At 41.3% G+C, this 144,179-nt stretch overlaps 1 protein-coding gene across 2 annotated transcripts; it reads right to left on the bottom strand.

The window, feature by feature from the left end:
* Positions 1–22,966: 22,966 nt before the first annotated feature.
* DGKI (diacylglycerol kinase iota) lies at positions 22,967–140,682 on the bottom strand. Of its 2 annotated transcripts, XM_082008547.1 has the most exons (27): positions 140,011–140,118; positions 133,407–133,493; positions 132,094–132,189; positions 129,272–129,354; positions 127,786–127,846; positions 125,039–125,152; positions 124,328–124,465; positions 123,066–123,144; positions 118,942–118,997; positions 118,013–118,075; positions 117,717–117,790; positions 116,077–116,188; positions 113,372–113,571; positions 107,796–107,858; positions 96,204–96,304; positions 84,396–84,475; positions 82,517–82,561; positions 77,252–77,321; positions 75,719–75,759; positions 74,057–74,184; positions 73,369–73,494; positions 53,505–53,530; positions 39,176–39,213; positions 37,495–37,615; positions 29,915–29,951; positions 25,258–25,357; positions 22,967–23,820 (listed from the first exon to the last, which is right to left on the bottom strand). In XM_082008547.1, exons 1-27 carry the CDS (start codon positions 140,101–140,103, stop codon positions 23,704–23,706), a joined length of 2,349 nt encoding a protein of 782 aa, XP_081864673.1. In that variant the 5' UTR covers positions 140,104–140,118; the 3' UTR covers positions 22,967–23,703. The 2 variants fall into 2 exon arrangements, with proteins under 2 accessions (XP_081864673.1, XP_081864674.1); XM_082008548.1 differs by lacking the exon at positions 107,796–107,858 and having other exon boundaries at positions 140,011–140,682.
* Between the last annotated feature and the right edge of the window lie 3,497 nt (positions 140,683–144,179).

The following is a 144,179-nucleotide window of genomic DNA, read 5'->3' as shown; positions in this document are numbered from 1 at the left end:
TCGAAAAGCAACCGCCACCCCTTGCGCACCAGTTAAAAGGTCAGCTTGATCTGAGTTTGCCATGTTTGTTTCAGATCCACTGTAAATACCAGTCTCTTTCTCTCGCCCTCCCTAGCCATCAGCAACAGCAGCTCCAGGAAGATGTAACGTAATTCCAGGAAAGCAAAGAAGAGAACTCCACAACAGTTTAAAGATTTTTTCACCTTTGTTCCATCATTGTTCCCGAGATATTGAGCTGCCAGACCCTGGCAACTGAGTGCCCCACACATCCCCACTCCTGCGCTAAGATCAGATTTCCATTAATGATACTGAATTATTTAGTGAATGCATCGGAGATTGAAATCAACTACTTCTGAGCTGCGTACCTTCTCACTCTATCTTTCAAGTCCGCACAATGGCAGGCGTATTGTCACAGAGACCATCAATCCTATAATTAGAGTAGAAAAATCCACGGAGTTCAAAAATAATAATTTATACCTCACTCTCTAGTATTAAAGTAATCCGGTATATTAAAAAATCAAGACTTCCCAGATGTATGTGGAAGAAGGCAAACAGAGAGCATGAACCCAGAAGAGTTATTCTTTCATGCACATATGCTAAAAACTGAAGATATTTGAAAACAAAACCAGTGTCGCAGAACTTGGTCTTAAGCTTCAGTTACCAAACTGTGAATACATGTTGTAACTTTACACATTTGACTGATTCTATTTTCCACAAGGGGATTAAAGCTCTTGCTCTCAAAATTATTCATGTGCATACATCTGCATGTTGCAGTTTGAAATCCACAGGTATAATGCGACACAGCAGGCCTTTCCAGATCCCCAGCATTTAAAAGACTCCCGTTCGTATGTTGGCTCCTCTCACTATTTTCATCTTTTGTGCTGCCAGTCCCGGGAATTGAAGTCCTACATATCCAGGATTTGAAGTCTATTATAGATAAAAAAAATCTTAGCTATGGTAAAAAAATTGCGGCTTTGAGTACACTTTTTTTTTCTCCCTATTTAAATAAACATGTTCATTTCACTCCCGTTTTACAGTTTGGGGTGAAGTATAAACCAAAACAAAACAACATTTTATTTTGAAGTGCTGAGTAAAAGCTACCACTTTGGTTCTACTGTCTGGGGTTTTTTGGTCACTATGTACTTCTAAGAAAGAAAAATAAGAAACGTGCGTAAGAAAAATGCAGAGACAAAATGTTCTCCCATTGAAACAGAATCAATAAGATTGACATTTCGATTTGGTTTCAAACTTCTGGCAGAAAATTACTGAACAAATAGAATGCAAATTTCTTTTTCAGTTTCTCTCAAGAAGAACTTGATTTGCTAATATCTATTTTTTCTCAAGGCACCATGCCCACATGCCTAACTACTCTATTAAAACACTGGCTTTAGAAGTAGAGAAAGTAGTATTTATAATCCCACAAAATCAGTCCCTGATACTTCGTTAAGACAGTCAGCTCGTATCAGTTGTAGTACTAAATATCTTTCCCCTAGGCACTGAACTGTCAATTTTATTCTCAGTGACAAGCCAGTGACAACAAATTTGTGGTGCTAACTACATAGTTGGCACGTGACTGGAAAATGAAAAGCATTCTGATCATTTGCCTATGAGCTGAATCGTAACACACAACCATTTTCCAGTTAAAAGTAAAACTATGGTAACCACACTTTGAAATACATAATCGGTACCTTTCATTCTAATGATGCTTACATAATTAAAGAAATATTTCTTAACGTATTCCCTTAAGAATTAATTACTACTATTGTGGGAAATGACCATTAGGACACTCTCTGCACCCACAGTACGATGCAACCAGCACAACTCTGAGCTGAATGTATGAACAAAGAAGAAACCCCACTTATCAAAATGTTCTCTTTCTTACCTTTTAAAAGGATTTGTTTGTCAATTTGTAAAGGGTTCACCTGTGTAATCATAATGATGCTAAACTTCACATTTAAAGTCAAATATAAGTGGTTTTGACAAGTTTTCCTCATGTGCAATTAAATTATGAGATGTTCTTCTTCAGTGCAAGTGCAGAACACCTAAATCTTCGATTATGAATTTTAGTGAAATGACAGCAATAAAAGGAACACTGAGAGTAATTATCAAACATGTTCAGAAATACCAAGACTTCATTATAGCTGACTCTTCCAAGACTTCAATGGCTTAGCCTCAGTTCACAGTTGAGCTCATCAACTCACTATTTCAATGGTTACAGTACAAGCTTGTATATACTAAAAGAGGTTTTTTTCTTCACTTTAGCTAGTAGCCCTCACTGTACTAAAGTCAAGCCTGCGCTGAGACTGACAGTTGTTGAAGTAACAGCAACTCATCCATAAAGTAGGACATAATAAAATTTAGGCCCTAAAAATGTTTGTTCCCAAGGGTGATAGGGTTGCAAAGCTCTTCAGGTGATAGCTTGCTAGCTAGATATTTTCACAAGATAATAAAATAAAAAGTGAAATTGTATTAAAGGTAAGTAGTACCTTTTCCCTGCTACCATTTTTAGAAATAACTATGACAAATGGGAAATATATAATGTATAGAGACAGAGACACACAGACATAATGAGAAACCAACATAAAGGTCTGTTGTTAGAAACATAGGAACTGGAAGACGAACAGCTATAACCTGCGCATGTGCAATGTTTCATTAGTTAATGTAAAGGCCATGATTTTTCCCCCATAAGAACAAAATTAGGTACATCTGTTCTTAACTTGCTGGAAATTTCTTTCTTGAGATTTGAGCCAGTTGCATGGCCCTCATAAAGCACAATACATCTTTGATGGAAACTCCTGTGGGATGCTGTTGGCTTCAACGTCAGCTTGATCTAGGTTTTCACGCTCAGGAGTTTAACAAAACATGGCATCATCATTCACAGACCTAGACCTGGACTGGTTGTTATTAAAAAATAATGAACACATTAAAACCCTTTAACATTCACATTAAAGATTTCATACTGATGTTGAAGTATGGGGACTACTATGGGCAATGCTAGCACTTCTTGCTAAATGATATGAGTTTTTCTCCAGAGACCTAGTTCTCAGCATTATGTGACTGCAGTAGACACACCGTTTTCAATAGCAAAAAATGAACAAGCAAACAATGGGGAGAAAGTCCTGATTCTTTCACTCCCTCTTTTTCACAGGAAAAGTTCAGAGTATAAATGTTAAAAGGCTTATAAAAAAATCCAAAGATACTAAAAATGCGTTGAAATCTATAACATAAGCTTTATGTAAAAGCTTAAACTTTATAATAAATAAGACATATAAATGTTTAAAATTTGGAGCCTGGCGCATGAGGTCTTTTTTTCACATTTTTAACTCTTGGAACTGACAATATGGTAAGAAAGACTTAAGAAAATAACCATACTTACATTACATGTTGTTTGCTTTTGTTTTCTCCTCCAGCACATTCTTCCCTTCAGGGGTTCATTCTGCACGTCAGGAATATGAAGAGGGTAGAGCACAGGGAAAGGTATCTTCCTGTGCAGAATAAATTCTGACGTCACTCAAACAATCCCAATCTTAAGATCATTTTGACAAAACCACTATAGCTATCGCTGGTAATAATTTTGTCTATACCATTCATTTTTAGAGTGACATTATGGAGATTTTAAAAGGAGGTGGGTCTGATCAAACATACTTGGTTCTACTTCGAGGAGCAGGAACAATCAGGGTAACTCTGTACAATCTACAGCTCTTTTGGTCTTTCAGCTTATTGTTTCTACTGAGAAATTAATAGGAAGCAGGGTCTCATTCTCTGTCTTCTGAGATCCATGAGGAACTTTATGCCTTTTGAAGATCCTTTGATCTTATAGTATTATATATGCAATGTTTAAAACACAGGAACACAACCTTAGCTAAGGTCTGTAGTCCCTTTTGTTCTAATTTTAGTATTAATGCTAGCTAGTGTAGGCCATTATTGATGAAATTATATTAATGGGCTTGCAGGACCTAAGAGGATAGATGAGCTTGTACTTCAGTAGCAATATTCTTGTTTTTTCAATTTGCTTTTCAACACTACAAGAAATTGCATATACTTCTAATTATACTCTCAGCTTCTACTTAAAGCTCTTCAGAACTGTTTTTGCCTCCCCAGGCTATTCCTTTTCCAATTATTCAGGCTAAATGTTAAGATACTGCAAAGTAGACCTTTCCAAACAGTTAGATTGAGCTCCATCTCCCTCTCTGCATCTCCACCCGCTTCAGCATTCTTCCCACCCTCTTTAAATAACCTGCACCCTTCTCTTTGTCTAAATGATGCTAATAGAAGATCCTATTAGGACAGCGTAAATAATGCATATCTAGAAATTGCACCATCGTCAAGGAGTTGAAAGCAGCAACAACAACAGGATTTGTGTTAGGAACCACTGTTAACTGCCTAAAGGCAATATGATATTTAATGAAATGATTGCAATATTTAACAAAATGCTCATGTTCCCGGTATAATTCGCTTATTTATGTTTCCTCCATCATATCTTTCAGGAGGTAGAAAACATGAGTCTTTAACAAGGAGTTTGTATGAGTCTATGATTCTGCATCACTGTTGTTGTCCAAACTCTTTCTTTACTAACATGTTTTAGATTGTGATAAACTTTTTTTTGTGACATCTGTTTTGTTTCAGCTGTCTGGGATCGGAAATGAGGAGCACTTTCATAGTTGGATTGCCTGTCTGTACTCTAGCATCTAGAGGTACCATTCATTTTCCAGCTGAAATATTGTTTTGGAATGTTGTAAAGTGATACTCCCTTTATGTCTTAAATTATTCCTACAGTGTTTGTCAAAACACTGAGAAACACCTAATTTTGAAGCATAGTCATAGGACCAGATCACAAGTGTAATTCAATGCTCTTTATGTAATGTTTTTCCCCTGGTTGTTCTGATGATGAAAGAAGTGCTGGGAATTCATGAACTTATTTAGCAAGTGTGTTTTCTGTCATTTTTTTAATTCATTAAATTGAAAAGCAAAGATGGGAGTAGTCCCTGCAAACTGATACACTACCTGATCTAGCCAGGAAAAAGTCATCCTTCATGGAGTCCTGGTTTATTAACAGGGATAACATTTTTATTCAATCCTATATGAACCCTCACAGCTGGATTTTTCCCCACAGCCTGTCTGATACTCAGATTCATTCTGTAAGAAATGCCCAGGTCAGACTGTAGGCAGACTGTAGGCAGACATGCATGCAAACTCTCCTCACCGTGGTGCCTATTCTCACCTATGGTTTTCCCCAGTAACATAATAAGCCAGCTGCGTGACCTAGTGAGAAAAATTACCTAGCACTTTGCTAGAAGAATTTATCAAGGAAGGGGGTTTAAGGAAAATTTTGCTGGCTTTACTGTTATTAAAGAGAGAAAAAAAATCCCACAACAGGTAAATCAATTGGAATTTATACCTTTCTAGGCTGCGACAACAATGTGTTCAGAAAACTTCAAGATAGCAGGTACCCAGAATCACTGAACATCAAGCTATCGCTCAAGATGTCACAAAACCTTTGTTGATTCAAACTCTCCTCTGATTACAGCTTTTCAAAATTCAAATCTCACCCACTAAAATTATTGAACAGAATTTGAGAAAGGCCAACAATACCATTTTAACATTCAGGTCCTTTGTTATTTGAGACAGTTGAGAAGAGGAGGAGCATTGAATCTGGAACCACTTCAGAATACAGACCACTGTTAAGCTCTGGCTGTCTAAAAAAATGAAGATAAATTAAAGAAAATGGAAAGTGATTTCCTGTTCCCTGTGTGCAGAATTACTTGACCAACATTGTGAAAACTCTAACATTCATAACTGTAAAAGTCATTAACCAAACGTCCTCCAGCTTGAAGAGGTCTTGTTTCCTACATCTCATCAATACTTAAGAGGTGGGACAAGACGGAACTGCTATTTTTGACCACCATTTTTATGCCAAATTTTGCATTATGGCCTCTGAAAAGCATTTGCTTAATTAACATATGAAACAGATTAAATTAGTCACTTCTGTTCAAGGTTTGTCTCTCTGTGGTGGAGAACAGGTTTCTGTGTTTGGGTTTTTTTAATTAATACTTCAGAGCGACAGCTAAGAATGGGCGTATTTATTTCAAGAAGATGACTTTGAAAATTGAGGCAAACGAAAAAAGAAGGCTTAGAACAGTATCTCTCCCTTAAGTATAATTATTTTTATTCAATTGTTATTACTAACTCTAGCACATTTCATCTGAGAAGTGAGAGCTTATCAATATTATTGCCTGGTGGGAAAACTGATGGTTAAGAAAAATTGAATCCAGCATTTACTTTTTTTTTTGTTAAAATAGTCAGTGAAATAAAGCTGAGTCTAAGTTCAAACTTCTGGATGCTAGCTGGCCTCTGTGTGTGTATGTGTAGGACACTTAACTGGACACTCACTGCCACCAGAGTTTCAGCCCATGCATTATGGCCACTCGCATCCCATGACAAGCAGCAGCAGCACAGCCTGCTCTTTTGTCTTGTGGCTGCACCAGACCTCATTAAACTCCTTTATTTCATGTTTATGCAAGAAAAAGATGACACGAAAATGGCTGAAAGACAGTGGTGGTTGAGGCCAGTCAGATTGCTGAACTGTGTCTACAGCATGACACCTACAGCTAATACCCTTGTGGCAGGAAGGTGAGGAATTACTTATCTGCTTCCCTGGAAACTGTGTTTGCTTCTTCCAGCCAAGCACACTGCTTCTCCATGGCCACATTTAGGTAAGCATGAACACAGCTGTACCCTGGAGCAGATAATTTTTTAACTGTTACACAGTTCACGCTGAGATAAAACCATTTCGTTGTTGTTGTTGGCCAGTACACTAGTATTTGAACTTGTGGGGTAAGCAACTCTGTCTTATTCAATGGACTAACAGAGGACACAAGCCCTAGACCAGCCTCTGTAGTGCTTTTCAACACTATGCTAGCTTTAAAAACGACAGAAGAAAAACAAAACAAAAGAGAGAACATTTCCATACCTATTGTTTTAGGGGCTCAAAATCAGACTTTTGCCTGGTGTCACGTGTATCAATGGAAAGAATGTGGCAGGGCTGCAGGCTGTCTCCTCCTTCTCCTCCAGTTTCCATTTAAAGGCCCAACACATTTGAGAAAAACAAATCTGTTTCCTATTTTCTGCACAATAGGGATGCAACTTTTAGCTTCAGGGAACAAAAAAACCCCAACAACTCAAAGCGAAGTGCATAAGTTCATGAAACAATCCTCAGCACAAGAGAGACGGCAGAAACTAGAAAATTCAATAGGAGACACGTAGTGCAATAAAATTTGCCAGATGTGAAGTTAATGTAGTGGGAGCCAGGGGACTTGCAGGTCTACTCTTTTTTCTGGCAGTTATTTCCTGGGTGCCTTTGAGTAAGTGAAAGAAACCTCTCTCTAGCTGGCTGTGGTGTGGTCAGTCCCTGACTCTGTAAGTCACACACATTCCGTGTTGCCTCAGATTATCAACGTGGGGGCAATAACAGTCCATTTGTCTGTTCATGCTCCCAGTTCCTTACAGCAAGTACTTTTTCTTTCTTTCTGTTTTTATGTAAACCCAAGGCAGGCCTTTATAAGACCTAAATAATGGTCCTAAACAGAAGGATCTGACCCTGAGCACCCTGACCTAACTTTGAAGTTGACCCTCGTTTGACGGTGGGGTTGGACCAGATGTCCCCACCAGCCTAAATTAGCCCAGGTTTATATTTCACAGCAATAGAAATTCAGCGTGTGTCTTAATAAGAAGATGGGTTTGTCATGAAAGTCTGCACATTGCCAAACTGCAGCTTTGGGATCCAGAGAGCTTTCTACAGTTCCTAAAGCCTTCTTGTGGGAGGTGACTCATGGTGACTCCCACATCCATCTTGGATTCAGCAGGCTCATAGATCTGTGTACAGTTGGTGAGCCATAACGCATCTCTCACATTAAACAGGAGGTGCAGTTAAGCCTATTTCTGATGTGAGATATCTAGGAACAGCAAAGACAATTTGTGAAGGCAATCAGTCACTCAGTGAGCACTAGCCCCTTCCCTCCCTCCCCAGATAATTGCAGGTAGAGTAACTAAGAGATTCTCTGACTTAGAAAGGCTTTGAGAAAATCTCCCAGTGGTGGCAGACCTGGAAACCTTGGGCAAAAAACTTAGCCCCTGAAATTAAGGAGCTCTGCTGTGTTGAGCAAACCACCACCAGAGAATATACCGAATCTGTAGCATCCATCTCCCCTCCCTGTGAAACAATCCATCAAGTGTTGACTAAATGCTGTGGCTGCAGAACCTGAGTGAGCTTTCTTTCCACTCTTGCTGAGTGTCCAAAGGAAGCCTGTAGTCACCTGCTTTTGTTTGCTTGTTTCTGTGATCTAGTGAGGATACACAGCAAAGAGCTGCAAAAAACTCACATACTGTTTAGGAAAGAAGTGAAGCAGCAACAGGGAGGTTCAATATGCCTGGGCAAGACAAAAGTGCAGATCTGAGACAATTGCAACTAAGCATTGCAGTCTGGAAGCAGAAAGTTCATTTCTGACATCAGAAAGATTCATGTCCCCAAGAGACAGGTAGCAAGAAAGAATCTAAAGTAGAAAAACTACCTCTGGCCAATTGCAATGATGTTTCTAAATTATCCAACTGTTCCCAAGTCCTTGGATCCAAGGCCTTCACATACACATAGTAATTTTTACAGATGTCTTTTTTTTGGGTGACTGAGTTGAGACACTGAAAAAAGCTGTAATTTAGAAGGATCTGTGAATCTATATTCTGGAAAGATTAATATCAATGTTTGCTAATTACAACCCCCCCCCCAAAAAAAAACCAAAGGATAAACCAGATACTGTATTGCTGGCTTTCCAAAATCAGAATACAGAAAATTACAGAAGCTTTAAAAAAAATAAATCTTAATCATGAGAAGGTTGGAGGGTATTAATATTCCAAATCAAACAGTGTTTCGCAATTCTAATTATCCCTTATTCTCTTTTCCCTACATATGCACAGAGACGCTTAACTTCTGGTTACAGATCTGACCTCCTTCATTATTAAAGGTGGAAAATATTCCAAATGATCTGCAGAGCACTGTAGTACCCAAATAGGTCTCCCAGGAGGAGGTCACTTTTTAGAGATGGGGACTATAAGTACAATTCAGCTTGACTGGAAATCAAGTGTAAGGATTTCAGGGTGACTTGTGGAGTCATGCACCCATGCAGCTGCAGACATACTACTCACATGGCTTTATGTTAGGGGCCATTTCAGTCTGCAAGCTTCAATCTACAAGCTATCCATTGGTTTACAGTAACATTAATTCTTGTCACATCTGGGAATATATATCTAATTTCAGGCCCTCACTGCAACATTAGGTGGCACATAACTGGAAATTAAAATGGGAAAGCTTAAGTGACTGAAAAGACTATGGAGAACTTTTAATAGCTGTGTTGCACTGAGAAACTGTTAGTTATCCAGTGACCCCTTATTCTGCAATCATCTTGGACACAACTGATTATATCTGCCCTTCCATCTTACATTTGGGAAAAAGCAGAAGGGAAAAAAAAGGAAAAAGAATGAACAGCCATAATAACCGACCCTTTATACAGTGTTTTGCATCCCTATATTACCTACTTCAGGGATGATACTGAGACCCATTAGCAAAATACAGATACTCCTGGAACTACATATATATTCATAAACGGAGTGGGGAAGACCAGAGCTTGTTAGAATATCATCAGTTCTGTCAGCAAATAAATTTATGTGATACATACATGCATTAACAGAAGCAGGCAGGTAATCACACCCTATTTCTAGCAAACACAGTCCTCAGCCTGCTGCCTAATTATGTCAGCAACAAACCTCCAAATTCCAGACACCAAACACTAGTCTGAATCGCATCATAACAGTGTTTTTGACTACAGTTGTTCAGGCTGGATGAGGTTTCAGGATCCACAATACCATTCAGAGCTACCTTTTTAATCTTACTATCTCATTTTAAAATCTCTTCTTCATTCTTCTATCACCCTTAAAAAAACCCAACCAAACAACAACAACAACGAGCCCTCCAACTACTATGTGCCTTCCACCTTTTGTCCAGCATAACAGAACATCCATCTGAACTGACCTACACCCACTCTCCTCTGCAGGAGGCTTCTCACCAAAGCCAAAAAGCCAAAACCTCTTGAATGAGAGTGAATTCCGCTGTGCAGTTTCTTGCCAACCCGTTAGGTGCTTTGGTAGCAACTGTAGAACCGACTAGGCTGCAGTCAAAAGTTCTTCTGACAGTCAGTGCTACTGATTTTTGTTAGCTCCCTGATTAGATAGCAAATTGATTACAGATCAATGCTTCACCTGGCTTCCTATCATGCTACAGATTGTCCATCTGAGTAGAAGTCCCAGCAGGTAGCTCCCGTCTCAAATCCACGGGACACAAAATCTTTATTTTTCTGGGTTTTGGGATTCACAGCTCACCTTCCTACCTGTGGGGTTGCTTGCCTTACTGTAGGAGAGCAGCAGGATCCATGCAGCTGGCACACTCACTTTAACTCCATGTTCACGTAAAAACAGTTCCTGACAAATACACACACAGACACACACACTTGCACATCCCTAGTGCCACTTCAGATTATGGATAGACGGGGAGGAAGAGGAGAGGGAGCAGCTCTGAAGGTTTCCTTGTCCTGCGGTATGCCTGCTGTGAACTAATACGGCTGCAAATATAATACTCACGTACCAATATCAACCCTTAAAAGTGAAAATACAGGACCCGACACCTTGAAATTATGGGACCTCTTCCAATATTTACCTATTTTTAAACTTAACAACCTTGGCAACATCTCTTACAAGCAACACTACCTAGTTTAAAAGATCCCTTGTGAGAGAGAACCACATATTAACTGCAGGGAAATACTGAAGTCACTTGGCTGCAGTGAAACTGCAGGGGTTTGATTTGGTTTTTTTCTTTAAAGCAAATGATTCCTGTCAGGATTATTATTTTTTTTTTTCTTCATTGTAGTTACGTTCCTATTCTGAAAGGCTTTGCTTTTTAAAGAAACAGTTAGAAGTTATTCCATTTTATATGCAAAGAAAGGTTGCATGAAAAAGGGAATTCCCTGCTTAAGAAAGTGCATTAGCCTATGAGAAAGATATTTTTATATATGTACGTGGGTGTGTATGCATATAGACGGATTTTGCCAGCTTTACGAAAGATTTTTGTAGGGTAAGTTGGCTAGAAATCAGCCCTGAAGCAGCTCACATAGCTGAACTGCTGAGGAACAATGGCAAATTACAGTGGATGAGCGAAGCAACACTTGGACTCTCTTCAGACCTACGGACGCCTGCAAGGCCACACACGTTCAAGAATTCGGGGTGCAAAGCCGGCAGGGCGTAAAGCTGTGCTCTCGTCTTTTCTAAACGCACGGCCGAGCAGCTCAGCCTGCAGGTGGTGGAACACCTCCAGGCGTTGTCGTGAGGGCAGCTCGGAGCACATCAAAAAGCTTCTCTTCTCCACGGACATCCCCAGCGAGCAGCTGGCAGCCATTTGGTGCAGCTTGTCACTGCGAAGGACCCCGGGGAAGGTAGTGCTTTGCACCTGGGTGCTTAGGAACGACAAAGCTGCGCTTGGCAGTGCCTTCTCGCCGCGCAGAAAAGCTCGGCCTAACTCACGACTGGACTACAACCTCCTCCGGCTCTGGCCGGCCCTGCGCAGGCGGCACTGTTACTCTTTTTAGCACCATTATTATTAATAATAATATTCCGAGGCTGTCTGAGACAGCAGGAAACAGGGGCTTAAGATATCCTTTAAAAGAGACAAGCCCACAGCTGGCTGCTGGCAGCAGCGGTGAGCATCAAAGGGCTTGGAGCTGAGGGGGGAGCCGGAACCATGTGCAAGGGGGGTGTTTTCGTAGCCGGCCCTGTCCCAGCGAGACAGGGCAAAGGGAACGTCACAAAATGGTCCAGAAATATGGCCTCAGGATGGGAGAGCAGAGGCAAGGGAACTGTTAGGAAATACCGACTTGCATGGGAGTGAGGTCACGAAAACTCGGTGTCAGAAACGGTGCAGAAGCTCCTGAGTGGGGCAGGGAGGGCAGCTGCTGAAGACAAGGAAGTAAGCAATGGCCATGACAGAAATTGCTTCAACCACGCACAGCTGGCCAGAAACAAACAGAGCCATTATATGCCCACGGGTTAGTCTAAAACAGTGTTAAACTGAGAACCTAAGCTAAATTGCGGGGTGAATCAGAGTGCGCTGCAGAAACACTCCCAAGACACATAGCTAAGACCCTGAGGTGACCTGCATGCCTACGTTACAGTCCTGCTAAGCTCCGCTGGGTCTCCTGCGCACACTGAACGCTGTGCTGACAAATCGGAGCTTACGAAGGGACGGAGAATATTTTCTGGAAACGTTAAGGGTATTATTAACCTTTTTTGTTACCATGAGCTTGAAGTTGGCTTACCCAAAGGCCTAACACTCCCTTCCCATCCACTCCCTGCCCCACCACACACACGCAGAATTCCGACCCTTGCATCCCTTTCTTCCACTCCCCCTAACTCTTCACAGCTTTCGAGTCTCGCCAGTCTTGCTGCTCTGCTAGGAGCAGCAACCCAGCTCCGCTGGCAAATAACACAAGGAAACTCAGCCCAGCCAAGGCATGCTCCTCTTCGCTTTTATTCTGTACATTTCCACACAAGTCACAATACAGAAAAAGTGTCCAAAAGGAACAGTAACCAGCTCTTTCACCGTATACAATTTTCCTCTTTCCCCCAGTTTAAAATCTCCTTGTTTAGCGACACAGTGATCAAGATACTTTGTATAAATAGGAAATGCAAGAAAATCAGGGAAGAAAATACTTTCTCACTTTGTTTACAAAAAAACCCCTCCCCTTTCCTGTATTCCCCTTCACTGCTGATTACCTGGACCCTGATTCTCTGTTAAACACGTAGCTTCATTTCATGGGTGTTGCTGCAAGCCTGGGGATCCTTTTGCCAGCTGGCAGCCTCATGATGCACAGCTCCGGGGCATTATGCACGGGGTCAGACAGCATAAAAGAGCCCTTTGTGATGTTATTACAACTCCTGGAACAGATGTGGGTTCAGATAATAGGATATGTACAAATACTGGAACTCTGGATGCCCATAAAGTGTTGGCTGAATATGTGCATTTGTTATTTGACTTTATTGATCTACTAAGGGGACTAAACACATGATGAAGGGGTCCACATTCTGACCTCTGTCACACCTTAGCTCACCTGGAGTGAATTCAGTACAGAGACGATCAGGATCTGTCCTTTATCCCTCCTCCACCAGCTCCAGGATGCAGTAAGTGAATATCCACTATATAGCCTGATGGAAACTCAGCCTTTCCATCGTGAGCCTGGTCATCACCATCCCATGTGACGATGACTCTTTCTTAGCTTTGTTCCTCTTTGCAGGAGATACCTCCAGTTCCCTAACTTTTTGCTAACTGTTGTCTTCGTTCTTTATCAGTTTTCACCTCTCATTTGCCAAGTGAGAGAGGCTGGTGTGAAGGCTGGAGAGTCTGCTTCCTCAGATGTTTGGCTTCACTCCCCAGAAATCTTTTGCGTCAACCAACTCCAGTGGTGATTTCTGGGCAAAGTATTCTGTGATACCTCAATGGAAGGACAGAGGTGACAAAAAGAGGCATTTCTGAGATGGCGTCTCGCAGATGAAACACTCTGTGCTCAATTAACTCAATATGATGGAATACAGCTACTCTAAAATTCAGTAAAATACTATCCTCTGGAGGGAGGGCAATCACCTGAATGCTTTCATGGACTGGAAATATCACCTGAGTTAAAATTTTTAATACAAGGTAACTCAAACATGGAAATCAAGCATGAGAAATGCAAATTAGCTCATTAGAAACTTGTCATTCTCCAGCACTCTTTCCTATCTCAATTTAAGCCAACTAAACTAAAGAGCATGTAACATCCTTCAAAAAATGGTTCCAAAAGAAGCAGGATACTATATGGGAGCATCATTACAAGGCATGATAAAAAACCTCATAAACAGTTAATATACAGCAGTTTTTGGCCTCACAACACAAACAACCTTACCTGCATGTGTATGGGGAGGTGATATTATCCCCATTTTACAGATAAGGAAACTGAGGCACAGGAAAGTTAAATGACTTACCCAAACTGACTCAGTGACAGTGGCAGGAATAAAACTTCAACCCCTTAATTATGCTACCTTCTGCTCTATCCCTTTGACCTCCAGAGAGACATCCTGACGAATTATAACACCGGTAAGTGTTTTCCCTATTCTGTGACACAAACATGTGACACAGACTGTAAACTAACATGAGAGAGCATATCATTAAACAGAGTGATCTTTTTTTGCATAACCTTTATGTTTTACAATAAACCAACAGGTCAGTTCTTGCTCAGAATAAATCCCCATTGAGATAGCAGTGACAGTCTCATAAACCAACTTCAGTCCTTACGTACGTTGCATTTTCATGAGCGCACGCTTGCAGCTTGACGAGTATTTCTGCCCATAGGAGAATCATGTTTCCCCACAGTGCATCGTGATTTTCCCCAATGCAAGGCTACAAAGCCATAACTGTTCTAAAAGCTGCCCAGAGGCAAGGTAGCAACAACAGTGGCACAAAAGCAAGCTCGTAGTTTATAGCAAAATGTTCAGCTCACTAACTCAGAGAGGACACTGAAACCTCCATGGACTGCCAGAAAGTTTGTGTAGGAGACGCAGAACACGAGTCCTCAGCTATATCATTGGCTAGACTCTCCAATACCTTTCAAAAGCCTCTTGCTTCCAAAAGGCTGGCTGCATCCAAAATGACTGGCTTGACATAGCATTTACAGCACAAAATAATACAGGCAGAAGAAAAAGAACCTTCATTTCACACTGCGAAAGCACGTTTCACCTTGTGAGGATTCTACAGAGAAACACTAGCCATGTTTCTCCACAAGTATTCCATGTTCCCCTCCCCAGTGCGCTGCACCCTGACAGGCCAGCAGCCAAGGCTGGCAGCTCCCAAGTCCATTTGGAAAGGGATTTTAACCCTTGATTATTTCATTTTCCAACAGACTTACAGGACATGGAGCATATGCAACCCATAGTGCGAGGGCAGCTGGACGGCACCCATTACAAAGGGCGGACCCACGCCGGCTGCTGTGAGAGGAAACGGGAGGAAATCCCCACCCTAGGGCTACCGCCTGCCCCGGCCCCAGGAAGAGGAACACATTTGATAAAAGGGCTTGGAAGAGTCCTCAAGAAAGGCAGGATTACTGACATCTGTATGTATTTTACACTTCGCCTGGCACATGGTGGGTTGGCTGGAACAAGTAGCCTCCAAAGGTACCTTACTTTTGTAAGCAAGGTGATAGATGGGTCTTTCTGCACAAAAGGCATCTCTGCCTTTCCCCAGGCAGGTGAGGTGCAGTGGTAACCTAGAGAGAGGCAAAGCTCCCAAGAGCTGCTTAGTGCTTTGAAGGCTCAGCCACTTATTTTCTTTTTTCCCAAAGCTGTTGTGTGATCAAAGGAGGCAGACGGAGGACAATCGCTCTGCAGCGACATATAAACAGAACAACAAAACTGATAAGCCTCTGCCATCTCCCTGTGATTTTTCTGAGATCCATGCTGAGCAGAAAACCTAGCGGTAGCAGGGCCAGCCATTTCGCACGAGAGACCGGCACACTCGCTCACCAGGGAGAAACAACTGCCACTTCTCACAGGCATGGCATGGAGCAACGCAATCACATTTGCACAGGCAAAGATTATTCCATAGGAAAATCGCAAAGGGAAGGAACACGAGAGTAGATCTTAAAAAATTTTTTTTTCCTATTGGTATTAAAACTACATCTGAAGAGGTCAAAATCAACCCCTCAGGTGTGAAATACCCAAGTCCACCATGTTTCCCATCTGCTTAATCTTGAGACGTTAACAGCGACCCTCAGAAGTGCCTTTAGTGCTGCACATCCAACTCACTCCTAGTACAGCAGAATTTCAACATTCCCTACCCATGTCTGGGCATGGTCAGAGGGGATCCAACCATCTGTGACTGATCAAGCAGAAGTGTTCCAGGGGCAAGCACATAAGCAGGATTTTGACCTTCCCAGTCAAAAATCAAGGCAGCATGAGCTAAGGAAAGAAGAGGTGATCAAAGAATAAAAACTTCAGTAAGGAATGCCTGAAAAGGATAGAGAAAAAAAAAAAAGGAAGGAAAAGCAAAGAACATTGAATATTATTTAAAATAGACTTTAAATAAAATTATGTTCCATTTCCTTCCTGCTATTAGCTGCCAGCAAGCTCAGTTTTTTCTTAGCTTTGACATGAATGTACTGCTCCCACATACCACGGAGATAAGGGCACCGTTACAATAGCAGCAAGACCACAGGAGAAAACAACTTGCAACTGCGCTCATCTCCTATTAAAACGAGCACATCAACAACAGTTTTCCCATTCTGATCAAGAAAAAAAGAACTGGTTCTGGGAAAAGGGCTGAAGGGGGGGACGGGAGAGGGAAGACAGCTATTTGATTTGAGGCTTATAGCAATCATTGCTTCTGATGTGGCATCGTTTCCGTCCATTTGGAAGGAAAACATCCGGTATGACTAAGGAGCGGGGAGAGGTGTCATTGCACGATTGCACGACTTAGGGCTCATGTCTCACTTCGCGAAGCCTCAAGATTTGCAAACAGAAGAGTGTGCCCCACCAGCCTGTGTGGTAATCCTCACAGGAGCGGGAATGGGATGCCCCCTGTGGATGGATGACATAAATATTGGGAGCAGTGAGCTTGGAGAAGAAATGCACCCATCTCATTTTCTTAAAAGTGGATACATCTAATTATGGTACATAATTACTCATTACAGTGAGTAATGAGTTGCTAACGCAACTAACTAGTTGCAAGCTAACACTGCAACTCCCTACCCAGAAAATAGCAACGCTTATGGAAACGGTTCTGTGAGGTCTCCATTCCTAGGGCCAGCTTAGCTTTCCTTCTCTAATTTTGCCTTCTATCATTTTTTTGTGTGAATGTCATACAGGAAAAAAAGCCCTAGAAAAGTGGGACTACCCATTAGTGCCTAATTAGCCAAGTAGAAATCACTCATGTCTGCTGCATCAAACTCAAGATCTTCTTGAGGCTTTTCCCCATACCTACAAACCTAACTGGTTCCTACAGTTCCTAGGCAGGACCTGTATTCCTGAATACGTTTAGGAACAGAGATTGCCTTCTCCCTCCGCTTGGCTACAGGCTGAAGAAAAAGTGATAATTGAAGGTCATTAAGGCAGCTGGAACCAGAAGGCCATTTTTCTCATTAAAGCACAACACTAAGAAATGAATTACTACTGTGGTTCATGCATTAGTAGTTAGATAATTGCTGCGGCACTTGTCGTAACAGAGCGTTGGATTGCCACTGCGCACATTTCGCTGAGTGGTAGGTTACACATCAAGCAGCCTCCTAGACAGGGACTAATTGAAGAGCCAGGTGTTACACTTTGCCAGCAAAAGGAGGCTGGCTCTAGACGAAGCAATTACATATGTAGCACTATATCACTAAAAGAAGTGCTTATTTCTTGCATGTCAAAATACTACAGCCTCTATGTACTTTGTATATGAATGCTGGAGCTGTTAACATATTGGTGAACTCTGAAATAGCATTCCCAAATCAGAGTTCTGCTTCCAGTGGATGAGGCCAACATAATAGAAACAAATTTCTGAAGAAAATAAGTCTTTCACTTTCTCAGGTATCCACCTTCTTGTATATGCCTGTCAAGAGAATCACTGCCACCTTGGATTCCCAAAATCTCTTCCATGTAGGAGACCCAAGAGCGTAAGCTGACTATTTTTAAAGGGCTAAGCATCAAATCCTTTCTGGAATTATAGATGTGTTTATGTTGAAACAAATGCTTTTGTTCAAGGCATCCCCCTGCTTAGACTTCAGAAGTCATCACGTACCACATCAGAATGAGGGGTTCTTAAAATGAGCTGCCTGTCTTCCCCACTCTCTGAGTAACTAGATACACGTGTACTGCATAGGATAGATTGTCTTTTTCCTTTTTTTAAATAAAAGCAGTCTGAGAAACAAGAAACTGCAGCTGAGATTGGAATGTGGCACCTTATAAATAAGGCAGGAGACAAGATGCACTCTGATGGCTGAATACAGTAAGGTTATTCAGCTCTAAGCCTGCCTAATCACTGAAGTCAAATGCAATGAATTTACTGGTGTGATCAAGGCCTGAGGGAGGGAATTTTCCCTTTTTGCCGGAGCAGCAGCATACGTGGGCCAGGAAATCCCTTGGCCAAGGCGGCAGTTGTTGCTCCAGTGCACAGGTACAGGGGACTAGAGAATGGCACTCTCTGTGGGCACCGCCATGGGCAGCGGTGCTGGAAAAATGCTGGGGAAGGAAAGCGAAGCCCCTGAGCTCTGGTGGCTTCAGAGGATCTCAGGTAGGCGGTCCAGAGAAGTGTGGTGCCATGGCACAACTTGGAGTACAGTAAGCCATAGTCACTGCCTTGTCTGCTGGGTAGTCCATCCTTCCCAAGCCAGCTTTTAAATAGAATTAGAAGTGAGAAACTGCCCAAGTACTTGGCCCACTTTTGGGCAGCCCAAGCTGCTGCAATCCGTCTGCACCAGTAACTCCTCAGCAGAGACTGAGACATCCTGACCCCTCTCGGTATTCTGCTCGCCCCCGGAGCTGGGTGCAGCCTGGGTTATGGCTCCTCCTGAGGCATTTCGGCAGGGCAGCCGTGGTCTGCATCCTGCACTTCCAAAGGGAGTTAAAGCACTGAAGCTCGAGACGCACACCCCACATAAAATTCTGGTCTTCATCAATATGCTAGCAAGTCACTTTTGGCACATTACTGAGTTGCTGTTGCAATCAACAGATTTTGGCAGGCAGCTCATGGGATTTAAAGCTGTAGCTCTCCGTTACTAAAATAGTTGCCTACGTTGCTGTTAAGAAAGCGAAATGAAAAGATGAGTACCACAGTGAACCCTGTAATACTGTGTCATATAGCTTCACAGGTATCCAGAAAGGCACAGGTATATGATAAGCTGTTTCCATGACTGCTAAAATGACTGAAGATACTCACATTCAAGGCTTTGGATTAATTAGGAAGCTAATAACCCGATGTCACTTTGGCTCAGATTCAGTGAGGAAAAAAAGAGAGGAAATAATGTCTGATGAATGGAAAAGAATAGGTATAATGGAGATAGAAATGTTACTTTCAACAAGCTTAAGCACCATTCTTATAAAATACTTCTCCATGGGTGTTAGCCTGGTGCAAAAACAGCAAAAAGTGGGGGAAAGAAAACGACAGACCTTAAACAGATCAGCGCGAGGAACTGCTTCCTTCTTGGAGTACATGGAGTGCAAGGACAGAATGGTCCTTGGAGTGTTTTCAAGGCACCCAGATTCCCAGCATGTCCATGCATTTCGTGAGTACCATTAAATGCCCAGCAAGCTTAAGGTTGCCAATGTACTTTGCCCATTTCATAGCTTTTGCCCAGAGTCAGATCATCTCAACATGCTTTTGATATACTGGAAGGGCCAAGACATAAGCACACCCCACAGGAGGCATCTGGGATGGCTGAAAGGAAAATAACCACCTTCTAGGTGAGGTTGTGTGTCAGTGACTCACTACCATGCGTGTCACTGTCACAGCAGAGACAAAGACAAAAATGAGCAAAAGAGGCCATTAAATACTACTCAAACAAACCTCCCGTGGCCACACCACCAGAAAAACCATATGTCCCATCTATTTACCCACAACACCACCAGCTCTGCATATATAACTGGGAGGATCAATAGCAACAAAACATCGATTTTGTTCTATTTTCTTTATATCTATGATGCTTCTATATGACAGTCCTCACATAGCAGGGGACATCTCATGCAGTCCAAATCCAGTCTACGGCACCATGAGTTGAGACTGAGCAATTCTACTGCTGCTGGGGAAAAGCAAGGGTGACAGGTGTCAGTAAAATCCTGTACAGAGATCTGAAAGTGCTAAAACACAGAGAAGCCATCACGTGAAATGGTGAAAGAGCCACTGGAGTTTGAGGCCTCTTTTGTAATGGGCAAAATTTGCCTTGAACTCCTGTCTTACACGAGTCACTCAGCCTCACACCTCACAATATCGAAGGATGCTCTAATTAGTGAGAAAAGTATGACATCGTCTTGTCTTGGATAACACATAAAGATATCTCTAGCATTGTAGCATTGAAACATGAAATAATAAGAGTAACTGATGTTATTAAATAACAAAAGTAAGTTTATTTTATCAACATTATAAATATTTTCTTTCCCTCCATTTACCTCTAAAATGAGATAGTAAAACCAGTACAACAGAACAATTCAGGAGCTCCTCAGTTCTACTGAAAAGGGTTCCCTTTAATAACAAATTAAAATGGAAAATGACATTTCGTCAGTCCAGCAACCCCGGTAGCTGACCATCCCTAGGTACTTTGTCATTCAAATGGCACAGTTCGAAAAGTGTGTGCACATATGTGTGTGAGTCTATATATATGCATACTGATATTTATAAATATACATATATATAGTAATACACACATAAACAGACACAGCCACAGAACAGACCCTTTTAGCAAATCAAAATGTTTTACATGTAATGTTAGTGGGTTCCTGGCTGCACACTGAAATTTGGGCTCTGCACACTGCAGACACAGTGATACTGTAGTAAGCTAGACCCCAAGTGCTCAAGAGATTCAATACGTACGTGTCACCTTTAACTGCTGCAGAGTCTGCCTGCTTCTGGTGGCTGTCCAGAATCGAGAATCCCATGGCACTTGAAAAGGGGTATGAAATGATCCTGCAGCATCCTGGCCCCAAATTCCTTCCCTCAGTGAACCAACTTCTGATACTCCCGGCAGGGTGCGAGCCATTGCAGAAAAGAGTGTACGCGCTCTGTTATCTACAAATACATGGCCGGTGTCTAATGCGTTATGTGCGCAGTGCTTTGGGACACCTGGGCCAGTAAAGGCACTACATGCAGCCAGCTCCTCTCCTGTCTCCAGTGCTGGGGGTTATTTTCATCCTACAGCAGCTGCTCCTGCTGAGCGCAGAGCGCAGGCAGCTTTCCTGAGGCACAGCGGGCTCACTCCGACCACGGCATCGTACCCCAGCTGCCAGGGAAAAGGGCGAGACAGACTCTCTCATGTGCTCTGAGCTCCTTTGAGCAGTCAAAATGGCAGAAAGGAGCTCAGGAAATCTGCCCGTCCTGCCAAGCTCCTCCAGAGCCAGCCCCGGCTGCAGCCCCGACCTGGGCACAAGGGGTGTCTCACTGAGGGGAGGGGACAGAGAGGGACTGGGCTCAGCTCCCTTACCACAATTCACACGTGGCCTCTGGAAGCCACCTGTGATTAGAGCAAGCATTTACTGCTCCACCTGCTTCATGGGACTAAAGGACCAGGGAGCTGCAAGGGGCTTACTGACCGTCCTCTGCCCAGGCACGGGCCTGGCCTCAGCACGGGCCACAACCCAGCCCCCCGTGTCCTTGAAGCTCCCTGCATTCCTCACTACAGTAAAACAAAGCAAAAAGAGAAAACTGACACTAATGTAATTCTTATTTTTCATCAAATAGATAGAAATATTACAGCAATGTCTTTCCTCACAGCTGGGAAATGATGCAAGGCCTACGTGAAACCACAGTGTGAGGATCTTCCTTGTGGAATTTCCACATACACCAAAATTATACTCTGATTTTTTATTTTAACGGTTGCCAAATTCTGTTCTAATATATACACATACTGACCTTCACCACAACCCCCTGGATGATTATCAAGGGAAGGAATTTGGCTTTCATATTTTATTTTTTCAACAAGAAAGGTAAAGACAGAAAATAAGACAAAATACATTTCATGTCGCCATTGATCTATAGATTACAAATATATATAGTTTCCTTCCAGAGGAAGAAATACTAAAGAAATATTTTGCTCATATCAAATGAACTTTTGAAGACAGAAAAAAATAAAAAATATATTTTTCAGCTCCTCCCTCTCCGCCATAACACTCACTCTTGTTTAAAAAAAAAGGCCAAAAAAAAAAAGCAAAATAAAAGAATTGCATTCATTTAATTTCCAGAACTTCTACGAAGGGAGAAAAACTTATCTGATTAATGACCTGAGTTATTTTTATGGTTTCCAAACTGCATGTAATCCCGATGATCACCATCTTACCAGAGACCTACACCTAGCAAGGCGTGTGAAAGCAAACACCAGTGGATCTTTACAAAAAAACAACAAAGCAAAATTTGAAAATCTATTGCAAGAATTATGTCAAAAAGTGGGCTGTGAGCGTCTTCATAGGAACTGGTCAGACAAAGTGGAAGTGGAAGCTCTGCTATTTCTGGCAGGTGAGTTTCCTGCAGTGACTGAAAACCTGAAGGTGGACATTTTGTGTATGCCTCTGTGCGTGTGTGTTTGCTTTCTCTTCTTTTGTGGTTATAATCTTTGAGGTAAGAAAGAGAACAGACAAGTGCAGAAGACACAGCTGGCCTTTACAGTGGCTAAGCAACTTTACATTTCCGAGCCTAGAGTGGGTAACAAGGCAAAGAGCTGCTGCTTGTCCTTCTCCAGTGGGATAGTCTCTCTGAAGCTTTGTTCCCTTGGGGAACTGGATGGTTTACAGGTTCAACCAGAGAAGATTTTCCTATTTCCAATGTGACCAGGGTGGTGCATTGTTGATGGCAGCAAGCCTAGGCTGACCACTGATGTTCTAGGTCTTCTTCCTACCTCTGGCTGTAACGCAAAGGGGACTGGGTCCATAAGTCAGTCCATTAGAAGCCCCTCTGTCTTGCCCAGATCTCTCCCCAGTGTGAAACCCATCTTTTCAAAAGTAAAAAATAGCTATTAATTTTTAGACAGGCCTGAAACCTGTGCAGAATCGGGTCGGTTGTTATATGTGCAGTGGTGGTGTGAGAAACCTTACTGGCAACTTTCTGCTCTGCTGTACAACATGGTATATCCTGTATAAGTCCTTTCCATTCAAATGACCATCTCATGAGGATACCATAACCATATACCTAGCAAAATGAGGAGGTTAGGTTTTGTCAGCTGCTGTAAATCTAACTGTGCCCCACACCCTGGGAAACAAGGCAACAGGCAGAGTCCTCTCCAAAAGCAAGAAACTCCCCAGCAGTTGAACACTGAGGACACAGCTTCTGAGAGCATGGCAAGGGATGGAACGCAGCCAGTAAAAACACTGGGTTTTTCCTAAGGGCATCCAGAGCTCCTCAAATTTTTTGCTACTGCCTGACCATATATGAAGAGTTAACACAGAGATAACAGGTACTATTTAACTGATGACAAGTGAGGGGAATGGGAGAATAAAAGGAATGCAGGAAACTGTAGGGATGGAGGAGGGCCTGGTTGGGTGTGATAATGTCCCAGTTGGTTTGGTTCCCCCACACCCCCTTTTCTCTTTCTTTTTTTTTTTTTTTAATAAATTGTACAGATGAACATGGGAGAAGTTCATGCTACTTGCTGGAAGCAATAAAGGTAAATTTCCGTGGCCCATGGATTCCACAGACCTTTGAGTGTCCCGCCTCATCCATCCTGGGCTAACTTATGGAACCTAACCGTTCCGTGGCAAGACTCATTAGCCCTTAGAAACTGGTGGCATGTCCTCAGGTATTTTCCACGAGAGACACATTGATTCCATCAGCTTCTTCCTCACACAATGCCCGAGTGCCTCAGGCGCAGCCTTGCGATTTCCAAGGATCCTCTTCAACATTTTCAGACATCAGACTGCTGTCTCCAGATCCTCATGGGAAACCATTTGGTAGTTTTGTCGACTCTCAAGGTAGGAGGCCAGGTCTGGGTCACCAGCTTGCTGAGCCCTATCACGAGGTGTCTTACCCTATAACAAAGAAACACAAAGAGAAAGTCTTGTGCTAACATATTTACAGGAACATATAAAAGCATGACCCAAAGTAATTGCTACAGGAAGGATGGAAGCAAATTTGGAGAATTTACTTATTCGTTGTACAAGTTGGTGTTAAGTGAAGGTTTTCTATTAGAGCCATGAGATTCTGAAGATTTGCAAAGTCCTTGTCTGGTTTAGGACAAACCATGCAGTTCTGCAAGGACATGCTATTTGATACACCACACAGAAGGGCTCACATGCTGGAAGGAACTGATTTTTCATTCTAGGACTACAATCTGTACGTGAATGAATATGACACACAGTACTGTAACTAACACTTGAAAAGTGCACTTCACAGACTACGCACTTTGCTAAGGATGTGCAGAGAGAGATGCCCATCATTTGAGATGAGTTCAGTGTGTCTTGTTCTACCTCAAGTACAGATCATTTTTCAGTGCATCAATTTGCTACTCCATTATCTGGGTTACCTTAAAAGCACTGTTAAATTGGACCACAAGTCTTGATCCTAAACTATGAAAAAATACTGGAAACATGTTAATATATCTCCACAAAAACCCTCCCGCTCCTTGGGATTTCTGGGCAGATGAAGATTAACAAGTCAGAAGCTACTTGTCTAGCTTTCAGCTGTTGCAGAAATTATCTTTTGCAATGGACAGTACTCTCATCTGAAAAAGAGATGATCTCTCTCCCCCTTATATGCTACCCCATATAGCATAACATGGTAGGAATTGTTTTTAATTGTCTAGCTGCAGTGAAGGTGCTTCTGACTTTGGAACTGAGAGATCCAACCATCTCTCAGTTGCTGACCACAGGATGCTTATGTTCAGAAATGCCAGAGGGGAAGCTTCTGGACCATGTTCCCAAGTGATCAGATTGTTGTATTGACATAATATTCCTAGGGTTTAATTTTGCCCAGACTTCTTTCTCAGCCAAGCATACACCGAGAGAGGGTTGTGGTTAGTGTCACATCAGTGAGCATAGGGGTAAGCGAGGGCAAAAGAAAATGGTTAGCCGTCCTCACAAAGCAAGCCAGCCACAACAATCAAGCTTCACAGACATTATGCAATCACAAACCAAGGCTCCCCCAGGTGGTCTTTGCCCACAGGCCTCTTTTGACCACACAGGAGGAGGATGCTGCTGTGCCACGGAGATGCTTTATTCACACCCAACACACCGAATAGTTTGAGGCCAGGCTCTCACTATGGTGAAGATGACCCATGTTGGGGACTGAACTGAAGTCTCTCATACTTGTTTTAAACCAATACAGTTTTCTAAATAAAAATAGCTTGTTTAAAAAGAGCTGCTCTTGGCACATACAAGGTAGCCTCAATCATGCACACAGCAGGGACGGATGCTGATCGGTCTCGCTTGGCTGCAGCATTTTATAACTGGTTGACAGGGCTGAGTTACCTTGGAGTCTGTCTTTCTCAGAGAGGCTCCTGCATCCACCAGGAGCTGGCAGATGGCACGATGGCGCTGGCAGGCTGCCTTATGTAACGCTGTCTCACCCCTAGACCAAAGTACAGAAACCAGCAGTGAGACACATCACATCAATGTACATTTACAAAGTATGAAGTGCAAAGGACAGAGAAGGATGCTGTATTTCTGTGAGGTTCCCTCTTGCTGTGCACTCACTCCCTTAGCATCTACATCCTTTGACTCAGTAGGAAAGCCTGCAATGCACAAATAGCAGACGAAGAACTTCTGAAGGGTGGCAAAGAAACATGCACAGGTTTTACGTATTTGAAGGACTGAATCATAGAATGGTTTGGGTTGGAAGGGACCTTAAAGATCATCTTGTTCAAACTCCCTTGCCATGGGCAGGGGCACCTTCCACTAAATCAGGTTGCTCAAAGCCTCATCCAACCTGGTCTTGAACACTTCCAGGGATGGGGCATCCAAAATTTCTCTGGGCAACTTGTTCCAGTGCCTCACCACCCTCACAGTGCGTAATTTCTTCCTTATAACTTGTTTAAATCTACCCTCTTTCAGTTTAAAGCCATTACCTCTTGTTCTATCACTACATGCCCTTGTAAAAAGTCCCTCTCCAGCTTTCTTGTAGGCCCCTTTCAGGTATTGGAAGGCTGCTATAAAGTCTTCCCGGAGCCTTCTGTTCTCCAGGTTGAATAACCCCAACTCTCAGCCTGTCTTCATAGGAGAAGAATCTCCAGCCCTCTGATCATCTTCGTGGCCCTCCCCTGGACTTGCTCCAACAGGTCCATGTCCTTCTTATGTTGGGGGCTCCAGAGCTGTATGCAGGTGGGATCTCACCAGAGCAGAGTAGAGGGGCAGAATCACCTCCCTTGACCTGCTGGCCATGCTTCTTTTGATGCAGTCCAGGATACTGTTGGCTTTCTGGGCTGCAAGTGCACGTTGACGGGTGATATTGATTGGTCATATTCTCATCAACCAACACCCCCCAAGTCCTTCTTCTCCGGCATGCTCTCAATCCATTCTTCACCCAGCCTGTATTTGTGCTGGGGATTGCTCTGATCCATGTGCAGGACCTTGCATTTAGCCTTGTTGAACTTCATGAGATTCACACAGGCCCACATCTCAATCATGTCAAAGCTTTGGCTGGCACCCATTCCCTCCAGCATGCTGACCACACCACATACCTTGGTGTTGTCAGCAAACTTGCTGAGGGTGCACTCAATCCCACTGTCCATGTTGCCAAAAAAGACGTTCAATAGTGCTGGTCCCAATACCGACCCCTGAGGAATGCCATTTATCAATGGTCTTCATTTGGACATCAGGCTGTTGACTGCAACTCTTTGAGAGTGACCATCCAGCCAATTCCTTATCCACTGAGTGGTCCATCCATCAAATCCATGCCTCCTCAATTTAGAGACAAGGATGTCACATGAGACAGTGTCAAATGCTTTGCACAAGTCGAGGTAGATGACATCAGTTGCTCTTCACTTACCCACCAGTGCTGTAACCCTGTCATAGAAGGCCACCAAATTTGTCAGGCATGATTTGCCCTTAGTGAAGCCACATAGGCTGTCACCAATGACCTCCTTATTTTCCATGTGCCTTAGCATAGTTTCCAGGAGGATCTGCTCCATGATCTTGCCAGGCACAGAGGTGAGAATGACTCACCTGTAGTTCCCAGGGTCTTCTTTTTTTCCCTTTTTAAAAATGGGGGTTATGCTTCCCCCTTTCCAGACAGTGGGAACTTCACCAGACTGCCACAACTTCTCAAATATGATGCATAGTGGCTTAACAACTTCATCCACCAGTTCCCTCAAGACCCACAGATGCATCTTGTTGGGTCCCATGGACATGTGCACCTTCAGGTTCCTTAGATGATCCCAAACCCAGTATTCTCTTGCAGTGGGCAGTTCTTCATTCTCCCAGTCCCTGCCTTTGCCTTCGGGGACTTGGGCGGTATGGGTTGAGCACTTGCCGGTGAAGACTGAGGAAAAAAAGTAGTTGAGTACCTCAGCCTTCTCCATATCCCAGGTAACCAAGTTTCCTCTTTACTTCCAGAGAGGGCCCACATATTCCCTAGTCTTCCTTTTATCACCAACTTACCTATAGAAGCTTTTCTTGTTGCCTTTGATGTCCCTGGCCAGATTTAATTCTATCAGGGCTTTAGCTTTTCTAACCTGATCCCTGGGTGCTCAGGCGATTTCTCTGTATTCCTCACAGGCTACCTGTCCTTGCTTCCACCCTCTGTAGGCTTCCTTTTTGTGTTTGAGTTTGTCCAGGAGCTCCTTGTTCATCCATGCAGGCCTCCTGACGTTTTTGCCTGACTTCCTCTTTGTTGGGATGCATTGCTCCTGAGCTTGGAGGAGGTGATCCTTGAATATTAACTAGCTTCCTTAGGCCCTTCTTCCCTCCAGGGCTTTATCCTATGGTACTCTACCAAGAAAATCCCTGAAGAGGCCAAAGTTTGCTCTCCTGAAGTCCAGGGTAGTGAGCCTGCTGTGCACCCTCCTCGGTCCCCTAAGGATCTTGAACTCCACCATTTTGTGATCACTGCAGCCAAGGCTGCCCTTGAGCTTCACATTCCCCACCAGCCCCTCCTTGTTGGTGAGAACAAGGTCCAGCATGGCATCTCTCCTTGTTGGCTCCTCTATCACTTGGAGAAGGAAATTATTATCAATGCATTCCAGGAACCTCCTGGATTGCTTATGCCCTGCTATGTTGTCCCTCCAACAGATACCTGGGTGGCTGAAGTTTTCCATGAGGACCAGGGCTTGTGAACTTGAGGCTGCTCCTATTTGTCTAGAAAGAGCATCATGCACTCGGTGTTCCTGGTTGGGTGGCCTGTAGCAGTCCCCCACTATAATGTCACCTGTCCCTGCCCTCCCTTTAGTCTTGACCTATAAGCTCTCGGTTGGCTCATCATCTGTCCCCGGGGCAGAGCTCCATGCACTCCAGCTGGTCATTGACAGAGAGGGCAACACCCCATCCTCAGCTCCTCTGCCTGTTCTTCCTGAAGAGCCTACATTCCCATCCAGCCACCAGTTCTGCTAACTGCTGCAAAGGCAAAATAGCCACCTTATTTCACAGCAGGCAAAACAGCAACAGTGATTTTCTTCTGCCTATGATTTCTTTCCTCAACCTCATTCTTGGATACATGCTGAAAAAATCCTACCCATAAAAGCTGTGACTGGTGCACTTGCTGCCCGGTTCTGATACCCTGCTCTCTTGGATGTATGAGAGCAAGAGCTGTGCTTTTGTTCTCCACTACTGGACTGGTGAGCTACTGGGGGAGGTTGAACACATGCTTTTCAAAAGAGAAGGCTATGTAGTGGGTGCAGATTTATTGCAAAGCTCCTCATTCAGTCTGGGGCTATGTGTAACAGGATTCTGAGACTGACTGTAGTACTGAGGTTAAATAAACCGCTCTACATTTGCCTAGGAAAAGAAGGAAGGTATGCTTTGAATTGATTGAAACGGTGTCCTTAATACTCATGTCCAACAAGTAGGGCCATTACATAACCTCCAAAATAACAAATGACAAGAAATATGTGTAGTAGGACAAATCTTGGACCTAACTACCCAGAAAGTGAGAGTGCATAAAGGAATTTCAGCCTCAGTCCATGACAGGGCAAATTGAAATATTAATAGGCAACCTTGTAAGGAATCTTCCTCTGCTGTGTGAGAGCAAGATTCAGAATGGGATACTATCTGATTTTCCTCTGACAATCAAAAGACAAATTCATGCTGCCAGTTACAGCTCAAACCTTCCATTTTCAAGAGTTAGTGGTAGAGGGATCTTTATTAAGAGAAGCCCTCATAGCCTGTTTTTGCCCTTTATTTCACTGGCTGTGCTATGCTACTGTATGAAGAGAAACAGGCAGCCCGTCCATACTCCATCATCCCTGGACTGCACACATGCACATCTTGTACAGAACTTTTCTGGCATTCTCCATTAGCAGAGGAGGGCACTGTGGGATGAGGAATAGTAGCTTTAACGCCTAATGAGAAAGGCTACTTTTGCTTCCCATACAGTCCATATACTTCTCAGGATTATTCATGCTTCCCTTATATACTCTTTGTCACACCTTGATTATACAACAAGACATAGAGCAGTTGGTAATTGGGAAGTAAAGTCTTTTTTAAAAATCGTAACAGAGGTGATTGAGATTCTAACTACTTGAGGTACATCTTTGACTGCATAGGTTGTGGCCATGTAGGACAGCTAAGGCAGAGCACTCTGGATGAATCAAGAACGGACTGAAGAAAAGGTGTAGATCAAGAAAAGTAATTTCCCGATTTCTGGAATTTACCCTTCAGGTCGCTCCCTCAGTAACTGGATTCTAGAAATATCGAAGCACAACGTAGGGCTTGTGTTCCTCTAGAAAGATTAAGGAAGCATGGGCAGCAATAGAGAGGAAGTCCATTTTTGGAGTTCAAGAAACATTTGGTTTAGTCCAGAAAACCACATATGAGGTGGTTGTTTGGGCTTGGGGGGGAATTTTGTTTGCTTGTTTGTTTTTTAAGAGGTGTGTCATCTTATAAGCTTTTTTATTTGAAAGTTTGCACTTGAAAAACAAGAGAAATCTGCTAGCGTAATGCACATAATGTGAAGGGCAGGGTAGGTTGTACTTACGTTTCACTGTCTGTCATGTCCAGTAATTCAGATGGACCTGCAAAAGACAGTCAGGTATGTCATATAGCATTTGTCTGCATGACTAAGAGGAGTATGACTACCAGGAGAAGATTCCTAGTCCAAATATGTAGAAGCCGCCAACTGAAAGCTTAATTTGCACAAATATGCCTAACTTCAAGGTGATTTTACTTGTGCAAACCTTTGCATTAGAAAAATTCTGAATGCAGAGTCACTGCTGGAGTGTCAGCACCAGGGAGTGGCTGCCTCTAAATTATACTGGGAATGAATATTCATGGAGTTTATTTTCTCACTCTTCACCTTGCTCAATTAAGCGGTTCACGTAAGTACAGTGCATTGAAAATGCTGATATACTGGAAACCCTGATATATTGCAAGTTAAAATCTATTGTTAGTACTAGAGGGAAAATGTCATTAGGAAGTTGAAATTAGCCAAATTCCATCCTGAATGACGTCCCTGTGCTACTCCATTTAATAGCGTTATACAGAATGTAGATCAGGGTGGAATATTCCCAGCAGTCTTTATATTGATATGCAAATCCTCTACTCTACTGGTTAGCAATGATCAGGAAAGTAAGATTAAGAAAAACTGAAAAGATTTTTGTTGTGGGACAAAATAATGCATTTATGCTAATGTTCTTTTGTCCTCAATATTCACTACAGGCAGATGTTTATAGCAGCAAATTCCATCACTGAATCACAGTGATACGGAAAGGCTAGGATCTGGATAGCGTTTGAAATGAGAGAAACTTTCCCCTTTGCAGTCTGGCTTATTATTCTCCTCTCCACTGCTCTGGAGCATAGTACCGGATGGTATGGGGCAGTTAGCAAGGGGAACAGTGAAACTTTACAGGAATTTTCCTTCCTGTGCATGAATATTTCTCTTCAGCATGCTTTGACTTTGAAATTCAAGAGTTCTCAAGAGCTTACAGCAAATCTCACCTGAAACCGAGGAATTTCACACTACTTGCTTACAAAGGCCTACACACAACCTCTCTACACTCCGTTCACTCTGAGTGTGTGTAAAAATGGATCAGAGCAGCCTGTCTCTCACTCCTTTTACAACATGCACATGTAGTATCATTGGGGCAGCTGGCTGCCTGAAGCTGCAGGTAGCTCCTTCACTTCATCTTTTGACACCATGAGAAAGAGGTGGTCAAAAAAGTATCATGCTTAGTCCCCAGTGCACAGGGCATTGCATACCTATCATGGCAGTTCTCCAAACTCATTAGCCACTGGCACGTCACCCTGACTCTACTGCCATACATCCTCGTCTCCTCATCTGGCAGTTGTGTTCAATCCTCCCCATCGAAAAGAAGAATAACTCACGACCTCTGAGTTCCCATAAGTATGAAAAAGGATACAGGGGGCTAAGCAGGGCCTCTTTTTGAAAGGAAAAAAAATATAATGCCTGAGAAACTAAAAAGAAAAAAAACCCCAACAGATGAACAAAAGGACTCCTTTACATCACCCAGGAGAAAAGAAAATCAGGTTCTCTCAAAAATAAAGGCAATTCTCCATAGCTTGCTGCAGTGCCATGTCCCAGTGATAGGTAACCAGGAATGACCTGCAGCATGTTAGAAAAGACATTGCCAAGTAAACTATTAGTTCTGTTCATGGGTGGGACAAGGAAGGTTGTGATGCAAAGGTGGAACAGGGTGACTGGGCTTGCTGCATTGGGCACAGAGGTACTTGCCCTGGTAAGTGGAGGAGAACGGAAAAAGGTGTTGAAACATTAGGAGGGAGGATGGAGAGAAGTTTGAAGAATATGGCATGAGAGGCAGGAGAAGCTGGGTCAGAGTGGCTGTGGAGAGATGGGAGGCCAGAGGTGAAGGAAAACTGGTCTGCAGCAGGAAGAAACAGCAAGGCTAGGACAGAGGAGCGGAGTGCTGAGGACTGAGTGGGCAGCCTGCAAGTTCAGACCTAAGGAGGTGCGAGGTACATCCTATGAAGGGTGCTCTCCTGGATACTGTTGCAAAAAAAGCATTTCATGGGAGTCCACTGAGTCCATCCCAGTCATACATATGGGACAGATATTAGGGTTAATCTATTAGCAGCAAAACGTGGTCCCAGGATTCATTCGTTTCATTCTTTCTGGCCTGAGGCTGCAATGTCCCAACTCACACACAGCCTGAGCTGTGCTCTTTACTTCTTTATTTTATTTTCACTTGTGCTTCTCTTAAACCATCTCACGCCCTCCTCCTAATTCCCCTTCCCCTCTTTTTTGGACCTCATTTTTACATCAGTTTCCCTGGCGCTGCCAGCCGACCATTCCAAATCCCCCTCTGCCCTGGGACAAAAGCTGCACAGATGTGGGAAGGGCTGGCACTGGGAAAGCTGACGGCACTGTCATCCTGACCCAGCGGGGAGGCGGCTGTTTTACTCTGGGACAAGAGGCAGAGAAAGAAAAGGGGACCAAGGCGCAGAGAGAGAGAGGACAAAATAACCCAATAGAAATCCGGAAGAGAAATGCATGAGTGAGATTTCTATCAAGGAAAACAGCAGGAGGGGAAATAAAAACAAAAGATAGAAATGTGTGGAGAGGTGGAGGGAGGAAAAAAAAAGAGAGAGAAAGAGAGCGAGCGACTTGGGGACTAAAGAATGGCAGGATGGGGACGAGGGGGGGAGAAGTTCGCATGAAAGGAGCTGAAAAGCATGACGCACTGAGGAGAAGCCCAGCTGAGATCACTTTCTTTCCTTAACATCTCTGATAGACTGTCTGTGTAGAATTATTAACTTTTTTCCTTCTCTCCTTCTGCCCCCTTTCACTCCACCGAAGCCCCTCTCCAGTTTCTCAGGGGGCAAAGCAGCCTGAACTAGAGATGGGAGGAGGGAAGGCAAGGAGATGCTCAAAAGCAGCTGCCCTTTAGCTGAGATCACCACAACATAAGAGAGAGACTAAATGACCATATTTCAGAGGCATTTCCAAAATATACAGCACCATGCAGTCCGAAAGACCTCCAACCCGCAGCACACCCTGCCCTCTCTAATGGATGTGGTTACAGCTACCCACAGGAGACCCACAGCTGTTAACCCCTACCAGTCCCTTCTCCTGTCAGTCCTTCATAGATCTGGGGAAGAAGGGTATTTACTTTAAGCAGGAATGTTGGACATTATCGGCATTTCTGGGTATTTGTCAAAACCCTCTTTGCTTAATAACTTGATTGAGGTTGTTATCTGGGGAAGAAAACTGTATTTGGTTCCTTACCTTCAAAGAGGGAATATTTTTAAAAGAATAGTAATCTGCAAAGTCAGAACTGTGTCAAGCCTTCCCCCAACTCCACACTCCTCATTTTTACCCAATGTGAAGATTAACAGTGTCTGGTTTTTACTGCTAGTGTCTTTTAGCTCAGAATTTCCCCTGTAACATAGAGGTAGTCAGGTTATGGGAGCATGCCTTCCATCGTAACTCTCTCAGCCATGTTGACCTAAAATTTGGTAAACTTGCAAATTAAAATAGTCTATTTTATACCTGGTGCCTTTTAGGAAAATTAAGCTGTTTTCTGCTTGGGTCCCTCACAAACGTCCACTACTGTAAAACATTCTGCAAATCTAGATATACTAGCAAATGTCAGGCACTCACTCTCCTTCAGTGTTGCTTTCTGATGACTATTCAAACTTTGTCCCTGACATACATCTCTGTAATGGCAAAATTTGCTTTCCAAAAACTTCCTTTGGAACTTCTGAATCTGGTCAGCATGCAAATCCAAACTCACTGATGGCTCTTCACTGTTGACTTTGCAGTGCAAAGCATCATCTTTCTCACCAGAGGATGCTATCTAACAGAGAAAGAACATCGAGGTTTGAGGTCACAGAAATGTTCAGGATGGGATGCTCTACTGGCTGACTGTTCCATCAGAAGTTCCCGCCACAAACTCCTAAGGCAACTGTAAACATCTTTCTTCTCTTCTGTTTAAAATTAAAATACCTTAGAAGGATTACAGAATTCTTGATTGTCTTTTGAGCCTCTAGAGAAAAGGAGAAGACAAGGAGAAGGCAAACCTTGGAATGTCTCATATAAAGATTATAAATTATAAATAGTTCAGAACTGCCAGATAAAGACTCCAAGCCAAGTTAGATTCCACATACAGATGATGATTTAGGAGGTCCTTTTTCTAACGGACCTTCTTAAGCCTTCCCTAATTCTGTTGGTGTTAAGCAAGTAAACAGTTAACTCTTCTCTAATGTGTATGCATTAGGGTTTGAGACAGTTGCTGACTGCAGCAATAAACAGGTGTGGTTCTGATACCTACTGAGTTTGGCCCTCAGTTTCAAGCTACATGTTCCTTAGCTTGGCTACAGACAGATCTTAAAAGGTGACCTTCCTACTACAAGCAAAAGACCCCTGATTTAAGAAGGCAGTCTTGAACAACAGCTAGGTCTGTGTATCTGCCCTTCCTACACAGGGAATGGAAAGAAACTGTTTTGTAGGAACAGCAGCCAACACAACTATTCCTGCAGCAGTAAGCAGCTGTCATCCTGACACCTACTACATTGGTGCTTCAGCTGCTATTCCAGGCTTGCACTAGTCCACTGCTAAGTATCTGGCAATACTGCACAGCGGTCTCCTTGTGTGACTCATGTCTGCTTTTTCTAATTTAAGAAGGGTTCTTTTCCTCCCCTTAACATCTGAAATCATTCTGATCAAGATCACAAAATAACCTCTTGTATTAATGTACCCTGCATAAAACCATCTCCACAAAGGACAGCCTCAGCATCACTATACCATTTTCCCTCCTTCACAGTCCCAGTGTTATGGGCCCCACTCCTGTATCACATGTGATTCACCCCGCTATTTTCACACTAGGCAGTTAAAATTCCTGGTGCAGTGATTTTTGTCTTGTCTTGTTTTGTTGTTGCTGTTTTTTAAAGAAAGGTATTCTTCTGAATTTAGAAGATTTTCCCTGAGAGATTAGTAATAGGTTTTCTGTGCTATGTGCTGGAGGGTATTTTACAGTGGAACTCCTATTAATATTAACTATCTCCAGTCATGTATGGGAAGCAGACAAACTACTAGGGAAGTGTGGCTGGGCAGAAGCAATTACCAGAACAGGACTAAGACTCATTTTTATCAAGGGTGGATATCAGCAGAAATAAGAAGCTAGATACAGGGAAAGCCTCAGATATTAGTAGGAATGGATGGGGTCTTATACACTAATTAATGCAGAGAAAATGCCAGGTGCCAGAGAATGCAACAGAAAAACAAGGACATTATGATGATGATGATTCAGCAAGAGAGCTTGTTTGTGACAGAAATGCCCAGGGTAGAAATGAGTTTCATTAATTGCTTGGTGGGAGAAGAGAGGAGGCCCCTATTAGAGCATTGTCCTATGCACTCTCTGATCCCCGGAGAATGTTAAACAAACAATGCATCTGCAGAAGCCCAGAGGACATATGTCTGGAAAGCTGCAAAATCTTCCTGCCATCCTTGGGGATAAAGAGGGGAGAAAGGAACTGAGCTGACATTTGCTCAACCTTCTGGTTTGTCTTTGTCTAACAGTCCATAATCCCTCACATTTCTCTATTCACTTCAAAAATTCCCATGGATTCCCTGCTCACATCCTTACCAGCTTAAATGATCTCATTTTAAACCTTCACCAAAGGAATGGTAACTGGGTCAGACTGTAAGTTAAGGTATATGTGCCTAAGAAAAATCCTGGAGGTGTAGCCATGACAGTGAATTGGCACAGGTTGTGCACACTGTGAGAAGAGACCAGAGGCAGTAGGAAAATTAAGTGAAATTATGTCTGTCTACAGAATTCAGAGGCACGTATATGCAATGTGACTAGTGAGGTAATCCAGAGAAGTTAAATAAGAGGTAGAGTTAACACTGGTAAGACCTGTTATAACTGGGGAAAAAGCTAGCCAATATTTGAATATAAGGCCAACTACACTTAGCCACCCTTGTGTAGGTATCTATACATAAAAGAGTAAAGTAGCAGTTCGGACCCCCTCAATCAGGTGTCTGGGGCACAGTTCAGTTGCCCACGCACAGATATTTTGTGCCATTCAATATGCCTACAGGCAGGTCTTGGAACGTGTTTGGAATGACAAGGGATGCTTGCTTGGGCTCCAGCTGCCAGGCCAGTATGGATCTCCTACAGGCTTTGTATGTTATCTTGTAGACCCGTGCAGATGTCCTGGATATCCAAGGGCAAATGACATCAGATAGTTATGTTTAGCTAAATGAACGAAGCTCACAAGTAATTGTCAGCTGAACGACTTGCTGGGCTCCAATGATTACTTTGACTAGGGTCTCCTCTGAGGTAGTCACACTAGAAGTCTGCTGCTGTTAAAAGATGCCCTCCTCATCTCCATCTGCCACTGAAAGAGGACAGGTCTCCTCTAGTACCTCTGTAATACATGAGCAAATGAACTGAGTCATAGGTCTCTGTTGACAGTACATGAACTTAGACCTGACACCTATATGTAAACCCCTACACTTAGGAGTCAAGCTCACGCTAAATCCTACCCCGATTAATACAAATGTTGAGGGATGGATTATTGCTTCTGCCTTTCCTATGAGTTGTGCTTTTTCCTTCTCCCTGTACAATTTCTGCAGTAACTTTTGAGCATTAGCTAACACTTATTCCAACTGCCAGAGGCAGTCTCTGTGTTTAGTGCTAACACTGCTGCTGAAAGAATATAGCTGATTTTGACATCCAGAAGTCAAAATAGCCATTGATATTTTGAAGAGGGATCAGAGAAGAGTTACAACAATGTTTGAAGGACTAGACAACATTTCCTACTGTGCAGGAGGCTGATGATTGGGACTTTAGCTCTGTGTGCAGAGCAGTGATAGTATTACTGTTCCACTCTCCAGCAAGCAGTGAACAAGATTACAGTAGTTCAACAGGCAGAAACTCCTAAATGTGACTGCCTGAAGTGTATGTATACACACAAATTGCTGCATAGCCTGTGTAAGCATGCCTGCAATCCTGTTACTGACAAAGATAAAAAGAGTCAAAAGGAAAAAAAGGAAATGTCATGATCAGATCCTACAAATATAAATATAAAATGGAGATCATAAATTTTATTATCAAGTTGTCTTGAATCCAGCAGAGACATAATATTGGGAGGTTGGAAAGGAAGCTAGGTGAATACAGTGTAGAAATAAATGCACAGATTTCTAACCAGTGTGTTACTAAATACTGAAATAATATCAACAGTTGGATGGGCTCTCCATCACTGTAAATGGATATGGGATGGTTTCTACAACATATGCTCTAACTGAAAAACAAATTAGTTCAGAGGATTCCTATGCCAGAGGTTCTAACTAGGGCAGCACACTGGTTCTTCACAGCCCACAACTGATGTGCTGTGAAAACACCCATCTTCCTCAAAAGCCATCTTTATTTTTGTTTCCACATTTTCCCGTTATCTGGAGCCATTAGTGTCATTGCTGACACATTCCGAGCCTCCTGCTCACACATGCTGCAGGTGGACATTTTGCTGAGGGTGACGTCAGACAAACGAGGGCACTTCCAGCCGCATGGTGTGTTTTTACCTGACCGACCCTTGGCTGAAGTACATCTCTCTGTGGATTTGCTCACTGTGACTCACCATGCTCCAGGATGTATTTCACGATCTCGCCATGCCCAGTCTTGGCAGCATGATGCAACAAGGAGCAGTGATCAGGTCCTTGGATTAACAAATTGGCTCCTTTTTTACAGCATTCTATGAACTGGAAAAAAAACCACACCGAAGAAGGATAAGATGGGAGGAGCAGAAAAACAAATATGCAGGCAAATTATTTAATAATTCTTGTAGGAGGGCCATACAAAAATTGAATAAAATGAAATAAAATGTTACTTTAAACCCAGCTTTTAGGCCTCAATGAAAAAATATCTGAAAATAGAAGTATTGACAATTTTAAGGGTTAAGAAGAGCAGCTTGTATTTCCTAAACAATGAGACGTTGTTACTCTGCTGGCGATGAATTACTGCTTGCTAGCAGTGCTTGCAAACCACTTCTGGTGAAGCTGTTGGGATATTTTAAAATATATGCATCGGATAGAACTTGGATAGACTATTCTGGCTTCTCCAACGAAAATTCCATTTTTTTCTCAGCATGGGAGACAGCACTTTCTGATTAAGCCAGAAAACTCTGATTCAAAAATACGCAGGGAGGTGGCATTCAGCTGCCCCAGGTCTCCCTTCTCACCCTCTCGCCCTACCCAGGGCTAGCGGAGGGGGAAGCACTACGTGGGGTAAGAATGGGCAGGAAACAGCAACTGGCCAGGTCTCAGAACTGCTGCAAACTCCAGGGAGGGGTGGTTTGCAGTGCAGGTTACTGCAGAAAAGAGGGAGAGGATTGCGACAGCAGGGCATCCTTTATGATGCAGTACATCTGAAGAAGGGCAAGAATTTTCCCTGTCAGAGCAAACTCGGGCACAAAGTTTTCAAGAAGCAGAAAGGGGACAATATTTTTATGACTGCTGGTTTAGTTCATGGACTGCTCCCTAGGTGCTGCAGCCACAAGCACAGGGATTGAAGTACAGAAGATACAACTGCAGGCAAAACGTTGGCCTAACAGTGCTGTCATTTTTACAAATGGCTCCAAGCTGGCTTTTCACAGATAAAATTGCAGTCATTAATCAGAGTCATCCAAATTCGAGGGTATGTTTTCAAATCCTGACTTGACTACTGAAAAAGGCAGCCTGAATAACTGTCAGACATGGAACTTCAGACTTTGGACACACAACATTTTTGCATGGGTGCCTCTTCCTCCCAGTAATTGACAATACCAAGACACTATGTGTTTTGAGACATGCATCAGATGATAAGAATCAAGCTGAGGTTCGTTCTACCTGGTGTGGTCGTTGCCTAGGTAGAAGTTAAGAAGTCTCTAGCAACTCTAGTGGCTTGGCCACCAACCTCACTGCCGTAAAATATCCTTTACTGTGTAAGGCAGTGTCAGAACTACCCTGCTGTTCAGTATTGCGTTTGCCAGTATAGCAATTTCCCTGTTAGTAACTGACACATTGCTCTGTACAGCGCACTATGAATCCTGGGCTGAAAGGTGCTGTCTAACACCAGATCCTATTCACTTGAATTTCACACCTCACCTGACTGATGTGTGTTCCCCTAACATTCAAAGTTTCCTGGAAAGGCTGTAAAATGGCATTTGCCAGCAGTCCCTACAGCAGACTATTTATGTTTTGAGCAGAGGTGTGATATAATTTACAGTATATCAGACCTGCAAAAAACTGTGAAGAAGTGGACACTCAGTCCTCTGTACTTACCTTCAGCAGATCACCAGCTATGACTGCCTGTAAAAGTGCTGCAAAAGATAAATAGAAAACTAATATTAGGCAGAAAGCACTATGCATATAGCCTCACAACCGAGAATATAGCTCACAGTATGCACAAGTTAAGACCGATGCCTCAATCTACTTGCTACTTATACACTACCAAAACCAACACAAACCCTGCACTCGCAGGCAGAAGGAAGGCTGCTTATGTTGCACAAAAGATGTATGGACATCAAGTCAGCCTTTCCAATGCTACCCTGGAACTGCATACTTCTATCTGAATTTTTGCCTTGAGACTCTTAAGGGACTTTTCTACTGTGTCCACGGGGTAGGCCCAAGTCTCTGGCACTTGAGCCATCACTGTCATAAGAGACATCAATGTCATAAACACAGAGAACCTGAAAGTATCCTCAGACCTCTCAGACTTTTTTCATACTGATGGTGGAGTTGACAGTCAGTCTCAAATACACTGAGAGTCCCAAGTTGCAGATGACTGGGGGTAACTTTGACATACCCGTGGGCAGCAGGTCCCCCCAGTTTGGCGGGCAGGGTCAGACACAGAGCACGAGCTTGTCCCCAACTTTTTAGTCTTTGTAACTTAAACAGACCCAAAAGGAAAGAGAGGGAAAGAGAGGCAAAGTGAACAAAGGCTCACAGCAAAGCAGCACAGAGCCGGGTATACTCACTACCTGCTACTGTCTGCCCCACACCCATTAAAAAGAAGAGGGAAGGCAAAAGCCTGCGACTCTGTATTACCTGATGTACAGGCTGCCGCATTCAGCTAAAAACACCGTGGTTATAAATCTACTGCTATGCGGCTATTTCCTCCTTTTTTCCTCCTTCTCCCTATCATGATATATATAGTAATGAATAATCTTTCTGGGAAAGCACTTACTAGGTTTGCATCTTAGAAAGCACTGAACATCTGCCTCAGTTCATACTTTTTCAAGAGTGCCTAAGCCCATTTCTATCTTCGAGTCTAGGCAGCGCAATCAAGTTAAGCATTTGCTCAAGTGCCATCTTTGATAGAGATGCCAAAAGCTCACATAGGGAGGAACAAGGGGGAAAGAAAACCATGGTAGAGCCTTGCCTCTGAAAAATAACACACAGGAAACTGCACAGTGTGAATTCCATGAGGAGCTTTTTATGGCTTCAGAAATGACAACACATCCAAACTAAACACTGCAGAAAAGCAAGGGTGTGCAAAGATGACTCAACAAATGCCTCTTTCTTTGAAAACACCTGGGGTGCTGCACGGCCGTCTGGTCTTGGAAATGCCTCATGCCCTGGCCACGCAGCAGTGGAAGAAGCAAAAACGTAGTCAAGTTAAGTTCTGGCTTGGGAAAGTAGTAGCTGTGGTTCTTGTAACGTTGGATTTAGGGCGTTTTTACAGTGACCACAAGTTAAACTAAGTCCTGCAAATCCCCATGCATCTGTGGGTGTGAGGGCACACAGATTTGAGGAATGGAAAAAAGACAAACACTAGCAAGGCAAGAGCTAGAACTGGAAAAATACATGTACATCTTTTCTTCAGATTTCATTTTTATTGATTTATGTCCTTCTTTTTTTCTGCAATAGTTCTAATACTAGCTGAGTCCAAATTAATAGCAGAGTAGAATTTAGCCCTTGTGTCATTCATTTTATCTTTTTCCTCCTTTTTTGCCAATCTGGTCTCACTGACACTTTTATTCTGTGAGCTACTGCAGTCTGGACTTGTATAAATATTTTGCTCTCCTCACATACATGAAAATCAAAATAACGGGTGACACCAGCTTTTCACTGTCTTATACATCCAGTGTTTTAAGACATGGCTACCCTGAAGTTACTTCTTAAGAGGCAGAGATACAATTTTTTTTTATGCAAACCATGCTTAAGATTATGGTTCAGAAAAGCCAGGAGAGAGATCTAGAAAACTATGTAGTGAAAAGAAAAGTCTGGCAAGCCATGAGAAATATTCTGTGTTGAGTATTTGTAACCAGAGGCTAGTCTTGTGATAAGGCTATTAGGATAAAGTAGCTCTAAACCACATTCAACATAATTAGACCAATCTTTTCCTCTCTTTCCTAAGCCTTCAATCCAGCAAAGCATTTAGGCAGGTGCTTAACTTTGAGCTAATCACATTCTTTTCACCAAGTCTACCTGCACACTTAAAATTAAGTGCTTTGCTAGAGTAGAACCTATTGCATAAATGAATACATAACAGATCAACAAAACCAGCTGGCATAACGAGCAGATTAGACTACAGTAAAATAATTCAGTGCTGTAAGTCAGGATGCTGGAAGACTTAGAAGCTATTGAACTAGAAATGGAGAGGTTCTTTAGAATAGAGAACACATTTACATAAGCATATGAATATTGCTTAGTGCACTGAACCCATACACCCAAATGGGACTGCTGGGCATATTGAGAAGAAGGGTGAAGATGGCAAAAATCACCTGGTTATTAGAGGTGGTAAAACAAGCAAGCAGATGGCATTGACAAGAGAGAGCTGACTGAGAAATTGGACAAAAATGTTGTTAACATGCAATGCCAGGCTAGCTTAAAATTAAAAACAATAAAGTGAGACTGGTTTTATTTCTTCTGAGCAACACTGCACCACTGGTGTAATATATAACATGAATTATGCAATTGTTTTATCATATCATAAAATACCTTCAGGTCTTAAAGATGCCTCAGAAATTACTTGATTTAATAAATATTTAAATCAAGTCATTATTTTCTCAACTTCTCCTAAGACAAGCATTTGTCATGACTAATAAAAATGTTTTATTACCTTTTTCATTTATTTAGCGAGCAGATTTATTGCTGATGAAAGGTGACAGCTTGACAAGATTGGAGACTGAAGTGCTCTGACCATATAATGAGGAAGCACTCAGTCTGCCGCGGTGGCAGACTCCCCAGGCTGCCTTCTCAGCAAAGCTCAACCCTCTCTACCAGTACACCCCTGCAGACAGCCCCTGCTCCATCACTGCACCATCACTAACCTTTCTGCTGAAACTGCCAGCAAATGTGTCAATCGCTGCCCAGGGTGATGGATGTTGACAGAAACAATTACCTGCTAGGATATGGACAGCCAGAAATTCACACCGTGTATGTAACAGCTGCTAGAGACTAGCAACTTTTAGTCTCCACGGGGTGAATTTTGAAACGAGGCTCTAACTATGCTTGTGGGCCAACTTACAAAAGAAGCGTCATTAAAAAATAAAACAAACAACCAAAAAACCCAAACCAGCCAAAAAACCCAAACCAACCCCCCCCTCAAATTAAATGTTGAGCAGCTACAAGTGGATAATGTACTAACAGAAAAAAAGCCCTGTTAAAGAGACTGCTAATTGCATTCTGAAAATGCTGCAAGCTCGTGCAGCTTGAGACAGAGGAAAAACACCTACTAGTACACACACACATGCAGAAAACAATACCTTTCCTGTGGCATGTGTCAGTCATGTTATTTCTGTGTTAGTGCCCACTGTTCCTATTGGAAACAGCTATTTTTATTTCATATTCTAAAAATAGATGTTAATGTCACTGCGTTACAATAAACATTTTTGGTTCCCAGACATAAAATTAACCTATTAAATCACAATTGCTCTCTGGTTGTGCATGTGAAGTCAGCAGCATTAAAACATAGTGGTGCAAAATCAGTCATTAAACACTGGGAAACGGATAACAAAGGAGTGAGGTGTTTGTACCCAGTAACTTCAGCATCTTCAGAAGATGCCTAGGAGGTCTCACAGGGTTGCTTGGATGGTCAGAAGAGAAAATAACCCTTCATAGAAAGCAACCTGGAATCCCTGCAACAGTTCCTGTTGTGCATCTCTCTCCATGGTCTACAGAAGTTGTAGGGAATATTACCTCCAACTTGCAGTACTTAAATTGAGAGCCAGAATAAGACAGAGAGGGGATCCTTCAGAATGACATGATGCCAGGAGACGAATCTGATCACCTGTGAGAAGGACAACCAACCAAGGCTGTCCAACCAACCAAAATGGGGGGGGCAGGTGTCCTCCTTTTAAGGGTTTCCAAGGTGTGATACTCCTGGGACCAGGCAATGCTCATGGTCTCAGAAATTTTGAGAGCTTTTTGTATAACATAGAAGTGCAGCATGAGAAGACCTCATAAATGTAAGGGCTAACAAAGACAGACTCACCACTGCAACACATCAAAAGAAAACAGCAAGAGAAGGGCTGAAGACACTGCCACCATCTTGCTTTCTTCAGAAGTAAGGAAAATTCTCAGAAGCATCATGAGTAAGGAAAACCTCAACCAACAGCTACTTCTGCCTGCCCTCCAGGAAAATTCCCATTTGCTCCCAAAGCTGCTGATCAGCTTAACACCAAGGACATAAGCAGGGCTCAACACCAGGCTGCTATCATGCCAGAGTTTTGCTTCTAAAACACTTTCAGAGAGAACATGGAAAAAACCATTCTTATAAACTCTTGTAGGTAATGTCTCAGGATCACCAGGTTCTTTGTTTGCAATAGGTTGACATGGAGGATATTTAGTAAGTTAGTTAAATAATCATTAGACAGTGAGAGGAGTTGGCTTTCACTGGAAAGAGTCTCAAAGAACAGTACAGTTCTGCAGTCTGCCACTGTCAGTGGTACAGGAGTAATGTGTCTTTTTACGTGAGTAAAAATTATTCATAAACCATAAATATCTTCCAGATTTTGCTGGTCAGATTGCACACCTGATCTGACCCTTTCTATGCCATATTTGCACCCACTTCTGCTATAAAAACTAAGCCACAGAGAATGCTGGTAAAAACGTGGCTATTTTGAAGCTTTCACCATCACCAGGTAATCCTTTAGTGAGGGTCTAAGAACTGTCACTGGACAGAGCTGAATTATCTAAAACTATGCTTTAAAGTACAAGAAGCACACAAAGAAGTTGTCACATCCATGATTAAAATGTAACCAATTTGAGATCTACAAATGAATGCACTGTGTGAGAGCAAAATATTATTTAGGATACTATGGCTTACCATGGATTAAAAAATACCAGGCTAACAATGCATCTGATCAGTGTATGACAGTAAGTAAGGAATCACACATTTAAGCACATGGGAAGTTCTGGCAGAATTTAACTACCTTAACTCCAACATTTAACAGAATTAGGGCTAATAAACCCTCAGCTCTTTCAAAAGACACAATAAGACAGCTGATGATCTGAAGTGATCAGGACCTTGTAGAAACCTCTTTTATCAGGCAGTGTCTGCAACTATCCAGCCCTTTCTAAGACATAGCTAACACACTGATTCAGCACTTGGAACTGATATGCCATCCACATTTCAGTGCTGGATATTTCTTACTGGTTAGAGGCAGCTAATAAAAACCATTAGACATTAGAGCTTTGGTATAGATCCCCCAAAATTTGAGCCTCAGCGTCCACCACCATCTCCTGCTAGATTTGCTTAGGGAAAAACTTAAGGAACACCTCATCAACTACTGCCTCGCTCAAACCTTGCTGAGCTGATAATGAAGAAGAAACTGCAGCAGAAGGTGACATCATCAAATTTATTGAGAGTTATTAAACTTAGCTTGGCCTATCGTTAGCTTCCAGAACATTTCCAGCTCTTTATTGCTGTTGTAGACTTTGTGAAGTTCATAGAGCCAGAAATTTAAAGTAATTACTGTTTTAGATGTTGAGAAGTTAAAAGCTGACCCTGACTAGAAGAGTGCTTTCACACAGTCGGAGTCTTCTGAGCTGTTAAAGATCGGTGTTACAGAAATGATAAGGAAATAAACCCTCATACTTCATTTCCCACTAGTTTTATAGAAATCAATAATAACTTCTATTTCAATCACTCAAAAAGCTAAGCTCTCAAGTGAGTGTGAAGTCCATATAGATTATCATTCAGAAATACGTGCTTTTCTCTGTAAAAAACAATTTGCTTTTAATAGCTTTGTACAGCCTAGTAAAGAACAAATCTAATATTAAAAACTGACAGTAACATAATTTACCCAGAACTGTACAGAACTGACTTTTTTCTACTCTAGCCATGATCTTCAAACTTGGCCTGCAGATGAAAGGGGTGGAGGGCACCACAGGGAATTGGTTTGTGGACTACTTCCCTTCCAAGATGGCTATGAAAAGCAACCATCTAAGATACAAAGCAGCGCATACAGTTGACATTTCTGAAGGGTCTGCTAGTCCCATAGAAAAATTTTAGGGATCCATGGTCAAGAAAGGTTGCAAATCTCTGCATTTGAACTTTTGCAAACGCTTTACCCCTTCCCAATATTTGATCTGCTTTTATAGTTACAGAAGAAAGAAAAAAACCTTTATAATATGTATGCCAAACTGTCTACATAACTGAGAAATTAAATCACAAAATTAATAACGCTTTGTTGGAATGACTGTGAGCTTGCACGTCTTTCATCTACAGACAATCTCAAGTCTCACCAAAGCTGATGATGCTTAAACATTTCTCTTTGAAGCTAAGCTGAGTGGAAGGAGCAATTAAATGCTTCTTCATGTATTTTATGCACTTGCAAGTACTGGAAGCAACTACTGAAGACCATGAAAAAAAGTAAACTGAAGTTAAGCATGGCAGGTTGAGCTATCTCCTAGATGCTGGCAAAAACCCCAGAAATAAATGGTTAAATCTTTGTGTGGGTATGAGAGGCAAAAGGCTAGCAAAAATAAAAGCAGCAAAAGCAAAACATCCACTATGCAGACTTGCTTGAACTTCTGCACAAGAAAATCACTTCTGTGTTGACTGAAAAAGGACTTTACATCAAACAGCTGTCTTACTCTTACAACCAATTTTTTTTCCTGATAGAATGGGGCAAAGGTCCCCGAGTACAGCCTAACTGGTTGGGCCAAAAAAGCCGCATCCAGTCCCTATAAGGGACACTCACCCCCTTTGAAGCTTGTTATTATAACAGTGCACAACTTATGGCAAGATAAGGACACAAACATTTGGTCCTATCGTAACAATCAGGATTGAATTTTTCCTTACAGCTGTGCCCAGGAAAAGCTGTTTTCAGGCAAAAAATGTCCATTCTCATGAGAATATCCAGTAAATATAGTCCATGTACTGATGCGGAATCTCCCTGATCATGAACTTAGTAGTGCTGTTCGATGGTACGACTCTTGGGTATATCTGTATCAGGTGTTAATCTCCATCTTGTTTTCTTTTTATCCTGATTTTTATCTCCACATTGAACTAAAGATGACACATAGTAAAAGAAAAAAATTCTTGCACAAACAGAGAATATTTTGCACAATTTTTAAACTTTGGTGCTGAGCAATCAAAAGGGAACAACTTCAGCAAAAAGATGGCAGACAGACAAGGAGAATCAGTCTTACATTTCAGTGCTCAAGAAAGAGGCTGCATTATAGCTAAAGAAGGGACATTTTGATGGAGAACTTGATTGCCTGTAAGCCTGAAGAGACATCAACTTATAAACACAATTATAGCTTAAAAAGAAAAATAGTCTTTCACTAGGCATTTTAGAAAGTCTAGCCCTATATGTCAGCAACATCTCTTTCTAATCTAACATCAGCCATGAGAAAGAACATGCTGGCGATCTACATCTGAAGCAGCTGTCTGGCATGGGAATGGGGAAAAGTTCCTGGACTTGCTAGAGGAGCTCTACCTCAGCCTATAGACTGCCTAAGAACCATGTTGGAAATATGACAGCAAAAATACATGCAGTTTAGAGGCTTCCTGCCTAGAATATGCCTCTTGTGCTGGCTGAAGCAAAGACTCATTGATTTTTAAAATTTTTGCAAAATGTATCTGTTTGCTGCCACTAGCCACATCACAAAGAAACAGGTAGTAAACAAGATTTCCTCACAGGATTTCTGTTTTAGGAAAGGCTTAGGCTTCTTAGGGAATCCAAGAGCAATGGCACCAATCTAGGTAGCTCATGACAGCCATGCTGTGGGGAATTACTTCCATGAAAGAAAACCAAATAAAGAGCCTGAGTGCTCAAAATGCTCCCAAGAGACCAAGAAAACCGACAGTGCAGCAACCTGCTGCAACGAAAAGCCCAAAAGCACATCAACTGAACGGCAGCCAGACACAGATGTCTGATGACTCTTCAGCAAGGGAAATATTATGAAGGCCTTCACACAAGATCTCGAGCTAATCCATCTGTACAGGAAAACGTGTGTATAAGCACACATTCTCCTGTGGTTTGAGAGACACTTTTGAAGCCTGTTGGCCCTTGAGTAAGTCATGCCTCAATAACATCTATTTCTAGGATTGCACAAAGAGGTAGAAAACCTTTCTAAATGTTTGCAGGTTGTCCTTTAGTTACAAAAGCGCTGCATCCTGTGCAGCTTCAAAGGAGAGAACTGACACAGTTTTGACAGCATCTGTTTGCCTAACTTGGGAATAAGACAAAAATTTTAACATGCAAAAAACAATCCATTACTCAGTTGGTTATAAATATGCATTACAAACCTTTTCCTTCTAAGAATTTTAGATTCAAACAACACACAGCATCAGATCACTGTTTAGAGAGGGGAAAAAAAAGTGAAAATAACCATACAGGCTTGCTGGAGGGAAAGAAAGGCTTAATTCTCACTTACACAGAAGTTTCTTCATACAACTTTGGAAGGATAAAGAGGCTTTCAAGCAGATGTAAATTATACTCAAGCTGCCTTTAAGGCCCCATTTGCACTGTCAGACTAGTTTAAAGGTACTTTGATGCCAATTAGTGTCCAGCCTGAATTGTTTATGTGGCACTGGTGCAGAGCTGCGAGTGCGGTTGATAGTTAGGAGTGGAAGTATTCAGACCTTAATGCCGAACTTTTCCTGCAAGACAATTTAATTCAGATTTACAAAAGGAAGGGATGACCGTAAAGAAAAAGGACTTCCCTTGTAAATGGTCCAAAACCCCAAAGAACAGTTGCAGATAAACTAAGTACCATCTGGCAGACATTGTCACTTTTTTCTTTTCTTTTCCCTTCCACCATTTTTACTTTTAAGCCAAGACAGGAACAATTAATGTCATTTTCAGGAGTAATGTGGTAGAGGAAAATGTCTCTGATCAAGCGAGAGCACAAAGCAGGGAAGACTTTGGCTGACTAATGCAGCCACTTTATCAATAGAGTGGCATTACTTTGACAGAAAGAGAATCCTAGGTAAAATAATTAAGCAATGAATTATTTTTTTATTTAAAAATAAAAAGGATAGCAAAACCAAGGAACATTATGGGTGACACCGTTCCTCCCCCTTCCCTGACATGATGGACCACTACTATCACAGGCACACTCCCTTCAGGTTTTTGCCACTGTAAGGCTGGCTGCCAGTGCCTTTACCTGACAGTATCTAAGTAACTCTTCCTCAACAAGCTCGGGCTTCACAGTAGGACCAAATAATCCCAATGTCAGTTCAAGCATTTATTTGCTGGTCAGAGTCTTTGGTGTGTGGAATGAATTGTTTTCTTGTTTTATTTTAAGAAGTTGCCACTCTTATCTGACCATGAGGAACCTCCATCAGAAACGAAAAACAGGAGCGAAGTAGGTTGCAAAGTTACTCAAGGCTTCTGCTTGAAAATAGGTGCCCTGGTTCAGACGACACATTCCTTACTCCTACTTCCTCCTGAGGGGAAAGGAATAATGGCAGTGGCCATCTGGAAAGAACTGTTTCCCAGTTTTCCTCTATTACTCTTTCAGATGCCCACATCTGCCAGACCTCTCCCTCCCAGCTGCCTACTGACCCCTTGGACTGCTTAGATATGATGACGGGTGGGGTATAGGCACCTTTTAAAGGTTTTGGACAGAGACGACCTCCCTCAGTCCTAGAGAAGTGCTTCGACAGAATCCTTTCTCTTGCTACGGTCTGCATCGATACCAGCCTCTGCTGAGCTGAGAAGTAAATGAACAGAGTAGATCCCCAAGCAACCGTTGGCTCAGCTGGCCACAGACATACTTTCAAAACACTATCCAGGAGGGCTTTCTTCCCAAAGTGGCTAATTAATCAAAATAAATACCTGCAGTCAGGAGCCCCCCCACTGTACTGTCTTTGATTTGTTCAGAGAAAGCATTCCAAGGCATCTCAATTTGTTGCTAGGTAAATGGCTGCAACATCAACCTGAAGAATACAGCTTTCTCAGCTGGAGCTCTGCAGAACCATTGCTCACTCTTTTGAAGGAATCTGGTGTACAAAATAGAAAGTGCCTTTTTTTTTTTTTTTTTTTAAATTTCTACCAGCACTGAGATGTTTGGGTTCATCTGTAGTACCATTCTCGTCCCTTTATTCAGGATGGCAGGATGCTTAAAAATCCCTTGAGGAGAACATCCCTTTGCAGACTATGTCTCCAGAAGGAAGTGGGCACTGGCTCCAGAAAGAAGAAAGGAGGTTGAGAGACTTCACACAGGCCACCAGGGACAACAGGAAATCCCATGTATTGGAGGTCCCAGGAAGTGTTTTCAGCTCTTGTGCTTTTTCCTGGGGCTCCTACAGCCATCTTCCTCCTTGCGTGGGTTCAGACCTCTTCTCTTTAATGGAGCAGACAGCACTGGAGCAAATACCATAATGCACAGGACATTCTGCCTCCAAGGCAGGAGCAAATACTGCATAGCAAAGCATTTTGCTGTATGGGATGAAGTTGCCACTGCCTTCCATGCACACTTGATCACTCCCTTGTAATTCATGCAGCAGCTCTCCCCACCCAGAGGGACGTCTAGAGACAGAACTATACTGCCCACCCCAAGTTTCTAGTTTGAACTTGGGCGAAGCAATCCCTGTGGAAAACTCTTCTAATAGAGGCTAATTTGAAGGTCACCATTTAAACTCACTTCACTTCTAATGCACTCCTGGTACTGCACAAATCCCTCCTAAGGATAAGATATCCAGACTGGATGACTCTAAGTATCATCATGGAACCACTGTCTGCCAGCATCTGCAAGATCTTTGAATATCACCATTCATCTTTCCAAGGAGAAAAATCATCCTTCATCTTCACTTTTTGTCTCATATTATGACATTACAATATTTGGACATCTCCAAAATTTCTCTTTTGAATATATTTGCCCCTTGTCTTAATTTCTCTGTTGTTCCCTGTTCCCTTATGAATTTGGAATCTATTGCAGGAAAAAAAGAAAAAAAACAACAACTGATGTTAATCGCAGTAAAGGTTGCTAGAAATTATTATGATGCAACAAAAAAACATGACTGCTAGAAGCGAACGAGGAAAAAATCCCAGTTTCATGGGTTTATAGAGAAACAAGAAGAGCAAGATACCACAGACATAAATATTTGGAACCTCTTGTCTCCAGATCAGCATGCAACTCAGATACAAAAAGGACTAAGCACTGGGGCTCACTGCTACTTAAGATACATTAAAATTGACTGAATTATTGGCTACCTGAGACATTTAAAACTTTGAGTAGTTCCATCAAAGGCAAGGTTCCACTGTTTGAAGTTAGGCAGGCAAGTACTGAGCTGCATCAGCTCCACATTGCCATCAGATAAATAACATGCTAATGTCCACACACCACTCAAGAGTTTGCTGGTATTTTTTTTCAGAAGGCTGAAATGAAAACAGAACTCATTGTACTCTTTTTAAGAGCAATTCCCTCAGTTGCTCAGGTAATGATGAAGAACAGCCGACTCAGTTACGCAGGATAACCAAAGAATGGTAAAGATAACCCAGATGAAACTAGACCAAAGGTAATGTAAGAATATTATTCAATGCTAATGCATTGAAAAAGTTGTAGACAGATTTCTGCAGGCTGGCTGTGAATAATATTGGGCAGGGCATGATCTAGCATACATACAGTGTAGAGCACAGTACTGAAAGGTGCTGGATGAAGGGTTTGGTAAACCTCAGCCATTCACCCAACGATAATCAGGGAATGACTGTGTACTAGCCAGGCAATGCATTAGAAGTTTTCATTCCCATCACAGTACTATACCCGATCTAGAAACAATGGATATGATTTCTTTCAATAACATCTTATATCTGAAGCAGTAGGGTCCAACAGCTTCAGTCCTCCATAAGACCAGGATTTTTATAGAGTGAAAGTAGAGCAGGTGGTGCCATTCACTAATGGTAATTGCCTGTCCTCTCCTTGAGGACATCCACCAGGTCTTCTGTGGCCCTGCCACCTGCCCATTGTTGACTCTCAGCTAGCCCTAACACCCAAAGAAAGACCATTGTCCTTCAAAGCTGCAGAGCATGTAACTGCACCAGGGCCCACCTGACTGAACAGGTAGTCCTTCCATTTCATTCTTCACAGCCACCACCCTAATGCCTCGCCTAAACTACTATGCTTTGGTATTTACTTAGCTTGTTCCATTTTGTCAGTCAGGTAGGGAATTTAGGGCCTAGGTGTTTTGTCTGCTCTTTTCGTGTTTTGTTTTTTTAATTAAAAAAAAAAAGGAAGGAAGATGATGGATTTCGTTCTTTAGTTATGTATTTCCTAACTACCGGTACGAAGAACAAAGACACAAACCTTCTAAAATCTTCTAATAGAGGTTTAGTTTTTGTCTTCTGAAGTTTGGGATTTTCTAGCAGTACTGTTTCCCTTTCTGTGCCAGTGAAAATGGCTCTGTTTTGTAAATGATAAAGGTGCCTTTAACATGTGTCAACAACAAGGAGCATTGTTTGCTGTTACAAGTGTTCAATAGATGCCCAGTCCCAGACAGATGGTGCTTTATCCTCATCCTCTCTTCAAGACAGCATAATGTATTGTCCTGTCAGGGATTAATGGAAGTGCCACTCACATTAGATGCTAACTCTGGTAGCCACTTTGTTACTACACTACAGATGCTACAGCTACTGCTTGCAACTAGTGCTTGAAGCAGGAGGTCCACACTGGAGGAGAAGCAGGACATTCAGAAACCAAAGTGAGGAGCACAGTACAAGAATCTATGCAGAATGCAACCTCATGGTCCAGGGGAAAGAGACATTTGAAAAGGAAGACAGGGATGATGGAAAATAAAAAAACACAAAAAAACCTACCTCTGGTTCACAAAGTCAATGAGCTGGAAATCACAGGAAGTTGATAGGGTACACTAGGAAATTCAAACTGTATACTTCTACCATTCTTGTGCTCTTATTTTTCAGGTGATCCCCTGCTATCAGACACTAGGAATGGACTAGATGGGCTAGATATATTTTTGGTCTGGCATGTTTGTCTGTTTTTATGGCTTTCTTTATAATTTTCTTTACTAAGAAATGGTATATCAAGGAGATAGAAGAGAATTTATTAATGTTGGTATGTTTGACAGACACTGTGCTGGACTAAAATGACCTTGACTGGAGCCAAAGATGATGTAGGTTGATACCTAACTAGTCACTCCACAGTGCAAGCAAACATACTTCAGTGACACACTTCCAGGCTCAGACCTCCTTACAACTCCATTTGCAATAGTCCTTACTATTCCCCACTTGGATCTTTCTTGAATAATACTTACTGTATTGTCTAGAAATTTTTCTGATTGTGTAACTGCATACAAATTGAATGCCAGAAGTAAATAGATACTTATTTCTTTTGTGGTTCAAAATAATATACCAGATTCAAAGCTACAGGGTGACCTTTCCCCTCTCAGTTATAATCTCCCCCGTTTTTTGTTTTTTTTTTTTTCCATTCCCTGTGCAACTCTGGCAGTGCTATTACAGCCTTACTTGTAACATGCCTCCAGACTTCAGTACCAATGTATTTTAATATTTTAATGTGCTCTAGAGGAATATTTATACCACATAGGTCTAAGCACCTAGGTTGGTCATAGTTATTAACCAGCTAGTTATTGCAAACTCCCTCTTTAGCCCATAGACAAAGATCAGATCCTTCAGCTCCTTCAGAGCAAATGTATTACCACAACCTGCAACTCCTGCTACTCAAGCCATGAGATTTTTACATGCAGAAGCTCCTAGCGGCACCAAATTCCATGCTGTTCTACCAAACTGATTTTAGTGGTAACCGAAGATAACATGGGTTCAAGCCTTTAAAGCTTAAATACACTCTCCTCTTGGCTACAAAGGTGCTGTCCTACGAGTCATAGCATATCAGCTCATCTTCATGAAAACCATATATCATCCTTTAATCCTACACATAATTTTCCATAGGTGAAGCCCTATGCAGTTTTCTGAATAAATTTCAAACACTTGCAATCATTCAGTTTGCTTGAGCAAGATTCATTTTACAAATAACACAGCCTTAACTTCTGCCAGCCCCAACTAAATGAACTAAATGAACAAGCACTTGGTGTCTAGATGTGAACAATATTTAAGCAACATCAAAGTTTAATTTTTAGAAAGTCATTTTTCTCCACCACAACTGTGTTAAAACACAGCTTACTAGCTAGTCTTTAGTCTAATTTTTAATATGCTATTATTATCTATAAAAAAGATCTTACCTTGGTCTTCTGAAGAGACTGGTGACCTGGAATAAAACAACAAAGTCCAGTCAATCTTTTGTATCAAAAGGCCACAAATAAAGTTCAGTGTCACTATGGGCAATGGGATATGGAGGAATTTGAAGGTTTTATTCTTTATTCCTTAGAAGGGAGGACTGGAAGACATCTTAAAGGAGAATGGCAGAGACCTACTCTAGCAGCAGGTTCTGCAAACCAGAATGGCCATATGGAGTCATGTCCATAAGGCAGCTCGCAGCTGCACTGTTAAGCACTCATGCTAAGAGTTTCTGTAGGTACTTGGCAAAAAACTTATTTACTACCACTAGTATAGGAAATAGCTGACATTACTGTTCAGAAAGTCATGATCCTCCAGATATTGAAGGGACCAAAATTAAGTGTGGGCCAGGAGGAAACCTCACAGCTAGGAATGGTTGAGGAAATTACAGCTTCACAGGAACTCATCATTAAGGTGAGCATTTTTCTTACCATGAGTCAATGTGGTGGCTAGCATAAAATACTAGTCCTAATTAATAATAGTTCATGCCATCTTCACAAAAGCAACATAAACAGACAAAAAACCCCAACCCCTGGGCATATATAAGTACAGTAAAAAGCAACATAACAACAGCAACACAACAGTTACAGGATACCCTAACCAGTAGCTTAAGCCTCTGATGATACTCCAAGAGAGTGAGTGGTTATAAAGCATGAGGGTGCCCCCAGTGCCCCTGCTGATGAACAGAAATGCCCCACTGAATTCCATGGATTTGTGTCACATCTCCCATCACTATGTTTGGTCAGTACCCACAACAAAGGAACTTAAAGAGGTGTAAAGTATTTGCCCTCCATTTTCCCCTTTGCTGCAGTAGCTTGGCTTAGCAAAACTGGGGCTAAGTGTACAGCCAAATCTGGGATGTGCCTTGGTTATTTAGACCAGATTGACAGCACACAGTGGATTGGACCATTGCCTCAGACTTCCCACCCAGGTAACAAGGAGTTTGTGCCTGTGGTGAATGGGACAACCCATGCTTCCTTTCCAAGATATATTTAATTTTGCACCAATGTACAAAAATAACAAATTACTAAAGATTTAAAAATGCTAGTGTTGCCAGCAAACAGATCAAAGTTGACATAAGAAAAGCAGCCACAGAGGGGTGAAGGGAAAAGAAGAAACAAAGGGGAAAAGAGCACGTGTACATTTAACTGAGTCAGCAGGGGCTGGGGGTTGGAGATGGGGGAACGAAGGGTTAGAAACCTTGGATTTAGAGGAATAAAGGAGCTGAGGAAGGAATCATGATCTCATTCCATAACAGGGGTCTGAAAATGAAGGTTGAGGGATTATAGGACATCAGAAGCAGATATGCAAATATGTAGATGCAAACAGGAAAGTTGGAAAGAAAAGAAGGAAACTTTCCTAATGAGGTATGCAAATTTTTAGTTTTAAAAAAGAGAGAGATTTGCAAAGAAAAAGAGGAAAGAGTTACAGCACAGCTGGAGGAATGGTCACTGTGAAAGGAAAAAATGTGATTGCCTAATTAAGATTCTGACTGTGCTAGAAGCCAGTGTGTCTGTATGGATCAGAATTAATTAATCCTCTACTCCCATTAAATCCTGTTATTGCTGCTGAACATCCTAGGCATGTATCCTGCTCTGCTGCCAGCCAGGCAAGCTCTGCCCTTGCACTTCAGCCATGTCTGTGGAAATACAGCAGGAATGCAGGTAACCCAGAGGATTAGCAGGCATCACTAGGAATCTGTCCCACTGCTTTGAGCAGTTAGTTACAGGCCTTCCTTCCTCCACAACTCCCAGCAGAAGCCCTTCTGAAGGTCACAACTCAACACCTAGTGTTTCCTACAAGATTAAACAGTGCAGAACGTGCCATATCAAGAGGTGCAAATCTTTAAGTACTTTAAAATATTTTTACATGAAGGAGTCATGCCAGGCTCCTTAGCTCACATATACTGATTCTCCATTGCTAACACAGTATCCCACAGCATCTGTAGAACATATTCCTTTGTTTTGTTTCTTAATTTCACAGTTTCATCACCTTTCAGATCTTTATTTGAAACTATAAACAGTACAGATTATCCTATAATTTGGCTCTTCTTTATGCCTGGTAAAACAGATATCATTAGTTCCTTAAAGCATCAACTACAGGAGATGATTTACAGTACCACTGCCTTCTCAATTAAAACATCGAAGGGAGGGATGAAAAACATGTTTGTGTATATTTGTGCCCAAAATTAGTATGTATTTTTCAAAATACTACTGCCATGTACCTTTGTTACTTTGCTGCATGCCTTGAACGCAGTGGTTGAACAGTAAGAAATCTAACAGGTACTACTGTTGCTACTAGCAGTGTTTTCATTTGAAAGGCTTCATCAAGCATCTTTGGGGACTGTGTAGCCTGGTATCCTGAGAAAATAAGGTTTTATATAACCACAGCATCTTGATGTGTAGGAATGCACCTCTCTGCCTCACCCTAATAAAATTTGAGCCGGTTAGCTCGTTTCACCCATCGTTAACAGAGGCAGCGGACAGCTAATTCCTGCACTCACAAGGAAATTCAACAGCATAAACTCAAACTTTCTGACATAGCTGAGAAGGCACAAAGAGAGGTTTTGAATATCTCAGCTACAGGAAAGCCTTAATGAGAGCCTTCACTATGGAGATACCAAAGGTTCAGCCACAATAAACTAGGCTTCCTTTGTTCCACTACTGACATAAAGTATTTTTGGCAAAGAGCAGAGAAGACTTTCAACATTCTCCTACAATTTCAGGGCATATGTTTTAGCAGGGGGAGGGATTTTCCAAACCATTCAAGTACTGGCCTAAAGACACCAGGGGAGTCTTGCTTGTAACGATAATGTAAGGAAGTGAGGCTGCTGAAAAGTCCACTTTAATAGTCTTGGGCATTTTATGCATTGTCTGGTCTACCCCATGCTTATGACAGGCTCTAAGGGAGGAAAGAAAGAAAGTTTAATGACCTGTGCTAAACCACATACACTCACTCCACAGCCACAGGGGGCTTTCCTGACAGAAAAAAATCCAGTAGATGCTCATATTTCCGGTCACACATCTTTCTCTCAGGTCTGTAAGAAGTGTGAGGGACATACTGTGACAGCACTGGTCACCAGACGGGTGTCCCGAGAAGGGAAGATTCTCAGCTGCTAACATCCACACAGTAACCATCTATCTAGCACCTGTCAGCTGCCCTCTGAGTGTGATTCTAGCTGTGTGTTTGACTGTCATAAAGAAGCAAATTATCATTCTCACAACCTCCATGCCTTAAAAAAAAAAAGAGGCAAGTCAGAGATACCTCAGAAAAATTAATATGCCTTCAAGATCTGTGGACCCACCTGGCTCAAAACAATTTACCAAATGAAATGGCAAAGAGATTTTAATTTGATTTAACAAAACAAAAAAAAAAATCAACCCCCCAAAATCTTCAGGAAAAGGTTCAGGCACTGTAGTATCCTGTTCTTGGCCATTTCAGAATGGAATTGCTTTTTTCATATATCAACTGTTACTTTTTTCTGGTTTTATCTTAGTGTAAAATTGACTGGTAGAAAGAAAGGCTTATCACCCCCGCCACCTTCCCAAGAGAGTAAAGACAGGCCAGATTGTCTATGACTGGCTACATTTCCAGAATCATGAGATTAAATTAGTTCTTCCACCAACAACGCTCTTTTCCCATGCATAAGTGTGAAAGGGAAGCCCCATTTCAAATATTTTCACCTAAGGCATTAATCTGACTTTTCTCCTGCCCTGGTTTGACAGGTGCTTTATGAGGAGCTATTGCTGTAGTGACCAGTTAAGGGGAAAACAAATATTCCTATGATGACAGGGAAGGGGTCAGAAGGGAGGAAGAGGGGAACTATGTTATCACCTCCATGTTCTTCCCATGCTGTTTGTACTCCTCCTTTCACTATAGGTCCTGCAGTACTGTTCTCCTGTTGCCGAGTGGCAAGCTCTACTCAGAAGGGATAACAGCCCTTGCAAGCCTCAGTCTGCAAGGGGAAGCTGTGCATTGCCTGTTCCACCACTCCCTACGCAAGCAAAGCAGTACCTTTTGTGCTTAACACAAAATGCACAAAATGCAGAAGGATCTCCCAAGAAATGAGGTACAAATATTTAGAAATGCATAAAAAAGCCTAAATAATAATGTAAAAAGCCCCTACTCATATATTCATTAGATGCTTCCAGCAAATTGGAAGACTTATGATACTGAAGGCATGAGACATGCCCACCTAAAACAGCACTGGGCCTCAGAGTTAACGGCCTGATCCAAAGCTCACCAGAATTTTTCCACTCACTCTTACAGGCTTTGGATCAACTGCTGGCAAAAAGCTAATCCCCAGTATAGCCAAGACAGCTTTCAGTATCATACAAGCCTTCCCCAAAGAGCCAAACACTCACAGCTGTTTCCAAGTGCACTCTCCAATGTGCAAGCACTAGATTTATTCAGCACTGGAAGGGTGGAAGAGGGAATATTCATTTCTAAGGAGGGAAGGGCAGGGACTGTCACAATTTTGAGCCTAGTCATTTGAGGCTTAGGATCCTAGAGAAATACAGCCAGCCTCCAGCAGATGAATTCTAACAAAATTTCAGCAAATGGGTACATTATTCATGAAGACAAAAGCCTCTGGAGAAACAAACCCGGGGCTGATGTAAAGCAGCTATTTTAATCAATAAACCTGTAGCAGAAACCATCTGCACCAGGCCTATTTAAAACCAGCCATTTACAATTTAAAGGCCAAATAACAATTTGCGTGCAGCAATTCTGCTAGCTTTTATGACCATTCCCCTTTTCCCCTGCTTAAGCAATGTATTTCTGCAAACTTTCTAATTCAGTCTGACAAGATCTGCCAGTGAAAAGAGGAGGGAAAGAGCTTTCAGGTTAAACCCATTTTTTCTCATTTTGTGTGTACATCTCTTCAGAACCGAAAGTCGCATTCCTATTGGGATTTATTCATATATTCTCTGATTGTAATCAAAGAATATTTTTAGAGCATAAAGTATTTTTAAAATAAACATGAGGAAACACCCTCATTCAGTAATCTATCTGCATCAACACTTCTGGGACTGGCGAGTCCCCTGCAGCCCCAGCTGCAGAAAGTGCCTTGTATCATACCAGCAGAAAGGAGGAACTGCTTGCTCTCCTGGTCCCTCAGCATCTCCTACTTGGAGGTGCCCAATAAAAGTTAAAGATAATGCTCAGCCTGGGCATCACCATCTTCTGCCATGGCACTTGGCAAAAAATAAAATCCTAAGAATTACTGAGAACCTCCCCACACTTCTGCTTTGACCCTATACATTGCAAATTCAGTGACAGGCAAGAAGTGGGCTAGCAACAACCTAGCAAGTTCAACAAAAGCAAATGCCAAGTCCTGCACCTCAGGAGGAATAAATGCATGCAACAAGACAGGCTGTGGGCCCAACAGCTGGAAAACAGCTTTGCAGAAAAGGTGCAGATTGTTAGAGGAGTACAAGTTGAACATCAGTCAGCAGAGTTCCCTGTGACAGCAAAGGCCAATGACACAGTGGGCTGTATTTGCAAGAGCACAGCCATAAGGTAGATGGAAGTGATTTTTACCCTCTACCCAGTACTTGTGAGACTTGAGAACAAGACGGACACTGAGAAACTGGACTGAGTTCCACAAAGGGCCACAGAGATGGTGAGGGCATGCATATGGGGAGAGACATATGAGGAGAGGTTGAGGGAGCTGGGTTCATTCAGCAAGAAGAGAAGGCTCAGGGTTACTGCTGCCTTCAGCTACCTAATGGGAAGGTATAAAGAAGACTGAGCCAGAGTCTGCTTGAAGAAAGAGGAGGAAGAGAAGCCACAGTCACAAGTTAGGATGTGAGAAATTCAGACTGTATATTAGGAAAGATTTTTTCACCGTGTGGATGACTAAATAGGGGAATAGGCTGTACAGAGAGACTGTTGAATGTCCAGCTTTGCAGGTATTCAAAACTCATATGGACAAGACTCTCGACAACTTCATCAAACTGGACCTATTTTGAGCAAGGGTTTGGATTAGATGACCTTCAGAGGTCCTTCCCAACCTAATTTTTTCTGCAATTCTATAAGTCTCTCTACAAAGCTTTCTACTTTTATTATTCCAACTTTTCTGCCATTCTTTCCTCTGAAATATTTTTCATGGACAATGGCCCTACTGTCTCACACATGTGGGAAAATGTTGACCAGCAATGCTCCCTGAATCTAAAAAAAGTCTATTCAAGTTACTTATTATTTTGCAGAAACCCAATCAGTCATGTCCTGTTAATCTGTAATGACAATCTGCAGAGCCTAATTTTTTCTAATTCTGCTAAAAGCAAAGATCTGTACATTTTCTAGCATCTCTGTAACTTCCTTCGACAGCCTCAGTCTTTACCTGCGCGTAAACCATTGCCTCGGGCTGTTCACAAGTCCAACATACAGGAATGTAGCTTGGTGCTTCTTAGGAAAACAAGGGCAACTCACATGTATCCCTTGCTGTGTCTCAGGCATGTCTGTGTCCCTTATATTGTTCCATATCTTTTCTCATTACTGTCTAACTCTTTCTCTCTTACCATTTCTCTGTCCACTGTAGAATGTTTTGAAGGAAGGCTGGGAACGCCACAATGCAGCTGTACCTGAAGTTGTACTGACACCCAGAGGACTTGCCTGGGAATTGCTGCTTAACAAGGGAATAAAAGATTTTATTGCAAAATCAGCTGTAAACCCAAACGTGCTTAACCTTGGTTAAAAAAGAAGCAGAAGAACAGAGAGAGGTGTTCTAACACGTTCATCTTGAAAAAGACAATTCTACCTTGGAATCAAGGTCAAAACATGACCTAAGAAAGCTGGCTTCCTATTTCCTTGAAAAAGAAGGTATTTCCAAATGACCAGTAATATCTCTGTAGGGTGATCGTGTGTTGCTTGTTGGTTTGGAGTTTTTTTAATACTTGACCTCTTTTTCTCTTATCACTGCATGACACCAAAGTATCTCAGGGAAATGTAATACATTCATTTTGAAGATTAAAAGATTTGATCCAATTTTCTTTGAAATGTTATTCTTCCACTTCCAGATTTTAACTAAATCTTTAAATCCTGACTGACCTACCTGTCCATTGCATGACAAATCTGGGGAGCCAAAGGCAAAGGAAAGGCAGTAGCTGCTGTGGCTCTAACCCTAAAAGGAATAAAGAGAGATCTAGCCACACTATGTTATACTTTGCTGAAACAACAGACTGGAGGTCAAGGGATTGGATGCTATTTGAAACTGCTCTCTATTAAAAAGACCCGGGACAGGAACTAAAGGGGCTGGGTATATGCACTGCTTTAACACCAACGTGAAAATCAAAAAAAGATGATAGGTGCAATCAGGTAACAAATCATCTGACCTCTTTTCTCAACAACAGATCTGTGTACTTTTACTTTTTCCAGGAAAAGATTAACGCAGAGATCATTTTGCTATGTCTTCAACTTTTTATTTAAGCCAGAGAAAGGAATTATTTTGGCAACCACAAAGCCATGACAGCCACACTGCAAGCACATCAGATATACTCTGATTCAGAAGTCACATGCTCACTTGGCCCTAAGGCTAGATGGAGATGAAGCACATCAGCTGCTTAGTATCTCAAAACACCACCCAAATAATCTTAGGCCAGTTTGGGTTTCTAAACAATCTAGAAGTTACCCTAAGTGGTGTGTTTGGTATCACAAAGCAAACCAGTCACTCCTGATAAATAGCCTTTAGTGGTTTTGGGAGAAGAGAGACTGAACACATGAATTCCTCAGAAACAGTTTCTTGCAATTCTGTTCATAAATAATTGGCCTGATTTTCACAAGTGTTAAGCACTAACCAATCCTCGCTTGCCATCTTTCAAAAACAAAAAATCACCTCAGTTAATGTGCATAACACACAGGTCCTTCTATAATCCTAGGCAGAGCAGAATTGCTGAGCTTTTTACACCCCTGCTATAGAGTAATTAATGAAGACTAAAACTTGTAATGGGAGTTTCAGATACGGTCTTGTGCTGCACTTTTAGACACCTGGCACAGAAACAAGAATCTAGGAGTCAGGGTTACACTGGCTCCAAGCCAGCTCTGTCTCTCTGATTTCAGCTCTTGGCATAATTTAGCCAGGTCCATCTGTCCCTGCTTGCCCATGGGCATCAACACTGCCAGGAACCTCAGCAAGGCTCTGTGTTATGGCCCTGCTCCTCATGTATTTCCCTCCCTTGCACAGACCTCTGTGCCAGAACAGTCCGCTCAGTCTTATCTAGCGAGACAAAGCTGTGGGTTTTAGTGCTCCTTTCACAGCACAGAGGAGCAGCATGGAAGCAGGGACAACTTTTCTCCCTCCCCATTTGAATGTTATTAAGCTTTCTGAAGTTTCTCCTCTCACCCCAGAAATCCTTTGGCAGGCATTTTAAGAAGAGACAGTACCTTCTTTTAAGAAGAGACAGTACACCCTGACATGTAAGCCCACGGCCAGGGCACTAGGACATGCATTGTAGACATGGAAGAGCAAGGGCAGCTCCCTGCAGAGCAGCCATGCCAAGACGCACAGCCTGGAGAACGTGCCTGGAGAACCTGGAACCTCAGTAGTTCCCAGGTGAACCGGAGAATCTCTTCCCTACTCAAGCACAGTAAACCCAGCCCACCTTCAGAGGTACTTTCTGTTTTAAGTAACATTTTCCAGAAGAAACAAACCTCTTCCATGCACACCTCCACAAAGGTTTTTTTCAAGCAGCCCTAGTAAAAAACCTCATTTTTCTTTCAAGGAGTCAAGCAAAGGGTCCTGTCAAATTGTGGCTCCCAGCCTCATCCAAACACTGAACTTTGTGGGTCTAAAATACTAAATTGCAAACCTCAAAAGATGACCCATTTTCACATGACTATGCTTTGCCTCTAGCTTTTTGTTGCACAGTATTTTGACACTTTCCAGTTTCCAGCCACAGCAGAAATCTGAACATGCAGATATCTGAAGAATTAGACAAAGTTATCAAAGGTTTGACATTTTCGTGTTTAACACTGTTAACTCAGGCAAAGTAGTACTTCTGTGCGATAGTCTAGAGCAGTTATTTTACCAAACTACATTTCTATTCTCTTTTCAAACCTGCTAAACCAGAACTTAAGAATATGAATGGCGTATCAACAAATACAGTCTAAATGCATATTATGAGATGTCCTAGTGTGAAGGCTTGGCCACGCTATGTATTTCAACGTGCATGTTACATATGTACAGAACTGTATTTCATACCCATGCCCTGAAGCTTATTAGTTCTGGCTTTGATGAGACAGCTTGATACTGAGCGAGAGCACATTAAGAAACGGTCTCCTCTCCAAGCAGATGGCAGCTCCTTATGGCAGGGACAGAGCACATGGACACAGGCTTGCTATTCCTGTGCAATGCTCAGAAAACTAGGAGTGCTTTGGGATTTTTTTTTTCCTTACTTCAATGCGTACAAATAAGTAACAAGTACACACAAATGCAGAACATACATAATACCTAAAACTACAAGGTTCACTTCTTTTCCAACTTTTATTGGACTGGAAGCCTGCCGTGCTGGAGGATATTCACCCTATATTTATAGAGGTGCTTAAAGCAAGTCCAGAAGAATACAGGCTTTCTTTCTGTCAATCATCCTGTATCACCTCAGTAAACCCAGCTAGCCCCTCTTCCAGTGTCTTTAATGTCACTGGGGGCCATAGATCTGCTGTTTCCACACCACAAAGCTGAATAGAGGAATATTCACATTCTACAGTGGCATCATCAGCTCCCTTCTCTTGCCAGATGCAGTTACCGCATGCCTGACGCTTGCAGGAAAGCAGTAGGCCCTAAAGATCAAATTATCAAATATCATTTCCTTTTACCCAGCCAAATGGAAAGCAAGGGTATGAGAAGTGACTATCTTGATATGTTCCCCTGCCTTCTTTGCTGCAGAGCTGCTTTACTTCTCAGCACAGATTCTGCTTCTCAATCCAAAGGCTAAAGTAAGCAAGGGTGGAAGCAAAGGGAAAAAAAAGGATAAAGAAAGAGTTGTAACAAGAAAAGAGCAAAAAGAGTGAACTCCACTGCTTTGGCCTTGGCTATCAGCCAGAGAGTGGAAAGCAGGTTTATAGCTGTTACGGTAAACAACTTAAAACCAAGGCACCCAGCTATCTGTACTCTGCCAACATCAATTTCACTCTTTAAACACATGCCAGCAAAAAAACCTTACATTCCACTTGGAAAACTCTTTTTCATCCCCTTATCTACTGGAACTATTCAGAAAGAATTTTCAAACTAGGTGGTAGTTGACTTTTTCAACATCCGGTTAGGTAGGTCCCTTTGTCACGCATGTAAGTATTCTTTTTCTTGAAATCACCCCAAGGAGAAGAGCAGAGCTGGACTACTTGCATTTCCATTTTGGAAAGCAGGATGCCAATCAAGAAGCAAGATCTCTCTAAAGAAGGCAATTTGTAGTCTCATGGTGTGTGGGAGTGTTTTGCATGTCACTGTCTGCCAAAATAATTTGTCAGCAGCATGAATTTCCTCAGTTGTGCATCAGGTGTTGAGATGTTACAAAAATCATTAAGAGCCCTCATTCTGAGGGCTCAGGGGCAGGTGGGTGAGAAATGAGGAAGCTAAAATCCCACCCAATCCAATCTGTGGAGCTACATTCTGAATAATAAAACTATTTGGTAATAAGTACTGATGAGAAAAAAAACATCCTACAGGATGCGGTACAGGAGGTACTCTCTTTCCGCCACATGTTGAAGGGGCAGAAACACAAACCCACCTCATCAGATGTGCCTACTATTGTCAAAACCCCTTAGCAATTCAGCACCTCAACAGCAAAGGCTGGAGACTTAATTCTGGAAGAAAACAAACACTTTTTGCATTGCACTCATGTACACAAATAAGGCCATACACATGCAAATCTAAAGAAAAATTCTGATTTCTTCCTTTTCCAATTATAGTTAACAAGAGCAGAAGCAAAAGATGATGTCTTAAAGCTCAGAATTACTGGGAAAGGGTTTTCCAGAATGATATGTTAAGGATCAAATACTAATGACTGCTGCAGAAATTTTAGTAAGTAAAAACCATGATTTTTCAACACCTCAGTTCTCTGTAGATAAGCCCAAACTTTGTCAGTAGTGACATAAAAATACTACTAATTAACAGGGGAAGAGGTGATTAAAACAGTTTTTCTGTATATTCAATCACTTAAAAGTGACACACAAGTTGCTGCAAGTTCATGTTAAACAGTTTCCAGAACAATCTGATTCTCGCTCTTTGCAAAGGTCCCTCACGTCTGGTGGGTGCAATCACCGTAGAGCCATGGCTCACCCCCTGACATAGCAGGGACTGTATGTGGAAACACTTTCCCTCGTTCTGCTTCTGTATCTTCAGACATCAGAGCAAAATTTCAGGATCTTCCCATGCCCAGAACCATCTCTGAGATTGTACCAACACAGCTGAAGTAACACAAGGCCTCTTGAATTCTGAGTTGAGAACAGCTGTTCTTATGTTTACCTCACATATACCGACTGGATATGTGTGTCTCATGCGGGCCAGTCTTTGAAATTATATTTTGTCTCCATCCCCTGTGATTTTAGCATTGTTTTCCTCTCCAAACTGTGCTCCTTTTTTCTGCAGTTGAGTCAAGCTGTGTCTACTAATCAGACATGTCTGGGAGTCCCTTCTCCTGGCTACGACAGGGATGAACATCACTAAGATTAGAAACATTGCTTGGGGAAAGTGGATGTGGATTAAGTGACAATGTGGGAGAGGCTCAAAACTAACTTGGGAATTAATGTTTGTCCAGGTAAAGCTCTTATTTCCAGTTTCATGACAAAGTGTTTGACAAATTCTTATATATTCTGTATCTACAGCTGTACTTAAGGTTGCTGTAGAAGCAGCTCCAGAAGGAAAAAGAAAGCTTCTTCTAGAAAATCTGTAAACGCTGGACACTCAAATTAGCTTCCAAATAGTAAACAGATACCAGCAGCAGTAGCTGTCCTTAAAAAAACTTTTGAAATCCCACAGGCTGCAAAGCAGCACTGGGCACTAAACAAAATTTTTCTTTGCTGTCAATCTGATAAGAGCATGAATTTCACTGGGAAGTGTTTCTGTCTGCAGTGCTACAGTCTCCAGATTGTTCTTGTATTCAATGATTGCACCGCAAAACAAAAATAACTATCCTGTTTTTGAGTAGCTCTGTTCTGAACTGACTACACAGAGAAAATAAGAGATTCAAACTATGTCTGGAAGGGTTTGATTTTAAAAACATAGGGATCTTACAGAGAAAACACGCTCCTTTTTGTCAGCCAAATTCCACCATTTTTAAGAGCCTTCCTATTGTTTGTCAGGCTAAATTTTTTTTCTGGATGGCAAGAAATGAAGCTTCTAGACAAATTACTCAAGCAATGCCAAAATTCTGCTACATTTTCATTGTTACATTGTAAGTTTTTAAGGGAATAAGAAAGGGCAGAAATATATCTTTTCAGAACCACAGGCACATATCTTCAAGGTAGAATTCCAAAGCAAACCAATAATTATTCCTTTTTCCCCACTGAAAATCTCCAAGACCAATGAAGGTAGCTAAAATCTCGAAGTATATGGAGAGAATTAATATTCACAACGGGAATATAAAGTACATGAAGTTCATTATTTACCACATCTGGGCACTAGAGCGTAAAAAAAAAAAAAAATTGACAGGTGCCACCTTTGTCAAGAAAGTGTCCAGAAATGGGGAGCAGCAACTGAAGAAAATATTTCCTAATGGTGGATAAATTGTAGCTTCTATCTGGAATGTGCACAAGATTTTAAGTATTGTGACTGCATCGCACTGACAATAGTGAGAGCTTTCCAAATACAGGACCAGACCCCACACTGAGATGCATCAGTTTTTCCCACTCAGTCTCACTCAGGGAACTTGCTTTCCCTCAAAACAATTTCTTATCCATTTGCTCTATTTTTTTTTTCTTTCTTCAAAGGACTTTCCCTATTTAACCCATGTTTACCTTTCCCTGAATGATTCTCAGTTTTCTTTACATCACTTTTCCTCTTTTTTGAGTCTACATCTTTCCTTTCACTAACATCTTTTTTCACTAACACTTACTCCTTTTTAATATCACTTTCCTAGAGAGAGGTGGAGAACTGCTTTCGGCAAACCTTTCTCATGCTCCACTTTAAGGTTGTTAAGAGTGGTGCCTTATGAGCTATTTGTAAAAGCATCTAAGACAACAGAAGAAAAAGGAGTGTCAAGCATAAACAGACAATGCATTTTGTGATGCTCTAATTTGATTATAAGGACTACACAGGAGTGTACAGTGAAGGTGAGATGGCGATCTACACCTTCACTCAAATTTATATGCTTGAAAGAAATCAGTACTTACGGAGCCTCATCTGGGATTTTAAACAATGGAAAGTAATTTGTACAGGTGTAAACAGACACACATCACTTTTGTGGCTTAATCTTATAAATGAGGCTTGAACTAAATCTGAACCAGAAAACTAGTTCAGATTTTGCTATCAAAACACACTAGGGCAGACTACTCCACCTATTTAAAAGCTGCTGAGTCTTCCAATGCAACAGTTTTAGGGAAACACTTGAGTTTTTCAAGTCTTCATCAACTTTCAAAACTTTAAAGGTTCACTATCACTAGGGAGCTCCTGCCCAGTGTGTTCAAATCCTAAGAGGGACCTCTTTATATTTTCTTAACTCTCACTAGATGAGCATTCCTTCTCCTTTCTACATGCAAACTTGCATCCCTGATGCTCTTCTCACCTTGTACCGCACAAAGATTTCTCTTTCAAAAAAAAACAAAACCCAAACCACCTTGTAACATCTGTATTGTCACACTGATTTCCTGGGCAATGATCTGATCCTTGTGGCTGAGTTAAAACATTTGGCATTCAGCCTTTTTCTTCTTACGTCTCAGGAACTAGGTTATTATTGCCTCATAAAGCAGTGCCTCGGTGGTATTACAAGCTAATTAATGTCTATTTAGCGTAAAGGGCCGCAGCTACCTCCCAGCCCCTACAGGCACTGTTTCTTCCTCTCCCTGACAGGACCAGATGGCATTTTGGCCAACCTTCACCCACCCTTCATGAGCCATGCAGTCGATTCAGACAATGCTTCTAGCAGCTTTGGAAACACATTACCATCACAGCTGGCCAGATGCTAGAAGAGTGGTTGTTACTGTCCCAAACAGTTAAACAGAAAAATTAATGACTTCAATTAAAACTTGGTAAACTAAACCTATACCACGGTATAGGCACCCTTTCATTTTTGTATGCTATTGTGGGGTTTATTTTATGTAGTTTTCCAGCTCTTATCACATAACAGGGTGACAAACATGTAACTGGGAAGAGAAATACATGGCCAGCAATGAATGTTTACAGCAGGCTATCAGGGATGGTCACCCCCATCTCACTGCATTTGATCATAGGATAAAACAGGATGATAGACTCCCTCATGTTCAAAGGAAGAGGCCACTTACATGTTTCAATGGAGTCAGCCCAGAATACAAGCACCAGTAGTCCAAGTAACTGTCTTCCCATTCTTTTTTGTATGCACCGTTCACACTAATTTGATGTTCCTGTTAAGCTACAATCTGCCCCAGCTACTGGTTACTGCATCAAGATGCTGTTTCATGTCCTGCCCACTCCACACACAGGTCACACATCAAAGTGCCATCAGAAAGGGAGCAAAACATGAAATACTATCTAATCAAATGCCACTTGAAAATTAACTAACATGAAGTTAATTTAATTAAAAACCAAAGCATATATAATTTTCACTCAGAAAGACCTCTGCCCCAAAACCATTACATTCAAATCATTCTTTACCCCAAGCACTTGTGATCAAAACCAAGACCAAACATCAAAATTTTTAGTTCACATAGTCTCTTCTCTGCTTTCATTGATTGAAGTAATTTAAGGGATCTATTTGCATACTTTGTCTTTTTAGCTACACTCCTCACTTCTCAGAAATAATTACTTCATCTTAAAGAGGTTATATATGTACATATACATACACATATATATGTGTATATATAGTGATGCCAGAGACACTCTAAGCAGCCTGCAGCCATACGATGACCAGCTATGGTCTAATTTACTCCTAACAGCTGAGGAGGGTCACTCCCAACCCCTGTTTGGAAGAAAAATGACCATTGAGAAAACAGCCGCAGTGGTTCAACTGATGACAGTTTCTCTCACAGCAAGTCCTCTGTCACTTGCCCTAGTGACAGGCTACAGGATATTGTACTGTGAGCTTGAAGTGCTGTACAGTATTTTGGACTAGCTGTGAAACACTGGAGACTCTTAAAAGATCCATGAGAACTCCATGTACAGGAGGAATTGTCCCATCCATGGTCTACCATATTGCTTTTTGGGAATTTTGCTAAAATCCTTTCAGCAAATTTCATTTGAAAAATAATTTCTTACGGGACAAACCTCTGCAAAGTACCTGTGAGCTACTTCAGCTGCCAAAATATAATAGTGTTTTCTAAGTTTTTGTTTAAAGTGCTAAGTTAGAAAGATTTTTTAGATTGCAAAGTCAAGCATCTAGAAGCTTCGAAATGCCAGAGCTCATGTCATCTGAGCATCATACTCCAGCCCTGTTGCACCCAAGCATTTTGACAACCTTTAATCACGTTGACACCTCCTACTTTCTTCTACTGGACTCTTACCTCATTGTTTAAGTAGAGACCTGCTTGATATCCTTTTGTATTTATATATGCAGTGAACAGTCTCAAGATTTATTTATTCCACACTACCAAAACTGTGCACAGAATGTAAAATGATTAATTTTCTCCTAAGCATCTCTGACAGTCTCCCCATAGTATCCAAATTCCTTGTGATCACAAAGTTTACCCTCACTGTGCTCCTCTAAGGTGAGGTTGCAATATTATCTGTATTCTGCAGCTGGGCAAATGAGAGTTAGAAGGAATGAAGGCACAAACTTTCCATTAATTTTAATAATACAACCTGAGGCACACAGAAAGCCTGTTTGTCAGTTTCCAGCCCTTCGTTCTCTTTAAAATTTAATCTCTTTGTAATGGCATCCCAGGAACCCATCCTACTTCACAGTGGACATGCATAGAATGAGGAGCCTATTGTTACCGGCCATTTGTGAAAAGTTTGTTGTAAATCTGCATCATTCAGAAATTCTGTCAGGGAAACTGGGGGGAGAAGCCAGTCCTCCAGAGCAGCATTCAACTGCCTTAACTGTAGTAATATCTTGTTTCCTCCACTGCAATCATTTACTACACAACTTCCAACTTGGCAGCAAATGAGGCAGTGCATAAACATACTTCAGAGCTTGCCCACCAGTATAATGAATAATCTGCATCAGTTCAGAACTCCAGACTCTGGAGAGAAACAGCCACAGACCCTTCCCCCATGCCCCTAACCTGTCTCACTCACCTCTTACCTCTCTGCACCCCGTGTTCTCCTCCTCTTCGTTATTCCCATTCTGATTTCCCAGATATCTGTATGTCCCCTGTGCTCCTAGGTGCCAGCTCCCATCCCCTAACCCTGCTCTCCAAGTTCCTGCACACACTCCTTTTTTGCTTCTACTCTTTTGGCTCCTGCAACCTCTTTTCCCTGTTCGTCCATACACCCATCTCCACTTGGCCGTGACTGCTGCTTCCCTTTTCTCCTTGCTACTGGAGATCAGCTGGTGAGAAGCGCAGCCCCCCTTCCCTTAGCCTGGTGGGCAGGCCTGCAGCCAGGATTAAGCACAGAGGGGCATAACTCCTCCGTGAGCACGTGCAGACAGAAACTTCTGAAAGTAAAGCTCCTGAATCTGAGGAGTCTCCAACATGAACAATCTCATCACTAGGGCAAACTCAGGGGTGTTTTTCTCAAGACAGCAAAAGCCATCTTCCCTGTGTTATGATGACACTTTACTGAATGCCAAGCATCCAGAACTTCATTCCAGTGAAGTTCATTCCTCTACCAGCACTAAAACATCTCAGGAAACAACTGCTGGATTTATTTATTTTAAAGAAGGTCATTTAAAGCAACACATTTCCCACAAATCTTGTCTTCAGAAACAACTGACAAATTAGTTAAAGTTTTAACTAAAAGAAAAAGAGAAAGAATCAGTCAAGGACTGAGTCTTACCTTGAAAAATTTCAGCCAAAACAGTTAAAGTTCAGAGAAGCTATAAAGGAAACAGTTCCTCATAGTACGCAGTGACAGGTATATTTCACTCTGGGCAATACTACTGACTTTGCTTATAATTAATAAATCTACCAGACAAATATAATTGTTCCAGCTAAGCAAACATTTCCAGTCACACTGATGTAAAAAAAAATCATTCCTCTTATCAATTAGAAGTTTGGCCTGTTCAGGTCACTGATTGAGAGAGTCCCTTGGGAGACAGTCCTGAAGGACCGTCTACCTGGACTTTAGTAAAGCCTTTGACAGTGTCTCCCACGGCATTCTTCTGGAGAAACTGGCGGCTCGTGGCTTAGACAGGTTTATTCTTCCCTGGGTGAGGAACTGGCTGGATGGCCGAGCCCAGAGAGTTGTGGTGAATGGCGTTAAATCCGGCTCGTGGCCAGTCACAAGCGGTGTTCCCCCGGGGCTCAGTTCTGGGGCCAGTCTTGTTCAATATCTTTATTGATGATCTGGATGAGGGAATTGAGTGCTCCCTCAGTAAGTTTGCAGATGACACCAAGTTGGGTGGGAGTGTTGATGTGCTGGAGGGTAGGAGGGCTCTGCAGAGGGATCTGGACAGGCTGGATCGATGGGCAGAGGTCAACTGTATGAGGTTTAATAAGGCCAAGTGCAGGGTCCTGCACTTTGGCCACAACAACCCCATGCAACGCTACAGGCTTAGGGAGGAGTGGCTGGAGAGCAGCCCGGCGGAAAGGGACCTGGGGGTGCTGGTTGACAGCCGGCTGAACATGAGCCAGCAGTGTGCCCAGGTGGCCAAGAAGGCCAACAGTGTCCTGGCCTGTATCAGGAATAGTGTGGCCAGCAGGAGTAGGGAAGTGATTGTGCCCCTGTACTCGGCACTGGTGAGGCCGCACCTCGAATCCTGTGTTCAGTTTTGGGCCCCTCACTACAAGAAGGATGTTGAAGTGCTGGAGCGTGTCCAGAGAAGGGCAACAAAGCTGGTGAGGAGTCTGGAGCACAAGTCTTATGAGGAGCGGCTGAGGGAACTGGGGTTGTTTAGTCTGGAGAAGAGGAGACTGAGAGGAGACCTTATCGCTCTCTACAACTACCTGAAAGGGGGTTGTGGCGATGAGGGTATTGGTCTCTTCTGCCAAGTAACTAGTGATAGGATGAGAGGAAATGGCCTCAAGTTGCGCCAGGGGAGGTTTAGATTGGATATTAGGAAAAATGTCTTTACTGAGAGAGTGGTCAGGCATTGGAACAGGCTGCCCAGGGAGGTGGTGGAGTCGCCATCTCTGGAAGTGTTCAAAAAACGTGTGGATGTGGCGCTTCAGGACATGGTTTAGGGGACATGGTGGCGCTGGATTAATGGTTGGACTTGATGATCTTGAAGGTCCTTTCCAACCTCAGTGATTCTGTGATTCTGTGAAGTTAGTCCACGTGTTGTTACCATCTCTCCACACTGCTTAAAAGTGTCTAAGCATCATTTTTCTCCCAGCTTCACAAGCCCCAAATTTCAGGCCCTGCCATTCTGGTCCGTGGAAAACTGCAGCGCAATCCACCATCCTTTGCATGGCAAAGAGCACAAAAGCAAGAACTGGTCCAGAATCCCTCAGGGTATTGGGAGAAAACCCAAAACCAAGAACTGATCCAGAATCCCTCAGGGTAATGGGAGAAAACCAAATGAGTGCTTCCTGGCAGTGCTACCCAGATCACCCTTTCTTACCATGACATTCTGCTCCTCACATCAACAGTTTCCAGTTTGCTGGAAGGTTTCCAGTTTGCAGCCACATGGCTACACAGCCTCCCATCCACACTGCATCTGCCCTGGAGCTGTACTCAGCAGGAACCTTGCAGCCTCGTTCCACACACATCCGAGACAGAAAGACAAAGTGAAACAAGGACCACATGGTCGCTATTTCTAATTTTTCTATACTGAGTTTTAAAAGCTGTCCATAGGGATCCTGATATAGTAGCACTAGAAACAAAAAGGAGAAGTGATGTACACAATTATGCATTGTGTACTTGAGGGGAAAAAACAACCCCAAAGCACTAGAATTTTTCAAAGCCAGCAGCAGAGTTCAAACAGGTCCCTCCCATCTAAGCTTGGGTAGCAATTATGGATCTATTGCTGGTTTTGAAAACTTGTGAAAGGACCAAAAAGCTGCAAACTACTAAAATAGGCAAGAAGAATAAGATATGCTCTTACACAAACCTGAACACAGCAAACGGGATTGCAGTGGTAGAAACCTCTTACATGAGGGAATTATCAGCAACAAAAACACTGTTTAGACATCCTACACAAACAATGGTATATCTGTTTCAAGATTATATGAAAACTATTGCCTATATCTTTGAAAATAAGCAGCAATTGTAGAGGCTTATCCTTTGTCACATTGCATCAGAGCTACCTTAAGGGTGAGTTCTTCGGTCGTTCCATAACCAGTTGCCATGAAGGTTCCCTTAGCTGGAACTTCAGGCATCCGAAATAATGTATTTACTTTTGGAAACTTGAATCTAGGTTTATGAAGAGTGCAGGGTGCCGCAGAGAAAACAACAAAGACAAGAACATATAATAATGGAGAAAGAGGAAGAAACAGAAGGGAGGAGCAAAAGGGAAAAAGCAAAAGGACTTCTGTAATTTCAGCACGTCAGCACAATCTGTTAAGTTTAAAGAAGCCACTAGGAGTTGCCTGTGGTGGCGGTGACAGTGCATCATCAAGCAGAGAAATGCAGAGGGCTCTTACTGCAGCATATGTGTCTGGCTGGTGTCCTTTTGTTTGTCAGGTACCTCGTAGTGCGGGGAAATCTTGCCAAGGCCGCTGTCACTCAGCATCCGCTTTCGAATCGCAGGGTTCCACCGATCTGATATTCTAGGGAGGGAAGAAGGAAGAGAAAGGCATTGACCCCTCAGAAATTCGCTCGCATGCTCCGCTTTGAAGCTCTCTTATGCTTGCCAGCTCTCAGCATTTTTCAGCTCATAGCAAGCTAAATTGGCTTAATTCACTATGAGTACGAGGCTGCTCCTAAAGATGAATAGGATCATTTCTGCCCAGAGGATGAGAAGAAACAGAGACACTTCACCACCGTTCTTAGGCACAAAGGGCTTCAGGGCCTTGTACAGTGGTATCAGAGCCCTGACCATGCAGAGATGGGGTTTGTAACTAGATCGGTCAGATTTATGGTGGGGAAGATACAGTCAGGGGGTGCGAGGGGGTTGAAAGGTGCTGAAGTCCATTAGTCCTGCTGTGAGCCTAAGGGAGTAGATGTTATTCCATTGTCCTTCTGTCATTACCATGGCTGCTTCTGATCCTGTCCCCAGCTCCCCACCTAGGATCTGCCCCCCCCATCTCCCAGTCCTTCAGAAAAGGGGACCAGAAAAGAGATGCCCAGCTCTAACACGGCTGCTGAAGGCCAGATCCCAGCACCACTCACCCAGAGGCCTGCTCCACTACCAGATCAGGCATTCCTGGTGGCGTCCCCGCCTGCTGTGACATTACCAGCTCTGGGTCCAGAATAAAAATCTCGTCCTGCGAAATTTCTGTCACAAAGTGCAAATGTTCCTGTTGGAGTGATACAAGGAGCGAATAATGAACCTGCAGCATCACTGGTCTCTCAGAGCACCCAGCTGGCTGTATGAAAGCTGGGTGCTCATGGGACTCTGTCTGTGTATTTATTTACGTGCACGCACACACTCACACTCACACACACAAACAAACTAAAACCCAAGCCACCAAAGTCACCAGTAAATACTTCATCAATTTCAAGCCAAACAATATTCACAACCAGCAACCTTCACATTCACAAGCTGCTCTTCAGTGACTGTGTCATTCCAACGAAAACTGGAGGTCTCCCCAAGAAGCCAAGGTTTCCATTTCGAAAGGAGGACCAACACCCAACATCTGGCGTACTGTCCCAGACCTCCATTGCTTGTACATCCTGGTTTCATAACTCCATTACCAAAGCTCTCTTTCTCAGTCCCTCTTTCTTATTACTGACCCAGAAGCCTTATTGTCCTTCCAAAAACACCGAATGTGAGTAGGCCTGTCTATGTAGGCAAACGGGCAGGAAACTGCCCACTGTTTGTGCACTGGGACCATCACACAGTATTGATCTTTTCCCCCCAGAAACAAAGGAGTAGGAGGGAAAGATGACGGTTTGTACAGAGTCAAGTATTCAAGAAATGCAGAATAAGCCAAACAGAGTCACATTGCCCAGTTTAACCCATAGCAGCATCTTCTTCACCCTTGCTTTCCAAATGCTAGTGTACAGCTTCGTCAAAGCACTTATGTGACTGTGTGCAAAGAAGCCCCGTGGTGGCTACCTGCAGACACTGAACCTGGGACCTCTGAACTAAGGCCACCGCTCCTTCTGCCTGAACTAAACCACCAGCTGCTTTTGCTAGAACAGTCATATGTTCATGTGATTCAGAAAGACCTTACACAGTTCTCAAGGGGACCAGATACAAATGACCACTGTGTGAAATCAACAGTTTGCACTTAATGCTGAGCCACTAATTGGCCTGTTCTGGCTACAAATCAGGAACACCAAAAGCTCTACAAAATTTTCCAAGTGTCTTTCAGAAAATCTGTTCAGATTGTCTGAAATCTATACTAGAAGTTTGAATCCAACAGAACTACATGCTGTTTCGGGGTTCCTGGGGAATATTTGACATAGCTCTGTTCATAATTCTCAACTCGTACCATCACCTTAATTTCCATAGCTATTCCACGTCACACACAGAGGATCAGGACCTCTGGTGACTAAAAGCATCAGCAAAAAGATAAAGTGAAATACTCTGGTGTCACACAGATGCCCTTAGTAAGACTTGATAAGGATGACAAATGTAGAAAATTCTGACTTGTACATCAGATTGGTGATAAACTGAAGGACAGATGGTCAGCAGATATAAAACTTCAATGAAATGATGTGAATTACATCAACCAAAAAAATGGCCCAGAATTTTTTCTCTACTTTTCATGAGACATCAGTAGCATTTTAGAATACACCGGAGGAATGGCAGATAATTCATTTTAAGCTGCATTTGAGATAGCTTTTAAAAAAATCTATAGAAATGGTAACTGAATAAAGATTTACCTGAGATCTGTCAATGCGGTAAAAACGATCAGCAGAAGTTGCTGCAAGACAAACAACAGAGCTGCATTGAAGAAAATGGTCTGAGCAGAACTGCATGGACAAGATGAGCTGAGCTAAAATCACCAGCACGTAAGACAACATCTGTGTCAGTGAAGTCACAGCGGTTTCACGAGAACATAATCCGATTCATTCATTATGTCCCTATTCCTACCCCATTAAATGGTGAATTTAAACATGAGGTTTAACAAAACAATATTCACTGAAATTATTAACTTGAAATAAATATTTTAAAAACCTATAAAGTGGATTCTTCTTATAAGAAGAAATGACTACATTAAAAATGTGACAGAAAAACCTGCATTGTTCCAATGAGAGTATAGCAAGCGTATCATGAAATTGATAGGTCTAATAGGATTAATTCCAATTTTGAATCTAAAGAACAATAACATGCTTGGGAGCTCTTTGTAAATCAAATGCATGGCCACAGATATTCACCCTGAATTACCAATACGCTCAAAGAAAATTTATGTTACTCATGAAAAACTCATGAAAATAGGGGAAATTCACTAAATAAAGCACCTAATATGAACCATGTCACTGTCAAATAATTTCTGTCACTAAACCCAGCAGTGTTTAGTGTTTAGCAGTCACCTACAATGTGTTTCATCAGATAGATAGGACTTTTTTGTTTATCCTTTGCATTTAGTTTGGCTAGTGAAATCAGATTCGTTCATTCTGGAGTTTTGACACAAAGCACAGTGATGTAGCATTGTAGGTTTTGGCACTGCAAGGGAATATCAAATCCCTAAAGACAAAAACTGAATGCATCTACCCACCCAGTTTTCTCCAAAACCCAACATGTTTTTACTCAATTTCCCTAATGAGAGACAAGGAAGGTTGATTAGAAATTGTCAAGGAGAAATTGTTTTTGTTTAGAACAATAAAAATTTCAGTCCCCACATGCTGAAACTTTTGCAAAAGCAGATGCCACCCATTTTAGCTGCTGATTCCAGTGGTCTGGAGCCTGATGTAAAGCCCAGATAAGCTGTCTGCTTTGACAAAGTCTGGGTCGAATACAAGTGCAACTCTCCAGGGAGTTACATGAAGTGCAGTCTTATAAGGAAAGGGAGGTATATTTCTGTCAACTAAACACTGTAGTACTTAAAGAGAAACCAGAGTGAAGAACGCAGCCCTACCAGCAGCAGCATCTTGCCACAACCAGCAAGTCCAGGCACTGCCAGTAAGAGCTGCTCATCACTGCAGAGACACTAATAAACTAAACCTCCAACCACCCTTAGAAGAACATGCCCCCTTGGGGTGACAAAGCTACGGCAGACATTTTAAATGATAGATGAAGGGCCTGTTTCATTTTTCAGAGGGGGAAGGGGTACACCCAGCTCCCTTTTTTACCTGCTCAGTGTAACAAGAAGGAACAGTTACCCCTCCATGGTAATATTCTTGGATGTGTTATCCTTCACATGCATACCAGAAGCAAGCAGCATGCTAGGCAAAAGAGAAGGGACAGGTACTTACCATCTAGGAAGCACCATCTAGGAGAGAGCCTCTGAACAGAAAGTACTCTGGGGAAAGAGCTTTCTTGGTCCTGGATAGGGCAGGGAAGTGACATAAAAAAATAACATTTTTTTTTCTCTAAAAAAGACTATTTTCTAGAATCTGGTTTGTTTTTTTTTTTTTCTTTTTGCTCTACTGACATTGCACAATATGCAAAACCTACATAGCCCACTGGATTTGCTCCTCACTGACATCAGGGTTTGACTGTAATATAGAAGAGAATAAACTGACACAGTTAGTTTCAGCCACATCCTCGGCTATCTTCTTCCCTTCAGCTCAGCAATACCAAAAAGCTTTGCATCAAAACCAGCTCTCTCAGCTGTCTACAGCCACCCTCCTGCCCTTATTTGTGGGGACACAGGAACAAAGAAGAGTGAAATAAAAGGCCAAAGATACACATCAGTAACACAAAACAACCATGAACTCCAGTTACTCTGTTTGTTTCTTGTGTGCCTGTCACCTTCCCTTATTCTAGCTCAGTATTTTTACACACTTTCCATAATCTACCGATCTGCCACTCAAAGTAATTGCCCACTTTGCCTGTCCCTGGTATGTCCCAAATGCACATCAGGGTAAGAAAAGTGTTATTTTCTGCACCCAGAATACAGAGAGTGCAGACCTGGTGACCACCACCAGCCAAGCAGACATCCTACATCAACATCTTCCTTCTCTGGCTAAAAAGGCCTGTTCCTTGGGAGCTGGCAGAGGTTATTTCAGGAACCCAACCAAATGACTGGGGAGAAATGAAGGACTTCTTCCTGACCTGTACTCACCAAAAAGTCAAACAGGCTGTCCCTTGCTTTTTCAGCTCTCACTGAACTGGGGAGGCAAAAGGGATCTCAGAAAGCAGAGGGTGGTCATGGCTCTGCTCCATGCTGCCAGTGGATGGCCAGCCAACTTCCTAAAGCCACTGGAACACGTTTAAATACAAATAGATTTGCACAGGACATAACACAACAGAATGGATCTTGGGCACACACCCCAAATTTGTATAGAGCCAGACTATCCTTATTTACATCTTAAGCAGTAAAATCAGCACATCTGCAAATGATGAAAATTCAGGCACATACTGGCTCAAGTTTAAACTTTACTCCTCCTTCAGACAACAGACTACAGAGTGGTATACCAAATCCTAAGGCAAGGAAAGAAAAAGTAGAAGCAATGGGGAGGAAAGGTACCTTTGAGAAAAGTATTGCTGAGCATGGAAAAGCACAGAATGTGAATAATATATATGCACATATATTCATAACATGGGCATAGATTGGTGAAAACAGACTAGGATACAATGATATCTCACTGGGACTTCTCAGAATATCACACAGGAGCCCAGCACCTTTCCTGATGGTAGGATGCAGGACAAACAATTTTTGTATTGGGAATTGTATAGCTATATCAGGTGAGTCGTCGTTTGAAGGTCCAGCACCAGAAAGTAAAGGCTGGCTGAAAGACCAAGTTGCAAAAAGAGATTTCAAACAATCATGGGTTTTCAGCCAGAAGGGACAACAGGCCTCTGAACACCTAACACCTAGCTTAACACAGAAATCCATCACTCCAGCCTGAACTACAGAAGACCTTTTTGAAAGGCACACAGCCTAAGTGAGAGTCCAAGTGACACAAACCCCACCATTCCCTCAGGCATCTGGCATCATGTGCATAATTTGAAGGAGGAAAGCCAAGTTGCTTTGTATACAAGAAGAGGAAAAGTGCAGAAACACCAACACAGAGTTAAAAAGAAAGTTTAGAGTCTATCAAACAAATCTGGAACATTCAAAGGTTTGCAGTTTCCTATATATTTTCCTCTGCTTTTTCTGCCTAGTGTTATATCACTAAGAAAACCTAGAAGTAATAGATTCCCAGCAATTTATCTTACTGTTGTGCAAATCTGACATATTTCTAAAATACTTCTTATCTGAGTAGCCATGTGTGAGAAAAAGTTAAGAAAAACATAAAGAATATATTGACAGGAAAGTGGGAGTTTCATCAGTTCAATTCCCCAGGCTGCCCAGACATGTGCCAGTAAGACCTTGGGGAAGAAGCAGTTTGCTTTCTTCAATCTGGGGAAAATCTCAAAGAATGCTGAAGGAAGCTGTCTTTTCAGTCTGACTGGATAAAGCAATTTTTTTGACTACAGAGCAAATAATGTCCTCATAAGTTAAGAGGCAGACGTTGCTCTTTGATTTACATAAAGGTATCTGACACTTTTTCTGCCACCTAAGAAAAGATGAGGTTGTATAGATATGCACAAGTTCTTGGCTTCCCCAAGTTCCTGGCCAGCAGGGTGCCTGCATGCACTAGGCAGTGTTTTCAAGCTGCTCTGATGACTATTAGCATTTTGGATTTTGATGAACACTCATTGTTTAGTCAAGTGAATGAATGTCAGTGCCTGGCATGATGCTGCTCCAAATGTTATTAATTTCATTTGGTATCATGGCAGCTTTTGCAAGGTCCATCTTATTAGCTTCTGCCTCTGTGACTGACTGGAACCATCTATTATTGCCTTTCCTTTCTGGTTATCCAGGACAGAAAAGCAAAGACATTCCAGACAACTCATCTGTTGTCTCCTCAGTGCCCTAGTGTTTGGCTACAGTCCTGGCAGCAGATCTTGTCCGAAATGTCACTACAGAAACTTACAGATTTTTCTTGACTAAAAAAAGATATATATACATATATATCTACTGATGCATGATACCTGCACCTATAGCCTCCCTGATAAAAATGAAACAGCCTCAATTCTCTCCAATATTTAGACTCAAGGATTTCACTTGATCCCATAAACCTTGTTCTCATATATAGATTTTGTCTCCAACTTCTGTGCATTACAGGAGAGGTGAAGGCAACGACAACATAACATTCCATAAAGTGAACTATTTCAGCCCATGGGGACCAAATGACATGTCTCAGTGGTTTAAGCATCAGATTTAAAATACACCTATGTCCTTCTCTAATATGGGCTTATGGAGTTGTGGGGTGCTTAGGTTTGCTTGTAGCACAACTGAAGTGTATGTGTGAGAGTCAAAGGCTTTCTGAAATCCACTGGGTTTGCTATTGTGGATGTATTTACTCCCACAAAGTTTTATGTTTTAATATTTAGCCCACTGCTTGCAGAAACTTGAGGATTGGAATACAAAGGACAAAAGGAATAAAACATCCAAAGATAACAGGGCATACTAAAAAGGTAAATGATACAAAGAGGAGACATGAGTAAAAATTCATCAACCTAGCACAGTATATAATGCTGGGAAAATGAAGATAAGTATAATGCTGGTAAATGTAAATTCAAGTCACAAACTGCATATTGTGATATGCTCTTTCCAAGACTTCATTACAGTTCAACTGCAGAACTAGCTTGGGAAGTCTCAGACCCATGAGAAGGATATTTTATAAGCATTAAACTCATTAGAGAAACAAAACAGTGGAAAAACAACCTTGACATCATTTTTCTCATTTGCACCTGGGCTTGCTGATGTTGTTTCTGCTGACTCCCCATGTTTTGAGCCGCAGAGGAATCACACAAGAGGACTGCATTTATGAAACCTAAAAGTACCTGTGGCACCTTATTAGTGAGTTAAGAAGACAGATCCATCAACTCAAGCACCTTATTTGTGCCTTTTATTCCCTGCTTTTTCTCCTCTCTGCAGTATGTAGAGGGATACCAACAATCATGGAACAAACCTCAAATTAACCTAAGACGACAGTTTGCAGAAATGACCCGCTGAGAATAAACCAATATTTGAAGAATCGAGGATAAACAAGTACTGAAGACAAAACACAGAGGGGGTGCATTCAAAATGTACCACCATAAAAAATTGATAGCATGTTAGGGATTTCACACTGATATGCACTAGAAGAGATGGCTAGGCAATTAATTTATATACTGCTATGACTGCAGAGGTTAGAGCCAAATATGGGGCTGATTTCCAACATTTCATCCTCTCTTTTGGCCCTCTCCATATACGCAGATTTAGTTCTTCATTTACCTCAGGCAGTTTCCTACACATGGAGCAGTCAGCAGCCACTTAGGATAATTTATAATGAGTGGAACAGAATAATACATGCTGTTTTATTAGCCAATTTGCTAGACACTAACACTGCTCTAAAACTCAGTTCCAGGGCAATGATTGATACAAATGTCAAAAATACGAGGTTAAAATTGGAAAGGGAAATGCTGAAACAAACCATGAACTGATATGAAGAAGGCAACTCCAGGAAAACATGCCAAATTGCATTTTTTCTTAATGTCTTCCTGCATTCAACATATTTACAGGCATTCTGGCCAAACTAGAATTCTGTATCACCCAGGTAATCATGAAACCCCAAGAAATTATCTGCAGTTTCACCACAATGGGTTCCTGTCAGCTGGATCTCTGCATGTTTTCTCAGTGAACTCATTCCTGTTGATCCCAACAAGACTTGCATTGTTAAATCCAGGAAAAGGCTATCAACAGCACGCAAACTTGTCTTGTGATCCTAGGTGCTGTCTCAGCTGGCCATGGTTTGTGTTAAGTCTCTGCACTAATGTCAGATCAGCTCAGGAGTCAATAGAGTTAGTTTACTCCCAATTTAACACCGTGGTTATTTTAATGAGAGAAATACCCATTCTCGAACAATACTTCCCACTGTAAAGCCAAGTTCTTGTACCATAAATTGTACAGTAAAGTTGCAAAATGCACAAAGAGACCAATTTTAAAAACTAGCCACCTAAAACCAGAACCTGCTTGTCATAAGCAAAAGACACATTTGTGCCCAGGACAGATTAAGAAACTACTCTGAAGATTATGTTAAACTAGCGGTTGATGGCTGTGGTGCACAAAATTGTTAAGAGTTAGGCCTGCTAGCACACTTTTTTTCTCAGTGATAGACTTCAGTACTACAGCTATGCAATATAACATGTTATTGTTCAGTTTCTCAGGTAGAGAAACAATTTTACTTTTGTCATTTGCTCTACATTCTCTCATTCATTTCAATATGCAAGGCACTGCTATTGCAATACTGCTTGCATCATCATGCTGTGTTAATTTTAAAGATGATGCCATAAGATTTGCAAGGAAAAGGATTGTCCAAGGGAAAGCAAAATGAACTTCCAACATTTGAGCGTAAATGACAATCAGAAATTCATCTAACATATGGGTATCTAACAAAAAGAAAACCTGGGTTCAAATGCAAAGAGTGCAGTCCACATTGTTAAGCCCCTTTTTGTTCTGATGCTAACGGGAAAGCTTATCTTACCTGGTAATGCACTCTCTGTGTAGTAGAAGTTACCGACTGTAGGTCCTAGTAGGAGGATAAAAAAAATTATGAAAAAAATTAAAGCGACAAGAGCTGTTTGCAGTACTATCTGAAGTGGTTGGGCAAACACAAATAATTTTGCAAGTATTTCTCACTGGTTTTAAGTATATTAAACAAACACTAGAGAATAGTCATGGAAAGATCACTTAAAGTTTAGATTTGTATGCATTTGGTGAAAAAAAATGTTTTTTAAAATATAAAGATCATATTAACGGATCTTCACCATATCACAGACCTATTTGTTCATGAAAACTATCTAAATTTAAAATATCAGCAATAAAATGAAAGAAAAGATGCTAAAATCCATGAATCTTTTTTGCAAATATTTCTGAGCAATTAATGCCCTAAAGAACACCACTGGCAGCTCTCCCTGTTGTCTCATGACAACCTCATGTCAGGGAGGTTATATCAGAATGACCCTGGTATTTAGCAGGGTTCAGGAATCTAATTTATTTTAACAGAGATTTTGCCAAACAGTTTTAGCTCATGACACAGCCTACAGACCACGGCTCCCCAGTTGGCATGCAGGTTGGCAGAGTGTAGAAAGCCTTGGCACCTCCATTCCCAGCAAAGAGGTCTAAGCCAAACCAAGCAAAAATAAGTAGTACAAACCCTGAAAAAGGTTGGAGAAACACAGTTCCTCCACAACCTCTATAGGTAATTCAACCAGAACTTCTAGCTGTGCATCCTCCAGGGCTGTACAACTACTCTCCACTCAATATTTGCCATATTAAGTTGTCTGAGCTCAGTCTGAGATCACATTAGTAATCTGCTGAGAATGTCATCCCTATTACTTTAGTGTAATTTTCCATTACCAGATACCTCAAATAGGCATCACCTCACAATATGGTTTTATGTCTGATACTAATAGCCACACCTTAGGTCTGAATGTTCAGATATGCATTTGATGAAGGGAATCCTGGCTGAAATGCAAAAAAAGGAAAGCCTGTAGTCAGATACTAGGGCCCATATTCAAGCTGCAAGTGCAGAGTTTGAAAACCACAGGGAAGTCAGTGGCTCCCAAAGAGTTCAGTGGGAGGAACGAGGTTCATAGCTCCCAGGTAAACTGGACTACCTATTTAGAAACCTACATAACGTCCTCACACTTATAAATGTTGTTGAATGGTATCAGTAAAAGATTAAAAACAGTCAGAGATAGTATATTAATGAAAATCCATTAATTTTATCACTAAATGCATACACACTTAAAATTATTCAGGTAATAGGGTATTTGGAGTCTCCATTTCCCAGACTGTATTTTAGAATGAACTCTCATGAGGCCAGATGTTCAAGACAATAAGAGCAACATTAATATTAGATGCATGAGCATATATTTCTGTGTATTTGGAAATATCTAGTTGGTACTTGTATCTCGTTGGTTTATTGGTGTCTCAGATTACTCGATGACAGTATTAGAGAATGACATTTGCATAATTAGACCCACTCAAATACCACGACATTTATCCTTAAATAACACACTTTCTAACCAGTAATTTGTGTAATTTCAGCAAGGTATCTGGAGAGTCCTGGTATCCCATTCCAACCCAAGGAGAAGTAAACACACCCACATCCACATCAATTTTGCTATCATTTAAAAGGATACAGTATGCCTTTTAATTTCTTGTTTAGAAAATATTTTTCAGTGCTATTCCTGCATTTATTGTGATATTATAACTCTAAAGTTTTGTTTTCAGTGGTAGGCAAACTGCAATGCTCTTCATATATGGTTGTTGCAAGTATTAGACCTCTGCACTCAGAACTGAAAGCAGCATAACATAGTAATAATAATATATGATACCTGAACTCACAAAAACCTCACCTCTTGTAGACGGTCAATGTACATACGACAGGTCTCCAAGTCACAGTCTCCTCGTACCACTATAATTCCTAAGGGAATGGCTGGAAAACCAAAAACAAAGAAAAGCTCTTTAACTGAAGACTCTTGAACTTTAAAAGATTTGTAATATGCTGCTTTTTTTTTTTTTTAAATAATGTCCTCGCAAAAGCTTTCTGCTATCTAAATCTTTAACAGTCATTTAAAAGCAGGAACATATTATTCATCAGTAGTTTCACTTGTCTATAATTATCAAAGATTCCAGTTTTCAACTATCTTTCATACCAAAGCAGCTAAAACAGATACAGTTCAATTGTGTACTCCATTGCCTAATGTCAACATCAATTATTAACTGCAAAGAAAAGAACATACCCCAGAACAAGAGTTTAGGGAGGTGCTCATATACATTGAGGTAAGAGAGTAATATTTCATTTTTAGAACTCTTAAAACTCTACAAAACTGATTTAAATTAATAAAAGCCACAGCCTGAAGTCACAGTCTGATTTCAGAAAAAAATGCCCAGCACTATGTTATTTTGATGTAAAGCTGCTTTCTAATTAAATCAGACGTTATTCCATCTGCACACAAAATTGACACAACTCCATATTTTCTCAGAGAAAAAAAGAGAAGTTGTAAAAATACTGCAAATCATTCCCCTCAGCTGAGGGAAGCAGTTTTAATAACAGGGGATTTTGGTTTCCACAACCATTATGTTCTTGCAGTCAAAAAAACCCAGACAAACCCACAAAAAGCAGAAAAGATAAAAAAGTATATGTGAGTCCACAAGGAAGGTATCAAGAGAGCTACCTACTAAGATCTTATTAAATAAAAAGAAAACAAGTGAAAACTCTTGAGTCCCTGATTTTTCTAAAACTGAATCACTGAATTAAGTTCTTTTTTCTCCCTGGAGGCTCTTTAATCAAACAGCGGCCCCAAAAAGTAGGGGAGTGGCAGGAAGGAGATTTATATCCTCATATGAAGTATTCCAGAAGGAGAGCAAAATATCAACTCATAAACGAGCTTGGTAACTGGATAACAAGAAGCAACAGAAAGTCACTGGCAGTTCTGAGATAAATAGAAAAAACAGCTGTGCTGCAGCCCCTCCTGCCATTCAAAAGAAGTCGATTAAGAGGGAGAGATATTTATCTGCTGAGAAGCTCTTCGTTCTGGTAAGAGAATGAGAAAGTGCTAAAAGACAATGGGCAACATGGCCTACATTTTTGCGGCCCACTGAGGCGAGAAGCACAAAGAGAAGCTCGGTGGTCTCAGGGAGGAGAGTCGGGGAGCACCTACCGCAGTCAAGGTCACTTCGGGCCTCAGAGGCCAGCGCAGGGCTCGGGGGACACATCGACAATGCTGCCAGCGTCATGTTTGGAAAGTAATTCCAACAGCAGAACAGCTATGAACCCGGGGAAACCGGAAGCAGGGGGGAAAAAAGCTGGAGGGAGAAAAAAACAAAATAAAGAAGGGGTAGGCAGGAAGACTAGGGAAGACGGGAAGAGCTCACGCTTCTCCCGAAGCAACGATGACAGTCGACAGTGATGCCAGTCCACCTGCTCGTTTTCGGAAAGGCCAGGAGGGAGCGGTGCTCATCGCAACCTCCCTGGTTTTCTCGTCACAGAAGGGAGACTGGGCGACAAGCAAGGGGGACAAGGGTCAGTCGCGAGGTTTGCTTCACGCGCTCCAGCGCGCTGGGCTACAGACGGACTCTCTCTGCTTGCGGTTCGTTATTGCTTAACCTGCTCTGACGGGAGAGCCGTAAGCTCTTTGTAGGGAGTGCTTAATGGCTATCTAGTTTCAATTCAGCAGATCCCTCTGCAGCCCTTACTGAAAGAAGCTTTTGTTAAATTCATTTATAGCACTAAAAAGCGAATCGCAGCAGACGCAACTACACCTCCGATAGCTACAGTGCACGAGGGAGCTACACCACTGGCTCATAAACTGTCACCACAGATTTTGTCTCTTTCTTTCCTTTGTGGAGGAGTATATGCACTTATTGGGGACTGGAGCTTTGACCTGCCCAAACAACGCAGCTAAAACAGAACTGAAATCTGTAATTATCATCGTTCCTGACAGCCCAAAGGAGAAGGACCTTACGAACGGTTGGAATTCTAAAGAAAACCACCAAAATGTCTGAAAACACTAATATGCAGTAGGGAGCTGTAACGGATTTGCGTAGCAAGGTTTTGGTAGCAGAGGGCTACAAGGTGGCTTCTGTGAGGAGTTGCTAGAAGCTTCCCCTCCGTCCAATAGAGCTGATGCCAGCTGGCTCCAAGATGGACCCACTGCTGGCCAAGGCCGAGCCCATCAGTGACAGTGGTAGCGCCTCTGGGGTGACAGAATTAAGAAGGGGCAGGGTGGGAAACAGCATGTGGCATTTGCAGTGAGAGACAGGAGTGAGAATATGTGAAACAGCTCTGCAGACACCCAGGCCAGCGCAGAAGGAGGGGGAGGAGGTGCTCCAGGCACCAGAGCAGAGATTCCCCTGCAGCCCATAGTGAAGACCATGGTGAGGCAGGCTGTCACCCTTGCAGCCCATGGGGCTCTACAGTGGAGCAGATCTCCACCTGGAGCCTGTGGAGGACCCCACGCCAGAGCAGGTGGATGCTCAAAACAGGCTGTGACCCCTTGGGAAGCCTGCACTGGAGCAAGCTCCTGGCAGGACCTGTGGATCCATGGTGAGAGGAACCCACACTGGAGCAGGTTTGCTGGCAGGACTTTTGACCCTGTGGGGACCCACGCTGGAGCAGTCTGTTCCTGAAGGACTGCACCCCGTGTCAGGGACCCAGGCTGGAGCAGTTCGAGAAGAATTGCAGCCTGTGGGAAGGACTCCCGTTGGAGAAGTTCATGGAGGACTGTCTCCCATGGGAGGGACCCCACGCTGGAGCAGGGGAAGAGTGTGAGGAGTCCTCCCCCAGAGGAGGAAGGAGCAGCAGAGACAACATGTGATGAACTGACCGCAAGCCCCATTCACCATCTCCCTGTGCCACTGCAGGGGGAGGAGGTAGAGAAATTGGGAGTGAAGTTGAGCCTGGGAAGAAGGGAGCAGTGGGGGAAGATGTTTTTAAAATTTGGTTTTATTTCTCATTACCCTATTCTGATTTGACTGGCAATAAATTAAATTAATTTCCCAAGTTGAGTCTGTTTTGTGTGTGACAGTAATTGCTGAATGATCTCCCTGTCCTTCTGACAGGGAAAGAAAGACCCATGAGCCTTTCATTACATTTTCTCTCCCCTGTCCAGCTGAGGAGGGGAGTTACAGAGCGGCTTTGGTGGGTGCCTGGTCCCCAGCCAGGCTCAACCCACCACAATAGGTTAGCAGTGACAATTACGGGCCTCATATAACAAGTGAAGAAGTCATGATTCACAGATTTAATTATGTCCCATCTATTCTTGGTGGTCATAGCACAATTCTGGTCGGATGACTTTGTTCTTAAAAAGAAATGTGTAGCTTTTGCTGCCTGGGAATCCTGAATTAACATGTCCTATGGTTTTTTGGGTCAATGGCTAGCTAAGGGATAAGGTGCATGAGGTGGGTCTCAAATTGTTCCCTACCATATAGTTCATGCTCACTTAAGAAACTTTTTAAGTTGTTATTGATAATGCTAAAATGTTGCTTGCCCAAGGGCATTTTTTTGTGCTTGGTTTTTGGGGGTTTGTTGGTTTCCTGGGTTTTTTTGCAAGACCCATTTGGCTTTCAGCAAGGAGAATGTTCCCAGCCCTCATTTTTATCATAAATCACAATAAATATGCACAAGATTTGCAAAATGCTTCACAACAGTTGCTGTTTGAAGACAAAAGCCAATCCTTAATGATTGATAATAAGATTGAAACTATGGGACTGTTTCTCAACCTAAATACAGGTCAATACTGTGCAAACGGGGAAAAATGAGGTAAGGTGATGAATCAGTTAGAGGTATAAAGTTAACATGCACGGACTTCAAGGTCACTGTGGACACTTCTATTCAGGAATAAAGGGGCTTCTGCCTTTTCTGAATAGCCCTGTGTGGATGAGGCTGTGGACAGTACAGAACAGTGCTGTGGGACACGGTAATTACTCGATATGCCACAGGAGAGATGGGAAGACAAAGTCTTACATTAAGAGCACGGGGACTGCAGAGCAACTTTCCCGTAGACCCACACACTGTCCGCTCCTCTGAATATATGGATATATCTGCACATGGTAATAAGCAAAAAATAAGGCATAGTCTCAGATCATGAGTCAAGCCACAGCATTCAAATGCCAGAAATTTTTCTCCCAAGGCACATGCTCTTCTGGCCGCTTGCATCCAGCTCCCAGTTTCTTTGTGCTCCCTGAATGGTGAAAAGGACTTTGTCCAGGGAACTTTGGATACAGACTGTAACGCTGCACTAATGAGCACCAGTGCAAGAGCCCCAGGAGAGGAGACAGGCAGACAGTTGCTTTGTATTCTGAACCAGTACTGCAGAAAGCTTTCTGGTCCTAGCAACACTAATCAAAATGGAGTATCAGCAGGAGGAGCGTGGAGTAGGTGCAGCAGTATGGCTAGCATGATGCTCTAATTAACTGCAAGATTAGTAGTGATTTCCTAAGTCCTCATGAAATGAGCTATGGAATATATAAACAGAGAAGAAATCTCCACCTATTAACTGCTGAATACCTAAAGCTAGCAAGCAATTTAATACTACTGAGAACACAAATGGAAGAAGCCTGAATATACTGCATATGACACCATGAAGAAAAAAAAATTCAATTAACTTCCCCATTTATTGTTATGAAAGGATTCAATTTGTGATCTAAACACCATAATTAACCCACTCAAATCCCAAACAAAACAGCCTCAAGACAGATCATTAAGGTAGATGTGAATGCCAGGAAAACTCATTCCAAGTCTGACATACCTCAGGGGACTGCGGAGATTAGACTTTGGGCTGTAAATGTTTAATGTAGCAAATAAGGACCCTCACAACTGAGGATGTTATGAGAATGTCATTTTCCTGAAGGGGCTTCCACTGATATTAGAAACGTGAAGGACTCTTGGGAGAGAATTCTAAAATATTCAGACATTTATATTAAGAGGTTTGGCTTTCCCAGTATGGTTTTAATACAACTGAGTTTGTACAAAAGTATTTTCTTACCACACAAGTCTAAGCCATGTGCCTGTTCAGGTCCCTTTTGTTTATTATACTGACAAAAACTAAGCCTCCTTAGGTTCATTGGTTGCTAGTTTTCTTGGCACCAGTGGTCCAATTTTAAAATCTTCACATGTCAGGAGGTAAAACACAATGGAGGTTATCAGACTAAACCAGACCACATTTGAGAAGGCGGTCATCCCCTCCAGGCTCTCAGTGACTTCTCCAATACCCTGCCACAAAAAGGAAGAAGCTGCCCAAGTCAAATGAAGAGAACCTGTCCCAAACACCACACAACAGGGAACAGGTTATAGAAAGAAAACTACAAAGAGCTGGGAATTGAAACTGGCAGGGAATAGATACCAGGATTAAGAGCTGAAAGAAAAGGTCTGGTTGAAAAATGAGTAAGGGTTTAGGATTAGGAAAAGGAACATGAACCTGACCCCTGAGATCTGCAGAAACAGACTAAGACAGGCAGGAAGGATGTGCGTGGGATGGGATAGCCAAAGGGGACAACCAGGACTGAAAAGGTAAGAGGAAATCAAATCAGAAAAGCAATAGGAAAGGAAATGGGAGAAGGAGAATATACACAGAAAAATCCCACAGAAAAGTCTATACCAGAAAGACAAGCTATAGCATCATTTCCTGGAAAGTCTGAAATGGTACTTAATATTATTGTGTCTCCCCACTCCTCTAAGGTAAGTATATATTTATATCGATTTGGAATACTGTCCAAACTAACCTTCTAGTTTAAAGGAGATTGTAGGTGCAGCTTGCCCACTAGCTCAAAAGGCAGAGGGCTGTGTTGAATGTAGATATGCCCCATGTGGAGTCAAGAGAGGGGAGATTTAGCCTAGATATAAGGAAGAAGTTCTTTACAATGAGGGTGGTGAAACACTGGAACAGGTTGCCCAGAGAAGTTATGGATGTCCCATCTCTGAAAGTGTCCAAGGTCAGGGGCTTTGAGCAACCTAATCTAGTGGAAGATGTCCCTGCCCGTGGCAAGGTGGGTGGAACTAGATGATCTTTAAAGGTCCCTTCCAACCCAAGTGACTCTGTTTCTACAACTCCATGGTATAAGATTTCAATGGTTTGGATTTACTACTTTCCCCAACCCAGGCAATGACATACTGTGTTAAATGTCACAAATGTGTACAAATATTATACACCAGCATGAGAAGCTAGGAGCAGAGTGGCAGCAGAGTTTCCAATTTTTAACTCCCTGCTGACTTCCAAACCTCTTGGTTTCACGTCGCAGGATGACTTTAAGCAACCCATCCAACCCTCTCAGTTTCAGAACTTATTAAATCACTGTGACAGAGAAATACATGAATTATCTAATGTCTACACAACACATGTTGAGAAAACAAAGCTGTTAGAGCAAGGCGATGACTTTTAAGCAGAGTGAAATTTAGCAGACGGTCTGGAGGTAATGCTGCCTTTTGCAGAGCTTCTGCAGATAAGTCACCATGTCCCCTAAGAGACCTCCTGACAAGTAAGTGACCATTGATGCTTCCTTTACATGATGGCAGAGCAGGTTTGCTGCTACACAACCCATTTCGTCTAAATCCATCCAGATCAAAGTTGCTTCCCAGCATGAGCAAATTTCCTTCAGTGGCTAATCTCCCCTGTCCTGAATCCATCTGCTAATTCAGATTTACCTCATCATACCACCTAGCAGAAGATCCTCTGCTCCCCTCTGCCCATTACGTTATGGATATTCAGGATGTAAATACCCAGACCTCAGTGTTGACCTTTTCTTATTTTGCTAGTTGCTCAAAATCACATGGAATAGTCTCCAAATTAACTTCACCTGCCATATCCCAGAGCTTTAACGTTTCAGAATACATTTCATAGATCAAGGAGTCTCAAACTGTGGTAAATACATCACTGATATGAGGAACCTACAGTATCTCTGTACATATACACATCCCAAATGACTCACAAGCTTGTCACTGTATGTATCTCTGTGCACCTGATAAGAACTCCTAGGATGACCCCAAAACCCTCAGATAATCCACAGAAATTAAACGTAGGGACACATGTAATATAGATATCTGGCTAGATATAATGAGAGACAGACAAGAATTCGAGGCTAACATCACATCATGTTATACCACCCTCCCACACACACGTAAAGGAAGGAGGCTGCAGCAAAAAGGATTGTTAGATTACAAATAGTTCAGTTGTTATACATACAGAACTAAATTTTCTTCCAAAATTGCATTTTAATCTAGTGTGCCATTTTATTCAAGAGGAGATGAGGAACAGCTGCTTCTGTGTAAAAGACAGTTTTGGAGACCCAAAGCTGTTACAGAGCTGAGAATTATTTCTGATACTGCCACCACTGCAGTCAGGTATGATTCCTCCTTAATCTTAGTGCTATTGAGCAAACTAAGATCATTCTCCATGGCTAGAGTGTACAAAACAAGAAGTTGAGGGCAGTAAGAACTGACATCTTTTATTAAAAAAAAAAAACACAACAAACAACTGTGCAGTTACTGCTGATAGTCAGCTATTTCACCACTCCATCTTCATGGTGCAAATCTACAGTAGTGTTGGCAGGAAGGACTAAGAAGTGTTGAAGACCACTTGGTCACTAGCTAGTTTATGGTTGGTTTGTTTGTTGTTGTTGTTTTTTTTAATTTTTTAATGTAACTAATTTCTGCATATACCTCCATTGTCAGAAATTTCTTAGTAACATTAGAAAGGGGAAAATAGGGTGTTAAACAGAAAGGTTTTGCTATTTTAAAAATAACGCAGTTGTTACCCCACAATGCTGCTTTGGCTCACACTTTCCTGCAATAACAGGAAATCAGAGAGAGTACACAGAAGATATGCAGGAAGAGAGACAGAATTAAGTTCCATCCATCTAGAAACATCAGTCCAACTCACTTTTTCAATATGATAGTCTTGGCTATGCTCATGTAATATACAACTATCATACTGGGAAGGTGGTGAAGCTGGTGACTAGGGTGACGAGCACTTGGGGCATGTACAGGGAGGTGTTAGAGAAGACAGCTACATTTGCAGCGAAGAACATTACAACATTACTAAAATGCCAACATATATCCCTTTCTTAAAAGAGTGCATGGAACCATTCACCCCTCCTTGATGAAGGATCAATAAGCATCCTCTGTACCATCATCAATCATCCCACAGACAATACAGAGATGTTGACAGAAGAAACAATGAAGGAGAAAAGAAGGAGCACAGGATGGAAAGAAAGGGACAATTCAGAAACAGCATCTTGGTTAAATGCCAGCTGCAGTGACAAGAAAAGTAGAAAGTAACCAAAGGAGAATGGGCTAAGAACATTCGCGCCCTTCAGAGGACAAAATGACATTTTTTAATTCCTCAGGAGGCTTTCAAAATGAGGTGTCTACCTCCAGCAGAGTGAAGATTAATCTTCATGGAACAGTTTGTATGACAAGTCGTTATATGTCGGGAAGTGCAATTTTAGGTGAAGTAGTTGATAGAATCAAATCAGTATTTCAAGCAAACAAGGGGAGTGAAATGTATTTACTGCAAGTTAAAATGATCCAGATGATTACACTGATGTCAGAGCTTTCAGAACTCTGTTATGGAGACATGTAACAGGCAAAAACCCTAATAGATTCTTTGCTATTTTTCCTTCAGGGATCACTTGTTATTAACTGGCTTCCTTTTCCTGTTCAGATTGCTGTGAGATTCTGGTTTGGTTTTCGAATTATTTAGGGATGTAAAAGTGCTTTTAACCCTTGTGGGCAGGGAATGGATATTAACTATAGTACTCCGGAATTAAATTGTAGGTATTCTGCCAAAGCCTGGACAGATACCTAAATTGAGTCTCTTGCAAGCATCTAGTGAGACATACATGCACCTGAGAGCTACAGTCATGCTGAAGGAAGCTAACCCCACTTACACTAACAAGCCTTGTAGAAAAGCAAGGCCCAATACAAGTGCTCTTGTATTCTGCTAGTGCACAAGCATTTGTATTTAAACTTTTAATTCAGACTGATGAAATTTCAGTTATTCATTCCTGCCATGGAAATTTATTATTTTCCACTCCCCACCCCTCCCAATCACTTTCTTTGGTAAAGAGAGTTGCTGCTTCTCCCCCAGAACTTCCCTCCTCTCCCTTTAGTCAAGTAACTTTTAGTGGCAATGCTCCATGAAATCATTTGCTGATTAGGACACAGACAGCAAGCGTATTTCATGTAAGTATTTAGCATATGATAGAGCCAGGAAGGCAGCAATCCATAGACCTGCCACCAGAAAACTATTTAAAATTTGTTTAAAGTTTTAAAATTTGTTTAAAACCATTTAAAATTTGTCCAATTAGCTACATCAGAAATGCAATTAAAATGGCTATCTATCTACTCTTCTTAAAAGGAAGATTTGCATGATTTTCCAGCTTCCTTCCTCATAAAAACTTATGTAGTTGTCTAATGTAACCATGCAGCTTGATGACTGGCTATGCCTCAGTTTCCAGAAGAGATAAGAGAATCCTGCAGTAAGTCACAGGAAAACTCAAACGTTAGGTCTGTGCTCAGTGAACCACAGGGACTTTCCATTTTTTACTTCATGGAATTCAAGGAGCTGGCTAGAATATTTAAACCAGTTTGGTTTCTGACTGCTGAGAGCACTTCTCTTCCCGTACATAATTTTCTTCTGTCATAATTAGCATCACCCAGAAGCCTTCAAATCAAGATCAGCCTCCTGAAAACTAAAGGCTGGACAACTCTCAGAGAAGACACTTAAGTTATATGTCCAGAGAAGTAGGCAGATGACCCTCAGTGTATGCTGTGAGTTATACGTCCTTACACAGGACATTCCTAATAACAACAAAGGGTAAGGTGGGGTATCTTTCCTAATCTATTTTTGGCTGATGGGGATATTATTTGCTTTCTCATATTTTAATGTAAAAACAGTAATGCACAAGCATTACTGAGACACCTAAGGGAGGACGAATAAGAAAAACAACTACATGAAAAATGTCTGGAGGAATACGCCAGTCCAGCTGTGTTACGCTATCAAGCTGGCCGTGCAGTAACTTGAGAGAGACAAAAGGGTCTTACTGCAAGTGACCTACTAATGCCCAAAAGCAATCATTTAAACTCTTGATGGATAAACATCTACTTTTTGAACAAAAACTTCTCAAGCACACATCCAGCAAGTGATCAAATGGGTGTGAAATCTAAAACCAAATCTCAGTGGTGCTAGATCATTCTCTGGCATTTTTCATAATGTTATCATTATGGGGTTTTGCAGGTGACAAATAGCATAAAAACACATTTAAAATTGCAGTGACAACAGTGCAAAAAGTTGTGTATTTTGTGTCAGAACGTGTAAATGGCTCTTAAGGACTACATAATATATACCAAATACACACACACACACACACACACACACACAAAATTAACATCCATAACAAGGATGGATGAGGATAGTTCTCCTCAGATGGGAAACCATCAAATGAACCAGGTTGTTTCTGACAGAGTTGGATAGATGTGAGTTCAATACAGCCTGAAGTCTACTCAAGTTTCAATTGAGAGTTTGACCTTGAAGCAAATTCTTCTCCAGTGAGCCATAATCCTCATCCTGTTAAAATTCTTCTCAGTCCAGTGATGAAGGCTTTGATTGCTTTAACTATGGCCAAAATACACTGAGACTTCAGAAAAGGTTGTCAGGACCTATATTAAAATTTAAGCCATTACAGTTCTTTTGTTGGAAGGATAACTGGTGAACTGGGAGAATAAGGAGGGATGGAACTAGAGGAGTGAAAGTGAAACAGTTTAACTATCTTCCAACAGTAAGATAAGCAAATCAATTAAAAGGATTGTCATCCTGTAATTACCAGAGCACTCTGTATTACAGAGGGAGCTGAAGCTTTGTTGCACAGCAAACAGTCATGCTTGTCATTTAATATGAATAATGAGCCAGATGCATGAGCAAGACTATTAAATTGTTATCACAAGCAGACGTGTCCCTCACTGATTAATGACTCCGTGTGTCACCTAGGAAAGGAACTCCACTTTTCAGTGTGGATTGCCATCATCAATGTTGCCAAAGAAACCACTCTCTGCTTTTGACTTACCCCCGAACATGGCAATTAAACCATTACATGAGGAAACAAAACAGTGATTATTCTCTTACATGGAAAACTGAAGGCTGTTAAAGAATAAGGGACTGGGGAAGCCAGATTTGTTCCCAAGATAAATGCATCTGTGCAAGAACCATGTTCAAGGTCAGAGCACATTCTCAATATGAATTTTATCATGGTCCCCCACTCAGTTTCAAATCTGATGCTAATCAGAAAATCTAGAATAGTTTCATACACTAGTAGAAACCCAGCAGAACCAACAGGAAGACATGAATAAAAACCCAACAGATGTGAAAACCACTTATTTTGTAGTAAATAACTATGCCTTCTGAAAGTTGATTTTAAGTAAGAAAACAGGTAAATTCTCTATATATGCTCTTTAGAGAGACAGTATTTATATAGAGAGAGTATGTACGTGCATATGCACAGATAGATGAACATACATTCCACATGACTCATCAAAAATATATGCTTGACCCTGTGTTTGTTTTTTGTTGTTGTTGTTTTGGTTCAGTTTGTTGGGTTTTTTTGTAGTGTAGAGATGTATACAGAATGTTCCACCAAAAGCAGCTACAACCTGTCTTCTTCCAACTTACAAGCTTCCCGGAGTTTTTCCTTGTCGTAATGTAGCCCCTCATATTCTTGTAAATTAATCCTGTTCACTCTGATCCGCAGGCGATCTGGGATGGAATGAGGACTGCAAGAAAAGAAGAAAGCTTCTTAGATGAAGTGTTCCATGGAAGAGCAAAATGAAAACATGAAGTGATTCTAATCTTCTCTGAAAGAAGAAAAAGGGCAAGACTCTCCAAAACTGAGCCAATTCCTCACAGGCCCATCACTGCATTTAAAATTATGACTACCCACTGCATAACAACATAGACATTACACCTTAACTGATAAGTAAGATCAAGAATCCCATTTGCTGTCTGTATGGTCTGGAATTGCAAAGGTTTTTCTAAGTTCTCTGATCTCTATATAGCTACCCCTCCCCTCTGCAGTTGGCCTTTTCGTACATCCCTAGGGCCCTACAACAGCCAGTAGATCTGCCAAGCTGTGGTGGAAGACAGAGATGTTTTGTTGGGAAGTCTCTCAGGACAACCATTCCTCTCCCATGAGAGCATCCACCCTCATTCCTGGAGGATCCTCATTCAGCATCTCTGTTCCGGGAAACAGGCAACAGAAACGTTGCTAAGAACTGGATTTCCATAGTGAGTCCAATACACAGAACCCAGGAGGATTTTCAAAGGCAGGCAGCAGTACAGGAACCTCATTTCTACACAGTTCAGCCAGATTTAGAAACCTCAGCTGTCTATGTAATTTTCTAACACTCAGTGTGTTTCTATCTATAAATTTAAGTGTCCATATATAGATAGAACGTTGTCCTGAAAAGCTTTGTTTTGGTTTCATGCTGGCTTCCACCTTACCTTAACCTATTATATGATTTTGTAAGTTTAGCTCAATGCTATGTAAATTAATTTGGCCATATTTGCGTTTTCCACTTTTAAAGAAAGACTGATAACCTGTGTATTATAACACATATAGCAAATGTCTGTCCTATAGGAACTGGCCCCTGGGTCAGTTACAAGTAGATTCTTCATTCTATGCTTCCACCAAAAGACCACCTATTTTCTCTGTTTTAATCTAGTTAGTAACAGAATTCTGCCAGTGCTATTACTGCCTAATACACAGACTGCCTTTTAAAAGTTAAAATACCGTGTACTGTCATACACATACAGGTCTGCTTCTTCCTGTGTCTCAATCTAAAAATATTTGACCTACAGCATTTGCACTGCTAGTGTAGGACAAGCCACATCTCACAAATGTAATTTTTATTTCTTTTTAAACAAGCGAGCAATTTTCTTTTTCACCAGAAAATACTGCAGACCTAACAAAACACATAGCTTGTGGCCGTCTCTTGGTAGAGCCACTGAGATTGCAATTAGCAATTATTTCAGTGTTAGCTTATTGCATGCTTTCTCTCTGTTGGTGTAAACAGCTCTGTCTCATCTGGACAGATGAAAATAAAGATCCAACATCAAGTCCCAGTTAGAAAAGGTCTATTGGCACTTTGCCTAAATGGTGATGAAAATAATGAATTGATGGTGCCTACAAAACTGGAGTGTAAGACAACTCATTAGAAGGTGCTGATTCTGAACAAGAGTTTCTGTATTAGTGATCAAAATAAACCTAAGCTACATGAAGAATCGCTTAGAAGAAATCATAAACACTTAACAGTGGCAGCAAGACTGACACACTCAAAAGTATATAGGCTACCCAATGTGCTACCCTGTGCTGATTGACAGGGACAATTGTGTCGAAGTGCTGCAAATTATCAGAAAACTGCCCATATTTAAGATAAGCTTTTGCAGTTTGATGAGACACCTGGGATGGTAACTTCCAGCATAGCTAAGGAGGCAGCTTTCTAACTCAGGTGCCATTATGTCATCCTACAGAACAGCACTCTCCACCTGCAGGCTCTACAGCTGGCTCAGCAACCAGGAAAAGATGAGTGCCTGCAAACGGAGGGGAAAGGTGCTTAGATGGAACAAGAACATAATTGCACTGAGTCTGATGCTTTTTCTTCTTTGTTTTTAAAACAAGTTTAAATGTCACATTGCTGGCTGAGAAATGAACATAGTCTCAGGAACTATATTCCCTTCCAAATTCTATAAAATTCATAGGAGATTTTATTTTTACCCAAGAAAAGATAAGAAAACATTTAAGTCAGAAAACCTAGGAATTCAACTGCACAGTCTTTGTCTGAGGCGAGAAAAGAAATCATTCACTGCATGTAGCAGCGTTCATGAAAATGACAGACTAACAGCTCTGAAAAGTGAAGGCTTTTATGCACTGGTACAATAGGGGAAGAAGCTGTGTTGCTTTTCCCGTAATGTTCTGCCACCACACATCATGATGAAGGTAGCTAAGTCTTCCAGCTGATCTGTTCACAACCTGGGGATTGTTGGTGGGTGTCATGGAGGGACTGCTTGTGAATAACCTCTACTTCTTTGAACTCAGCTGGAAGGAAAAGGGATGAGGAGACAGGAAAATTCAGCTACTTATTTCTGTGTTACACTCAACCATGCTATAGAGACAGCCATCCTTGCTATGCACTGAATTAAGCCCAGTGTAAACCCAACCCAAAAAACTATCTCAAACTGTTGCTTCTCCTGAAACCAGAAAAAAAACATGTACTGGTGTGTTGAACTCTTTGAGCACCGCAAGATGGAACTCCCATAAAAAGTATGCTTTCCAATCCCTAGTTCAAAATAACCACTTGATCAAAAGCTGATACTCTGTGCAGGAATTACTCAGTCCACCACAAGGGACATTTGCCCCAAAACCAGAACCAGCTTCCCCCTACTTCCTCTTTCCCATTTCTTCCTTGCTACGGAGCTCAGCTGTGCGTGATGCTCAGACCCTTCCTTCTGTGAGCCTGTGCTGTAGTGCCCAGTGCTGCTCTCCATACGGAGGCAAAACAGTTTAGTACAGGGACTTTGCATCTTCCCGAAGTAAACAGTAATTTTAACTCCTAATAGAAGATCACCAACTCCTTTTTCTCCTTGATTTGCCTTCTTAGATCTTCCATAGAAGATAGCTGAATGATACTTGTCTCTCAACCACCCATTGCATCCCATCAGTCTGGTTCCCCCAGCAGCCTAGTGGCGTCCTTCACTATAAGAAATTAATTTGTCTATGTATTTTTGTAGCTCTGCATTGTCTGATCAGAATTTACTACAGCTACAAGGTCTTTAATACTTCCCACTCACAATTTCACGCCCTCTCCTTCCACCCACTGATCTTTCTCATGTTCCTTAGTGCGTGGCAGGACAGGAGTGTGCCTGATACAGGCAGCTGGAGACAAGCTATGCTCTATTGTGGGAAATACTGGGGACAGGGCAGGTAACCCTCTCCACAGCTTCCATGTCTCCCTGTGAGCTTGTCTCAGTCATGCAATTGTTTCCACTTCCAAATGTTGAGGTGAAACAACTCCAGCAACCCTGGTTAATGAATTCTTTTTTGTCTGATCCAGAACAATCATCATTGAATCAGAAGTGATTTTAAATCTTGCTGTTTCAAGCTTTCTGCTTGGTACTAATACATAACTATCATGCTTGAATTTTCAAAAATGATAATTATTTGTGGTACCTGGTTTAAATAAGGGAGGAAGGAAAAAGAGAAGGAGCGATGTAACCAAGTTCATGCATCTAATCTTTGACAGAGTCAAGAATTCAACAGGACTCTTCAGCCCAAAATTCAATCCTTTATTCCCAATGCCATCTACCCATTCGTCCCCAAGGCTACCTTCTTTAGGATAAAAGTTAGATTTTCAATAACAGTACTGCGATTTTTTTGTGTTGCTTTCCCCCTGCCCCGAGTCCCACCAAGATTTTTCCACTTGTAGCTGAAAATGGAATGCCTGAAAATATTTGGATGATTGTCTGAATAATTATTATTACAAATAATTCCAATAACCCTCTATATTACCTACAAAGATTTTTTTTTTTTTTAAATTATCATCCAGACCCAAGACTTTTTCGTTTTCTGGGAAGATAATGTAAGAAAAATCAGCGGAACTATCTTCCTTTTATAGTGCTTTGCTCATAACAACTCATTTGGCATAATAATACTAGTAAAGCTGTGTGAAAGCAGTTATGCTAGGGCTTTTTGCTTTTGAGTTACTAAGCAATAGTTCAAGCATGAACTTTCTTGGCGACCTTTATCAATGAGTTAGTGGTAGACTTCTGTCCTACCACACAACTGGCCTCATTTCAAACACATCGCCATAATGGATAATCTGGATATCTCCTCAGAGGGGGAGAAGGAGGAAAGACAGGGAAACAGAACAACATCTTCAAGTGTATGTTTGGAGCCTTTATGTCAAGGTGAAGGAATGGTCATGTTGACCCTACATTCAGTGCTCAAGATGACCTGCAAAAATGGGAAGGAGGGATGTTAAGCCTCATGCCAACATCTGTCAATCCTTGGTTAATTGCTATCTGTCTCCCTGCAACTTCCCTGTGAGGACAAGACAGTGTTTGGACGCCAAGGGGAGAAAAAGACAACACTGACTCACTACCTAATGCCACGTGAGAAAGAAAAACTCCCACCTTCTCTTTACAAATGTTATTTCCTGGCTTGAAACCAGTGGTAACCCATTGCATCTGCAGCATCGCCTTCTTGAGTCAAATTAGTCCTTTCAACTGAAAACAAGTGAGCAAGCTCTTTTTATTTGCTTGGAACTGGGGAAAGAAAAAGATCAAAAATCAACAGCAAATCTAAAATATTTTTGTTGCTCCAGGAACCACACACACAATCTACAAAACCACCTCTCAACTAGAAAATATCCAAGAGGATACTTCCCATGCTTCTGTAAAAAGTATAATTTTTTGGTACATCAGCACACTGCATATCTCCAAATTTGCTTCTGTGGAAAAAACAAGCACACCATCCTTGGTGTGTCTTTAAATACATTTAATGTAACGTATTACCCGAGGAGAAATAGTTCCTTTCCAGGTCAAGTGTGGGAAGGCAATCATCTGGCAAGTATCAGAGTTTCCTGTTCTCCTGTTTACCCCCTTTTTATAGGGACAGGGTACTACTACTACATAAGCAAGCCGTGTGTGCTAAAACATACAACTGGAGGGAAATAGAACTTGTCCTTTTGCCCATTTGAAAAGTTTAGCTATCATAGTCATAAAAATGTAACCTTGGAAACAGCAGCTTTCTATAGAAAATAAACTATTCTAGAAATAAGAATGCTAAAAGGTCCTTTCTACAGGGTGGAGATTGTATATACTTAGCTAAGTCCAGTCACAGGCAATATATTCATGATTCAAATACATATATATGTATATACGTATATAAACACCTGTAAATATGTTTGTATATGTACAAAAATACACAAGAAACCCATTTATTTAGTGACTGAAGTTTGATGGTTTTGTTCATGATTTATTTGCAAATACTCTTTGCTCCGTCAGAATATAGTTGTTGGCTGACATTATATTATGCCTCACTAAATTTTATTATCTATTCAATATAGCTTTGGCTCTAAAATTCACTATGTGAATATTCATTCCTCGTGCTGTCAGACTGGTGATTGACACCAGGGGACATTGTCCTCATCATAGAACTGCTCAACTCATTCACTCACAGAAATCATGAGCTCCATACAGAGCTCTATTTAATGCAACTGAGCAAAATGCTTCCACTATCAATACTTCTATAGTTCTCACAGATATCGTATAATAATCCATATTATTATACGAATCACACAATTTATTTTGTTCAGAAAATCTCAGTGTTTTTGGAAACCACAAAGATTAAGTACATGAGCATGTCCATATAAAAGCTAATAATAAGGTGATCAATGTCACTAAAAGCAAACATTAGTACAGTATTAATGGAAACGGATGTTTCTAAACACTGTATAAAACAATTTGCTCAACTGTAAGGAGAGGAAGAAAAGCTTTCCAGATAGAGCAGCAGACAATTTAAAAATAAATTTTTGGCAGATTGCTGTACTGCAACTCAACCTAAAATATTTAAATTCCTTATACCTATTATTCTTCAAAATGGTGTATTACATAGTCAATGAAAAGTAATTTAAAGCACAGATGAATGAATTCCATTACCTCCTAAAGAATCTAATTAAGAACCTCATTCCCTAAACACACTAATCCACAGAATTATAACCTAAAGGTCATATGCCCCATGGGACCATAAAAACAGATTCAGGTCAACTGAAACATTCCGTTCATTCATGTTGATTAGCTATAATGGTTTCATTTAAACACAAACTTAAATATCAGTCTTCTCAATCAGGAACATAGATAGGCTAGTTTACCATATTGGACTTTATCTGATGAACTTTTGATTAGCATGGGCCAGAAGCGCACGTTCGGGGCATTATTAAATAACAATCCAGATGAGCCTTGTGGAAAAGCTGTGCACACTATTTAGTTGGAACAAACTATCAAAGATTCCACAGAGATGTTATGAGGTCTTCAAAAATTACACCACTCACATAAAAAATACATTATTTCAGTAGCAGAGAATTATTTTATTTCCTTTTTTAGCTGCAAAATAGCTGAACAGCACAAGGAAATTGCATTAGTTTCTATGAGAAAAACAGCATTTGACTTTTCCACAAGAATACAGAAGATGACCTAGATATTGAATAATTCCTATTGTAAGGAAAAGGGCATGCTTCCTGGAAATTCTTAAAACTTGTAGACATTCATTAACATAAATAGTTAATTTTTATGGTTTTTAAGTCTACTCTTATGTGAAAGGATATCCATCCCATGGTACACCAGGTTACACATCAGAATCAGAACCACTCTTTCTACAGGGATAGGTCTTCGGAAGTCAACATCATGCTAGATAAACTGTTTCTAAGATTAAATAATTTTTAACACCACTGCCTGCTGGAAATTTCTTATCAAAGAAAGGTTATGCATTTCTTTCCCTCCTAAGCCTGAACTATTGCATTTTTGAGATTCTAGAAATGTTACATCACCACCACCCCCCCCAAAAAAAAAAAAGACCACAACACAGCCAAAACCTAAAAACACAGAGCTTGGACAGGAAAAAATGAGAAGGCCTTATTTTTTAAAAACCCCTTTCATTCCACCGCTTGTGGTTCAAACCCACAGAAGCAAAGCCACACATACCTATTCTGAGGCTACCAGCAGAACCTGGTCTACTTCCATTCACCAGAAAACACACTCAGCCTTTGATGAAGCTGTGACTTCCTCCTCTCACCTTTATAAATCATCCAGCAACAGGCAGGAGGATGCCAGCCAACTCACTTGGAGCACAGCTGGTTTTCCTAAGAAATCTGCTCCTGCCTCCAGTCACCCAGGAAAGAAAACAGACAGAGCGAGCTTGGGTCCTGCCCAAGCTTGGCACTCCTGCACGGCAACCTGATAACGCTTCTGCCATGCCACCAGGTTCATTCAGCTGGGAAAATAGACGTTTAAATTATGCATGCCCTAATCCCTATATCAATTATTTATTAACCCCATGAACCATTTCTTATGCTTTGTGTCTGGGTAGAGAAAGGAAATAATAATAATAAATAGTCCAAGAACTCTACAGAACTCAGTGACAAATTTTTGATAGACCTTCCAGAATACAGTCCATATGCTCCTACACACATATAGATTTTGACATGGTTCAGTAAACTGAAAAGGAAATCTTCTACTGTTCCTCCCTTGAAAAACAAACAACCAACCTTTAGAAAAAAAAACCACACTCCTCTGGGACATGTTTGCAGTGACAGATTAATGAATTACCTATCTCCTAGAGAAAAAATAAACATGCAAAATTAATTAAATGTTCCAGTGTTTAGAACAATTGGAAAAATGAAAGCAGCATCCATAAGAGAAAAAGAAATTTACCTTACTTTTGAGATCGCATTGGCAGAGCTTGGAAATGATACATTAAAAATAAGTGTGTGTTTGACAGCATTTGCCTACTTAAAATATAAGAACTGCCAGAACAGAGCAGAATCATCCAGCCTCTTCTGACGGACAAATTTTGGTGCTTCACAAAAGTCCACTGCTACTTTAACACAAAGGTCTTACTAAGCTCTTTCCCTAAAAAAATACCCCTAAAAATACAAGCTCTATCATGTTGTTTTTTCTTCCATTTGATAAGTATTATCCCAGATAAGCCAGGTTAACCCAACTATACTAAATCCTTCTGCACTTTCTTACCTCACACTTGCTGAAACAAGCGCTTGAGCGTTTTCCTGTATAAAGGCTAGATCCACACATACACCTGAACACGTGCCGAAGTGCCAGGTAGAATCCTGGTCTTCGTTTTCCTTCTCCTTCCCCATGCTAGCTGTAGCTCTTTCACGCTTCAGGCTTCCAAGCACAGTGGATTCTCTCATAGTAATGATCCCACTAAACAGAAGCACACATGCTAAACAAGAAAAACTGACAATGAAAAGATGAGACTCAATTCCCTATAATTCATGTAACGGAGAAAAGGGAGAGGGTATATATGAGCATTTTCATCCTTAACTATGCTCACTTTCGGAGTGACAGCCTTGTCTCTAACTGTTCTTTATTAGACTGTCCTCCTATAGGCAACACCCATATTCAACCTGAGAAAGCTGATTCTAAAGCCAAACTTTAGAGATCCAAGTTTGGCATTTGGATCTTTAAAAGCAAAGAATTATTTCCTATTACCCCTTTGCTATTCACACAGGTTTTGAATGCATACTCTGCTGCAATCATTACTCTGTAAACTCTATAAGAGTACTAACTATTTACCAGTAGAGTGATACTTTTATTTTCATTTTTGCAGATTTTTTAATTAAAAAAAATCGCAGTATATCTACAGTGCTTATTCCACTTGTAAAAGGACAGTAGGAGCTATGCAAGTCAATTATGTTTTATTTTTCAAACAGTAATTTTTTTCCAGAACTCCTTTGCACGCATGCAAATGTACTGTCACATGTGCATCCTTCTCATCTCTGACCATCCAGCTGCAAAATGCTTTACCTTCCTTTTAAAAGCCGCAATTAAAAATATGACACTCGTATTTACTTATGCACCTTGTATAAAAATTTGAAATGGATCACACTACAGTTCTAATGGCTCTGCAACAAAGACCATATGTGCCTAAGAATTTTGGTTGCCCCAAATTCCCATGCATATCCTGCTGCAGAAAACTTGAAATTTATCTAAGACAGGCTTCTATCCATCACCAGGTCTCAGCAGAATCTGCCCTGCTGTTCGGTACTAACTGAAACTCTGGCTCTTTCCATGTTGTTCAACAAAAAAAAAAAGGAACTTCTGAATCTCAAAGCCATGATAATTCAAATCCAATTTCCCTAATACCTCATGGGTTCTTATTTTAATTTGCCAGACACGTTAATTGGAAGCCACAGTGCAGCAGCATGTTTAATCTATTTTTACAGATTATAAGATACAGAACATCTTTGACTTACAAATTAGTTGGGGGCTCACGAGTCTCTCTCTCCCTGCCTTATCCTGACAGCTGATATCAAATGGGACATTCAAATGAACTGTATCAAAACTTGGAGGTCATTTGCCAAGGGATATCCCTTAACTTGGAAACAATACCCATTCTCCCAGACTCACAGCTTAATGTTCTGTGTAAGCAATAAGCCTTAATCTCAACTTTTTTCTAGAGGTTTGCCTAAATACTGAATCAGTGAGACAAGTTGTTTTTATTACTTTCTGCTCCTCAGCAGAGTACAGAAAATATGATCCAGGGATAAGGCACACTGAATTTGGAAGTCTTTCCTTGTTTGCAAAATAACAATGAGGAACTTGCATCTTTCTGAAATTTCACAGAATCACAGAATGATTGGAAGAGACCTCTGGAGGTCATCTGGTACGATTCCCCACTCAAGCAGGGCCACCTAGAGCAGGGTGCCCAGGACCATGTTCAGGCAGCTTTTGAGTTTCTCTAAGGATAGGGATTCCACAACCTCTCTTGGCAGCCTGTGCCAGTGCTCAGTCATCCTTACAGTAAAAACATTTTTCCTGGTGTTCAGAGAGAATCTCCTGTGTTTCAGTTTGTTCCCACTGCCTTTTGTTCCATCACTGGGCACCACTGAAGAGAGCTTGACTCTGTCATCTTTGTAGTCTTCCTTGAGATACCTATAGATATTGATGAAATCCTACCTGAGTCGTCTTCTCTTCTCCAAGCTAAACAGTCCCAGCTTTCTCAGTCTTTCCTCACAGGAGGTATCCACCTTAGTCATCTTCATCTCCCTTCACTGGACTGTCTCCAGTAGCTCCATGTCTCTCTTGTACTGGGGAGCCCAGAACTGGCCCCAGTACTCCAACTATAGCCTCACCAGCACTTAGTGAAGGCTAAGGATCCTCTCCCTTGATTTGCTGACAGCACTCCTAATGCAGCCCAGGATGCCATTAACGTTCTTTGCCACAAGTGCACATTGCTGGCTCATGGTCAACCGGGTGTCCACCAGGATCCCCAGGTCCTTTTCTGCCAAGCTGAAATTTGCTTTTAAAATTATTCAATCAGTTTTCCCAAATAACTCTTAGTGTGTTGAACATTTATGTGCCACCTACTGCATGTGCTCAGTCTTTAGAACAGGGAAGCGTTGGTGGGTTTTCTTTCAGCATATACCATTGACTTTCTTCTATGACAGAGTAAGAATCATTCTTGCAATCAAGTTTCTGCTCCAAATACCCGGATTTATAGCTCTGAAAGTTGTCATTTTCCAACCTGTATTTCAAATTTGTTTCTTTGATAGTCCTATCTTGTTTGAAAAGGTGTCCATCATAAAAGTGGCAAAACAAGAAAACAAAAGGGACACCAACACAAAGCAAAACATGTCATTTTTGACTGAATTGTAAAAAGCATTTCTGAAGACAAACCACACTGCCTGACGACATATTATATTAAACTGGGGGTTTTGTTTGGGTTTGGGGGGGCGTGTTGGTTGGGTTTCTTTGGGGGTGTTTTTTTTAGTTTTGGTTTGTTCTTTTAATTGTGGACACACACAGGTTTTCATAATATGGTATGTTTCCAGAAACGGGATTAATTACAAGATACAAACATACAATGTTACAATGGTCCAAGTGTTTTCAAGTGCCAATTCACCGCATTTTAAAGAAGACATTAGGCCCTTGAATAATTTAGCTACTATCTAGCAAGTTAGTACAGGGGAGTTGCTGACACTGAAGATATTGCCAAGGTAGTGGGGGGTCTCCATCTTCAATGCAGCTGCAGCCAAGGTCACAACACTCCTCTGGGGGACTAGTTTCCTGTTTTGATCAGCCAGCACTAGAGGTATAGCTTATGGCTGAGTTTGTTCACAGTATGTTTTTGACTAAAACCAAAGGACAGAAAGCTCTCATCTCAACTGTTTCCAGGGGTGGTGCCTGGCACGTAACTTCAGACCTACTTGTTGCTATGGATTTGTCTGATGAGCTGGACTCTTGGCTGAACGTGGTCACTATCACCAGACATGCCCTGCTCACCTTAACTGGGTACTGTAGAACTGTGACTTTGCTGGTGAGGTCACTGCTCCGTGCCTGCCATGCTGTCACCTGAGCTCCCGCTTCCCATTTGTCACTGGATTTTACTGCCCCATCTCCTGGTTGAATGACACACAGGAGAACAGCAAAAAACTGTGGAACTTTGAAAGTAGAAAAAAGCCAGATACTCACACAGTGAAGGAATCGGGGGGAGCTGAGACTCTCCTCAGGTCAGCAGACTGCACTTTATGGATACTATAGGCAGCAGGAAATGAGTGGCCAGAAGAAGGGCGACACACAGTTCACAGTGTGAACAGACAAGGAAAAAGGCAGAGGGGGGAGAGAGAGAGAGAGAGGGGGGGGAAGAGAAGAAAGAAAGAGAAAGACATACAACATTTAAACAGAAACAAAAGGAATGTATCACAAAAGTTGAATGAAGAGACATGCAGAGCTCCAAGCTCTCACGAGGAAGCCAAGAGCAACAGAGAACATGCAAATGGAGAAAAATCACTGCTATGTGGCACACAGGAGCTTTCTAAAGACACAAGTGAGGAGCACCAATGACAAACTAGGCACATGGCTGTACAAGGAATTCGAGGAGCCCCAGCATTTGTTCCACAGGCACTGAAAAATTTCAAGGCAACAGACTTTGGAAGCAGGTCCAGAAATGCAAACAAACATCAAAGCCAAGAATCTGAACGGATAGAATTGTCTCCAAAGGTTGGCCAACTTTAATGTTTAAGAAAAAAAAAAAAATACCCTTACTGGAGATTTTGTATCCACAATGACAAATTGCTGTCTCCATTCTTCTTTCATGTACCTTAGGGAAACATGCATTTTATATATAGTAACTCCCAAGACTGACTCTCTTTTAGTGTTTATACTCAAATGATCCCTTGGTTTCTCTCAAGTGTATGGAATATGTTTTATCTGTAAGCTCTTCTTTCTTCTTTCTCTTCCATTATGCAGGACATCCTTCCTCAATCCAAACTAAAAGCCAGTGAAAGCAAAATACTGCCTTCTGAGGTCCAGAAAGTGATCATTAACTGAAATTTACTGAGCAGCACACTAAACTGTAGTTTCTAATAAGGAAATGACTCCTGGAAAAATTGAAGCACAGCTTCTCTTCTTATTCCACACACATTTTGCTTATAGCTCGCAAGAACCACATTCTTGGCTTGATCACAGAAAATTAAGCTATATGTTGCCTTTTTCACATGTTACCATGATCAATAGTGGAGAATAGGAATGAGAACTTAGCCACCAAGTCTTTTAAGGGAAGGAGAATAAGAACATAATTCACTCTTTTGCAGAAAAAAACTAAGTCTGCTGATCTGGCTGTAGCAAAAATTTGCTTTTGCTGGTACAAACAGAAGAGGCATATGAGAAGAAAAGAAACGCACCTTTTTTTTCCCCCACAACCCCATCATCTGCCTTGTTTCAATCTGTAACCAAGTGTGAATAGCGTCACTTTATCCTGTATATACTTTGCACCTAAAAAGCTGCTTTTGCCTTGAAACACTTTATTGAATTGTTACTTATCTCCATTGTAGAGCAATGCATTGTAGGATGAGGAAGAAATTATTCCTGCCTTTTACGTTTGGACAGCCTCCATTAGAAACAAATTAGAAGCACTGTAACTGTATTCACCAAATAATGGCTTTCCTCCACTATGCTTCAACTCAAAATTTTAAAGTTATCATAAAAATACAAACTGTAAACAGGTCATCTTCACCTACTCAAGAGTACTCATATAATCTGTATGTCACATCAAAACAGCTTAACTTTCCAAAAGGAAATGTTAAAAAAATGAATGCTTGATGAACAGTAAGAAAAGAGATTACTAGTTGCAGCAACTAGTCCACAAATAATTCGGGACAATTAATATACTGAGAAATTTGTTTGTAGGCAATTCAGCAGTGAAAGATGAAATAGCTGAATAAAATATTAATTGCCAGTAATTCATCTACCTATGACAAAATGCAGCACATCATATTTACTTGTTCCCTAATAGCTTGGATGAAGATTTTCAGGCTGCTGCTGTCAACAGGAATGAAGGTTCCTTCAGTTTAAGTAGCCCCACAGAAACACTAGATTTTTGTTCCTTAATTTGATTCCATAGCCAACTTTTTTTTTTTTTTAATTAAAAGACTAGAAAAGACTAGGAACATTTACACTGTCAAAAGTGCTGCTGAATTTTCCCCACACCTTGAAAAAGGCAAATTATTCAGTAACAGATAAAACAAGGACTCTCAACATATAGGACTTTCTACCTTGAAGGTCTGTGCAGAACCACATGAGGCAGTTTATGTGCAGTTTGAAGGTGCTGGAAGGACAATAGTGGGAAAATGGAGGGAAAAAAACAAGTCAAAAAAGTTCAGATCCCTTTTCTCATACAAAAGTGTCCTCTCAGAGCATCTACCGGTTTTGGAGAACAGTTGCAGCCAGGAAGATGGGCAACTCTTACAGTCAGAAGAGAATCATGTTTCTAAAGCCCTCCTGCTCCCAAGTGAGAGAAGCATGAGATGTTGTTCTTCTCACTCAGCTACATTACACATGGGCTATTCAATTTTAAAATACTATTATTCCCTGGGAACTCAAGTGCATCCACAAGGCAAACAACAAACTCACTATCCTCTCTCAGCCCCCTCTCCTTAAAACCTCCAGAACAAAGGAAAACAAGGTAGAAAACAGAACTACAGTGTAAAACTTCCTCAAATTAAGGTTTTTTTTATACTTATGACACTGGACTAGCTAAAACTTCAGAGAGCATTCCTACAGCTCTCCTTATCTAGCAATAACATCAAAGCTGACAATAATAGCAACTCTGTGTTACTGTGATGGGAGATAATTTTTTTAATCACTTTCCTGGCAAGGAGCTCAAGAACAGCTGTCTAACAACTAAGGATAGCTCCAGACCCACTTACTTATCTCATACATCTAACATTCAGATGACAGTCATAAGAGAATAATCTATCATGCTCAATCAAATATGAGACTTGCTGGGAGATTTCAATGGAATAGGGAGATATATTCCAGATATCAAGTTAAGGAATGTAGATAAACATATTTAATTGAAAATTTTCTCTCTTGTGAAATATTGCAAATCATCATATTGAATGAAGTTCTTGCAATACTACAATGCTTCCTAGAGTTTAACCTTTAACATGTCATTTACTTTTTATCACGCCAGGAGACACAACTCCTCTCTCTCATTCACCTTCAACACTGGAGAGAAAAGTACATATGCACACAGATACATATCTATAGGTATAAATATATACACACACCATTTGCAATATATGAAGCTGAGACTAAAGTTCCTGACAGATCATTTGTCTTCTCGCAAAACACAGGTCCACAGACAAATACCTCAGGCAGATCAAAGGACTCTGACAGCAACATAGTCTACCAGAGCACATTTAAATCAAGCTAAACCACAAAGACTATCCTCTTGACAACTGGCATATACTATGAATCTGTATTTCCTTATACCAGTTTAAATTCAGATCTCAAAATCCAAACCTAACCATGCTAATTATCAGATCAAAATACCAGGAATTTTCTTTTTACATTTTCATTAGCCTTCTTCAGTATAGAAAAAGATGCCCCAGGATTGCTCTCTGCTCAATTCTAGCTTTCACAAATGATTGAGTTGTTGTGGCTGGATGAAATCAGGCACCTCTGCACAGACAAGGGTCTGTTATTCTTCACTGCTCAAGAGAGATGACCATACCTGATGTCTTTTCCAGGTAAGTAGGAATTGTACATTACAGGCATGGGCTTCTACTGAAACATAAAGCATCAGTGTCAGTAAGAGAACAGAGAGTGCTAAATTGAACAGGAAGATGTTGAAAGTAACCAGGGAGGCTTTGATTACATGAACAGATTGACAACCAGCCGATGACAAGAAGCTCTAAAGGGCTGGAGTCAAAGTTTGAAGTGAAGCAATATCATCCGCTCATATAGTTAGAGATTATAGATTATACAGTTGAAAGACACAGACAACCATTAAGATACCTGAAGAGAAAAGGTGTGCCTGAGACCTTGTCTGTTTTTTCCAAGTTAAATGAGTTAGTCTAATGAGCGATATGACATCTCTTCATAAGCCTTACCTCACCATTACAGCTGCAACAGCAAAATCCCCCACCCATCCCCCCAGAAAAATTAAAACTTCAGTACATGGATGTTCGAATGAAACATGGATCCTTCATAATTTTAGGCCTTTAGCTCAGTATCTTTGTATAAGGGACAGACTGTTTTGCTTCACCTTAAGAATATTTGATGAAAAACTGCAAAGGCACTTACTGTCACTTGTTTTAGCTGCAATAAAGACCTATATAAGAAGCCTGAATATGAGCCAGCAGTGTGCTCAGGTGGCCAAGAAGGCCAACAGTGTCCTGGCCTGTGTCAGAAATAGTGTGGCCAGCCAGAATGGGAAGGGAAGTGATCGTGCCACTGTACTCGGCACTGGTGAGGCCACACCTCGAATACTGTGTTCGGTTTTGGGCCCCTCACTACAAGAAGGATGTTGAGGTGCTCGAGTGTGTCCAGAGAAGGGCAACGAAGCTGGTGAGGGATCTGGAGAGCAAGTCTTATGAGGCGCAGCTGAGGGAACTGGGATTGTTTAGTCTGGAGAAGAGGAGGCTGAGGGGAGACCTTATTGCTCTCTACAACTACCTGAAAGGGGGTTGTGGCGATGAGGGTGTTGGTCTCTTCTCCCAAGTAACTAGTGATAGGACAAGAGGAAATGGCCTCAAGTTGCACCAGGGGGAGTTTAGATTGGATATTAGGAAAAATGTCTTTACTGAGAGAGTGGTCAAACATCGGAACAGGCTGCCCAGGGAAGTGGTGGAGTCACCATCACTGGAAGTGTTCAAAAACCATGTAGACGTGGCACTTCGGGACATGGTTTAGTGGGCATGGTGGTGTTGGGTTGATTGTTGGACTTGATGATCTTAAAGGTCTTTTCCAACCTTAATGATTCTATGATTCTATTCTATGACTCCAAGTACAATAATCAGCTCTACAAAATAATCTAAATAATTTTATTGGATGGCCATTTTCATAGGTCAAAATTTGAATGTTTATGTTTTTTCTATTAAAATATCTCTGCAGCTCTTACAAATAAGGTTTAATCATGAAAAGGAATGTTAGTCCTGTCTGTTTTCTTCTCCACGTGTTCCCAGTTATCTTAGCTTTTCTCTATTCATCTTTACAATACTCATTCCTCATTTGGGTTTTCATACTGGAGAAGGATTCCTTACAAAGTACAAACAGCCCTTTCTGGACCTTCAGGTCCTTCTCCATAAACAGTGCCAGGCAGCATGCTCCTACAACAGAGACTACAAGATATCCTGAGCAATTCTTGATTGTGGCAATTTGTTACAAGGTCTCCAATTGAGCTTAAAAAGCAGATCAATAAAGTTGAGAAAATAAATCAAAAGAACTTCAAGAGCAAATGGCATACATATGCAGAACTGTCAGAAGCCAAGAGACACACTGCTGAGCCTGCACAAACCTCTCCAAATAAATAACTGAAAGACACAACACCTTTCTAAAAGCAAGACAGAGGGTAACCCAGGAGATAAAAGAATAAAAGAAAATTAGGTAAGTATTTACAATACAGTCAAAAGGGAGTTCAGGTGTGAATTTTTAATTTTTTTTTTTTTTAATGCACTGCAAGTCCAGTACATGCAAAATCTGTGACTGAATAAGCTGCCCAAAACAGGCTTCTTGCCATTAGGACATGCACATATCCAACTCACTCATTCAGCAAAGGCATAGATGTTCTCCTCTTGCTCTTCTGCACCATGTTGGCCTGGTTCCTTAAGGAGATCCGAATGAGTGAGGGAGCCAGTCGACATGGCTCGCCATCCACTTGCATGGGGATAGACTTGTATGTTAAGAGCGTCACCTCACGGCACTGATGCAACCTCTCTCCATGACCACCCACCTGGAGAGCAGCCTGCAAAAAAAAAAAAACAAACAGGAAAGAAAGAAAAGACATCTCAGAGCACACAGTTGAAGCAGTTAACAAATCCGATGCTGACAGCATCCATTACACAGTATTCCATGCATAAAACATTCTAACAAAGCACAATGAATGTATTTTCACTCAAAAATTGCAAAGCAGTACTTAAAATTTCACAAAGAAAAGTGGTGGGCAACAAGCAGATGTCTAACCATATCCATTGAATGTCTCATCACCATCACACGTCTCATCAATATGATTGACCTATGTCAATCATATTACAGGCACACATGCACGTATATGTACACACATATGCAGGCACAAAAAAATACCTATGTTCATTCTTAAAGTTTTCAATTTGTTTTGGCTGCTTTGTTTTTACACTAATAGTAATGCTACTAATTATTTGCTCTTTAAAACAACAACCCTAATCAGGTACATCTGCGAGACAGAAAAATTATTTCCCCTTCCTGAACAGAATATAGTCCTTAATGTGAATTAGGTAAATTTAAAATCCTAATTATGAAAGTTTACACAGCAACTCAACCTTTAGACTAGACAGGTTGAAAAGAGCAAGAAGGACTTCGTTAAAAACAACTAAATATCATGTTCAATAATTCACTTCAAAGAAATCAAACAAGGAAGGCAATGAGCAGATCCTTCAAGTTCTAGGCAGATGTGTTTGGGCAGAAATGTATTTTTTTTTGATTAGTACAACTATTGTGTGACTATTAACTCTCATCTACCAGACACAGAAAAAAATCCTCTATTAATGAACTACTAACAGAGAACAGCCTAAACACAAGTCAAGACCTTAATCTTGCTCTGTGCACTTAATATTGTGGATCAACTGATAATATGATCAATAATATTCATAATAATAAGTCTTAAAAAGTACTTCTCTTCCTTGGTCTCACAGACCTTCCTGGGTATGACCATGCACATCTGGGAGATGTATACAGCAAGTTAGGATTATATCAATACAGTCTAGGGTTACAATGGTCCCTCAGCATCAAAATCAACATAGACTTGTAGACCCTCAATTCTGAACTAGGCTTCATTTAAAGAGAAACAGCAGCTTAAAGGGCCCTACTTCTTAAATTCTGTTCCAACTAAAATTGCTGGTAGTTTTTGAGATCATTCTAGCCACTGCGAATGGCTAGAGCCACATAAGTGGCAAACCCAAAAAAGCTTCCAACTGAAAACTGCCAGTTGGTACATACTAGATTTTTGACAGCATTTTCAAAAACATACCCTAAAATCTTCAGGTGTGAAGTAACAAAGGTTCATTCCACAAGATCTACTAGGCTAACAAACACAATTTTTCTTACTTGTGGGTTATTTCCCCAATCCACTAGATACATCACAAAAGAGAGGCCAAAAAAAGAATCCTCAACCCTGACAGACTTCTAAAGAAATGACTGCTGACCAAGACCACATTTTACTTTTGCTTACTTTGAAGATTAGATTTGTCTAAACTTCTCTTTGAGGAAACAAACACCATTATCATGGGTATTCACTGAAAGCAATGAGGGCAGGTCACACAACAAGTAAGTGTGACAGTTTAATGATAACAGGCTTATCCGTGTTAGTTTTAACCTGGTCCACACAAGACATAGTGGCAACAAAGGCCTAAGAGTATGGACTTAAGCACGATCTATACAAACCTGCCAGGAAGCCCAGATACGTGCCTTCTGTTGGCCATGCTAAGTTCAAGCTGCAGTGCCTTAGGTAGATTAAAGCTAGCACGGGGATAACTACCAGCTCCCTGACTGCATTTAATCATCCCCTGAAGCGATTGTCACTGTGTTTGACCACTGTGATAGTAGGATACTAGGGTATTTACAGTGAGATTGCTTTTATGGTTACTCAGCTTTAGTTCACTTTAAGGACAGCATTGACAGAAAGTGAACTGCCAAATTAAAATTGTTGGCTGAATTTTCTTTCCCTAGCAGAACAAAAGGAGAGATAATATTTGTGCCAGAATTATTATTAATTTTCCCACAGCTATTACTAAATTTTCACAACATTTTTAGTGGGCATATGGAAACTGCATGTGCATATAATTTTATATAAAATTTCATATTTCTTTCCAGTAGCCAGTTTTACAAAAAAAATTGAACTTTTATGCCATAGGTTGAAATAGACAAAAGCTAAAAAGAAACAGCAGTAATTATTTGACCATAGAACATTCCCACAGTAGAAACATGCCTTACTGTAATAATCTCGCCGTTTCTTGGGAGCGCTGCACATGCAAATTAGCCATATTTTGCAAAGAACACATTTTTATTATTAAATAGCACTTCTTTTATTAGAAATTTACAATTTGTCTCCTTAATTTAAAACCTAGCAGCAGAGCATGTTTTGACCTTATTTGAATATGCAGAATCATGGTGGTTCTTCAGTAACAAGGACAACTTTGCACTCTGTAGCGCTGCCCACGGGATTCACCAGGTCTGGCAGCACCTGCAGGGAGGGCAGCACCTGCAATGTACTCACCAGCGAGGCCATGGTGAACCCGATGACTTCGATGTAGCCATCATCATGCCGCTGAGGCTCAAAATCTCTGTGGTCTCCAGGGTTTCCCCAGGGCATTGTGCCAGCACAATACCTACAGAAAGAGGTTTGGAAAGCAAGCTCTGAGAATGCAATTTGCCCTGACGGGTCCTGACTAGTAGCCTGTTCTGCTGTCCTCCAGAAGTACCCAGATATCCATCCCAGGATTCAATTCAGGGGCCCTTAAAAGTTTTGCTGACAAGGACTGGACAAAAGAGAAAACTTGTCTCTTTTTTCCAAGCTGGTACAACATCCATAAATGTATTCATCAACCTTTAGCAGGTTCCGCTGTGCGAGGGAAATGGGGAAACACCAGGAAGTAGGTAACAGAGCGACAGCACTTTGTTCTACCCACTCGCTTTGCTTTCTGCAGACGAGCTGTTGAGCCAGAAAGCTGCGTAGCCCCCTTGACTAGGCAGGCATGGGGCTGCAGCAGCAGCACCAGCCTTGGAGCTCCGTTTCCTCTCTCCCTGCTGGCTCCGCAGCTCTTAACAGAGCAAGAAATGCAAAACATTGCATAGCTTGAGGAGGCAAAGAGAAATAAGAAGCAGGAACAGATGCAGCCGTGGCATCTCTCTCTCCTACCATTAAAGAATGGATGTAAAAGTGATCTAAAAGTGATAGAAAGGGGAATTTTGGAGAGCTGACACCAAGTAGAGGCTTGGAACGAGGGCAGTGCAGGACTAAAAGATCAAGTGCTTGGACTGCATGTGGAACAAAGTGGTAGGTTGCCTGAAGCAGTGGTCTCCAAAGTGGAGTGCACGCACCACAGTGAGTGTGCAAGAAAAATCCACAACTGGCAAGACAATTGGGGTGTGTGAAGAAAATATTATTTGTACTTTTAGCAAGTAAGGAAAAAATTAAAATTGTGTTTGTTTTATCTTTATCACATCCTTTCTTAATTTCTATTTTTCTATATGTTTTATAATGTATGTGATATATTAGTACAGTAGCACATACGTATAATTTATAAATGAATATACATATATTGGGGGCATGCTCACAAATTTTTTTTACTGATAAGGATGCACAATCAGTAAAAGTTTGGAGACCACTGCTCTAGAGAGCAGGAGATAGACAAGTTTTAAGAATACAGCTATATTTCTATTTGGGACACCTTCTAACACGTTAAAAAACAACACTTCTTTCAACACTTTGGTGTTCCTTTACCAGAAAAATATTGATCCTCTTTCCCCCCAGCCTCTCTGCTCCCCACCCGCCCCGACCTGCTGTTTTTCCACACTCAGCTTCTAATTAAACAAAAGACCAGGCATCTGTGCCTTTACTACCTTGTTTGCAGGTTAGGTGAACAACTTTTGAAAGTATGTTTGTTAATCATTTCTACGATCTCTGTATTAGGATATTCAACTTTTTAAAGGATAACTTCACCACACCCTGAACTCTGGTCCCATTCTGTATTGATAACTGACAGTATTAACAGCTCTCAAGAAGGCAGCACAGTGGCAATATGCTTCCTGCACGTTCACCCAGTCTAGGACAACTTGTAGGTACCTTTTTTTTGTAAAAAAAACTTAATTTATTATTTTTTCTTTTATAACTCCAAGCATCTGTCTTGAGCTTACCTGGGTATGTTTAAAAACACTATACACTGGAACTTCAGCTCCTGGATCTTTGGAGTCAGGTCTGTACCATCACACTACAAAGCCAAAGTGACAGAGCACAGAGAAATTGCTGAATGGAGCCACAGACAAGAGAAGTGTTGCTGCTTTGTAACAACTTTCCCAAGACTTTCCTTGGAATGTGTTGCAAGTGTCATGCTCAAAACTGAAAAGTAACAGAGCCATTAAACTCTCACCTCGGTCTCTCTCTCCATTCCCCCCTCTTCCCACAATACTATGACACAATTTCTTATACTTACCACAACTTTAACATGCTTGGATAAATCTCTCGAGCTTCTTTGCAGAAAGTCTGTGAAGGCTGCCTGCAACAGAAATAAGTGCAGGAAATGTCACCAATGTCTCCCGTCTTCTCTGTCCTTATTTCTTATCCCACCACAGAGCTAATTATCAAATGCCATCCTTTTGTCAAACCCATTCTTTCTTGCTCTCAGGAGATAAAAAAATTTAAAAAAATCCTAAGTTACGATACTTCTTCTTTTGAGAGGTTAACAAAGAAGGTCCTTGGGCACCCAAGGGTTTCAATGCAAATCCTTGCTCACGTATTTGTTTCCGTGTTTCAGGCACATGAGTATGGTGGAAGTCATCATCCAGAAAGACATAATATGTCATGCATTATCAAATTAGTGTTTCTCTCAACTGCATTTTAGAATAAAGTGTTGCCCATGTACCTCCTGAATGCAGAAAGTGGGTAATTTTATCTGCATATTCACACATGAAAATTAATCGCTTCAAATGTCTGATCTCTGCCCTCCACTCCCCATGACCCTACATCCAAGACTACTCCTCAAAGCTACAAAGGTACAGGCCAACACACGGGGAATTTCTCTAGGAAAGTCAATATCGATGTGCTGCCCACACTCTGAAAGCAGCACAGCAGTTTGCTGAGAAGCTTACAAGCCAGAAGCAGGGGGGCCAAAACATGAGCAGTACTATGACCAAGGCAGTAGCATTTCTCTCACCTGCTAAGCACTGTAAAACAACAGCGCTTTCCGTACTTTCCAACGGACATATATGTGTGGCATTGCCAGAAACAGTACATGCGCACTTTAAATTGCAACAGGCAAAACGAACTGGTATGAGCTCCTGATGCGAGAAAGTGAGGGGGGTACTTAAGAAAACATTCAACCAACTAAGTGAGCATCATTCTGTAAAACGAATCACAACTCACCCCTGCATAAAACATTTTATTTCTAAATCGGCTGTTGAATTTCTCTGGATTTGCTTCTGTGAAAGGATAAAAAGGAAAAATATGAACATCCTAATAAAACAAGTAGACTCCATTGTACCTTCACATTCCTTGCTAGCACTATAGTGCTTTTAGCACACATCACTCAGTGAAAATACTAACATAAATATATTTTTCTTGTGTGAGAGTCCCCCACCTGTGTCATTATCTGCTTTTAGATTTCAAACTTTGATATTGAATTCTTCCCTTTTCCTGTAGAGTGAAAATAGATGGAAACATGAGCAAAGAGGTAACAGGAATACAAAGAGTTAATTTATCACCACTCAGGCTATTCATCTCTTGATCCCTCAGTAACATTTGAGAGACTTCTGTTTCTACCAACCCAGAACAGAGCTCTAAGAATTATTAGAGATCCATGAAACATTAACCCATGCTTTGAAGCAGGAGTAAAGCATTAGTAAATTACAAGATCAAACAAACATTTAAATTCTGATGTGTTACAAAGAGGATATAGACATCTCAACCCAAATATTCCCACAGCAAAAAAAATAAGTGGCTACTCCAAAACCTAGAGAGCTGTTTCATTTTGATTAGATTCCAAGTGATGGAGGATCTTAATAGTCTATTACTACAGGTAATGCACATCTAATGGTTAATTATTCTCACTGGTAAAATAAACGTGTGTTTTTTCCCCTATCTTGAACTTCTCAAACTTCAACTGCCAGCTGCTAAGTCTTATTATACTTCTCTGTCAGATTAAAGAGCCCCCAACTATCAGATATCTTCTCCTTGGGTAAACACTTACAGGCAGTGATTAAATCGCCTCTTAACCTCTTTCCGATAAGCTAAACGGAGCTCCTTTAATCTCCCAGTGTAAGGCAGGTTTCCCAGAATAGAGGTCATTCTCATGCATCCCTGGGAACTGCTTTCCTAGACTGTGGCTTCCAGAGATTTCAGAAGCAGCCCTTTTGACACTGTATTCGGTGTATTCAGTACCAACCGCCTAGTCTTGCTCAGTAATTCTCTAGTGAAAACATCCAAGTATCAATATCGTTCTTCTGGCTCAAGCATCACACTGGTGTGAACACTTCCAAACTACCTCTTCTCAAATGACCTTGTGAAACAATGCTTCCAGTTCCCTTTGAAGTCACTACATCTCACAGTGTAGGCTCCACTTAGTGGGAATGAGCTACTTTGTGTTTCCTGTTTAATTGTTTGCCCAGCTGCTGTATCATCCACTGTGGGTCAGCCTGGAACACAGTCAGGGCCAACCTCTTCCTCTAACGATTAATTTAACTGCATAAGTAGATCTCATCTCACTTACCGAGCTGACAGCTCTTTACAGAAAGTCCCAACACCCCATGCTAAGAAGCAGGAGGGTCCTGAAGGCTCCGTGCCTGTGCCGCACATTCTTTGATGTGGCTCTCCCCTATGGCTCTGGGCAGCAGCCACCAGGGCACTGGCTCTTACATGGATCTTATGGCAAATACTGACCAGAACCAAAGCCCCAGTTTAGAACAGAAGAGGAGCCTTTCTGAGGTCAGGGACTCGGCAGTCCTTCAACATGCTGAACTGCTCCTACTTCCGAAATAGCAGATGAGCTAGGGTAGGGAGGAAGGACTCTCTCTGCAATGTGGAATAGAGCCTAAAGTTGAGTGCAACTGATTGTAGAAGTAAATCACTGACTGCATATCCAAGGCTCGCTCCATCCTCACCATTCTCAAGCCATCAAGGGAGTAGGAAATGGAACGTGTTAGACTGTGTGTGTGTGTGTAGTGGAGGGGTGTCCCACTGCAAATGAACAATCATGTAGAGTTGAGGGATCACAAAGCATGTCAAAAGGAATAAAGCATCTCCCCTGCTCCACCAAAGCATAAGGATAACAAGGGAGGAAACTGTAAAAAGTCACTACCCAGGCCACTTCCTGAAGAAAGAGAGCTAAACACGTTAGTCTTGGAGCCAACCCTCAAGGCTCAATCTGATTAGTCACAAGAAAAGTGGAAAAGTTGCCATGGAAAAGGCCACATTCATATACAGGTTCTGCTGAGACATTGCAATCAGTGCTTACTCCAAATATAACAATTGACCAATCTCTATTGCATAAAATGCCCTGATAGACTGAGTGTTCAAATCAATTTAATTTGGGGGGGAGGATGTGTTTGTTTTAATACTATATGTGATTACAATAGCTTCACATATGCAACTTCATACAGCTACTTATCTTAATGGACTAAGTGCTACAGTCATGAAAGTGCTTGTAAGTTTTGCTAAAGTTTTGCTAAGAGTTTTTCTGGATTGTCACCAATTGTGAATGAGATCAGAATCTGTTTTGCACTGCTTAATTCATAGAATCATAGAACAGTTTGAGTTGGAAGGGACCTTTAAAGGCCATCTAGCCCAACCTCTCTGCAATAAGCAGGGACATCTTCAACTCCATCAGGTTGCTCAGAGCCCCGTCCAGCCTGACCTGGAATGTTTCCAGGGATGGGGCATCTACCACCTCTCTGGGCAACGTGTGCCAGTGTTTCACCACCCTCATTGTGAAAAATTTCTTCCTTAGATCTATTCTGAATCTACCCTCTTTTTGTTTAAAACCATCACCCCTTGTCCTATCACTACAGGCCCTGCTAAAAAGTCTGTCCCCATCTTTCTTATAAGCCCCCTTTAAGTACTGGAAGGCTGTAATAAGGTGTCCCCAGAGCCTCCTCTTCTCCAGGCTGAACAACCCCAATTCCACATGAAACACAATAAAACACACACACCAGCAACACCTCCAAGGCTATAAGCTTTTCTGTCCTAAAATACATAGGGCTCACTTTGCATTTCGTCTTTTAGCATTTGAGAGGGTAAGGCAGGCACCAGCAGTAATGACTTGTAAGAGCAAACACTTGTGCTATGAAAAACTCTCGTGGCCACACATACCCACTCACAGATACACAGCTTGCTCTGCCAAGTATTTTTTCACCCATGTAAATTTTTGAAACATTGGCATCTCTGGAATAATATCCATTCTTTATAAGGTACTATAACTTCATTATTAAGTAATGCCTCCATTAAGTGAGAAAGTAGCCATGCATTTCATCTACACAGTATATTCACAGTCACATTAGCAATGCACAGTGATATGCATTCATAAAAAAATGCATACAGCTGTCATCATTTCATTCCTGTGCTCTTTCTTGGCCCCTCATTATTATTCCTAAAGCTTGAAGCAGTCTTAAACACTATAAAATATGCATTAGCTCATTCCACCATGTATCCTGCTCTTTATTTAGCATGGCATTAGAGTGCTATCTTTTCATTTTGAAATGACACTCTGATAGTATGAAAGTGAAGATAAGGGAGACTGTGATTCAGAAAAAACGAAGCTGAAATGACCAAAAGCTGAACACAGACAATTGAACAAGGTTTGTTTATGTAAGCATGCTTGCCTAAACCATATAAATAGAACAGTTCACAGCAGTCCAAGGCCCACCTGTTAAGCCACATTTGGATCTATATGGTGTGATACAACCATCGGAAAGGGGCCAAATAAGGTGCTACAACAGCTCAAATTCCCGACAGTTTTGTGGACATTAAAACCTTTCACTTGCATAGAGACACTAGGTCTGTACCACGTCCAATGATATTTTGCTATGCTCATCCATAAGTAGCAGCTGTTCAGTTTGAGAACAGAGTCAACCTCCTGATATCCTGCTACTTCCACAGTCTTGCAGTTTTTCTCCTCCTTCCACCTCCACACTTGAACCTGACTTACATTTGTTTTTCTTTCTGCTCTTATTCTGACGCTTCTGCATCAGCATAAAACTTCCTTTATATCTGAAGTTGGTATCTCCTTTAGAAGATCAAAACTTTGAAAAGCTCCCCTTTTAGCCCTTTTACTTCAGTGGATGCCATTTTTCCTTGTACTTTTTCCATTTTTAAATCATGAAGTCCCTTGGAAACTCATGATACAATCACTTCCTTCCTACTTGTATCTATCTTGGGGTTTTATGTTCCAGCTTTCCTTCTGAATTATAAGAACAGGATGTTAAATCCAACTCCATGTGCAATTCATAAGATAATTGCCTATTCCCAAGGCTAAGGAAATAAAAAATTCCTGTTACCTCTAGATTCGTGGAACTCCAGTGTGACATGTGCATCAAATCCAAGGCTGAAGTAATTATTGAAGACACTGAGTGGAAGCTGTAATCGAGTAATAAAAAGATATGTAAAAATAACATGAAAGAAACATTCCACGACACATCAGGAATTAACTACTTTAAACCTGGCTTCTGATAAAAACCTAAAAAGAAGTGGAACTTATCAGGGACATGTATGCAGAAGGCTGCTCTGAAAGTTACTAATGACTTGTGGAAGACTATCAGGTACAAAAACCTAAAGAACACAAACACATCTACAGTGCTTTATGATCATATATGTATCTTTGTAAATACATCAAAGGGTTCCTTATGTTGTCATTGAGATTTCCCATAATGCTGCTCCACTTAACATGTCAATACAAAGGTTTTCCTAATTACTGACACTTCAAGCTCAGCAGGGAGAACACAACTCAAGCTGTGTTCTTCCAGCTTCATATATAACCAGGAGCAATGCAAGTGCCAGACGAGTGCTAATTCTCTTGAGGATGCATGAGGCAGGGAAGTACACATCTGGCCTCTTCATCATTACACGTGCCCAGCGGGGCTGTAGAGAGAGAACAGTAGCATCTGACAGATAAGCTAGAAATTATAACTGAGAAGAGGAAGATGGTTCACAGAATCATTTATTTATGATTGTAACAATTTCAACATCTCCAGTCTAAATGACATATTACTATAAATGTGATACCCTCACATAAAATTTTTCCCATTCTTCAACTATCAAGGTACACTAATGGATACTATATGGAGACAAACACACAAAGAAATTAAATATGAAAATACAGTACCCCTTGCTGGAAAGTAGGAAACAGTTGGTATCCATTAGCAAAATCCTAAGGAATAAAATTCTACATCCTGTTTTTAGTTTTATCTAATTTAGGAATGGATGGGAGTTACAGGGTTGTTTCTCCTGCCACCCCAGATTTACTAGAGAAAAAAAAAAAACAAACCAATGATCTTTCAGATAAAATGCTAGGGACTTTTTACAGGGTTCAGTTCTTGAGATAAATGTTCAATGCCCAGGAGTTACAAACAAAAAATAAATGGCTCTCATGCATTACATTTCACACAACTCTGGAAGCACTGACATGTGAAAAGAGCAAAAGGAAGACATGCAACTAGAGAATTAAAAAGTTTTAGAGTTTCCCCACTTATGCAGTTTATGGTGTAACCCAAAGATGCTCTTAAGCATCCTGTAGTCTCCCTGGGAAAAAGAAGGCTCTAACCTTACGTGCCCCATCCTCCAGCTCATCCTGTGGCAAATCAGGGTTGCGCTCAACCTGGAGATTCCAGCGGTCCAGCTGGACAATGGTCCCATCTTCTACATGGCACAGGATCTTGGACACTGGCTCATCTGTGTAACCCTGACAGCAGAGTGTCACCAGAGTATCAGCCATGAACAGTGAAAGCAAAGCAAGTCACTCACCAATTACCTGGCAGACCTCCCTCCTTTCACGCAGGCCTAAGACACCAGATCAATTGTTCCTAAGAACACCTCAAAATATTGCTAAATTTTGATACATCAAGCATTTTAACAAGCTATTGCTTAGGTACACAAGTCGGGCGGCAGAGTAAAGCCATAAGGAAAGGAACTCAAAATGTATTTGCCTTGCCTGGAAAACTCCAGTGGTGTAGTCAAGGATAAATAGAGAGAAATAAAGTTTAAACTATACTTAAATTAGAAGCCTGCATATCCTCCTCATTACTTGGCCTGAAATATCAGACAGATACATCTATGTAAACATTTATTACAACTACATTGTTAATAATTCAAGACCCCCGACTGGAAATTGAACCAAACCGTTGTGCCTAACTGAAGGAAACCTTGGACACAGCCCTACCTGCTATTTTAGCCAAAATGAAGTTCCACCCTACACAACTAAGTCAGAGCAGCAAGTTGAGAGCCCACACATAAGGATACCCCTGTCAGTGCTTACCCCACCCCAGTTGAGGGTGCGGGCAAGGTCATTCCCAGTGCCAAGCGGAAGGACAGCCACAGGAGGCGGGGGGCTGAGTTGCAGCTCATCTAGGATGGAGAGGATCCAGCCCACCTATAACAAGGGAAATGCAGAGAACTGTTGGTCAGGAAGATTAAAAGGGATGGAAAAAAGGAGAAGGACATATTTTGATCATATCCCCTTTACAGAGATCAAGTAAAACAAAAGGGAGAAGGACAAATTAGGAGAGCTGAAATTTAACTCTACAACTGCCCCACCTGAGGTTTCATCTTTCAGACAACAGCTATAGCAGTTTTCATGAAACTCCTGTGCAAGCAGAATGTAAACACTGGTTATTTTTAACAGCACACAGGGTTACCGAGACAAGGGAGCACACGAGTTGCTGTTCTTCAAGCAGGAAATTACACCTGGCATTATAAGGCTGCTTAAATATTGCTCTGAAAAATATTGTATGTAAAAATGAGTGATGAATAATATGGACAACTCAAGATAAATTTCTTGAAGTGCTCTTATGCTAAAAGAAACTAAACCTTTGACAGCTGTCATGAAAGGAGATGCAAGAGACACACTGAAACAGTATGGTATCTCAGAACATGTCCTGGAACTGGAACAGGGGGTCCTGATCAAGTCAAGCATGGACTTGCTCACAGATAGCCCATTCCCCAGACAAGAGACCTTAGTGCTGAATTATTTCACTCAGTGAAAAGTATAAAAATATAAATTTATTCTACTTATACACACACACACATATATATAAAGAGAAGACTAAAAGACTAGAATAAAAGAAAAACTCTAATGCTCAGGGTTGAAGACTTTGGTTTGGAACAATGAATCTGGGTCTTCTGTACCATAAATTGTTGGTAACTTTAGACACTTACTTCTCTCTCTTGTCCCTATTCTGGACTACACAGAAATCTAGCCAGAAGGAACAAATTACTGTAAAATATTTTGTTTTCATTAAATGTTAATTTCCAACAGGGTAAAGAAGAGTTGCTAAAAACGTTCTGAAACTTTTTATGAAATTATGTATAAATAGCATTTATCATAACAAATGGTGCAATTATTAAAGCATTTATCTGAGATGCAAACCCACATTGGAGTTCATCGTTGGACAACAGTCATCTCAATCACAACTCTTATGAACTTGGATATCATCAAAGGTACTCAAGTATCATAGGCACCACAGTAGGACTGAGTCCTTAAGAGATTTTCAGAGATAAGCAATCCTCTACCTTTCAAAAATCTACCCTTACGTGTTGATAACAGGATACAGAATAAGGAGTCCCGATAACTTCACTGGGGCCAGGACTTCTTAAAGAGTCTTTTGTCATCAGCCCTTTGTCATTGCCACTGACTTAATCCGGACATCTGTGCCTCAGCCTTCCACTGGTGCAGGTAGCATTACAATACCTACCACTTTTGTAAATGCCTTTAACTGATAAAAGAAACTTCACGTTACTAATTTATAAGTACAACATTGCTATTTAACTTGAGATAATTTCTAAACCTTTACATTACACATTAGTTTCACAACCAAGGATAACAAAGACTATAATTTCCCTCTAAACAGACAGCTCCTGTTGCAAAGAAACAAAGCAAAGCTTTCCACTTATGCCCTGGAAAGGAACAGCAAGCAGCAATGATGGAAAAGTTGCAAGAAGTTCTGGTTCACTTCAATAATGCAAGGTAACATATGGTCTCATTGAATATTCACTAAGTAAGTCCATTTGAGACAGATTTTTCATTTCTAGATGTAATGTCTTTGGGAATAACTAGATATTAATTTGCTTCAAACGTAATAGCAGAGTGCTGCTCATACTAATGAGAAGGTGCTGCCACCTATCGCTTGCACTGCTCAGCAAAGGGAAAACAAAGGATGAGCAGGCTCAGTGTAGTTCCATTCATTTCTGTTTTAGTATTTTCGGGATGAATTTTTTTTTTCCCCCCAGTTAAAATATTGGCTTCCTCAGCTGGAAGAAAAAGACTTTCAGAAACAGATTGAAACTTTTTTTTTTTTTGCAGCTTATGCCTCCTGCTAAAACAATGCTTTGCATGTTTCTCAAGGAAAGTTCACAATTCAGTAACAGTAATATCTTATTTTCCCAGGTACCAGCAAGACAGTAGTCTAATAATGGGGTTTTTTTCTTCACTCTTGCAGGGGAAGCACTGGTATTAATAACCTCTACAGCTGGGGTTTTAAAAGAACACATAGAATCTGAACAGAAAGTTCCCCCAGAAATTCAAGCAGAGATGGGTTAAGGTGGGGGTTCAGCTCATTACAAAAAAATAAAACCCTCCCCATGCCCTGAATATCTACATGTATCTATCCTGGCCAGCCATTGCACCTTGCAAGCAGTAATGCATTTTCCTTACCATACTTACTGTTACAACTATTATCAAATGCATGTTTGGGGAACTGCGCTTCACAGAGATTAAAGGTCAGTTTTTCAACTGTATTTAAGCGCTCAGTGGCACAGACTGAGACTGACAATATTCCCAAGTACTGAAAGAGTAATGCGGTCGTAATAGCTCCATTACCAGCCATGGCCTCCAGACCCTGAACTGCAGAGCCTGACTCCAACTGAAGGTCCCTAAATCCTTTAAAGATCTAAACCCTATTTGCTTACCTAAGCACACACCTCACATCACGCGGTGGGAAACCCACAACTGAGCATCATTTACTTCCTTGGCAATGACCACAGGGCTGCCAGGCACCGGCCACCTACCGTGCCGTCCCCACCGCAGGCCAGGATCCGCAGGTTTGGCACTTTTCTGTACAGCTCCAGCCTTCCAAGGAGAGGGAAAGAGGAAAAAAAGGAGACAAAAGAGTCAGAACAATGATGCAGGCCCTTTTTATGCATTTTTCCAAGTGACAGTTCAATCATTGCTTATTGCACTCTCAAACATTCATTAGTAAGGGCGTGGATGGGGGGGGGGTGGGGAGAAAAAAAAAAAAAAAAAAATCTTAGTGTTACCAAAAGCCTCAGCAGTGAGGAGGCAGTGGCAGCAGCCCTGACCCAACATGAGCCCTGTGGCTCACCCCGTTTCACACAGACAAAAATGCACTAGGATGTGAAATGGTGCCTTCCCCCATGGTTAGGCAGCATCTCCTGAGGAATGTTTTATCTGTTTAGCATGTTCCCATGCTAAATCTGAAAGGCCAGATTCTCATGCTCCCTCAGGAGGTGACAAAATCTTTCATTTTCCTCTTATGTTAAAGCAAAATTTTGTTTTTTAAACAAAATAGTGTTCCTCATCAAGATTTCCTGAGACATCATTTTGAGGCATGTAAAACATAACAGCTCCTTCAACTGGTATCTTTTTTATTTTTAACATCAAAGAAGGCAATAACATCTAACAGAGCTTTTTCTCTGGATATCGGATCTAAGATATCAACAGGAGAGCCTAAGAAGTACCCATTAAAGAGCTGTTCCTTCAACTGCATGAAAGAAAAGCATAATGAAATATCTCCCAATGAAGGGGATACATTCACACGTAGAGAGCCTAGTGAACTGAGGACTTAACCCTTCTTTAACTCCATTACACAGCTCTGAAAACTGTACATCTACTTTAAATCTTCTATATGTCATGAGGGGAGCAGCAGTGAAAGTATTTCAGCAGCAAAAAATGCACAGATGCTCTAGAAGTATGAATAGCAAACACTAGGACCATTCTTACACAGGTATATATTTGAATAGTACTTGAGTAGCATCTTTTTGTGCTGCCTAACTTGTGAAAGGAGTGCTGAAGAGATGGTTAAGTAGAACAAGTATCACTATCTCACATCCCTTAGAAGGATGGTCTCTCAACTCTTAGCAGCAAGAATCAGCCCTTTAAGGACAGGACCTCCCTATCTTGGAAGAGGCTCACACTTCGACTATTGCCCAGATAAGCTGAGTTAGTTACTCAGCAAGCAGAGATAGTTGCATTCTGCTGTCTTCAATGGAAACCTGGAGGTAGCCTCACCCTACTGTAATACTCAGCCACCAGGGAATGGTCAGACACCATGATCAGCAGCATCTTGGAGCCATCTGGAACTGGCTTTGTCTGACATGGGGGCAGCTCCTGATCTCTTGTCACAGAAGCCAGCACTGCAGACTGCCTTCCCACTATCAAAACCTAGACACATAAACCCTATACACAGTCTACCTGTCTATCCAAGCTAGACTTTTGTCTGCTTTCTGGGTAAGAATTATGATCCGAGGAACTTACGCATCTCTTGGCCCTTCCTGAGAGAGATCAAAGACCTGGCGTGGATTCAAATACCACATAAACATTTGGAGAACCTTGGTGCCCTAGGAAAAGAGAAAAATCAAATGAAGGGAAATTATGAATAGCTTTATTATTATTAGAAATAATAGTGTTCATAATTCGCTATATTTGGACTGCTTTTCTTTCTTCTGTGCTTTATAAAGCAAACATAAACCAAGAAAAAGACAAACTAAAAAGTGGCATTGCAGATTACTACTCTATAGAATAGCAGCCCACCAATCTGGGGAGGGTGTCCTTGACACCACAGATCATTAATGGTTCATAAGAACAGGCATTCAGGGTCAGACCAAAGGTTCAGTTCCCACAGCAACCTGTTCTCCTACCTCTCACCACCTACAGCAAGAAACCTCTGTTATCTCACATCACCCTCAGCCATCCATGCCAGCAAGAAGCTGAACAAGTTTGTGGGCAAAGTCATCATCACATTGAACAGTGGCTTGTCCAACATCCAAGCAATGACTCTGCTTTGACCTTCACCATCACCACCACGAATACTCATAGGTGTGGCCCTCTACCACCCAAAGAAGCAGGAACCAAGGACTCTATGGGCTACCTCTGCCCCACTCAGTGCCTTGTAGCCAGCTCATCACCTAAAGATATAAATTCCACCTTCTCAAACTCTTGGATTCATATTCCAGACACTTGATTCCCTTCCTTCATATTCTGCTCAGACACAAAGTGGCAGGATCTCTTACTAGCAGAAGAGGGATAAGAACCCCATAGGGAGAGCTTGTACTCCAAAGTAATTCAAGAATACATTTCTGGCATAGCCTGGGAGGTGCAAGTCAGGAATTTTCAATAGTGCATCATGTGTGGTTGTGGTCACAGAACAGTTAAAGTTGAGTCATGCCCCTTCTGCAGCAGTGTCTGTATGTCATGCGAAACAGGCTGCTGTTCTTCCAGTTCATCTTAAACTTCTTGCTGAGGTGTTGGTTGCATTTCTTCCCCTACCTGTGTATTCACAGGCTTCCCATTCCAGGCCTCAACAAGTTGCAGGATTTCCTTCTGACCTTGGCCAAGCTAACTGCTCTCTGCACAAGGAGCAGCTTGCTGGGGAAAAATCCCGAGAGAATCTACACTCCCTTCACCCTGGGATGTCTTGTAGCAGAGTATCTCTGGGCAGTGCCCACTAGCTCCTTTGACATTTTCAGTCATCAGCAGACATTACTGGAAGTGTTCAGCTCTGCATGCCACCATTTGTTCATGGTTTTTAACTTTACTAATCTTTGATCTTCCCTTCTTCATTCATTGCTGCTATAATGATTGCTCCTCCCCTGTTTCTTTTTCATTAGCTCCCCCTTCTGAGGAATTGCTCTTCTGTTTGACACCCTCCCCTAAGTGGAGAACCACGAATAGCAGTCAAAGTGCCTCCGAAATGGTATAAGAACAGAGAAAATAAACATGGTGTTTGCTGTAGGTAAACATCAAGGTTTTCTTTTCCAAACCTCTCCTTCAGCCCATGTAAAATTTTAGCACCCGCAACATCCGATGGCAAGGAGTTTTGCAGAGGAGCTACACATTGTGAGAGGGACTAACAGAATCACAGAATCACCAGATTGGAAGGGACCTTTAAGATCATCAAGTCCAACCATCAACCCAACACCACCAGTCCCATAAACCCTGTCCCGAAGTGCCACATTCACATGTTTTTTGAACACTTCCAGTGATGGTGACTCCACCACCTCCCTGGGCAGCCTGTTCCAATGCTTGACCACCCTCTCGGTGAAGAAATTTTTCCTAATATCCAATCTAAACTCCCCCTGGTGCAACTTGAGGCCATTTCCTCTCATCCTATCACTTGTTACTTGGGAGAAGAGACCAACACCCTCGTCGCCACAACCTCCTTTCAGGTAGCTGTAGAGAGCAATAAGGTCTCCCCTCAGCCTCCTCTTCTCCAGACTGAACAACCCCAGTTCCCTCAGCCGCTCCTCATAAGACTTGTGCTCTCACCAGCTTCGTTGCCTTTCTTTGGACATGTTTGAGCACCTCAGCATCCTTCTTGTAGTGAGAGGCCCAAAACTGAACACAGTCTTCAAGGTAACTTTTTCCTTTGCTTTGAATCTGAGTCTTAGCAGTTTCATTTGATACGCTCCCTAATTCTTCTAACAGAGGAGAAAGTGAGCAGCAACGATGCTATTATCCATGCACTATAGGACCCTGTTATATCCTACATCAATCTTTTCAGCTAGAAGGCCCTGTCTATCAAAAGGCACTCAGATTAGTTGATACTCAAAAAGTGACAGACCTAATCTGGAAAACATTCACTTGGATAAGTTTTAATTCCAAGAACCCTACCACATGATCATGTTAGTCACTGATATTTGGTTTACTATAATACAGTACAAGACCAGTAATGATTTTTTTAAATGCCGTAGGAGTGTGTTATTTCACATTTGCTAATTTCACTAGGCTTTCCGAGTAAAATTAAATCACTTTTATCCAAAAAGTCTAAGGCTTCATTGCCAATCTAAATTTTTTGTGGCAAGATGAAGTATTCTGAAAACCTCCGAACTACCACTTGAAATTCCTTTCAAGAATCTGAAGATAGGAATATAACTGCTCAAATACCCAATTATCCTTTCCAATCCCCATCCAACTCCATTGAAGTGGAAAAGGCATTCAACAGCAAGGACCTTCCTCTAAGGACTGCAATTCAGTTACATAGAGTTCTTCCTATCTGATTTACTAAGAACTATTCTCATTTGCAGAAACACCATTCTTAAACTAAAACTTTGCTACCTGGATCCAGATGACGTTCCTACCTGATTCCCTCCACTTTTTGGATTGACGAAAACCAGCAGTGGTTTCATGAGTGGAGAGGAGATAGGCTTTATCACAAATGGCCGACCTTTGTTGTCCTGAGAAGTAGAAGCAAGAGACAGCTTTAGTACAAGCTATGTATGTTTCCCTGGCATAATATGTGCAGCAGACCCAACCCAGCTCTGACAAAACTACCTCAGGTACTGGAAATAGTACTGCCATGTTAATGTGGTGCTCAGCTGGGACTAGTTTATCCAGCTGAGACAATTGAGTAAGAAGGGGAGGGGGGAAGGGGGAGTCAAAAACACTTCAGGACAGCACAAAACTATTTTAAAACTTTACTCAATGTTATTTGCAAAAAAAAAAAAATTATTCACACAGCGCTAATAATGTGTCAGATAAAGTGCTATTTCTAACACACACAATTTTCCAGTGGAAAATAGAATGAGATAAACTACTTATTTCATTAATTCCATTTAACAGACAAGTTGTATCAGCACTTAGTTGCAGGTGATCTGCTCTTGAAGTCTTGGCCTTGCTGGCCCTCCCACCTTTGAACTAATGTCACAGGTCAAATATGTCAATGAGGAAGCTATTTGCCTCCCTACTCCCTATACCTGCAAGACACCAGAGAGCCCAGTAGTGAGGGCACTCTCCTGGTCTGTGGTAGGCAGTTCTGATCTGCAGTTCTCCCACCACCCAAGTGAGGACCTTAACCAGAGAGCTCCGGCTATGCAGAGCTGAGTCTCCCTCCACCTTTCCCTATGAGGCTGTTGTTCATTTATATAATTTATCCACTAGGCAGGGTCTGGAAACAAGCTGCTTCTAGCTTCTTCTATAAGCTATGTGATAAACCAAATGATCAGATCATTCCCCTCTTCACTCTCTCTCTCTGTGGCCCAATGTCAATTTTCACACAAGCAGAATATTTCCAATGTAAGACCTCCTGAAAGAGATACCCTCAAATAGGACCATACCCTTGTGTCAGTGCACTCGCCATGGATTTCACAACCCCAGTTTCATACCCCTGCTCTGCCTAGTGAAAACCAAGGGTTCCCGAGTCTCTTACATCCCAAGGGAATGCTGTTTCATTAGGCTGCTGGTCCTTCTGGAGTCTGGTACGCTGTTTCTTGAAAAATCAACTCGGCAAATAGGAAACATCTCATACAATTTTTATCAAAACTCATCTCTTCCCACAATAAATTCAATTATGTGAAATTTTTCAGTGAAAAAAAATAAAGTTCAATTTTTTACTGCATTTCTTAAAAGTCTGCATTTAGACATTTAAACAAAAGGAGCCTGATTTCCAAAGCACTTGAATACCTACTTCATTGCCTCTTTTGCTGGCTTTTCTTTTAAAAGACGTTCTCTTCTTCCGCCGTGTTGAAGTCTTTAATGAGTTCTACATCAAAAGAAAAAAGAATACATGAAAAGCAAAACAAAATTTAGAAGACAGGCCCAGACAGAGCCCCTTTACGAAGCTCTTCCATGCATGTCCACTTCAAGAATGATAAGAGTATCTGGCACATGCTTGAGATTTAAGTTACATGCGCTGCATGCTTTACACTTCCACACCACCGTTATGGAGAAAGCCACACACGGAGACCAGACTGGTGCTTTGGAACTGGAAACTTTCCCACGCTGTGAGGGGGGAAAAAGATCAGATGCTCCCATAGACTCACATAACACCACACGTTGTACCTGCCAACCCTCCCAATAGGGGTAGGAGACGCCCGTTTCCCCTTCGGGGCTCCAGTCTCCTGCCCAATCAGGCTCGTCTCCTGGTATGGAGACCACCTGCATAAAGATGTAATAAAAAACATGATAAATGAGATATTTTTCATGTTTTTTGGTAGGTTTTTTGTTTTTTGTTTTTTGTTTTTTTTTTTTTTAAGGAAAGAAAACAACAAGTTTTAGCTCTGGCAACCATTATGACTCGACGTAACAAAGGCCACCATGGTGTATGATGCTGGCACTGTGGAGTCAGTTCCAGCCTGTCAAGAAACTTGTGTAATCATCTGCTAAGGAACAAACTGAATTTTTAACATTTAAGGATTTGGGTGAGGGGGTCCTGTTTGTGGGGTTTTTGTTTGCTTCCTTTTTAAATAACAGTATCTCTTAACTGCATGATAAAAAAAAACACCACACAAAACTGCTTGTATTTTTGCAGAACCTATTATAATAGAATATTATAGTGATACTGAACCACAAAGGTGTTCTGATGTGATACAAACAGTCCAAAAAGGGAAATTTTATTTCCTTTTTTAAATTATTTTAATTCAGTAACCAAAGTCATACCTTCAGGAAACCCTAGTCCTTTCCATAGAACTGAAATTTTGTATTATAGGAAATACTGTAAATACTTTCTCAGTATTTCAATTCTCAGTCTAGCTGTCACCAGGAAATAAATTAACACAGGGAATTAGAAGAAAGTTTATTGATTTTCTTCTGGCTTCAAGAGGGGAGCAAGATCCACTCAGCTCATCTAAAAATTCGTTTGTTGTGATCTTATTCAAAAGTATACCACTAATGGAAAAAGTCAACGACCAGAAATCATCAAATCTGTAAGCAGTGATGTCTGTCCTTAATCCTCCTTCCTAACCAACATTAACAAGAACACCTACTAGACTGTTTAATATCAAACAACCACTTCCAGAATTTCAAGACTTCAGTACAACACACTGCATATGGAAGTTAATGTTTCCACATCTCTAAGTAGTTAAGAAAAATAACACCTAATCCAAACACCTAAAGACACTGTCCTTTTTCACTCAGACCAGGAGAAGCCTACTGTAGAGCACAAGGTCCCAAGTTTTTTGTCACCTCTCAACACTCCTCGTGGACCAGGATGTAGTTACGCGTTTTTGCTTACTGAGAATACTGAAGACGAGATGGCTCTGCAGAGCAATGGCAGGACATTTGCCCTTTCAGTCCATATTTTGAGAAACCATCTAAAGAAGCTTTTGTACTCTTCCCTACTCTGATACAAAGGGATCTTGAAAGCATGATAAGCCACAAAGACTGCACTGACTACAGAAGTGCATCGGCAACATCATCTGCATCATCTTTCATTGCCTTACCTCAGTAGTCAGGCTGACTGCAGACAAGAGTCTTTATGTCAATATAAAGGTACAGGACATTACTGTCAAAGCTACCTCCCATGGGGGCCTTAGCCCAGTTCTTCAGCCCTTCTCTGCTGAAGAATTCTCCCTGGAGTGGGGCAAAACACATGACAGAGGAGATTGAGTCTATCTGCAGTCTTGCCAGTGGTCTGCTGAAAGCTCAAGGGCATATCAAGCCTTTTCCTTGTGTTTCTGTACATCCAGATGTAAAACTCAAAATACTTATCCTATTGGTAAAGTGCAGTGAATTCTGCTGGCAAATTGTAGTTTGTAACTCAAGTTAGGTCTTATACTAGGCAAGTACTTAACTGTAACTCTGGAAGAAGAGCCGTACTTTTTATTCTACCTCCACAATGGATGGACTTAAGCCTGGTGAAATTCTTCTGGAAAGGGCAAAGACAGTTCAGTAAAATCCTGACTAATTTAGAAAATAAAATTAATGTTTAAAAGTAGTTGTCATTAAATCCCGCTATAACATATCTCTTTTCTTGCCTATAGGTGGGGTGGGAAGAGTCATACAACTATATTAGACAGAAACAGTTTTAGTCTAAGCCTCCATTCATTAATATTTTTCATGTCCACACTCAAAAAGGCAATAAAATATACTACATCACAACTATGTTATTTCACTTTTTTTTTTTAAGCATGCCTACACCTATACTGTTAAGAGAACCTAAGGCTTTGCTATGATGATTGCAACTGCATATCATAGCAAATGAAAGGCAGAAAAGCTGATTAAGCATATGCAGGTTCTCTTTGCAAACATGCAGAAGAATAACAGCCAAGAGTAATCATCAGCCTTTGCACATTAACCTGAAGAAATGGATGCATACTACCTTGTCCACATAACAAGGTGATGAGTATTTTATAAACATTATTCAGTGAAATGCCTGATAGCAAAGCGTACCTGTAAATGGGCACCATATGGAAATCCTAACTTGTCTCTAGAGAGGAAACCTCTCCTTTGTGGGTGTCAGTTTGGTCATCTTAAAGAGAGATGTTTGGTATTATTGCACGGTCACTATAGTTCTAAGCAAGCTCAGCTAGATGAACAGAAGAATTTGAATCTTTCTTGCATGGTGTTGGGTGGTGTGAGGGCCACAGACTCTCTTAAGCAAATACAATGAACCTTTTCAACCTTTTCCTTTACAACATTTCAGCCTTCATTTTAAAAGGCTTTTAGCATGCTGGGCTGCAAACAAATAATGAACAGCCTCTGGGAAGGTCACTCTTGACCATCTTCTGGTTGTTCACAAAGCACAATCAGACAAGTCAGCTGTAGTCAGCAATTGAGGAAATAAAGAAATAAGCCCAGAAGTATAAATATTCACTAGCACGTTTTCAAGGTCCTCAAAGGAGGAGGAGAAGACTAAAACACCATGTTCACTCACCTTGAACGGGGGGGGGGGGGGGGGGGGGAAAGAAAAAAACTTTTACAGTTACTTTGCCTTCCCAAACAGAAGATAGACTAAATGTAAGTAAGTGCATCAGCCAGACCCTCCTTATTATCTACTTTTCTCTGACAATGTCAGCATAGCAAGTCTATTCCTAGAGCTAACATCACTCAGGCTACCAAACCCCACCTTTACCAGTTGCCACCAGTCAACAGGGGTGACCTGCTTTCACAAACTAGGAGATGGAATTGATTTGAACCCAAGGAAATTCGAGCTGGTATCAAAGTGCTGCTAACACAATACAGAAACACTAGAAATCAGTAAAGAAGTTATAGAAGGGGCTCACATTACGAATAACATGGAATGAGTACTGGGAGTTTTCCATTCATGTAAGTGGGTTATTACATACAAGGCTACCACCGATCCCAAAACTATTTGAATCATTCTGAATATTCCTCATCTTGCAATCAATTGCTTGCAAGAAGTGAAAGCTCCCCATTTATAACGTACATTGTCAGAAATTTGTCCTTAACCAGTTACAGCATGATGTTTCACTACTACAATGTTGCTGGTAATCAGAGGGGGAGCGTGCTCTTTATTCAAGCCCAATATTTGAAAGGTGGTGACCCACACTGTACAAAATAAGCATGGAAAACCATTTTTGTAGCAATAAAAAGAGAAATAAAAATTAAAAATGAGGGCAAGGTTTTGCTACAAAACACCATCTTATTTACTTAAAAGAAACAACCAACAAACATGATGAAGGTATCACTAAAATCAATTTCGTATGAGTAGGGAATTCAGTTCAGGAGTTGCCTGTGACCAATGTGAGTAGTTAATTATTGCTGAGGAAATAATTTCTGACAAAAAGGCTTCTAGCCAAATTTATTGATTGTGGAATATGTGAAAAACAGATTGCTGGCTACACATTTATTTACTATCTGAATTTATGAAAATTTGTGAATACTGTGTTTGTATTCTGTGGATTGAATGCAGTGAATATTTCATAGTGTTTACCAAACACGCATATAGGGTGAAGAGGGTCATAATACACAGAAGTAGAGCTGGCCAGAAACAGCAGGAGGGGAGAAAATATTTTTAAAAAAACAAAGCCAACCAAACAAAAAAACACAGCTTCTGCCAAAAAAATGAACACACATCTGAAAGATGCGTCATTATTTTCTACAGCAATAAGGATGTATTCCCCAGAACTAACACCGCAATGCGTGCTGTTAAGAAGCTTCATGGAAATATGCCCATTGTCTGTGCTAAGTATCATTTTGATCTATCTAATGCTTCAATTACTCAAGATAAGTCTTTTGCATGCCACTGACCTCAAATTTCAAGGACTTGAGATGTGATAGAGGGGGAATATTGGATTGAAGTACTTCCTCTCCACTCAAAGAAAATGTTAGCTTTGTGTGCCTGAGTTAAGTGTAAACTTTTAAACCTTTAAAAGCATTTTTCCTATGAATTGTAATTAACTAGATCAGATTTGTTTTTTTATTTGACCTTTTCTGAAATAATAATGGACAAAAAAGAAAATTCTTCAAAAATATTATAAAGGAGTGTAGCCTGCTTTGACCAAATGCCAAATCAAAAGAAAATTAGTGTCAATTGTTTTTTTACTAAAAATTAAATGAGAAATAAGAAGGCCAAAGAAAGGCTTCTTTTAATAAGGTTAGAGATGGATACATCTATCTTATTAATTTATATTTTTATTAAAATGGGGGGGGGGGTACTATTCTTTTCCTGACTTTGGCTAAAAGAATGGTGACTGCAGTGTATTCCTGGCTCACAAAAAGGGGTTTTTGTAAGCCATAAAATGAGAACAAATTCAATAATCCTTCTCTTTTTTTTTTGCAAGAAAATACAGTGAAAATCATATGAAAGCGTTTTCCTTTGTTTGGGGGTTAAAGGGGGGGTGTTGGTTTTGGTTTTGTTTTGTTTTTTTAAATGGTGATTTAAAACTATTCAAAAGATACATAAATTGGAAATGTGTTGAGTGAAAAAAGATTTTATTTCCTTATCAGACCTAAGAAGAGGGTAGCACCTCTGGCTATAGGAAGCTGGTTCTCAGACTAGTTATCTGCTTTCTCCCATGTGTATGGGGTTAGCTATAGTTAAATGGTTGGGGAACAAGATGCCTAAGGACCCTGGCAATACCCAGTTTCCAGGTCTGGACTGCAACAGTTAGGAAGTCCTTTCTAGTCATTCCCAGCCCAAGGAGCTCTACCTCATGGATCCATCTCCAGACCATGAACCCTTAAAGTCACCATTTCTTTGGCTAGTGCCCAAAGCAGAGATTGCAGGCAGTCTGCTGTGAAGCCCAGTGACCAAAAAACTATGGGCCATACGGTCTCTACAAGGACACAGAAAAGGAGACAGCCTTGGTTTTGTGCCAAATACCACCGAGGTGCTGAAAATTAGCCAAAGAAATTAAGTCCCTGCCAATGACTCAGATTCTTCAACAAGAAAGGAAAAAAGATTTCTCTTGAGGAGGCTGGAGTAAAACTAACAGAGAAAGAAGAGTGTGGGGAAAAAATATAAATGTTAAAGAGACCTTTTCTGTTAGAGTAGAGACACTATTTATTTCAGAAAAAAAAAAACCACCTTGTTTCAGTGCTTCTGAAATTAAACTGTTACCAACATTTATGGCTCCCTGATATGCTCAGTGTTTGTAGTCCCTTTCTTTCAGTTCAACCTGGAGTGAAAACAGACTTTCAAAGAAAAAAAAAGTACTTCTTGCATGATGGGAATCCCCTTTTAATTTTTGGCCAGCTCTCTTTTGGATACCTTTTCTCCCTATTGTGTTCACCAGTGAATTATCCTCTCCAAGACATATCACATCCATTATAAAAATCTTTAAAGTCTAATGCTTGTTACCTGCAACTAAATGAGCACATAGGCTTACTGCTGACATTCACCAAACGCTGATGTAAATAAGACATGATTGTTTAAATGCCCCTTGATGGCAAATTCGGAGGGATGCCAGTCCAGCCACAGGCAATTCTTACTGCAGTTCAAGCGAATGTTTGTGAACAGTTTTCCCCTGTATTTGCTCAGCTCTATTTAATGAGACATGCTTGGCCACCTACAACACAGGGGATTTCTTGCGGTATGCTCGCTGAACTCACAGTTACGGGAACAAATCTGAGCTGGATTTGCTCAGAATAAAAGTCGTATTTGTTGTTATTCATCCCAAACAGGGAAACCTACTACTGAAGGGCTGCATGGAGGGGCGGGAAGATACAGGTTCATAATCACCATGGATGTATGCCGGGTTTCAGGAATAGAGACAGGATTGAACAAGCATGCCTTAGTGGAGTACCACCAAGCAGCGAAGCCAGGCTGGCCCTGTGCAGCCATACAGCTTCAGAAACAGACATCAGCATGCAGTTACCTGAGGTTTCTTCACCTTAATGATCCAAGTGGGAGGCACAATGACAGCAGCGTGAGCCCCCAGGGAACATGGCTCCTCAATGTGATGTAGCATGAAACAGGTGACTTTGTTATGAAACTGGAAGAGTGGAAAAGAGTAGAGTCAATAAGAAGGCCAAGAAAGACAAAGGGGAAGCATGGAGAGGAAGAGGAGGGTCATGGTACAAAAACAGGAACAATGTTCCCAAGTCCACCATCTTCAAGTCTTTTAAACCATGGAATTTTAGGAACATATAACTAAAGATCATCTTCCCTTAGCCATGCTTTCTTAAAAAAAAAAAATAAAAAACAAACAATCAAACCAATCCTACTTAAACACAGATGGAAGACCACAAACTAGTTCGATGCAGCCATATGTATTAAGAGCCCTTTGGCTGTCTGAGCTAGCAGTGGCAGGGCATTGATGGGAGGTAGCCAGCCAGCAACTACATTGTGCAGCAAGACTCTTCCAGAAGACTCATATCAGCCAGATGAAGTTATTGTGTCTTTGAGCAAAAGGAAAAGAAATGGCAAAACTGGGGGTGATTCACAGAGAGGGAACTCTGAGACCCAGGAAAAAAGAAATAGCTTGCAGTGCAGCCACTCAGTGAAGCTGAGACTAGTCTCCCCGAATATTGTTCACTTACCGCCAGCTTGCACCAGGAACAACTGATGGCCACGATCTCTTTACTATGGAAGGAGAATTTCTGCTGAAAGCCCTAGAATAAGCAGGAGAAAAGGATTCAATTTCTTCTGACCGCAAGAAAATTTACACCTTTAACTCTTGCCAGGTGACTGTGCTAAGCTAAATCAGTTCATTGCAGTCAGATACATTGGATCAGCCTCAACGCCCTTAGATGCGAAACAGATTTTTGTGGGATAAAAAGAAGGTTCTTCAAGTGGGGAATTTTCACACACACTTTTAAAAACTCTTCTCCAAAATTTAATGCTTTTTCTTAGATTTTGTAGTTAAAAACAACAGAAGAAAGAGAAGAAATGCCTGTTTTAATTGATTGCTACAGACCAGACAGATTCAGATTTTCTGTTGAACAAAACATTCTCGCATTGCAGACTTGTTTGCCCTAAATATAAACAAGAATTTGAATTTTCCTCTTTTTTTTTTTTTAATACAGAGTGGAATCAACTAAAATGTTTGTGTGGAAATGTTCCGATTGGGAAATTAAGTTTATTGTTTTATTGAGCTGACTCAGATCAAAACCTTTTTAGCAAGTTCCAAAGAAACAAGTTGGTCTTGTTGAGATCAAACAGATAAATGAAAATATTTCTTTGTAGTTTAAAGAGAAAAAGCCACCACCATTACCAGCAAATATGAGATTTTATTCTCCCACAGAAGAGTCTCATTTTGAAGAATGCAATTTCAGGAAACATATCACTTTGCTTTAAATTCTAAGGCTGGAAAAGACCACTGGGTCATCCACACCCTTCTTGCATGTAACACAGGCAACAAACGGTAAATTACAGCCTAAAATTTTGTGTGCAGTTACAGCTTATTTTAGCCAGAGAAAGAACTGATATGGGTTGATGGCTGTAGAGATGGAAAGTCCAAAAGTTCATTGAACAGTTTGTCATAGTCATCTTCACCACTTAGATTTCAGATTTGCAGTCATCTGGATCTTTTATTTATTTTATTAATCTTTTATTAAAAAATATTTTATTCCTCTTTTTATTCATCTGGATCTTTTATTCTAGCCTCTCTACTACATTAAGTAGCCCATCACCACCCAAAATTTTCTAATTCAGTCTCTCTACCAAGTCATGAATTTGTGAGGCAGGATTTCTTTCCAACAAGCTGAGTTTTACCAAGATCTCCTACATGCTGGACAATGCGCAAGACCCAGTGCAAAGAGTTACAATTTGACTTAGTAACATCTAAGAGGACATTGCCTCACTGCTTCTAGAATTAAGGTCCTTCTTATCCTAGCTGCAATGGAAAGGAACAGGAAGATGGACATCTGCAGGAAGAGTGAGCCTATTAGTGCTCAATGAAATGACAATGTCAAGCACACCAAGGAGAATTAAACAAACAACCAAAAACTCATCCAGAGCTGCACTGGTCTTGTTCAAGTGAGGGATTGAGCTACAATCTGTCCATACACGGTAGCTGGGGACAGCCCTATCAATACTCTGAAGAGGAGGAGGCTCACCCTGCCTGCCTGCCATGCAGAAGTGCACAATGCAGATACTTCTTCAGGTGTCCCCAGCATGTACCAGCTTGCCCGATGGACCACAGCACCAGCTAAGGCCTATTCCTGGAGAGGTTTGTGTCACCTCTGCTAGATTTTTTTTTTTTTTTTTTAAATCCTTCCCCTAATGCCTCAGGTCTTACATTCAGCAAAATTCAAAGAGTATATTCTTCATAATGATGGTGATTTGACGTATTCAGGTTTAGTAATGGAACGTGGTCAAACGGCTTCACAAAGACAAGCCGGCCAGCTGCTGCTGGCCAGGCAGATCTAGTCTGCCATTCAGTGTGGGCACAAGAACAACCAGACTGACAGTATGTATGGCAAGTGCTGGAACAGAGGTCTGACACTGGACAAAATTCCTTATTCTCATTCACTTAGACTGGTGCTTCTCAATGTTTCTCACAAATCTTACTCTTTCTTGTCCCCAAGTATATGAAAAAATTTATTTCAGTGGGCATGAAATGTTTTGGTTTGTTCTGCTTTGTAACAAGCAGGGGAGAAATTATTCTCTCCCGAAACCTCCACTAATAAAACCTAAAATTCAGTACATTAATTCCACAGCCCAGCAGTGGTGTATTTTAAACATATGGACTGAGCAGCTTGTCTGGTTCTGGATGGGCCGTTTTTCATTTATTCAGTAAGCCATTTGGCTTTTAGGGAGTCATTAGAGAAAATGATACAGCAATAAAAACATATTAATGATAAGTAGCAATAAACCACCACTTTTCCTCAAATTGCTTTAGAAATATGAGCTAATTCTTCATAACGATATGTGTTTGAGGTAAGATAGCAATTATTTGAAAGCTAGCTTTACAAATAAAGGAACCAATGAAATAAAGTGATACACTGTAGGTCTCAGTAAGATTTGATGGGGACTATGGGGTGCTGCAGTGTTTCAACCCAATATTCCACCACAAAATCATCTCTTCTGCCTTTTCCCAATGAGAAGGAAAATTAAAATTCAGCTATCTTCTTCCTGGGTTATGCAAGGAAGTCTTCTACATAAATTTAGAAATTTTGGGATAGAAAATTAATTTCACCTTTGTGAGAATATTAGCCTAGCAGTACTCGATCAGCCCCGAGTCACTGGCACCCGATTCCTGTACAACACATAAAATCCCATGCTGTGAGATGGTCCTGCAGAAATAAACAGTTGTGCACACCAGAGGAAATATATTTGGAGGAAAAGAGCACCTGAATCCCCAGCTTGTGGTGGTGATTACAATCCATCTAAATCATTGGGATCAAAGACCACATTAATACAGACACCCATGCACACAGAGCACAGAGGGGTTACTAGCTCCAACATACTTTGGTTATATTCTCAAATGTATTTATCATTAAAGAGTGTTTTCACATCAATGTTAGGGCTACTAATAATTTATTTTTGCATGGATTTTCCCATCACGTTTATTCACTTTTTAATGCTCTCAGAGATATTCCAATGCAACATTACTCAACTCAAATACAGATAGCAACAGAAGCACTTGGATGGTGATCTCTGCGAAAACAACAAAGAACTAGAATTGCTTTTCAACTACTAGCAATTTCAATCCTGCCATTACATGCAGGGGAAAATAGACAGCTCTGCATCCATCCACAGGCCTTTAAAGAGACCGCTAACAGAAAGAGATTGGCACCGTAGCTGCACACTTGTGTGTATAGTGGACAGACTGCTTTGAACAACACAGAAAGTATAAAGAAATAAAGGGCCTGTTTAGCATGATGGTCCAGATGCATTCCTAGTCTCATAAAATCCCTAAGCCACTGGTAACTGGATGTATACGAAGAAAGGATTACTCTGCATTCATCCTTAAGCTTCTATTACTGCACAGAGTCATGGACTGGATGCCAGGCCACATGGTCTGAACATTCTTATGTTGTATTACATAAAGAAAAAAAAAATATATATCCCAATTTCTCTGATGATCCCAGGTAACAAACA

The sequence above is a fragment of the Phaethon aethereus genome (genome assembly GCF_964289735.1).
Source record: "Phaethon aethereus genome assembly, chromosome: 1".
Lineage (NCBI taxonomy): Eukaryota > Metazoa > Chordata > Aves > Phaethontiformes > Phaethontidae > Phaethon > Phaethon aethereus.
This window is presented reverse-complemented; position numbering and strand designations above follow the sequence as displayed.

Bases quoted from the DNA above. Each gene is read 5' to 3' on its own strand.
- DGKI (XM_082008547.1), bottom strand. From the start codon at position 140,103: ATGCTACATCACATTGAGGAGCCATGTTCCCTGGGGGCTCACGCTGCT. The intron at 125,153-127,785 runs GTAGGTGGCCGG...CCCTTGTTATAG, and splicing joins CCTGCGGTGGGGACGGCACG to GTGGGCTGGATCCTCTCCAT. The intron at 124,466-125,038 runs GTAAGCACTGAC...CTCTGCTGTCAG, and splicing joins GCACCCTCAACTGGGGTGGG to GGTTACACAGATGAGCCAGT.